Source organism: Hyperoodon ampullatus, assembly GCF_949752795.1.
Source record: "Hyperoodon ampullatus genome assembly, chromosome: 19".
NCBI classification, from domain to species: Eukaryota; Metazoa; Chordata; class Mammalia; order Artiodactyla; family Ziphiidae; genus Hyperoodon; species Hyperoodon ampullatus.
Window position 1 is genome coordinate 51,158,595 of NC_136932.1, and position 144,179 is coordinate 51,302,773.

General features: G+C 43.3%; 1 protein-coding gene across 2 annotated transcripts; it reads left to right on the forward strand.

Annotated features, from left to right (window-relative positions):
* Window positions 1-37,288: 37,288 nt before the first annotated feature.
* HEATR6 (HEAT repeat containing 6) lies at window positions 37,289-84,240 on the forward strand (the record flags this gene model as incomplete). Of its 2 annotated transcripts, XM_079725871.1 has the most annotated exons (22): window positions 37,289-37,507; window positions 39,624-39,731; window positions 42,126-42,266; window positions 43,055-43,170; window positions 44,020-44,134; window positions 45,573-45,674; window positions 46,952-47,089; window positions 48,942-49,240; window positions 50,029-50,206; window positions 55,585-55,791; window positions 56,184-56,283; window positions 67,144-67,499; window positions 68,392-68,514; window positions 69,071-69,157; window positions 72,395-72,529; window positions 73,347-73,469; window positions 74,217-74,341; window positions 75,006-75,102; window positions 77,967-78,171; window positions 79,842-80,409; window positions 82,019-82,065; window positions 84,023-84,240. In XM_079725871.1, the coding sequence occupies 22 exons, from the start codon at window positions 37,289-37,291 to the stop codon at window positions 84,238-84,240; spliced, it is 3,807 nt and encodes a 1,268-aa protein (XP_079581997.1). The 2 variants fall into 2 exon arrangements, with proteins under 2 accessions (XP_079581997.1, XP_079581998.1); XM_079725872.1 differs by lacking the exons at window positions 82,019-82,065; window positions 84,023-84,240 and having other exon boundaries at window positions 79,842-80,811.
* Window positions 84,241-144,179: the final 59,939 nt, after the last annotated feature.

Sequence of the window (144,179 nt, forward strand, 5' to 3'; positions counted from 1 at the left end):
CCTCAATTTTTCAATTTTCACCCCTGTAAAGTGGGAGTGATATTATTCACTTTGAAGGGGTGTTATGATATGATGTGTAAAGCTCTCATCATGGGGCCTGGGGCCTGGAAGTTTCTCTGTTTCCCTCTCTGAGCCTCAGCTTTTTCACTTAGAATGGGCTATAATGTCTATCCTCCCAGGGTCATCAGGCAGATTAGATTAGTGGATCCGCCCTCTAGAGCCAAAGCAAATGCAGAGTGTGGTCATAAGGACAAAAGAACAGATGTCAGATTTGGTTCTAGAGTGTGACGGGAGTAACCCAAGGCCACTTAACAACACTTCAGTCATGACTTCCTATGACATGGGTCAGGCAGAACACGACTCTCAAGTAGAATTACATGCACAATTAAATCTTGATTCACAAGCTGGGAGGAACCTCTCAGACCATCTGGTCCAGCCCTATCATAGTACAGAAACTGAGGAATAAGAACTGAGAAGTGACTTTCTAAAGGCCACCCAGAGAGCATCAAGGCCAGTGTCAAGCCCCAGGTTAGTCCCCTTTTCTGTGCTCCTTGTGACATGCCTCTGTGGTCCCCAAAAGGACAGCTCATCGTGTAAGTAGGGTAAAGAGGGAGCTACCTCAAAATTGTTTGTGTTCTTTTTTTTTATTGAACTATAGTTGATCTATAACGTGTTGTTTCAGATGTACAGCAAAGTGATTCAGTTATATATTCATATATATATATATTCTTCAGATTCTTTTCCATTATAGGTTATTACAAGATATTGAATATAGTCCCCTGTGCTCTACAGTACATCCTTGTTGTTTAGCCATTTTATATATAGTCGTGTGTATCTGTTAATTCCACACTCCTGATTTATCCCTTCCCTCTCTCCCTTTCCCATTTGGTAACCATAAGTTTGTTTTCTGTGTCTGTGAGTCTGTTTCTGTTTTGTAAATAAATTCATTTGTTTTGTTTTGTTTTTAGATTCCGCATATAAGTGATAACGTACAGTATTTGTCTTTCTTTGTCTGACTTCACTTAGTATGATAATCTTCAGGTCCATCCATGTGCTGCAAATGGCAATATTTCATTCTTTTTTATGGCTGAGTCGTATTCCATCGTATATATGTACCACATCTTCTTTATCCACTCATCGGTCGATGGACATTTAGTTTGCTTCCATGTCCTGGCTACTGTATTGTAAATAGTGCTGCCATGAACATTGGGGTGCATGTGTCTTTTCAAATTATGGTTTTCTCAGGGTATATGCCCAGGAGTGGGATTGCTGGATCATATGGTAGCTCTATTTTTAGTTTTTTAAGGAACCTCCATACTGTTCTCCATAGTGGCTTTACCAGTTTATATTCCCACCAACAGTGCAGGAGGGTTCCCTTTTCTCCACACCCTCTCCAGCATTTATTATTTGTAGACTTTTTGGTGATGGCCATTCTGACCAGTGTGAGGTGGTACCTCATTGTGGTTATGATTTACATTTCTTGTTTGAATGTTCTTAGTCTGATGCAAAAGCAGAACTGAGACTATGTACCTCTCTGGGGCCAACAGACACAATTTCCTTCCTTGCCCTGCCCTCAGCCACTCCCATCATCCCAGAGCTCCTGTAGAAACCTCCTTCAGATTCTGCAGGGACTGAGAGAAGGAGGTTGGGGAGGGGCAGAACTGATCCCAAAATGTGTGAGAAGAGGCTAGCAGCAAAGAACCTGACTGGTCTTGGCTTCTACTTCTCATCTGCCTAGATCTGAGCTGTCCAATACGTAGCCACTAGCCACAAGTAGCTATTTAAATTTCAATTAAATTTAATTTCAGTTAAATAAAATTTGAAATTCAATACCTCAGTTGCACTAGTCACATTTCAGGTGCTCACTGGCTACATGTGGTTCGTGGCTGCCATGTTGCATGGTGCAGATGTAGAACATTCCTATCATCATAGGAAGTTCCATTGGACCAATATCCTCAGGGCCTAAAGGGAGGGAAAGGAGGGGTAATTGGGGTGTCTGGGAAGGTTAGGGTATGGTCTTCGGTGAAAGATACACAACACCATTCTGAGGGAAGGGGTTGGGAGAGAGAATTCATGATCCCCAGGCCTGAGACAAGGTATAGATCACTGTGGTAGGCTGAATAATGGCCCCCAAGATGTTCACATCCTAATCCCCAGACTCTGTGAATATTCCTTTATAAGGTAAAAAAGCCTTTGCAGATGTGATCAAGTTAAGAATCTTGAGATGAAGAGATTATCCTGGATTATTTGTCTGGATCCTAAATCTGATCATAAGTGTCCTTATAAGAGGGTGCAGAAGGAGATGTGACCACAGAAGAGAAGGCAATGTGATAACAAAAGCAAGATGCCATGCTGCTGGCTTTGAAGATGGAGGAAGAGGCCACAAGCCAAGAAATGCAAGAATGCAGCTCTAGAAGCTGGAAAAGGCAAGAAAATGGTTTCTCTCCTAAAACATCCAGAAGGAGCACAGCCACCTTGATTTCAGCTCAGTGAATCAGATTGTGGACTTCTGACCTCTAGAACTTTAAGAGCATAACTGTGTGTTTTTTTAGGACATCAAATTTGTGTAATTTGTTACAGCAGCAATAGGAAGCTAATACAATCACCAATGGAAGGATCATTGACAATGACCCCCTCCAGCTTAGTGTGGAAGGGAATGGAACATTCTAGAAGGTGAGACAAACTTACCCACAGGAGAAACTCAGGGCAAAGTGGACACATTCCAAGGTGACAGATTATGATGAGGTGAGGCATCTCAAGAGGAGGGGCAGCTTCAGCTGCTGAAGCTTCACCAAAGATTCAACACCCACCAGCCACATTATGAGGAAGCCTGGAGACTTCTCTGGTGCTCCAGTGGCTAAGACTCCACGCTCCCAATGCAGGGGGCCCGGGTTCAATCCCTGGTCAGGGAACTAGATCCCACATGCTGCAACTAAGGGTTCTCATGCCGCAACTAAAGATCCTGTATGCCGCAACAAAGGTCCCACGTGCTGCGACTAAGACCCGATGCAGCCAAACAAAATAAATAAGTATTAAAAAAAAAAAAAGAGAGAGGAAGCCTGACTCTTCTTGAGACTCCTGGGGCCCTCTGAGCATCTTGGTCTCCTATCTGTAGGAATCCACCCTCTCATTTGTCTAATGAAACCCAGAGCAAAGCCATGGCTCATGTCTGGTTTCATTATTAGAGAGAAGGCAGTGTTAGAGCCAGAATCTGGACCTCCTCCCTCACAGTGGAGCCCTTTCCCCACACCTCCCTGCCCCTGAGGTGTAGAGAAGAGAGAAACTCAGCTTCACAGAGGCCGGATCACCAGGGAAGACAGCAGTAGGCCTGAACACCCTCATGAAGAAATGCCAGGGAATTACAGATGACAGCATGGACTCCTCGTGGTGGGGCAAAGTAGGACTTAACCTGTTGTGCAACATCAGACTTTGTTTTTTCCTTTCTCCTCTTTTCATAAAACTTCCTTTTCTCACCCAGAGGCCAGGGAGCTTGTATCTGCTTTCAAGACTGTCTGGTTGATGTTTCTCTGGGTTTCTGGGTGGGGTCCAGAAGAGATGAGGCAGGATGGGGGGTGTGCACCATTGGACGCCAGCCCTGTGTTTTCCGCTTTCCTGCAGTGTCTGCCTCTTCCTGTCTCCCTCTCTAGACAGGAGGGAGTCTGTTTCCTCATGTTCTGGTTTATGCAAACTTTCTGTCCTCGCACACTACATCACCCCAACCCAGAGTCTTCTGTAATGTTCCCATGACACAGGCATTTTCCACATAGGAGGCCAGAAGCTGAGCAAGCAGAAGCCAAGGATGTGAGCTGAGCTGCAGAGGATGAAAGAAACCACAGCTCTTCCTGATGACCGGGCCCAGCGGCCCCAAGGCTGTCCTGAGCTGCTCTGCATACTCACCCTTCAAAGACCCAGGAGTCCTGTCATGGCTTCCTGGGTTGGGTCCATGACTCTGGCCCATTTGTCCAACCCTAAGCTCCTCTGAGCTCACAAAGTTTCTTGGAAAGGCTGGCAGCCTTCCTGGGCTGTGCCTCCTTCCAGCCCCACTACACCCTCTTCCAGGGCAGGGATGGGACCCTATTAATCATTCTCAGATGCCTAACTTTTTGGCTCACATCTTTCCTTTATCTTCCCTCTAGTGTATATCTTATTTTTCTCTCCTGTTATGTGGAAAGCTAGCCCTTAAATCATGAATTTTAAAAACACATCTACACTTTATGGTATCAACCCTGTCTCCAGTTTCGTGTGGGGTTTGACCTTATCCCCATCCCACTATGTCCACCCAAATCCTTTTCTCCCCAAAAGCCGAGATCTTGAAATGGAAAGCCTGTGCTTTCAGAACTAATATGTAAAGTAGAGTCTGAAAGAAAACCGACTGAGGTACTCAGTTGACTTGCTTCTCTAAGCTGTGTCCACCCTCCCCCAAGGGCAGTGAGTGTATTTTATAATTGACTGTTGCAACACAGGGGAATTCGAGTGAGTATAAGAAGGTAGGGGAAGGAGGGAAGACACCTTGTAATTCCTCCAAATATTATCTGTTACACACTTAAAAGTCATGCAGAAAGGCAGCAGGCCCCCAGGTGTTAAGGAGATGTCCTTAGTCGGATATGTGCTATCTGACTTTTTAATTTCATCATCTCTGACCTAACAAGGCCTCATGCTCTGTAACACAATGTCTTGGTGTTCATCCCCGACTCTTTATGGAACAGGACAAAGATGACAAAGATACAACATAAACAAGATCTGGGACTGGGGAGCTGAGCGTGCAGCTGGGTGTTTAAAGGATTTGACAGGGTTGGGAAATGACTCTCTAGAATATGAAATTCCAGGAAAAATGGAATTCCAGTAAATTCAGGAGTCTGAACATGGAAGCTGTGACAGCCTCGAGGCCTCGTGCCATTTAAAAAAATAAAAGAAATACAACTTTGATGGCTGCAAGTACAATGGGTGGGTTTTACAGACTGAGTGTTACTGACCCAAAACTTGGGTCAATCTACTGACACCGGACTGTGGTGAAGGAAAGTGCAGTGTTTATTGTAAGGTGCCAGACAAGGCGTCGGGGACAGCTAGTGCTCAGAAAGCCTGAACTCCCGGATGGGTCTCAGCAAAGCCTATTTAAAGGCAAGGTGGGAAGGGGCGTCCCAGGGTCTGTGATCAGCTTAGTGCACAATTCTCCGATTGTTTATAGTAAGGGTGTCACAGGGGTTAAAATGATCAATCCTTAGTCTCCAGTAGGCCTGGGGACTATGTGCTCATGGTCATTAAGTAGTTAATTTCTTCCATTTGGGGGTTATTTTAGCATCTGTAAAACAACTCAGGAAATGTGCATCAGATACTATTATCTGGGTACTTCAGAGCAGAGCTAAAGCAGAGGATATGGGAGAGGGGTCTGTCCCAGGAAGGCCCCATAGAATCCTGCTCAGTTACAGGAGGACATCTAGGAATTCCCAAGGTCTTGACTCAGTCTTCTCCCTTCATTGTTCATTTGCATCTCATGGCTGCTGCAGACATCTGACCCTTTCAAATGATAATGTCATGAGAATTTAGCAAATCCCCAAATTTGTGATTGTCACTTGAGTACCAGAAATCCACTTTTTCTAGGGACATCATTTTGTTTTGTTTTTACAAAGAAATAAAGGTTTTATTTATTTGGTAGGTAAAGCACTCCTCATTATTTCCAGGTGCGTGAAAAGCATCTGCGGAGCTTTTCTGGACCCCAGGACTGGAGAGTCCACATCAGTGGGTCTCTGGTGGGTTTGGAGTGTTCGCAAGGCATGACTTCCTTTGAGTCTCACTTTCTTCATCTGGGACATGGGGGTGCCAATGGAAGCAACCCTTCAGGCTTGTGAGCCTTCAGTGAGATGGTGGGTATAAAGTACAAGTACAGGACCTGCCAGGAAATTGCATGCTTCATAAAGTTCAAGTATTGTCATTAAGTATTGGAGAGAGTCCCTCCTTAATAACCTTGCAGCACCTGTTTTTGCAATGCCTATTTTAGCAAGACTATTCCAGGCCATAATTATGCTTTGCTTCATACTTGGAACTGAAGTGCTAGAGTAACCAGCAGATTATTATTGGGTTACACAACTTCTGCTAATTAAATGTCTTTACTGTGGTGAGAATTTTTTGCCTTTTATCCCCAACTGGGATACATCCCAAGGGGCCTATGGGACTATATACAGCTGGAAATAGTCCATTAAAAACTTCAGGGGGGAGGGATAAATTAGGAGGCTGGGATTAACAGTTACACACTACTATATAGAAAATAGGTAAACAACAAGGACCTACTGTATAACACAGGGAACTATATTCAGTATCTTGTAATAACATAATGGAAAAAAATCTGAAAACGAATAGCTACATGTGTATATGTATAACTGAATCACTGTGCTGTACACCCGAAACTAACACAACATTGTAAATCAACTCTACTTCAAGAAAGACATAAATAAATAGAATTTTAAAAAATTTAACTTGTGAATGTTACCTTATATGGCAATAATGACTTTGCAGACATGATTAAAGTAAAGATTTTGAGATGAGGAGACTAGCCTGGACTTCCTGGGTAGGTCCTAAATATAATCACAAATGTCTGTGTGGGAGGGAGGCAGAGGGAGACTTGTCACGGATTGGGAGAAGGCAAAGTGAAGACAGAGCAGAGTTTTGAAGGTGTTATGCTGGCCTTAAAGATGGAAGAAGAGGTCAAGAGCCAAGGAATGCAGCTCTAGCAGCTAGAACAAGCAAGGAAGGTCTTATCCCCTAGAGCTCTGGAAGGAGTTGCCCTGCCCATACTTTAGAATGTATTCCTTGATTTCAATCTTCTGAACTCCAGAACTGCAAGAGAATAAATTTATGTTGCTTAAAAAAAAAATTTAACTTGGGGACGCAAGACTACAAATGTACTGGATCAGTGTGTGAGAAATCCATGTCTCCTTCACTGTGGTTGGAAGTGTAAATTGTATAGTCTTTTTTCAGTTTTATTGAGATATAAATGGCATACAGCACTGTATATGTTTAAGGTGTGAAACATAATGATTTGACTTATATCCATCGTGAAATGATTATCACCATGAGTTGAGTGAACATGCATCATCTCATAGAGATACAACAGTAAGAAATTTTAAAAAATGTTTTTTCCTTGTGATGTGAACTCTTAAGATTTATTCTCTTAGGAGCTTTCATTTATAACATGTAGCAGTACTGATTAGCTTTACCATGTTGTATATTATACCCCTAATACTTACGTATTTTGTAACTGGAAGATTGTACCTTTTGATTGCCTTCATCTAATTCCCCTTCCCCCCTCCTCTGCCTCTGGGAGCCACAAATCTGATCTCTTTTTCTATGAATTTGTTTGGTTTTGAAGTATAATTGACCTGCAACATTATGTTAACTTCTGGTACACAAGACAGTGATTCAACATTTCTGTATATTTCAAAACGATCCCCAGGATAAGTCTAGTTGTCATCTGTCACCATACAAAGATATTACACAATTATTGACTATATTCCCCACACTGCACATTTCGTATCTGCAAAGAAACCTAGGTGCCCATCAGTAGAGGAATAAAGAAAGCGTGATATATATAGGTGAATATTATATATATGTTATATATATATGATTTTTATATATGAATATTATTGAGCCATAAATAGTGTAGTCTTTTTGCAGGACAATTTGACAATACCTTCCAACTTTACCATAGATGTCTCCTTTGTATTTCCAGGTTAGGGCATCTATTCTGGGAGAAATACTGCGGTAGATATAGATATAGATAAAAGAAAGCACTACAAAGTGTATGATACATATCCACAGCAAATTGTTTGATAACCAAAAAACCCACAAACCTGCTAAATGTCCAACAATTGAAGTTTGGTTAAATAAATTATAAACCATTCATATAATGGAATTTTAGATAGTAGTTATTTTTTAAAAGGAAAATAAGATACTAACCTGGAAAGCTCTCCAAGACATCATGTTAAATGAATAAAGCAAATTAATACATATAACTTCATTTCTGCAAACAAAGTATATATTTGTATATACACATATGTGTGTATGTAAAAGCATAGGAAAAGGGTTTAGAAAAATACGCGGCAAACTGGTAATATTGATTACCTCCTGCAAGGTTACTCTGGATATATCTGTATTGTTTGAATTATTTAGCACACTCACGTGTTTGTTGTGTGAAAATGAACTTTGACAGATTATATTAACTAAGTGATAATTGTCCCGTCTCATCACTTTTTGAGAGGGATTCAGGAGTCCTCTCCTTGCCAGCAGTGCTGCTCCAAAGGATTCTCCTGCAAGCTCTTTGGGGCTGTCCAGCCCCGGCCCCACGAACAAGGCCACGATATGTAGCAGCCTGGGATCTGGCCAGCCACCTTGGTTTGGATCAAGGCTGGCCAAATGCTGTTCTCTGTGCTGCCTGCAGCCATTAATCTCCACCCCGGACTGAGCTCTCTCTCTGGGTATCCTGGTCCCTCCTTCAGAATGAGGAGTCATTCCTGGGTGCTTACTACCCTTTGCATCTGCAGAGATTCTGAGATCCTGAGAGTGAGCTCACTGCCTGAGACGGCCAGTCTGAGCCCTCCTCTTGTGGCTTGCTGAGTCTTTCTCTGTTCTTAGGGTAGCTTGTCCAGGCCTCCCCACAGGGAGTCCTAAGGCGTTTGTCCAGGCTCTGACCACCAAGGACAATGCAGACTTTCTCTTCATTCCCACGGTCATTGGGGTTTTACCTGCATACACATTTCTCAAAGATTTTGAGAATCTTTGGATAGGAAAGAGGGTGGGCTCCTTCCACAGGCCCCTGTGGAATGTTTAGTTGTCCTCCTGTAGTTCTGCTCATGTAGCTCCACCCACACAGCCTTCTGTCCGGGAACCTCTTGGTATGGAGCAGGATAGGCTCAGAGAACACCAGTCACCAAGAGCGACCATGTCTCTCAACCCCCAAGGTCACTGCCCAGCTTGTGATCTTTATTTTATTTATTTATTTTAAAAAATTTATTTATTCATTCATTTATTTTTTGCTGCGTTGGGTCTTTGTTGCTGTGTGCGGGCTTTCTCTAGTTGCAGTGAGCGGGGGCTACTCTTTGTTGCGGTGCGTGGGCTTCTCATGGTGGTGGCTTCTCTTGTTGTGGAGCACAGGATGTAGGCTCATGGGCTTCAGTAGTTGTGGCTCCCAGGCTTTAAAGCACAGGCTCAGTAGCTGTGGCACACGGGCTTAGTTGCTCTGTGGCATGTGGGATCTTCCCTTTTGCCCATTTTTCTATTAGGTTATCAATTGTTACTATTGATTTGTAAGGGATTCTGGATACAAGATGTTTGTTGTATATATGTATTATAAACATTTTCTCCCAAAGTAGCTTTTCTTTTCACTCTCTTAATGGCGTCATTCAATGAAGAAAAGTTCCTAATTTTAATGAGGTTCCATCTACCTATCTAGTTTAATGGTCAGTAATATTTCTGTAATATTTAAGAAATATTTGCCTATCCCGAGATCATGAAGCTATCCATTATAGTATCTTCTAGAAGCTTTATTGCTTTACCTTTCACTTCGGTCTATAACCCATTTGGAACAGAGTTTGTAGTGTGGTGTGAGGTAGGGGACAAGTTCCTTTTTTTCATATGGACAGTCCAGTTAATCCAACCACACTGAAGTCCTGTAACTTTGTTTAAAATTGTCTTGATTCTGGGCTTCCCTGGTGGCGCAGTGGTTGAGAGTCCGCCTGCCGATGCAGGGGACATGGGTTCGTGCCCCGGTCTGGGAATAGCCCACATGCCGCGAAGCAGCTGGGCCCGTGAGCCATGGCCGCTGAGCCTGCGCGCCTGGAGCCTGTGCTCCGAAACGGGAGAGGCCACAACAGTGAGAGGCCCACGTACCGCAAAAAAAAAAAAAAAAAATTGTCTTGATTCTTATTTTGATTATTGTTGGTTTGGGAAACTTATATATAAACTTTTAGAATCAGCTTATCCATTTTTGTGAAAAATCCTTCTACGATTTCTACTGGGATTGTATTAAATTTCAATTTGGGGGGAAACTGATATCTTTATAACACAGAATCTTTTCATCCATGAACATGGCATCTCTCTCCATTTATAAGACAGTTAAATTTTTTTCTTAGTAATATAGTGTAGTTTTCTGCACATAATTGGTTAGATTTATTTCTAGGGAACTTATGGTTTTTGAAAGATATTGTAAAGGCATTGAGAGTATTTATTTTCTAATCGTAAGACTTCAAAGCTTTTAATTGCGTCTTTCCTCTCGCCAGAAATCTGTGTGAATGAGTGTTCAGAAGACAGGGACTGTGGAAAAGGAAAAGAATGCATGGAGGATGGCTGTGCGTGTATCTGCTCCCCACAGGCTAAAATAGGTGAGCCCTGACTTTCTCCACCCCAGCCTATCCTGGGAGAATTAAGAGCTTGGTGTTATCTGAACTTGCACAGTTGTGTGATCACCCAGAGAAACACACCCGAATGCCTGAGGTGTCCCTCTGTTCTTGCCCTTTGAGGGAAAGGTTGGTCTCAGAACCTTTATCCCAACATTTTCAAGTATGAGAATCCTAAAAAAAAAAAAAAAAACTCATTTAATTTTTCACAAGGAATATGTATTTATTACAGAAAAGTCAGGAACTACGGAACAAATTGATGGCGAGATGTGCCTGTAATCTTATTATCAGGAGATAAACATAGTTACATGTATGTTCATATCCTTCCACAAATATACTCAGGGGGTATGGTGCCAAATAATCATTCTCTGTAGCTCATGGAATAAAATACTTGAAAGTTTAAAAAAAAAGGGGGGGGCTTCCCTGGTGGAGCAGTGGTTAGGAATCCACCTGCAATGCAGGGGACATGGGTTCGAGCCCTGGTCCGGGAAGATCCCACATGCCACGGAGCAGCTAAGCCCTCGTTTCACAACTACTGCAGCCCACACGCCTAGAGCCCGTGCTCCGCAACTCCACAAACATTTTTAAACTTTCCTTTTTTCTTTTTACTCTCAATAATATGTAGTGAATAGCTTGCTACAAGCATGGACATATTTCTACAACTCTATTTTTTTCAAAGACATCAAAGCATTTTTACTGTGAATGTACCACATTTTGTTTACTACTTCTTGACCAATGGGCTTTTAAACTTCTCTAATATTTTACTATCAAAGGGTTCCCTTGGAACTAAATCGTTCCAGTTATAACTTGATTATTTCCTTAGGAAACATTGCTAGAAATGATATTGCTGACTCAAAGGGCATGCATGTTTTTTTAAATCCAAAGATACTTGGCCAATTTGCTTTTGTGAGGATGTATTGTTTATGTCAAAAAGTTTCATAAACTTCAAAATGCTAGATATATTTTAATTTTAAATTACATGCAACTTAAAAACAACTTCAAAGATGTTTATGAAATATTGTTTTTAGGGAATGTTTCAAAGATCCTTTGCCATAAGTTGACATCCCACATGATGGGAAAAAAGTGAAAAACACATATTTGGCAATCTCTCTGTGCCAGATCTTTTTCAAAATACATTATTTTGTTTAATCTTGAGAACTTTAGGTATGAAAGATGTAGGTATTCATCTCACGTGCATTATACAGATGAGGAAACTAAAGAATGAACCAAATATATTTTTTTCTTTTTCTCACCTTACTGTGACTCCTGTCCACCCTCTTCCTTTTTTTTTCTATTTTTATTTTTAATTTTTATTTTTTTAACATCTTTATTGGAGTATAATTGCTTTACAGTGGTGTGTTAGTTTCTGCTGTATAACAAAGTGAATCAGCTATACATATGTCCCCATATCTCCTCCCTCTTGTGTCTCCCTCCCACCCTCCCTATCCCACCCCTCTAGGTGGTCACAAAGCACCGAGTTGATCTCCCTGTGCTGTGCAGCTTCTTCCCACTAGCTATTTTACATTTGGTAGCGTATATATGTCCATGCCACTCTCTCACTTTGTTCCAGCTTACCTTTCCCCCTCCCCGTGTCCTCAAGTCCATTCTCTATGTCTGCATCTTTATTCCTGTCCTGCCCCTAGGTTCTTCAGAACCATTTTTTTAATATTCCATATATAAGTGTTAGCATACGGCATTTGTCTTTCTCTTTCTGACTTCCTTCACTCTGTATGACAGACTCTAGGTCCATCCACCTCACTACAAATAACTCAATTTCGTTTCTTTTTATGGCTGAGTAATATTCCATTGTATATATGTGTCACATCTTCTTTATCCATTCGTCTGTCGATGGACACTTAGGTTGCTTCCATGTCCTAGCTATTGTAAATAGTGCTGTAATGAACATTGTGGTACATGACTCTCTCTGAATTATGGTTTTCTCAGGGTATATGCCCAGTAGTGGGATTGCTGGGTCATATGGTAGTTCTATTTTTAGTTTTTTAAGGAACCTCCATACTGTTCTCCATAGTGGCTGTATCAATTTACATTCCCACCAACAGTGCAAGAGGGTTCCCTTTTCTCCACACCTTCTTCAGCATTTATTGTTTGTAGATTTTTTGATGATGGCCATTCTGACTGGTGTGAGGTAGTTTTTTTTTTTAACATCTTTATTAGAGTATAATTGCTTTACAATGGTGTGTCAGTTTCTGCTTTATAACAAAGTGAATCAGTTATACATATACATTTGTCTCCATATCTCTTCCCTCCTGTATCTCCCTCCCTCCCACCCTCCCTATCCCACCCCATGTGAGGTAGTTTTTTGTTCTTTTTTAAAGTTTTTGACCGCACCCCATGGCATGTGGGATCTTAGTTTCCCAACCAGGACCTGAACCCACGTCTCCTGCGTTGGAAGGCAGAGTCCTAACCACTGGACTGTGGGGGAGGTAGTTTTGATTGTAGTTTTGATTTGCATTTCTCTAATGATTAGTGATGCTGAACATCCTTTCATGTGTTTGTTGGCAATCTGTATATCTTCTTGGAGAAATGTCTATTTAGGTCTTCTGCCCATTTTTGGATTGGGTGTTTTGTTTTTTGATACTGAGCTGCATGAGCTGCTTGTAAATTTTGGAGATTAATTATTTGTCAGTTGCTTCATTTGCAAATATTTTCTCCCATTCTGAGGGTTGTCTTTTCATCTTCTTCATGTTTTCCTTTGCACCCTCTTCCTTAAGTCACTTGGAACACACTGCAAACAGTGGCACCAAGAAGTGCCTTAACAGTGCCCCCAACTTTCACTAAAGATCCCTGTCCTTCTCCGGCTCCAGGGAAGGCAGAGCCTGAGCGCCTGGCTCAGGAGCTAAGGCTATGGTGTTAGCTACCATGTCGCCATCTGCTGGCTATCACTGTCTAGTGCATGACCTACCCAATCAACACAGCAGTACTGGCTAGAACTGATGAGGTGGAAATGTCTATAAATCTCACTTTTGCATTTAATCTTCATTACACATTTTTGAAGCAAATATTATTACCTGTATTTCAAGTGCTTGGAAACTGAGTCTCAGAGAGATTATGTGCTCATCCCATATCAGGCAGAGGTGGTCTCTTCACATCCAAAGCTAGAGCACTTCCCAGCGCACCACCCGGAGAAGTAATAATGAGGGGACATTATCCACATGGTTCTTTACTTTCCTCCACATTCAAGCTATAAGAAAAAAACCCACCCCACCTCTTTGCACGGAGTGACCACAAGTGTGTGTCAGCTACTGGCCACACTCTGACTCATTCTCGTGACCATGCTCCCCCCTTAGGACATCTCCATCCTGCTCAGACCACCTTGTCCTGTTCCCTGCAAAGCCAACTGGAGCAAGCCACCTCTGTCCCAGTGGGGTTTCCCCACCTCTGGCTGGCTGACTGGGCTTCCCCTGCGACTCCCCTCCTGACCTGCACAGCCCCTCCCTGGGGAGCCACGGGGGGGAGGCAGTGGGGGCTTCTGATGGGGAAGGCTATTCCTGGGGCTGACGTCATTGTCCTGGTTCGTGGGCGAGCACGGCTGCTAGCTCCACAGAGCCTTGGCAGCCGTACAGTGTAACGAGGAGATCTGAAGCCGCACAGACCCCATTTGAACCCTGGCCCCCCCTTTTCCTAGCTCTGAGTTGGGTGCACGTTACTCATCCTAAAACGGTGATAATAGTTCGTACCTCACAGGGTCATTCTAAGGAGTGAATGAGGTTGTGCTAAATACTTAGCCCAGTGCCTGGCACTTAGCAAGTGCTCAATAAATGGTGGCCAAGAAACAAGTGAATGGTTGGTGCCAAATATACACCTTCCCCGAGGCTCCCTTGGTCAAGAGGGAGCATTAGCACCATGTGAAAGTGAAGCTTTCAGGGCCTGGAGTCAGACAGACATTCTCTTGGCTTTAGGCTCGGCCGCTTACTGGCTGTGAGATCGTTTTGTGAGCTTGGGTCTCCTCTCTGTGGACCCATAGACAAGTCATTAGTAAAGCTCAGAGCGCCACCTATTTCTAAGGCTTAAATACATATTTCCAAATTGCCTCATAAGGACCCTTTGAAAACATCAAAAACGTTAAAACGTAACATAACGGAGCTTTTAGTATGTAACATGCATAAGGACACCATGCCTAATGGATTCAGTAATGCCACTAAATGGAAGTTTATGCTATTATTTACAGCTGTCTGTGCTTATATTTGAAAAGAGTAACACAACACTTAATCATTTTATAGACAATGTATGGGTTTCATGGGGACTTGCTAACCGTATGCATTAACCCTGCGGTCTGGTCCTGCCTGACATGTACAAGGCTTAGGAACCTGGCCCCAGGAGCTTGGGCTGCCACATGACTCCCTGGCTCTAGGTCCCAACTCTGGTTTCCTTAGGTGCTTGTGACAGGGACTGAAGGTTGAGGGTCAGACTGGGAGTTGGACCTTCCAAATTCTGTTAACCTTTAAAATCTCAGAGGCAGCCAGGGACTCAGGAAAGACCAAGACCCCTGGTTGCCACAGGCCCCTTCTCTTAATGGGATGAATGAAAGATTTTTTCATTTCTCTCATCTCTGCCAGGGTTTATATCTCCCCTATTCCCAGAGCAAAGAGAGTCCCATTAGATTTTCATGCCTACAGTTGTCTCCCAATTTGTACTAAGGGGTGGCTTGGTTCCAGACAGGAAAACCATAGCTTTAAACCTATAGAAGGTGAGAAATCTTTATGGCAGCAGCCTGTGTCGAAATGCAGGCAGTCATGACAGGCTGGATGGAGACCACCACTAGCTCAAATGACACTTTTGGGAGAACTAGAAAAAGGCCCCTTACACTGGACAGAGTCCAGTGGGTGCCCAGTTTGGTAAACAAACACCTCTATCCATTATGGAAAAGGTGCCCCTCCCTCTGGGTGGAGGACTTCAGAAATGAGGTCGAGATGTATTACAGTCCCACTCATCCTGTCACCAGACATAATTGTGTGGCTCACAGCCTGTAAAACCATACGTGGCAGCCCTGGCTAGAGTGGATGAGGGGGAAGTATGCATGCCTTGATTTCTCATAACATCTTTTTAAGTTGTAGTGTCATGCTCATTTCATAGACATGGGAATTGGGGCTCAGAAAGGTGACGTGACCTGTTAATACATGGCAAAGCCAGTCTCTTTAACTTGAAAAAACCCAGAACATTTCCATACACCCTCCCTGCAGGAGGTACCCTTCAAGAGTCACCTTTCGCCCACTTCTGCCTCTTTCTTCATTCATTTCCTCGGGGCACAGAAACGCTGAGGACAAATGACCCAGCATCTTTGCGTATGGGGTGTTCTGTTTTTTTTCTGAAAGTCCCAACTGGAGCAAGCGGGCCCTGTCCCAGTGGGACTTCCCCGTGTCTGGCCGGCTACCTGGCCTTCCTCCACATCTCCGCTCCCTTCCCTTAGTCAGGACCCATAGCCCCATCCTGAGAAGGGCTTCTGATGGGAGCAGCTATTCCTGGGGCTGTCATCACTGTCCTGGTTCGTGGGTGAACACAAATGCTAGCGCCACAGAGACCTGGGAGCAGTAACGAGGAAGCTTCTTGTCAAATCTTTCTCTGGAATCAGACTTATCAGATTCTGTGTCAGCTTTTTTCTATCTCTGTGGTCTTGTGGAATTTGCTCAAGCTCCCAGAGCCTCAGTTTCTGTACGTGGGGATTACAAAGACCTATCTCCTAGAGACCTTGTGACAAATAAATGAGATCACAGATGTGACTCACTTGCCTAGAGCTGGCACAATAACAAGCGCTCACTAAATGGTAGAAAAAGTCCCTGGGAGCATGGGAGCCAGAAATGCCCCATTTCTGAAGGTGCCCTTCATCGAAAGGGAGCATCACCCTCATGTGACTGTGAAAAGACAGGATGTCCAGAGTCCAAAAATCTCCAATTGAATCCCAGCCTCGCCACGGGCCCTCCGCTATTATCACCTATGTCTCTGTTTGGAGGACAATTAACAAGCCTTCAATCAAACCCACAGCCCTGAACACCTTTAAGTGTTTTGATTCATATTTTCAAAATCACCCCATGAGGACAATGTAATTATGTAAAAAATGTCAGTCAACCCACATGATGGTTGATTATCCAGTTAACTCAGCGATTCTATTAAACTGTTTTGTAATTTATTGGGTACATTAGGTTCCACATGTGTTTGAAAAACAGCAGTGTGTACTATTTGACAATATGTGGTGTCTAGAAGGATTTACCAACCTTATGCATTAACTAATTCCCTGACAGACACACAGTCATTCTGGGAAGAAACATCACGTTCTGAGCTCCTGCTATTTGCCAGGCAGGTTCTGAGATTATTGCTTTTAAATCTCAGAGGTACAGTAGTAACAAATATCACTGTTACACAGATGAGGAAACTGAGGCTTACAGCAGTGAAATGACTTTCTTGTGGCCACATAGATAATGAGGGAGAGCCCAGGTCTGCCTGTGAAGCATATTGAAAGCATATTGAAAGGGCATATTGAAAGCCCTCTATTGTGGCCTCCATTTGCATAAATTAGAATATATCCTATTCTCTTGTCTAAAGTATCCTATCATGCATGACATACATCTTTTAAAATTTAACATGAATTGTGGAAATCTTTCCATGTCCACACAAATACATCTCATTCTTTTTGGATTATATGATGACTAATGAATAAATTTACTATAATTCATTTAACCAATTCCCTTTTGGTGGTCATTCTATTTGTGTGACATTTTTTGCTGTTGCCCAGGTTGCTGTAATGAACGTGATTTTATATTTTTGTCCATAGGTGGAAACGTTTCCTGTAGAATATATTTCTTAGGAGTGAAATGAAAAGGTCAAGGTTATGAATGTTTGTTTTCATAAATATTCTCTCCCTTTCCTCTCCTCTTTCTCCCTCCCTCTCTCTCTCCCTCCCCGCCCTCTCCTTCCTTCCTTCTGATACCCCCTCCCTCCCCCATCTTCCTCATTGACCAGAAGGACTTTCCCCTTTTCTATGGGATGAGAACTCACATCATGTCCAGCATCTTCTCTCTGCTCAGAGCTCTAAGCCTTGTGTGTGTTAAAAGGCGCTTCTGAAATTTCGAAAAAATTTTCTCTTTCAGCAGAGCCTGTTGTTGTCTAATTCAACAAAGCCTAATTTGAAACTCACTGCCGAGCCCTGGCCCCTTTATTCCAGGCTGATGTGCCCTCCCCACGAAGCAGGGGCTGCCATTGACTCAATGAGTGGGGTGGGGGGGACAATGGGCAGCCAGAAACTAGGAAGAATTGGGAACAAAAGATACATTGAATCAACATCTCGGAGTAATATCATCTCATTACATCATGTACATTGTGAAAGCATTCTTTAAACTGTAAAGTTCTATTCAGATTGTGAACTTTTTTGCAATAGTAGACATTTTATAAATTACATAATTTGTTAAAGTGATAAAATGTAGATGCTACCTCCGTTCATTCTTTGCTCCAGCCCCTTCCTAGTACCTGCTCCTGAGACTTAAGTGGTTTTGGGGGGGTTTATTTGTTTTTTTTTTTTACATCTTTATTGGAGTATAATTGCTTTACAATGGTGTGTTAGTTTCTGCTTTATAACAAAGTGAATCAGTTATACATATACATATGTTCCCATATCTCTTCCCTCTTGCATCTCCCTCCCTCCCACCCTCCCTATCCCACCCCTCTAGGTGGTCACAAGGCACAGAGCTGATCTCCCTGTGCTATGCGGCTGCTTCCCACTAGCTATCTACCTTACGTTTGGTAGTGTATATATGTCCATGCCACTCTCTCACTTCGTCCCAGCTTACCCTTCCCGCTCCCCATATCCTCAAGTCCATTCTCTAGTAGGTCTGTGTCTTTATTCCTGTCTTAACCCTAGGTTCTTCATGACATTTTTTTTTCTTAAATTCCATATATATGTGTTAGCATACGGTATTTGTCTTTCTCTTTCTGACTTACTTCACTCTGTATGACAGACTCTAGGTCTATCCACCTCATTACAAATAGCTCAATTTCGTTTCTTTTTATGGCTGAGTAATATTCCATTGTATATATGTGCCACATCTTCTTTATCCATTCATCCGATGATGGACACTTAGGTTGTTTCCATCTCCTGGCTATTGTAAATAGAGCTGCAATGAACATTTTGGTACATGACTCTTTTTGAATTATGGTTTTCTCAGTGTATATGCCCAGTAGTGGGATTGCTGGGTCATATGGTAGTTCTATTTGCAGTTTTTTAAGGAACCTCCATACTGTTCTCCACAGTGGCTGTATCAATTCACATTCCCACCAGCAGTGCAAGAGTGTTCCCTTTTCTCCACACCCTCTCCAGCATTTATTGTTTCTAGATTTTTTGATGATGGCCATTCTGACTGGTGTGAGATGATATCTCACTGTAGTTTTGATTTGCATTTCTCTAATGATTAATGATGTTGAGCATTCTTTCATGTGTTTGTTGGCAGTCTGTATATCTTCTTTGGAGAAATGTCTGTTTAGGTCTTCTGCCCATTTTTGGATTGGGTTGTTTGTTTTTTGTTATTGAGCTGCATGAGCTGCTTGTAAATTTTGGAGATTAATCCTTTGTCAGTTGCTTCATTTGCAAATATTTTCTCCCATTCTGAGGGTTGTCTTTTGGTCTTGTTTATGGTTTCCTTTGCTGTGCAAAAGCTTTTAAGATTCATTAGGTCCCATGTGTTTATTTTTGTCTTTATTTCCATTTCTCTAGGAGGTGGGTCCAAAAGGATCTTGCTGTGATTGACGTCATAGAGTGTTCTGCCTATGTTTTCCTCTAAGAGTTTGATAGTGTCTGGCCCTACATTTAGGTCTCTAATCCATTTTGAGTTTATTTTTGTGTATGGTGTTAGGGAGTGATCTAATCTCATACTTTTACATGTAACTGTCCAGTTTTCCCAGCACCACTTATTCTAACTCTTGATGAAGAAACATAGAGAGATTAATTGTCAAGGCCATATGGCCAGGATGTAGTAGAGCCTGCATTTAAATCCAGATTTTAGTGGCTCCAAAACTCTTTTTCTTATACTATACTACCTCCAAAAATAAAAATGCAGGATGCATATTTATCTGCAAATTTAATTCCAGCCAACCACTTTGAAAGCTCTTGTACTCACTCCCCTCCCACAGTGGGAAGCACTCATAGTGTTGGGGCCTCAGGAATTGACACTGCAGTGTTTCCTAACACTTGGTTAGTGACTTGTTACAGGATCTGTGTTAACATTTGGGCAACCAGGCACTTGAAAGACCTGGATCAATTACACAGTCTCTGTGCCAAGCTAATTAGTCCCTCACAGAGAGGCTATGGGTGCTGGGTCCTCCTGAAACTTTGAGAGATAAAGAGGGAACCTCAAAGGTTGGGTTGTGAGAATAGCACCATCTCACCTGACCGTGGATTGCAATGTCCCTGGAGTCTAAAGTCTACATGATATGCCTGGGGAAGCAGTGCTTTCTGGCTGGTGCATTTGGATCTGTGCAATGGAAAGTCACTGGTGGCCCAAAAATCTGTACTTATTCCCAGCTGGTCCAACTCCAAAATATTTGTCTACGTTACCTTTTTCTCCTCTTCACTGAATTCCACTTTCTCAATATCATGCTGAAATCCCAGGGCTCACAAATATTCCCTCTCCTATGCCAATAAAATGCACAGTAGGGTTACCCCAAAGTCATTGAGCCTCACAGCCTATAAGGAAGGAATGAAATCACATCTGAATTATAGCATAGGCTGGCACTTCTTAAATGCAATAAGAATGTAGTATTCCATAACGGCTGCACTATCACCACTATTCAGGAAACATAATAGTGACTTTAAGAAACTGGGGGCTTCCCCGGTGGCGCAGTGGTTGAGAGTCCACCTGCCGATGCAGGGGACACGGGTTCATACCCCGGTCCGGGAAGATCCCACATGCCACAGAGCGGCTGGGCCCATGAGCCATGGCCGCTGAGCCTGCGCGTCCGGAGCCTGTGCTCCGCAGTGGGAGAGGCCACAACAGTGAGAGGCCTGCGTACCGCAAAAAAAAAAAAAAAAAGAAACTGGAATTTCCCCCCCAAAATAGCCCTTCTCTTTAGCAGTGGAGTATGTGTGTGTGTGTGTGTGCATGCGTGCATGTGTGTGTGTGTGTGTGTGTGTCGGATGGTTCGGGGGAGGTGTGGGGGGTGGTTAGGGGCAAGAGATTAAATGGATTTGTCAAGAGTTTCGTGACTAGGGAAGTTCCCTGGTGGCCTGGTGGTTAGGATTTGGTGCTTTCACTGCAGAGGCCCAGGTTTGATCCCTGGTCAGGGAGCCATCCCACATGCCACGTGGCCAAAATACAAAAAAAAAAAAAAAAAGAGAGAGAGAGTGATGTGACTAATTAGAGTTCACATTGTATTAATTAGCTGCCGCAACAAATAAATCCCCAAATCTTACTGGCTTAACTCAGTTATGGTTTATTCCTCCCTGGTGTGAAATCCAAAATGGGTATCCTTGAACAGCAGGCAGATTTCCTCCAAGTGGTAAATTGGTAAGCGGGCTCCTTCCATATTGTGGTTTCATCAACCTCAACATTTGGCTTCCAGGATCACTTGCCTAAGTGCTTCAGGCTAACAATAGGAAGAAGAGGATGGATGGCATGGGTTTGGGGTGGGGAGGGGAGTTAAGGGCTTTGCTCCAGAAGTGGGGCACATCACCTCTGCTCACATTGCCTGGAATTCAGTCACATGGCCATGGCCAGCTGCAAGGAAAGCTGGGAGCTGTACTCTACTGTGTTCTTAGGAAGAAGAAATGAGTTTGGTAAAGTCATTTACGCAGTAAGTCTGACGCTCATGGGTTAAGTAGGCCTATCCTAATGGTCAGATAGAGCCATCCTTGTAAAATAAAAGGACTTCCAAACAGTTTTACAAAAGGAAAAATGAAAACTTATACAAAAAGCTGGATCCACATTTCTGAGAACTTATAATAAAGGGAGGCCTAAGGATTCTGTACAGGTAGAAGGAGGGAAAAAAGCTATGATACTCAGATATGGGGTTTTCCTTCCATCTGAACATGGCAGGAGGCTTATTTACCCAAGGGAATTTCTACTTGTTAGCAGTTCAAGTAGTGTGACCCAGTGAGGAATTCTAGAGTGTTCCATGGAGGCTGGGGCGAGAAGACGAGAGGGTACATGCCCATTCTTAGATCAAGCCTTGAGTCCTGTAATATTAATATTTGGGTCTAGAATATAGTGAGTGGGAATGTGTAAGGAAAAGGCATAAACAGTGTTGGATGGACGAGAGAGCTTAGGATTTGGAGTCAGAAAGACTCGGGTAATTAAGAAGCTGTGTGAACCTGGGGAAGTTATTATCTCCCCATGTATGAAATGGAGATAACCCCTGAGAGTATTTTTGATCTTTAAAAGGAGTGGAGATAATGTGTGTGTGTGTGTGTGTGTGTGTATAGAAATAATTATATGTATATATTATACGTATAATTATATATATTATTCAATATACAATATAATTATATATATATATATATTATTCAAAATACATATATGTGTATTAGTGTATGTGTGTGTTTATAAAACCTGGCACATAGAAGTGCCCAATAAATACCAGGTCCCTTTGTTTCTACCTCCTTTCTCTCTGTCACTCAAAGTGGCCTCTGTTCTTTAGTAGTTTTGGGGGGTTTTTGTTTTGTTTTGTTTTGTGGTACGCGGACCTGTCACTGTTGTGGCCTCTCCCGTTGCGGAGCACAGGCTCCGGATGCGCAGGCGCAGCGGCCATGGCTCACGGGCCCAGCCGCTCCACGGCATGTGGGATCTTCCCAGACCGGGGCACGAACCCGTGTCCCCTGCATCGGCAGGCAGACTCTCAACCACTGCGCCACCAGGGAAGCCCTCTTTAGTAGTTTTGAATATTAGGTAGAACAAGCTATTTCTTTTGGCTCAGAGAGCTTATTTGAAAGTAAAACATTACTCAATGCTAACCTCAGGTCTATATCATCCAGAAAGGTCAGCTGCCTATCAGGGATTACGCTTGCAATTACCTGTGTCTTGATCCAGGTTCCACACGCTGCAGAGCTCACAGGGGAAGAGTGTAACTCACAGCGCATCTCTGCCCATCTGCATTGTCGTCAAAGGAGACGCCACTCAGCAGCGTGATGTGCGTGTGGGGGTGGGGCGTGCGGGGAGGGGGGGCCCGTCCTCCTCCCCATCGTCAACACAGAGCTGCAGGGGCTGCCCTCAGAACTCGCAAGGTGGGCTTCCCCGGTGGCACAGTGGTTAAGAATGCGCCTGCCAGTGCAGGGGAAACGGGTTCGATCCCTGGTCTGGGAAGATCCCACATGCCGCGGAGCAACTAAGCCCATGCACCACAACTGCTGAGCCCGCGTGCCACAACTACTGAAGCTCATGCGCCTAGAGCCTGTGCTCTGCAACAAGAGAAGCCACCACGATGAGAAGCCTACACATCGCAATGAAGAGTAGCCCCTGCTCTCCGCAACTAGAGAAAGCCCGCGCGCAGCAACAAAGACCCAACGCAGCCAAAAAAAAAAAAAAAAAAAAAAAAAACTCGTAAGGCGATTGGAGCGTCCTGGTAGCAACTACCTGTTACTGTCAGGAGGAGGAAGGTACAGGACCCGGTACAAAGACAAGAAGGGGAAGGGAGTGGAAAAGTCGGGGAAACGAGACATTGTATACGAAGAAAAAGCGCAAGCAGACATCTCAAGTGCCACCTCTGCATCTGCTCACACGCTCAGCCTCCAGCTGCACTCCCCACCCTTCTCACCAGCGTCCTATGCTCCTGCACACACCGGTACTCACCACGGTGTCTTGCTGGGCACATAATGAATGCCCAATAATACAGAGTTCCTTTCATTTAAAGGAGGAGCATCCTTTAAAAAGAAAAGCTCTCGCATCAGTGGAGTTCTAAACTAACTCTTCTTAGAGATGAGGAAGCTTGAATCCCATAGAGAGGGCATGACTTATCCAAGGTCACACAGGGGTGACGCTGAGGTTTAAGCCTGGGTGCCTTGAGTTATAAGGAAGAATTCCTTTTAAAAAAAAAACTATCATGAATCCTTGAAAACAGCGGCATGTATTGGGTGTTTGCTATCTTCCAGGTATTGTTCTGAATATAATTATCCAATTGAATTCTCACGCCAACACTGTGGGGCAGGTACTATTCTTATGTTAATTTTATAGGGGGAGGAAACAGAGCTCATAGGGGTTCTATGACTTGCCCACAGTCACACAGCTACTAAATTGGAGTCAGGATCTGACCCAGGTTCCTAAGCTCAGACTCTTGCCTGCTGCATGATCTAGAAGCACAAAGAGGTCTAGGTGGGAGGGCACAGGCTTACGATATTCATGGTGTCCAGATCTTATCCTGTGGTGCCTGCCAGTCATCTCAAACTTGGTCTCACGCTCCAATTGCAGAGCACAGGGAACAACAGAGCTGGTATTTGGAGCAGTCATTGCTGATAATAAGCCCCTGTTATTGCTGATAATAAAGTTGCAAAGGCTCTCACTGGGAGCGGGAACTCTTTGGGTGGGGACATTTCCTTCTAGACACTTGCCATGCTCTTTATCACCTTGTGGAAAAATGATAGAAGATTGTTTGTGACTCACTGGGAGCTCAGCTTGGGGCTCTGTGATGACCTAGATGGATGGGATGGGGGGTGGGGATGGGAGGGAGGTCCAAGAGGGAGGGGATATATGTATACATATAGCTGGTTCACTTCGTTGTTCAGCAGAAACTAACACAACATTGTAAAGCAGTTATACTCCAATTTAAAAAAACCCACAGTCAAAACAATGCTCATTATTTCTTATGGAATACACTTAGACATCAGAAGGGAGGAACGTACAGACAGACCTCAGAGATATCACAGGTTCAGTTACAGACACTGCAATAAAGCAAATGTCAAATAAAGCAAGCCACAGGAATTTTTTGGTTTCCCAGGGCAAATAAAAGTTATGCTTACACTAAACTGTATTCCATTAACATTATGTCTTAAAAAATACCTTTATTTAAAAATGCTTTATTGGGCTTCCCTGGTGGCGCGGTGGTTGTGAGTCCGCCTGCCGATGCCGGGGACACGGGTTCATGCCCCGGTCCGGGAAGATCCCACATGCCGCGGAGCGGCTGGGCCCGTGAGCCATGGCCGCTGAGCCTGCGCGTCCGGAGCCTGTGCTCCACAACGGGAGAGGCCACAGCGTGAGAGGCCCGCATACCGCAAAAAGAAAAAAAAAATGCTTTATTGCTCAAAAATGCTAACCATCATCTGATCCTTTAGTGAGTCATAATCTTTTTGCTGTTGGAGAGTCTTGCCTTGATGTTGATGGCTGCTGGCTGCTGGCTGATCAGGGTGGTTAGTTGCTGAAGGTTCGGGGGGCTGCAGCAATTTCTTAAAATAAAACAATGAAGTTTCCTGGAAATAAAAAAAAAGATTGTTTGTGACTCAACTGACCCTCCTCTGCTAATGACTCTTTAGATAGACATTAGTGACATGCTAAGCTTCCTGACCTCCATACAGGAATCATGAACCCACAGATAGTCGTTGAGCTGACAGTAATAGCAGGTTAAGCCCTGGAGTCTCTTCTTGGTTGGGTTTATGATTTCCAGCAGAATAAAATATGGACAGATTCCGATTCCTCTTTCTTCTGTGATATTTTTTTAATGAACTGATACAGTTTTGCCTGAGTTGTCTGCAAGTGCCCTACTATAGGGAATAGAAAGACATACATTCCCTTTACTTTTTTAATAGCTCTGAGGACTCTGCCAGGACTAGGTATGTGTACATATATGTCCATATACATTAGTCTACCCAACAACCCTATGAGGTAGGAGTTATGCCCACTTAGCAGATGAGGAAGTAAGGCTCAGAAAGGGAAAGTAATTTTCCCCAAATCACACAGCTAGCAAGCAGTGGAGCCAGATGTAAACCAGATCTGTCATACTCTAAAGTCCTCTTTCTTATCTACTGTGCTATACAAGCATTGGTCTTGTCTTCACAACCTCGGAATGACCTACTGAACAGCCAGAAATAAGAGCCACCTGTTGTTCCTTGAGTCTCCTAAAACCAAAGTTACAGTTTTAGGTGGATGAGCCCTCCCTTTGATCTGACTGAGTGCTCAGAATCCTCTCTAGCAAGCGGCTTAGCTCAGAGCAATTGTGCTCTGCTAATGAAATCTTGACAATTAGTGCTATACTAGATGAAGTAGAATTCTATGTCCTCAAAAGCTCATTAAGGGCTTCCCTGGTGGTGCAGTGGTTAAGAATCAGCCTGCCAATGCAGGGGACATGGGTTCGACCCCTGGTCCAGGAAGATCCCACATGCCACGGAGCAACTAAGCGCATGCGTCACAACTACTGAGCCCGTGTGCCACAACTACTGAGCCTGCATGGCATAACTACTGAAGCCTGCATGCCTAGAGCCTGTGCTCTGCAACAAGAGAAGCCACTGCAATGAGGAAGCCATGCACTGCAGTGAAGAGTAGCCCTCGCTCTCCACAAGTAGAGAAAGCCCGAGCACAGCAACAAAGACCTAATGCAGCCAAAAATAAATAAATTTATTTTTTAAAAAAAGCTCATTCATCTGTGCCACAGAGAGGAATCAAAATTATTTTCTAAGGATTTGGACCTAACCTGATAGTAACGTGTTCTAGAGAAGCGCATTACTTTTGGAGTTTGAGCTTCGTTCTGCCTTTTAACTGTCATTTGGGGGTAGGTTACTAAATCTCTCTGTGACTTAGTTTTCTCATCTGTAAAATGGCAATAATCCTGTCTGTATTGGAAACAATGTTGTGTGTCTTCCTAATTACAATTGTTCCCTGAATACCCCCGCAACACACACACACGCGCACACACATACACCCTTACATAAACACACACACAGAGCCCTCAGCAGCTTTGTTTGTATTGTCAGTTTGGGGGGCGGGGGTGACATCTGACTCAAACCAGGCCAAAAAATTCTCTCCTCTGGCATTTTAAATTTGTGTTTGGGAAAATCTAGTACTTTCTGGACTCATCTTGAGCTTGAGGGCTCAGGGGAGGTAACATTCCCCCTACCATATGGTTTGAAAAACAGAGGAAGATGGTCAGCAGAGAAAGAAAGATGAAGTAGATGTGAAAGTGATGCAGAGGACTTCCCTGGTGGCGCAGTGACTAAGAATCCACCTGCCAATGCAGGGGCCATGAGTTCGAGCCCTGGTCTGGGAAGATCCCACATGCCGCAGACAACTAAGCCCGTGTGCCACAACTATTGAGCCTGCGCTCTAGAGCCCATGAGCCACAACGACTGAAGCCTGTGTGCCTAGAGCCCATGCTCTGCAACAAGAGAAGCCACCATAGTGAGAAGCCCGCGCACCGCAGAAAAGAGTAACCCCCACTCGCCACAACTAGAGAAAGCCCATGCGCAGCAACCAAGACCCAACGCAGCCAAAAATAAATTAATTTAAATAAATAATAATTTCTTTCTTTTTTTTTTCTTTTTTTTTGTGGTATGCAGGCCTCTCACTGTTGTGGCCTCTCCCGTTGCAGCTCCGGACGCACAGGCTCAGCGGCCATGGCTCACGGGCCCAGCCACTCCACGGCATGTGGGATCCTCCCAGACCGGGGCACAAACCCGTGTCCCCCTGCCTCGGCAGGCGGACTCGCAACCACTGCGCCACCAGGGAAGCCAAAATGACACCCTTACATTTTCATACTAAATTCCCTCTTTTAGCAATCAGACTCCTAACCAACAGACCACCTCACAGCCTTGTTAGGATTAAATGTGAGGAGGTCGGTAAAGAACCTAGCCTGGAGTAAAGCCAGTGCTCACTAAATGGTGTTTGGGAGTTGTTATGCCCTACACTCACATCTGGGGTGGGCTTCAATTCAGATTACTGGTCTTGTTGAGATTTTTTTTGTCACAAGGCAAAATTTTCTTTAGGCTTTATAAAACTATAAGGCTTAAATGTCTATTTAGCTGGCAGCACCAAATAACTGCATGCCAAGGTAAATCCAGGGAAGACGGGGGCCTCATTACCAAGGCTCTGAAGGCCCCACTCAGCTTTGAGTAACCAAAAGGACAAACTAAGGGAACCAGCAAAACAGAGTGCCCAAAATAAAATCAGAAAAGAGGACATCAAAAGGAAATGAATTTAATTTCAACATACCTTTGAGTTTTATGCAATTTAAACTTTTTTGTAGCATTTAAAAAATTTTGGAATTACATATGGATTGATATTCTTGTCAGCGTTCAGCATCTCTAGAAGTTTCTTTCTGGCTCTTACCCTGTTACAGAAATTAGACACCAACCAATCTCAGCGTTGGGATAGGCAGGATTGAGTTAAGGTAGTTTGCAAAATTGCATAATGAATAACCCATAAATGTACTCCTTAACCCACCTAGGGGTATTAGCAATTTGTGAGGTCAGTTGTTTGCCTAAAGGACCTCTCACTGGTGCATTTCAGGAACTGTGACAAATGGAGCATAACAGGGCAGCTCTCTTCCTGCAGCCCCAGAATTAGGAACCAGGGGCCCTGGGGCAATGTCAAGTACTGCGTTTTGTAAAGAGAAGTCAACCAGCTCCCAGGGCCTTGTTAAGAGGTTACAACCTGGTCCTGCCATTACCCACCAGCGCAGTCGTCCTCATCCCACATTAAGAGAGACATCGTATGAAACACAGTTTTTTGTTTGTTTGTTTGTGTTTTTTTTTTTGGTACGTGGGCCTCTCACTGTTGTGGCCTCTCCCGTTGCGGAGCACAGGCTCTGGACGCGCAGGCTCAGCGGCCATGGCTCACGGGCCCAGCCGCTCCGCGGCATGTGGGATCTTCCCTGACCGGGGCACGAACCCGTGTCCCCTGCCTCGGCAGGCGGACTCTCAACCACTGCACCACCAGGGAAGCCCTGAAACACAGTTTTGATGGCCAGAATTCATACATGCCTCCCCCCCATCCCTGCTGCTACTGGGGAGGGAAGAGGGCCTATCCCTCCAGAAAACCAAGGGGAGCGCTTGTTTCAGAGGATCACTCCTCTAGTGTAGGAGTGTGTACAAGAAGGGGGGAAATGAAATTCACTGCCTAGCTGGTTGGTTACTGCAGTCACACCCCACCCCCACCCCAGTGCTTCATGATAGGAGACATTCTGGAAGAGTTTAACACATATATCAGGAAATTGGGCCCTCAGAAATGAACGTGGACAAGAAGAGGTGGAACTCCGTCCCAAGACAATTACACGTATCATACAGGCAAAGGCCACCACGTCTGCCTGGTGCCCAGGAGTAGAATCAGACCAAGCCAGAAGGAGGCTAGAGTCACCTCCTTACCACCAGCAGGTGACCTAAGAGCACCCTTGCTGGCTGTCCTACTGCCTCTCCCTGCCCTCTAGACCAGAGGTGCCAGGGCCCAGAACAAGGAGGGGTGAAGTGAAAGAGCAGGTTGTACCTTCACCAGCTAGCACCGAGTTCCTACATTGTAAGCACTGTAAGGACACCTTCCTCATGCCCAGCATGTGCCTGGCCCAGAGAAGACATCTGATACTTGTGTTGAAAAAGGAATGAGTGAATGAATTCACCTTCTTTCTCAGTCACTCACTGCTTTCCTGGTTTAGGAGTCATATTTGTCCGTCAGAGGAGGGTGTTCCCTTGGCTCAGAGACTTGCTTAGGTAACAATGTGGCATAACCCGAGGTATACATGGTGTATGTTCTCCGGACATGTCAGCTTCTGGGCAGGGCTTAGGCTCCCGCAGACTCTAGCCCCACCCTTGGCCTTTCATCCCAGCTCAGGGGACAGAAGAGGATACATTTCAGCTGTTCTCAGCCCTGCTGCATCTTTACCAAAGACCTCCGACAGCAGCATGAATCTGGGAGGCTTCCTCCTCCTTGTGACCCTAGTCACCCTCAGCTCAGAGGTACAGGAGCTTCAGGCTGCCTTGAGACCCTTGAAACTTCTGGGTAAGTCCATACAGAAGGTAGCCCTGTCCTTTTTTGTATGAAGGAGCCAGAAAGTAAGCCATCGGGGACCAGTGGGTGCAGGGGCAGGAGGGGAAGAAAGGAGAGACGGGAAGATGTTCCTGTCAAGGAGCCATTGCAGGGACCCACCTCGACTGTAGGATCTCTCTGCTTCTGCTGTTACTTTCTCCGCTCCTTTCCCCGGGTCACCCCTCCATCTAGACTCTCCCAAAGGGGAGCCTTCTGCACCCGCATCAGCCACCCTCCATCTCCCCAGCGTCTCTCTCTCCTCCAGTTTCTTTGTCTCTTGCTGCAAATAAATTGGATCACCTAGAGAAAATATTTTCTTAAATATGTGAACCAAGAATCATCCCAATCTCTTTGTTTCCTTTTACCACCAACATTCTCAAAGGGGTAACCTTCATTCTCCCCTTTCTTCCCCATAACTCATTCCTTAATCCCTTGAAGACTGACTGTAGTCTCCATTGCTGTCCCCATCACTCTCCCAGATCTTCTTGACAAATCACTTGACTCTCTTCAGTAGCCAGAGCCTTTAACCTCTGCAGCATCTGAGATTGTTTGTCACTCCATCAATCCTCCAACTTTCTTCTCTCTTAGATTATCGTCACTATCTTCTTCTCCCTAAGTGTCATTGGATTCAACTCTAACTCGTCTCCTCTTTGTTCTCCTTCCGCTACATTAAATGGGTTCCCAAATACCATTCATTCTTTGAAATTGTTTCTTACACATGTTCCTTCCTTTCCAACCCCCATTGCCACACTGTATTTCCAGTCCTGATTACTCCATGCTCGGGCCAGTGCAATCATTTCCTGACAGCTCTCCCTGCCCCTCTCTTCCCTCTGAAGTTAGCTTGCTTGTGGAATCCTGGTCTATTCTATGCTTTCACACCAGATAATCTTCATAAGTAAACGGCCATCACATCCCTCTCTTGACCTACCAAATGAAATCTCAACTTTTCAGGTCCTCAAGATCTGCCCTCTGTAACTTTGTCCCCTGCTTACCTTTCTGCCTTGACTTCCAAATGTTCCCTAATACTTATCCAGCCTTCCATTTGCTATTCTTCCTGTATTTCTTGTATTTCAGGGTTAAGAGTAAGGAGATGAGTCATATAGGGTACAAAATTTAAGGAGGTGCTCACTCCCAGGATTGCACAAGTGCCTCCTTAAATTTTGTGCCCTGGGTGCCTCACGCACCTCTCCCTAGTCCCACCTTGTTGCATTTTCCCCTTGTGAACTTTGGTTAGTAATTCTTTTCTCTTCTCTACCATCCGTCTCAATTCTGCCTTTTAAAGATTTCCATACTTCAAGACTCACCTTTCCTGATTAATTAGAAGTAATGTCCTCTCTTTTCTGTGCTCCTTTAGTCCTTTGGATAAATCTCTCTCAGGGCACATGTCACATACTGCTTTGCTTTTAGTACTTTAAACATAAATCCTATCTCCATTCTTAGACTCTACGCTGCTTGAAGGTAATAACCCGATCTTACATCTTCGTACTTCCTGAATAACTTACCTCTGTGCTTTGTACATAGTAAGAAATCAATAGATGTTAATGAGTGACCAAACTGTTGTGAGTGGAGACAAGTCTCCCAATTCTCTTACCATAAACCAACAATGGCTAATAAAAGCATGGAGGGATGGTGTTGATCTTCTCTGAGGTCTGCAGGTACATTGTAGACATCCCACCAGGCCCCCGTCTTACATCCTCAGACATTGCTAATCAATCATAGCACCCTTTCTCTTTGAGCCTGGACAAGGTGTCCCAGTGCTTCTCAACCCAGCATCAGAATAGCCACCTCTATTGATTGGAGTTGACACTGGAGAGTGAACTTCATCCACCTCTGCTGGATCCAAGGGCTTCTTTTTACATATGAGAAAACAAAGGCCCAGAGAAGTGCAGAGACAGAATCAGGTAGAGAATCTCCTGATCACAGCTGAGTAACCAACCCAAGCACAGCACACATTTGTCCAGAGCTCTGCACACATTTTGTTAGAAACCCTTGTGGGGTCTTAACCAGCTTCTTGGACCTGTTTCATTGGCCCTCGAACACTAACCTTGAGGCTCTGGGAACATGGGGAGTCTCCACTCAGGTCAGGAGTGACTCCTTGAAATCTGGAGATGTGCTCTTCAGGTCAGGGTCAGTTTCACCCTGTGGGATGGCAGAGGGAGCTTGGCCTAGGGGCCAGGCGGGTCTGGGTTGGATCCCACTTCTGTACTGACTAGTAGGAGAGTCACCTCTGTGCACCCCAGCTGCCACTCTTATAAAATGGGGCCAGTCAGACTCACTGCACAAGGTGACTGCAGGGCACCCTTGCTGGTATTTGGTAAATGTGAGTCTCCCCTTCTCTGCCCCTTTCCCTACAGAGAGGAGAAGTGAGGACATTGAAGTGGACTTCTTTGCATTTCCCCATCCACAGACACAATTATCCCCTTCTTTAAAGTAGGCCTTGCTTTGCTGAGACTGTGTGAATGCATTGCTTTTCACTGAAACATATAAGATGTTAATGAGTGTTATTCTGCGAGTAATCATTTATAAATTATACTGTGGATTGAACCAAAAGAAGAAAGTAGAATTGGCTCCTTAATCAAGGGCTGTCCTCTCTAGCACCTGTGTCTATAGCATGGTGGTGTTCAGCTGGTCTGTTCTAACGTAGGCACCTGCGTTGAGCTCTGCAGTGGTGACTGGGACTGTGATCCGGAGGAGCACTGCGCCAGCAATGGTTGTGGCCACGAATGTGTCTCGGACTAAGGACAGGTAAAAATATCAGGCCCTTCCCTGCTTCCTCAAACCATGTCCAAACCAGGCAGGTGGTATGCTTGGCCCTAATAGGACCTTCCAAAAGTGAGTGGGACGGAAGCCTGTCTCTCTGTGGCCTCTTCCTCATCACCCACCCTTCCCAAGAAAAAGAAGCACCTATCACAGGATGGTGGTTTCCAAATCTTTAAAATAATTTCATTATCCGGTATATCCTAGAGAAAGATCAGACTATTTATCTGAGGAAAAAAAAAAGATAAAAATCACCCATAACCCTCCACCCCAAAATGATGTTTGCTTAACACTTTGGTACATATTATAACACATACACACATATATAATATTTATTTTAAAATGAGGTAATCTTATACCTATTTTGATTTCTTGATTATTTCACTTAGAAATAGCTAGTGAGGGAATTTCCTGGAGGTCCAGTGGTTAGGACTCTGAGCTTTCACTGACAAGGGCCCGGGTTCACGGGTTCGATCCCTGTTCGGGGAGCTAAGATCTCACAAGCCGCACAGTGCGGCCCAGAAAGAAAAAAAGAAGAAATAGTTAGTGAACAACTTTTAATACCAACACTGATGTTTCTATCCCATCATCTTTAATACCCTTCACATGTGCTCCATATGTGCATGTATGTTCATGCACATATGTTCATGCACATGTATGTTCATATACTTAGCAACCCCCATTAATACACATTTAATATATTTCTTATTTTTTACATCATTAATATGGCAGTAGTGAATACTGAATTGGTATATATGCCCTTATTAACTTCCTTGGAATAAATTCTAAGGCGTATAATTGATGACCAAGGAGTATGCTTATTTTAAGCCTTGGGTGCACATTGCCTTATTATACTATAAGAACCCCTTTACTATAAAAATATTTCAGGGGCCTAACATGGTAGTTCCTTTATTGTCAATAGCCACTGATTGAAAAAAATGCATAATAGAAAGCTACAAGGATTCAGTTTTGATTATAAATTAAGTTGTATTGAACACAACAGAATCATCACATACTTTAAAAATAACCTGCTTGTGTTCAGAATGTATTATTTTTCCTACCCACCCACAATCCTTGGGGTGCTTATGGCCTTGCTGGTTCCTGGCAGGTTCTTATTGATTCCCAGAACTGGGAACTCTTGCCTCTCAATTGTATTCTGTGGATCCAGGTCCCCCAAACAGCAGGTCTCATGCCTAATTTTTTTGTCCATTTCGCAGATGAAGACATCCTAAGGGCCGTCCTTTTCTAATACTTGTTCATCCCTTCCTGGAGTTCCTGTCTTCAAAGATGTGACTCTTTGAAACTCCTTGCCTAGGAAGACAGATGAAAATGGGGGCCCGTGGATGGAGATGACCAGGGGTGTGGTGGGGAAGGGAAACTAATTGTTTCTTTTAATAAATTGTCATCATTGGGCTTCCCTGGTGGTGCAGTGGTTGAGAGTCCGCCTGCCGATGCAGGGGACACGGGTTCATGCCCCGGTCCGGGAAGATCCCACATGCCGCGGAGGGGCTGGGCCCGTGAAACATGGCTGCTGAGCCTGCGCGTCCGGAGCCTGTGCTCCGCAATGGGAGAGGCCACAACAGTGAGAGGCCCGCGAACCGCGCCCCCCCCAAAAAATCATCATCATTAAAAGTACCCATACTACTTAATTTATTTGGTGAGGGGTGATAGGAGGAGGAGGCGGCGGTGGGGGAGAGATGACATTTGTTGGGCACTTGCTATGCAACAAGGACTGTGTTATACGCCCCACAAGTATCATCTAATTTATCCTTACAATGACCTTGTGACAATGCTTCTTCTCACTACCATTTTACATATAAGGACACTGAAGTTCGGAGAAATTAAGTAATTTGTTCAAAGTCATATAGCAGATAAGTGTCAGGGCCTTAACTATACTTCCATGTCACAATCTAAGGCCTATACGTTATATAAATAGCATAGTGGTTAAGAGATCCAACTTTGAATTTCAGACCCAGGCCCACCACACAACTGTGTGGCCTTCAACAAGTGTCCTAACCTTTCTGTGTTTCAGTTTCCTCATCTATATAACAGGATCTATTGGGTTGGCCAAAATGTTCGTTCGGGGTTTCCCCATAAACCCGAACGAACTTTTTGGCCAACCCAATACTTCATAGAGCTGCAAGGGTAGAAACAGTTAGTTCCATAAAGTGCTTGGAATAGTGCCTGACACGTGGGAAACATTAAGTAAATGTTGACTAAATGATTATTATTATTACCAAATTGATAGGCTAATGACTCTTAGTCCTAATTTTCTAAGACTCTAGAACAGAACACAAGGCTAATCTTCCTTCCTGGCCTCTCACAGTTGATCTGGATACTGAAAGCCAGCCCCTTTCTCCTGTTTTCTCCATTATGAAATGTGGGAGGTTAAAATAGACTTGAAATTTCTTGTCTATGTGTTTCACAGTCACAGACCTAAGATTCAACTGGCCCAGGTTGTAGACTGATGTTGACTAATCTACTGCCTTCATTGCCCCTGACAAACCATTTAAACCTTAAATTTTTTCTCTTTCAACCATTTAAACTTTCTTTGGCTGTAAAAAGGGAGAAATAATATCTACCTCATTTGGATCCTAAGGTTAATAGAACTTTACAGTTTACAGAACATTTGATTTTCATATCAACCAACAGATGGCAAATGGGGGCTCTGATAATAATAGTAACTTCATTTATTCTGTCAACAGGTATTGTGGGTTGCCTGTCACATCCTAGGTGCTGTGCTAGCACTGGGGATACAGTAGTGAACCAGACAGATGGTATCTGTGCCTTCACAAAGCTCACATTCTATACGAAGAAACAGGTAATAAACAAGTAAACAGATAAAGAAGATAACTACACATTATGGTCAATGTTCTGAAGGAAGTAAGGATGTGAATTAGAAATGGAGGGGGATGTAAAGTAAAGCCTACTTCAGGGTCTGATCCAGACCCTAATGAGGCAATAAAAACGAAGTCTTAACAGGGTTCCAAAACATGAAAGAAATGAAATTCCAGAGTAAGGCTCCAGATCACCTTATGCAGAATTTATAAAAGGAAATATCTGTGAACTTACTTAGCACCTTTTAAAGCCCCTCAGTCACTGTAAGATTATAAAAATACTGAGAGTGAGGAAAGATAAGGATGTGTGAGGAGATTTTCTTGGGAGGGCGTTTGCCAAACGGTGATTTTTCACAGTTTGGAGGTTAATGTCCAAATACAAGCCAATGCCGGGGGCCTTCAAAGGCCTCTATGAGAGCTTGATATACATTTCCTTCAGCTGGTGATCACCAGAGAGTAGACATGTTCATTTCCTTGGAGAAACCACACTGCCATCCACAAGGGTATACTCCATCAGAACTCAACAGACTGGTACAGTTCACAATCTCTGAGTCATTCAGTCTTGAATAACACTAAGTGTGGGTCATCCACATTTCGACCTAAGATTAGCCACACCAAACCTAGGTCCTTTCCACAGTTTCTTTCATGCCACCTTCACTGTGGTGATGACCAGGTCTCAAGTCCTTCTAGCCCAGTGTGTTGGACAACTCCTATGCACTGCTTCACATACTCTTGGCCTTATAGTCTTATCCTAATCATTGCTATAGGAACCACTTTATCTCCTGCATCTACTACGTGTCAGCACAAGCTAACATGTCAGACTCCTACCCTAGTAGCCCACACCTCTCACTTTTGCCTCAGGACTTCTTTGTCCATGCAACAAGAGACTCCTGCAGGAACCACTATACACTGATGCATGCTCAACTCAGAAGCACTGGAGAATTAATGCTTGGTGGAGCAACACTTGACAACAGAGGTCAAAGGCTGGCAGATATATGCTCCCCCCCTTCCATTTCTCAGGACAGGGGTTCTGAGAGCATTCCATAAGGCTTCTCATAAAGTCCCGAGGACGGAGCAATCATTCAGCCCTTGCAATGGGCAACTGGATAGCACATATTTTTGTTGATTCCCCTTTCTTTCCTGTTCATTCCTGAGTAAATCACTCACATATCAACCTCACCTGAGGCTCTGCTTTAGGAGAATTCAAACTAAAACATGAGTGACTAGAGACTTCCCTGGCCGTCCGGTGGTTAAGACTCTGCTCTTCCAATGCAGGGGGCGCAGTTCGATCCCTGGTCGGGGAACTAACATTCCACATGCTGTGCAGCGTGGCCAAAAAATAAAAAAATAAAAAAAATAAGTGACTAGTTCTCAGTTCCTGATCTTGGAGCAAATGTTTGAGTATCACAAATATACATACATATGTATACACCCATCCAAGAAGAAATAATATACAAACATAATGAAATTTAAATTCAAAATAAAATAAGTATTTCTCCTCAAAGAATCCCAAAGTTCTCAGAGAACTCGCCCTTCTAAAGCGTATCACCAATTTTCATTGCTAAACATAAGTATTTTATTCACAGGATAAAATATGTACATTTGGGTGACTTCAAGGGTTTCCCTAAGAGTTATGGGTGAGAATTTGCTTTATATTTGCATAACTCAAACGTCCTAGAGATGGTTTTCCCAGTCTGCCCAAATGTAAATTTCAAGCCTTCACTTCCGGTGTGACTGAAAATTGTTCACAGCTCTTTAAATGGCTATTTTCCTTTCCAGCTTCTTGCTTTTAAGGTTTCAGGAGATCTTGAGGTGTCCAATCTCAACCATGTCACCCTCAGGCAGGTTATATTTTACATGGTTCCGTTTGAACTCCCAAATTACTTCTGTGTGTTTAGGTGCTTTAAGATCTACAGGATTCCCGGCCAGCTGCAAAGAATACTGGGGAACACAGTTTTTATTCAGGGTGGTTTTGTGTCTAGGGAAAAAATTAGGGGCTCCAATACGATGTAAGAAGAGAAGGATGTCGAACTAGCAGTTTCTGCCACGCCCCTCCACAGCGGCCTTCCTGCAACCCCAGACTGAATCTGAAACGCTTAGTCCTAAACAGGAATGTCAGCCCTGCCCAGTAACAAACTCTCTGGGAGGACAAATAGAGTCCCCACTTTTCAGTCAGGGCTCAAGGAGAGGTGGGCGGCGAAAAAGTCTCCCACGCAATTTCTGATATACCTTCACAGGGCACTAGTCCGAGGATCGGTCCTGTAGTCTCAGAACCCCTCCCACCTCAGGTTCTGGTTTGAAACAGGCATTTCCGGAACTGGCGCGCGGAAGCGGGGAATACCCCGGAAGTATTTCCCTGTGGCCCTACGTAGGAAAGATGGCGGCGGCGCAAGTTGTGGGTACCTTGCCGAGCGGGCCGGCGCAAGAGGCGCAGCGGGAGCCACCCCTCGAGCAGGGCCGTGGATTCCGCTGCTTGTCAGCCAGGCTCTGCGCCCTGCGCCCGGATGACAGCAGCTCCAGCCGCACCGAGATACACCTGCTCTTCGACCAGCTCATCTCCGAGAACTACAGCGAGGGCAGCGGCGTGGCCCCGGAGGTAGGCCCGCTGGCCCCGGCCCCACCCTTCAGGGACCTTAGCTGGTGGCTCCTGCCCGCCTCTCTAGCCTTTTCGCACCCCCACTTCGCAGTGCTTAGTTGCAGGCTCGTTTGCTCCCTCCGTCCGTGGCACATTTTCCGCCCTCCCTTTCTGGAAGAACCGTGCCGTGCCTGGCAAACTAGCTTCTTTCAAAACCCAGCTTGATAACTTATGCTCTGATAACATTGCAGGTGTCATCTCTGGTGCCACCTTCCCGTCCCTCCGCTCCGCGCATTCAGAGCACTTTGTGTATAAAATTCCTTACTACCACGTACTGTACTGTACCGTACACGGTTTTAGGGATCTTAGAACGTGGGTATTATTAGGTCTACTTTACTGATAAACATACTGAGGCTCACAAAAAAGGTCCAGTGTCATATTGCTGGCAAAAGGCAGAGCTAGCATGGGAACTAAAGTGTCTCAAAGTCCCAGCCATTTTCTGTTACTCCATGTAGCTCCGCACTCTCTACCGCCTCTTTAGAAGTACTTTGGCTCTGAGCAATAGTATTCACACATATCAGGCCTTGGATGCTACTGAATTCCCTGAACTCTTGACCCAGTCTTACCACCGTTTTCTGGTGCTCACAGGCACCTCAAACTTGACAATTCTTAAAAATTAGTTCATTGTCTCCATACACCCACTACATCCCCAATCCGTCCCATCCCCCAACACACACAAACATGGAGTCTGCCCAGTCGCACAGAGCAAAGGTGCAGACACTGGTTCTTCACCTTTCCTTCCTCCCAGATCCTATCCAATCTGGATTCTTCAGAATCTATGTCAGAAATGTTTCTCAGTCCACACCCCACACCCCAATTCCCATTGCCAAAGCCTTAGGCCCTCAGGCAAGATGACTCTCCTGGATTGTTCCACTGGTCCCCTCTAACTTCTTATCTCCACCCTTCTCCAAACCATTCTTTGCTCTCCTGCCAGAGTGACCTTTTCTTTAGCGGAAAAGAATCTCATTAGAAAAGTAAAACTCTGATTTGGGAGGATCTCCAATACATATTGGTAACTGGGCAAAGCAAGTTACAGTATGAGACCAAAATAGGGTGGGGAAGGCTTGAACATAAATGTACATTTATAGATGCAAAGAGTTCAAAACAATGTATGGAAGAGTTTACAACAAAATAGTAGTTTGCGTCACTAGGGAACAGAGTGGAATTAAGGGAGGAGTCGGGGACTTTTGCTTTATTTATATAATTTGTGACTTTCCAGTCTTATGTCCCATCACTCCCGCTTCTGTGCCCTGTGTGTGGTCATTTTAAAACTTGCTGTTCCTCAAGCACATACTGGTGTTCCACACCTACTCCTGTTCCAAGCCTGCCCACTCCATTCCCTTTGCTTGCTGTGTCTTTCGGTGCCTTGTCTGTCTGGCAGAGTTTTACTCATCCTTCAGATCATTCCAGATTCTGCTTAAAAATCACCTCCACAAGACCTCCCTAATTACTGTATTCCTGCAGAATTTGTACTGAATTCTTTCAGCACCTAATTCACTTTAATTATTTGTGAATAGTATTTCTGTCTCTTTCACTAGATTGTGAGCTCTTTGAGATTCAGGAATATGTCTGTTCATGTTTGGAGCCCAAAGACCTGGCACACTATGTGGCACAGAGAAGGTGCTCAGAGCCTTTTAATTCAATAAACATCAATAGATGAATGAATAGTGTGATTTGCAAATAGGTAAAAAGAATTCCTAATTTTACATTAAATTTGTACAAGTGTCATTTCTGATTTTCCCAGTGACATTGCAAATTTGGTTTGCTTACCCTTTGGTATTTTTAATTTAAGTGTGTGCTTTTATATTCTGGAATCCTTTCTTTGGTTATTTAATTGTACTGTCTCTACATATGTAGAGACTCTGGAGTCTTTAGCCTGAGAAAAATCATATTGATTCTTTTCCTTTTTTAGCACATGCTGTCATCCTACTCTCTGCCTCATATTTCATCTTTCCCTTTTTGAGTGTGAACGTTCACTTTTATTTCCTCATTTGGCTGTGTTGGGGGCGGGTCTTCTCTTGCCTAACAGGTATAACACCTTTTCATTGTCTGTTTTTTTTTTTTTTTTTTTTGGTAGGACGTCAGTACTCTTCTTGTCCAAGCTTGCCAGCTGGTGCCTCTTAATCAGAATCATCTTGTCAGCAAATTGTCTCAGCTTATCCACCATTTACTTAACACACTGCAGGTAATCATATAGGTAATTCAGATCATGAATTTTGAGAATAAGTAAGTACCTTTGAGATACTCCATCTGTGGTAAGTATGATAGGCTGGTCTTTTCAGAAGCTGTGCAAATGTGAGAAGCAAATGCCTTACTAAGAATTATATTAAAACAAATATAACTCTGACCCAAAAAAAAGATTCTACAGATTTGTCCATCAGAGGTATTCCTATCCATTTGGTTCAGGAAACCAATATCATTCAAGCCCCCAGGTCTTAGAATTTTTCAGGAAAGATATATTTGACTAAGACATATCTATGAATAAATGGAAATATTCCCTACCCCTTTCCTACCAGTATTTTTTCCTCTCTCCCAAAGCTACCATTTTTGTCATCTACTTTTGGTCTTCATAGAACATAAGAAGTAGCTTAGGGGCAAGGTGACCTAGATAAAAAGATCCCTGTTATTTATGTCAAGGTCTGTACTGTAGCTCCCCTCTCTTCAGAATCTTCTCCAACTTGCTAAATAAATCTGGTATCTTTTTTTAGGAACAGTTCAAAATTTGAGGCTGTTACTATAAGCTATACCACATGAGTATGTGAATGTAGTTAGCACAAAACTTATCAATTAGCATTATGTAATCTAAGATGCTTCTGGCTGCAAGAAACAGAAGAGCCAAGCCAGAATAGCTAAATAATTTTTTAAAAAGCATCTTACATCACAGGCCCCAAGGGATGCAGCTTTAAGGGCACTTAATAATTAAGAGGCTTTCTGGCATCTTTCTCTTCTGCCATCCTCAGTGGATGGGTTATCCTCAGCTAGCAACTCTCACACTTAAAATCCAGGCATCCCATGGAAAATAAATAACACCCAGCAGAAGCAAAAGAACTATTTATTTTTTGTCTCTTTTATTTAAGAATGAGGAAGCTTGCCTCACTCTCCAACAGTCTCTTCCCTGATATCAGGCTGGAGAGACCTAGGTCATAGGAGAACCCCTCTATAGCAGTTTGATCAGGGGAATGGTATTACCATGAATGGCTTAAACAAGGGATTTCAACCTTGACTGCCCATTAGAATCACGTGGAGGACCTGTGCTCCCTAGATGGTTACAATATGCAGCTCAGCCCTTATGTCAGGGTTTCTTATCCTTGGCACTGTTGATATTTTGGATTGGATAAATCTGTGCTATGAGGGGTTGTCCTGTGCATTGGAAGATGTTTAACAGCATCCTGGCCTCTACCCACTAGATGCCAGTAGCATCTCTCCAATTCGAACAATCAAAAATGTCTACAGACATTGCCAAGTGTTCCCTGGGGGACAAAATTGCCACTGGTGGAAAACCACTGTCTTAGCAGAATTGGGGTTTACCTTCAGGTCTTGTGTGGGGAAGGTAGACACCCAAATAAGATCAGTATTCTGCCAGCAAGAAAAGAGGGGCTGAATATGCTGGAGGTAACCAAGGTAACAGTGGGTAACCAGGCAACAGTGTATACTGCATGTGACTTGCTAAATGAAATAAGGCTCTTTTCAAGTTCAGAATTTTTCAAACTGATGCGGTGGCTTCTGAATGTTTGCTGTTCTCAGCAGTAACATCTTTTTAACACTGGCAGTTGGAAAAGTTCCTAATCACCCATGGCACCCACAGCCCTTAACCAAGTTTCTAACATTTGGTGGCAGTTTATTTCAGTTGTCCATGAATTGGTACTTGGATTAGCCTACTTTATCCCAATAAAATTATAAACTCCTTAAGGACAGGAATATGCCATCTCTTTCTGTTATATTCCCCACATCATGGCAGAGACATAGTAGCTATTCAGCAGACATATTTAGTCACAAAGTATTTGTTGAGCGTTTACTAGGAAACATAGTTGAATTAAAAGTTTTCAGCGGGGCTTCCCTGGTGGTGCAGTGGTTGAGAGTCCGCCTGCCGATGCAGGGGATGCGGGTTCGTGCCCCGGTCCGGGAGGATCCCACATGCCGCGGAGCGGCTGGGCCCGTGAGCCATGGCCGCTGAGCCTGCGCGTCCGGAGCCTGTGCTCTGCAACGGGAGAGGCCACAGCAGTGAGAGGCCCGCGTACCGAAAAAAAAAAAAAAAAAAAGTTTTCAGCGGATTGAGTCTTACGTATCTGAGTATTTACAGCGGCCAGTGTCTGGTTCAAGGAAAAGTTACAAGGACTTTGCCAGGTTCTACTTTGAGTGGAGGGAGTAAAGGGGAAGAAATGAGCAAGGCCCTGGGGCAGGGAGGGGGTCTAAAGACTTTCAAGGTCTTTAAAGCTGATCTTTTTTGACACAAAAAAGATGGATACACGTGCGCTCTCTGTCTCTTACACAGCTTGATTCAGGTGAGCATTCATGTCTGAAAAGGATTGACTATTTTTCTAGAAGTTAGATCATATAATTTTTTCCCCTCTCTTGATAGGTGATTGTTGATGAACAGAACCTGGATTTCCTGTTGGCATATACTATTTCTGCTATTCAGCAGTGCAGTTCCTGGACACACATGCAGATTCTCCAAGCCTTGGCAGCCCTGGTTTACTGCAATGGCTCAAAGTGTCAAAAGGTAGTTTAAACTGCATCTGTCTTTCCTTTGAAAGGTTGGGGGCACAGGCCCTGAACCAGCAATCCTGTGTTCAGGTTTCTGTCCTGCCATTCATTAGATGTGTAACGTCGAGTCACCCTTCCTCAGTCACTCAGAGCCTCGTTTTCTCACGTGTAAAGTAGTTCCTCTGAGGGTGAAGTCCACTTGTAAAGTGCTTGGCACTTGGTAAATATTAATCATTATTATTATTATTATTTTTTTAATTTATTTATTTATTTATTTTTGCTGTGTTGGTTCTTCGTTTCTGCGCGAGGACTTTCTCCAGTTGTGGCAAGTGGGGGCCACTCTTCATCGCGGTGCGCGGGCCTCTCACTATCGCGGCCTCTCCCGTTGCGGAGCACAGGCTCCAGACGCGCAGGCTCAGTAGTTGTGGCTCACGGGCCTAGTTGCTCCGTGGCATGTGGGATCTTCCCAGAACAGGGCTTGAACCCGTGTCCCCTGCATTAGCAGGCAGATTCTCAACCACCGTGCCACCAGGGAAGCCCTATCATTATTATTATTATCATTACCCTTCAGCTATGCAGCCAAGACGAAAGAGCTTCAGCAACAACCTAGGCTGGGAGTGCTGATCCTTACTGATGTTTTTGGGGCATATTTTTGCATGCCTATCTGAAGGATTTACCTAGCAGCTAGTCTTTTGGTACCTAAATTCCCTTTAGTTAAAAAAAAAGAAGTAAGAAATCTATTTAAAAAGTAATGTTTTCCTAGAAGCTTTTCTTCGACCAACATTGGCTGTGATGTTGTTTCAGTACCTCCCAGACTTGCTTGGCAAGAGCGGACTCTTGATGAAGCTGAGTGACTTGGCTCAGTCGGACCCTGAAGTTAGGAGAGCTGCAGTGCATTGTATGGCAAACTTATGTCTCAGGTATGTGGATTCAGTCAGATTTCCCAGGTGTAATGAGATAGGGCCTCTTATGGGTCCTTTGTAGGTGGTTCAATCTGTCTGAAGCCAGAGCCAACTTAGAAAAGTAACCTACTTTGCATTTCCCATGCTTTTTGCTAATGACATCATCTTATGTTGTTTATTTTTAATTTCAATGTTGCTTGTGAAGAAAGCTTATGAAGAAGTCAAGGACTAGGACCTTAGACTAGGACTTTATTTCTAAAATATGGTAAAAGTATATGTGCAGTACGTTGAGGTTTTCTGTTGGTATAAATTCTAACCATATTAAATCTTCTAGAAGGATATATTCATATTAATTTAAGCTTTGGTGAGATACATCTGTCAAGGCCAATTTCTATGAAGAAAACAGAACCAATCCCAACTGCCCAATTCTAAATTCATGCAATAGAAAATGAGTGGCACAAGCTTGAACTGATGTGTAATATCTTGTCTCTACATTGCAGTGTTGTCCAGTGGCTAGGAAGGCAGCTTCAGCTGTGTGATTCTAGCTTGACAACCTGTCTGCATTATTTCCCTCTAAGAACTGAAAAGCGTAATAAAAAAAGATTTCGCTTTCTGTGTACTTGTTTCACTGCAGACTTCTGTAACTTTTCCCTGTGGAAACCATTCTTCCTATTCGTTCCAGCCTCGTGCCTGTCCACATCAGTAGTTAATTAACTGGAGTGCACAATCTTCTATGACACAGTTTCATTCAAGGGTATATTCCAACTCCATTAGTCAGTATTGCTGTTACTTTTAATTCTTATTCTTTTGCAAGCCCCATTTCAAAGGCGACTTGAGTTGAAGCTGCTTTTTCTATGTGTGTTTTAGTGTGCCAGGACAGCCGTACTTGGAGGAGCCCTACCAAAATATCTGCTTCCAAGCTTTTTTGACCACTTTACAGTCTCCAAAATCATCTGATATGGATGATATCACGTTTTGCATGGTAGGTGAGACTACCACTAATCCTCTGACTGTTACAGATGTGTTTAGAAGCAGCAGTAGAACAAAAGCTGCTATTAAAGAGTTTAATTTTGTTGCTGTGTTAGTTTTGTCTAGAGATATAGGCATAAGGGGATGTTTATAACCTAAAAAGGCTGAACCCATATCTTTCAGGTTTAAATTACAAGAAATTATTTTTGTTTGTTTTACAATTCTAGGTTCTTAAACTATTTTTACCCTCCTGACTATAAAAGTGGAAATAAAAAATTTCTGACTAGTGACTGTCTTTTAGTTGGAAGGGAAAGGAGTGGATTTCAACAATATCTGCAATATTTTATTATTTTTTTAAAAAACCTGATGCAAATATGACAGTTTATTAACATGATTTAAATTCAAAGTGACACATTTCAAAAATTACAAATCAAAGATGGCGAAAGTTTCTTATAGTCCCCAGCTTAGATAGAACCACTGGGAACAATTTGTTCTACATGACCCCAGATTTTTTTTGTATATAAATGAGCATATTTATAATTTTTAAATGGGATCATATTTAATATGCTGTTTTGCAGCTCTCGCTCCTTTTTAAACTTAATATATCTTGGACATCTTTTCAATACCTATTGATGTACTTCATGCTTTCTAACTGCTGTAGCTGGGAGACCTTGGCAATTTACTTAACTTCTTGAGCCTACATGTTCCTCATCTCTGAAATGGGAGAAATAACCACCTTGTAGAGGTCTTATAAGGTGTATATGAACTGTTCATAAAAGCACTTAAATATGCTTAGAAAAGTGCTTGCTATTATTGTTAAGTTTCATATGTAGCAGAGGGTTAGCTTCTTAAATAATTATCATAATTGATGGAAAATTAAAGTTTTTTTCAGCGATTCCACTATTTCAAACAAGGCTGCAGTTCACATCCTTTCCATGTAGGGAGTATTTCTTAAGGACGGAACCCTAGAAATGACATTACTGGCCAAAAAATTAATCTTGATCAGAATTGCCCTCTAGAAACCTGTCCCCACATACATTTCTTTGCTTTTAAGAGCTGCTGTGAAAAGAGCTGCTTTGGTTACTGCATGATAGGGATTTCCTGTTTCCAGTCTCTGCTGCCACATTTTTATTTCTATCGTACTCTTCCCACTAAACATCTCTTCTTTTTTTTTTCTTGCTCACGATTAGTATGTGCGGGTTTATAAACATGTATGAAGAGACCACTCCTATTCAATAGAAGCACTCCATTCTTCTAGAAAATAATTAGTAGTAGCTCATCAGCTTTCTTCTCTGGATCCTCATCTCTGCTCTTTTTTTTCCCCTCCCCTGTCTAAAGTTTTTTCATCATCTAAAGACTTTTCTTTCTCCATCCTTTGTGGTGCTAGAAAGTTGGTCCCTGAACAACCAAATTTCATTTACCTTTTAACTTGGTCTCCTTTTTCCCTCTAGTTGTTACAAAATGCATTAAAAGGTATACAGTCTCTTCTAAATGGTGGGAAGATGAAACTGACACAGACTGATGAACTTGGAGCTCTTCTGGCTGTGCTAAAGGTAAGGCATTGCCCGTTTAAACCCCAGGTCCTCATGTGGTTAGTGTCTTTCCTCTTTACACCCCAGACATAAGGACCAGTTTACATCATTACTCCAAGGCTAGCTTTAGGGTATTGTATTTTAAGAGAGAAGAATAAAATGTTCATATTTAAACGTATTTAAAATTAAGAACTGGGACTTCCCTGGTGGCACAGTGGTTAAGAATCCGCCTGCCAACACAGGGGACATGGGTTCAAGCCCTGGTCCAGGAAGATTCCAGATGCCGTGGAGCAGCTAAGCCCGTGCACCACAACTACTGAGCCTGCGCTCTGGAGCCCGCAAGCCACAGCTACTGAAGCCCGCGCGCCTGGAGCCTGTGCTCCGCAACAAGAGAAGCCACCACAGTGAGAAGCCCGTGCACTGCAACAAAGAGTAGCACCCGCTTGCCACAACTAGAGAAAAGCCCATGTGCAGCAACGAAGACCCAATGCAGCCAAAAATAAATTAATTAATTAAAAATAAATAAAATTAAGAACTGAAAAGACTGAATCTTGCTTTAGTAAATTTATGAAAATTCTAAAATTTTATTGGGACTAGGTTATGAGGTATGATCTGTAGATTATTTAATTTTAGATTATCTTGAATCTGTTTGGACTTGAAAGAGGAACCAGTGCGTCTCCTTGGCTTTAGCTCCCATGTAGTAAGCAGGCCAATCAAGATGTGTATCATGAGGCTGCCATTCTTTGGCTTCTGAGCCTGCCAGTCAGTGGGAGAGTCAGATCAACCTCTCTGGGCATCCAGCTGTCTTCAGTTCAGCCAAGAAATAGTAAGAAACTTTGTGGTGGCCTTAGATCAAAGCCATGTGTGATAACTTCGCACGATGAAAACTTTAATCCTTTTCCTGTACCATCTCCCCTACTCTCTGATAGATAACAGAAAGCTAGATTTGGACATGGATGTGCAAAATAAAATGATAGATTGGTTAAAAAAATTATAGATAAAATATTGGACAAAACTGATTGGATACATTTTTTAAATGAGTAAGTAAAAGTAGTAAGTAAATAAACTAGAATCTAAAGTTTAACCTGATCTGGCCAAGCCAGATCCCTCTGGTCTAGATGAAATTAAACTCTCCTTTAAGCTCTAAACCTTCAGGGTATCTATTTTCTGTCTCATCTCAGTTTCCTTAATAAAGCTTTTAAACGTTAATCTGTTCATCTGTGTGATTCAGAACACGGTGAATAATTCTGTTTTACGATGTGTTGTATGTGTGTTTGTTCCTTAATCATCATTATTAGAAAACCATGTTCCATGGACTCCCTGGACTAAACATAGAGATGCCCACGGTGTTGTACCCCACTCCACTTCCTCAGTATGATGGACGACCACCCATCAAACCGCAGCAGACAGAATCCAGCACTTCTCGACCAGCTGTGGTACATTTACGTATATTTAGATTTAAGTTGTGGATTGTTTTTAATTGCTTGCTATGTGTGTTTTCTATATGATTTGCATCACTGCTGTGCCAAAGGCTCACCTTGAATTTTATTTCAACTTAGGGTTTTTAGCACAGTAAATTTAAATTCATCAGACTGCTAAAACTACCAGTTAGAACATCTTACACTTCTAAGCGGTCTAGGCAATGTAACAGCTATAAAAATGGGCATTCGCTTTATACCCATAGCCAAGCATCCGCATCCCTCAAATGCTCAACACCACAGGTCAACAGACTTTTTCTCCAAAAGGCTAGCTGGTAAATATTATAGGTCTCTGTTGCCCCTGCCAAATTTCCCAGTCTTTCCAGATAGCTGTCATCTCCCTCCTGTTTCTGTTGGAGAACCTAAAGCATACAGATATACGGCTGAGGTATTACACCTAGAAATGTAATACCTGATTAAAATGCTTATAATTAGAAATTCTTTCACTCATTCACTTACTCAACATTTACTGAGCATCTGTTATATCCCAGACATTGTGCTAAGCATTAGGAACATAGGTTGTGGTTTTAGGAATTTGGGGGAGAAAGTGAAGGTGGATAAATAAACAACTACAGTGCAGTATTATGATTTCTTTCAACAGAATATTCACGGGGTATTCTAGGAGCACATTCAGGGCAACCAATAGAGGAGTAAGGGGGTGCTTTTTAAAAGATATAGTGGCTAACCTGAGCCTCAAGAATGAGTAATAGTATAGAGAAGGAAGGAGAATGTTTTATTCAAAGGGAACAACAGGTACACAGACTTAGGGAATACGAGTTGAACAATGGGCTAGAGTGTCAGGTGTGTGGACGGGAAGGTGGGACAAGTGTGTAGCAGAGGCCAAATCATAAGGGTCATATACAGTGTGCTAAGGAGTTTGGGTTTTTATCTTATAGGTGGTGGAAATGAAGCATCTGATAGAGGGGAGTGATATGATCAGATTGGCATTTCAGAGAAATCACTGTGATAGCAAGTAAAAGGGTGTGAGTCTGGAGCCACATTAATAACTCAAGGTGGAAGTCATGAGGACCTTCTCTCCTAAAGGTTAGGGACCTTGAGAATGCAGAGGAGAGCACAGATTCCAAAGATCTTTGGATGTCCGAAAGAAGGAAGTAGCAGAAGAGAAAGAAACTGGCTTTTACTTTAAGTCTTTTGTTTTTTGTTTCTTTGGCTGCGCCGCACGGCATGCAGGATCTTAGTTCCCCGATCAGGGATCGAACCCGTGCCCCCTGTAGTGGAAGTGTGGAGTCTTAACCACTGGACCACCAGGGAAGTCCCAGGCTTTTACTTTATATCTACAAAGCCCCAGTGCTCTAAAACCTGGATAGTATGTAAAGGAGTAACATCCCTCCTATGCATCTAGAGTGGTGCTAGCTGCGTATCCTGTTTGGGAGACCTGAGAAAATAGTCACTCAAGTCATTTTCTGTAGACCTTGATCTCTTGCAGAACCTTTGTTGAGAAGGCTGAATGCTTTCACAGCCGTGCAAGGAAGGTGGCATTAGTCCGTACTTAAACAGATGAGGCAAGCTCAGCCAGGCTGAATGATTTGCCCAGGATCACAGATGTAGAATTTAAACCCAGGTCACAAGTTTTGCTCTGACCCATGTATTTCCTACCTTGTTTCTTATGGTCCAGTAAGGTGTACAGAAACACTTAGCATAGTGCCTGACGCATGGAGTAGTAAGTGCCGCTTTTTTCTCTTCTCCTCTTCTTTATCCATACTACGTGTTGGGGACATATTTAGTAATTATCAAATGAGAAGTTACCAATAGCTATCATATATATGTTTTCATTTGCTCCTAAAATCAGAATAAAAGGAAAAAATCAAAAGTAAAAGCGAAGAAAATCCAGCAAGGAGAGGAGGAGGAGGAAGAATCCGGTGGTGAAAGAGAAGTAGCCCCAGTCACTGGCTCAGGCAGACTGAACCCGCATAAAGGGGTCACTCAGTGCCCCTCCTCCCTGGGTGTTCCGAGTTTGCCATTAGCTGCAAGTGGAGCTGCAGGAAAAGACCAAGTCTCCTCATCCTTCAGTTCTTCCAGTTGGAAGAGAGTCAGCAGTAGTGAGTCAGACTATTCTGATGCTGAAGGAGGCATGCAGAGTAAAGTGAGGTAGTAGTATTTTGTTATATTTTTATGCCTTATATTCTAAGTTATGTGTATAAGTTTCTGACCTTGCTTAAAAGTCTGACTGCCGCGTGTGATTTAACTTGGAAGAGTCTCATTCATTTGGGACTTTGTATTACTATGCATTTTGCATTGTTCTCTTATCTGCCTTTGTACATGTGGTTCCTCTGCCTGAGTTATTCTTTCTTTCACTTTTTTTGCCTTTTGCCTTGTTAACCACTACCCATCTTCAGTATGAGCTCAGCGATCATATACTCTGAGAAGCCTTTTCTGACCCCCATTCCGGCTTAGGTACCCCTCCTATGTGACTGTTTGACTTATCTCTGATTACTGTGTTGTAATCTCTTTAACTCTGTGTCTCTGCCATTAATAAGCTTGTCGAGGGCAGGGGCTTAGTTTATGTCTGCCAGCCTCAGCACAGTGCCTGGCACATACGTAAGGATTCTCAATACGTATCTGTTGGATGAATGGATACTCTGCAGTACCTCATATTTAATACTGATTTCCTAATATCAAAATGTTGCCCTCTTATTCTCTATCTAGTTGTGTGTTTTTAATTGTTGACTTTATTAACTTGTTAGATAAACAAATTGCTTTAACATGTTTTGATCACATTTTGAAATAATTTTTAAAATGTTGGCATCTTTCAGATTCATTTAGAATGTTGAATTTCCCACTGTATCATTTGAGCTGGCTGGAATAAATAGCATTTCGTGCTTATGTTTTTCAAAACAATTAAAAGGCTTTTTTCTTCCTTCTTTTGGTTATTAAAGGTCTTACCAAGCCAAAGTTCGCCAAGGAGCGTTAGCCTGTTTTCTTTCTACTATAAAATCAATAGAAAAAAAAGTTCTTTATGGCTACTGGTCAGCCTTTGTTCCTGATACACCTGAGCTTGGAAGCCCACAGTCTGTGTCCTTGATGACTCTTACGTTAAAAGATCCTTCTCCAAAGGTAAGAGCATTTAAATTCTAAGTGTTATAACAAGGAAGAAAATCTTTACAAGTCTTTGTTGTTTTCTCTGCTGCCCCATCTGATCTTATCTGAACAAGGCTCTTATTAATACTGACCCAAGTCCTGACTTGAGAACCACTAAATGGGCAGGAGGATAGGAAATGGGCTTATGTGAATATCAGGTAGAGGGAGATCACACTGAGCTCACCTCCTGCCCCAAGGCTTGCTTGAAGCATGACCACACTGAGTTATTGCTTCAATGTCCTCTTTGAGCTGCGCCGAAGCAGCTGTGCTTCTCTCTCTTTTATAAAAATGTCGATTGCCATGGTGTTTATAATAGAAAGAAATTAAAAATGGCTTTAATACTCACTGGAATATCATGGTATATAATGGTTATGAAAGATGTATAAGGCTTAGGGAAATGCTGATGATGCTTTATGAAAGTATAGGATATAGAATTATATGATCCCAACAGTGGGTTTTTTTCTTCAACTTTTCCATATTTTTCAAGTCACATGTAATAAATAGTAATACATATTTTAATGAGAAAAACTTATTTTTAGAAAAGAAGGAAAAGTAACTTGGCAGTCATGGATAGCTACAGCAAGGTAACTATGGCTGATCAAATATTTACCTCTTCTTGGATATGTTAGCTCTTTTCCAGAAGTTAGCTTTTTACCCAAATAAGGAAAACAGTCTGCTGTTTAGATTCCTCTTACAATAATGAACATTAAAAAGTCATGCTACATGGCATCTGGTATCCTCACGTAATTAACCTACCCTCTCAAAATGAATAGTTTTAGTTAGGCCAATAGTATTATTTTCTGGTTTTAAGATGTTTCCCTTAAAAGTAAGGAGGACTAGCAATCCATCATACATTGAAACTCCCTTTGATCATCTCCTTGACTAGCTAATTACTATATAAGAAAACTTCTAAATGACCCTTCAACACTTTTACAGGGTGAAGAAAAATAAACTAGCCTCAATTATGCACACAAAAAAATGCCTTGTACGGTATTTCAAATACCCAATATACTAAATAGTTAAACCAGTAGAAATTTTTCAGATTGACTGAATCATCAGCAAATGAGAACCTGAAAAATGGTGGTGGCGAATAAATAAATAATGAGGCCATTCTAGTAATTGGAAGGAAAACTGCTATGAAGGTTGAAAAAAAATATATATATATATATGTATTTATGTTTTTGAAGACCCTCCAGCTGAGGGGAGCTGCCGTAAGTAGCCAAGGAGATGGAGATGAAAAGAGATTGAAATAATTTTCATGATGTTTATATCTTTGTATTTTTCAAACATTTACATTTGAATTGCCATGAGAAATTTTACTTACTGCAAAGTGGTCCTCCTTGATTTGGGTACTTCTTACATATGTTCTTGCTGTTTAATTTCAGTAATGCAAGAGACATGATGAGTGAAAAAAAATATAGAACTCCCTTCTGGAGAAGTCCTAGGTCTAGCACGAAAGCCACACAAAGGTCCTGGAGAAAGGGAAGACCAGTCATCATTCTTATACAGGTTTTTTAAAAGATCAAAGTAATAATTAAAATTCATGAGTTCAGTGTAATGGCAAGCGAAATGAATATCCTCAGATTTTTTAGCAGATACTAGGTTTAGAAGGGTGTAAATAAGGGTCATGATAATTGTCCACAACAGGTCTTGGAGCGCACCACTGCAAACCGTGCATAGTGTAATTAATTGTGAACCAAGACCCATGTTAGAAAAAAGTGTTTGGGTAGATGATGTCAGTGAGAGAGGCTTTTTAGAAAGACTTCTAGAAAGTTAACGTGCAAAAATTAAAAGTACTAGTTCATGACTCCCCTGGCAGTCCAGTGGTTAAGACCCTGTGCTTCAACTGCGGGGGGCGCGGGTTCAATCCCTGGTTGGGGAACTAAGATCCCACATGCCACAAGAAATGGCCAAAAAAAAAGTACTAGTGCATGTCATTGGAATAGAACAGCATTCTGGATTAATCAGAGCTAGGTTAAAAGGCGCAGCCATGTGTAAAAGCTGAGTGGTCATCTCAGGTGCTTATTGAGTGTAGAGTTGGATAGTATAGACCGAAGTTTGTCTTAGCCAGGATGAAACATGACAAGACAAAAATAGTGTCTCTTCTCCTTGAAGTACACAGTGATGATGGTTTTGAGTTCATGGCAGCTCTGATATGACCTATGGTAGATTCAATTGGAAGCACAATTGTCACTGATATACTGAGAAATTTTCCAGAGAGAAATGGACAGAAGGAAACATGATTGGATTACTCCATTCAGAACACCAACAATGACAGGGATTACTTTCAGGAAACTGGAATGTAAGATGCTAGAATGGTTCATTGAGAAGGAGAAAACTTAGAAATTTCCTCTAGGATTTGGCAGTGTGATGGTACTTGGGAAATTGTCACGTGTTTACATGCTGGAAATGTGCTTCAGAAATGCTACTAGTAACTATGACTAATTTAAGAATTTCTTCTATGTGATTTCCTCAGGTGTTACAAAAGTAGATTATGTATATATATCAACAAGACGTGACCTAAGGGACAAACTGTAGGGCATACCTTCCTCTTGGTACCTTTAGAATTATCCTGATTTTCAAATTCCATGATGATTATTTGTTTCTCTTTTAGAGAGCTATGAAATGTGGAAACAAATCAAAATCTAGATAATAGATAGCATAACTAGGAAAGAGAATAAAGAGTTGAAACTTTTAACTGTCACGGAATGGTAGGTAATCAGGTTTCCTCTTTTATGGTCAGTTAAGAACAGGTGACCTTTGCTTGGAGGTCTCTAAATCTAGAGACCTTGACACAGTATGCACATGCCTCCACCTAAAAGGCACCCAACTTTGGGGGTGTGCTCAAATGAAATTAACCCTGAACATATGTGAAGAATAATCAGGACTTGGACAAAGACAAGCACAGCCAGGTGCCCTGCATTGAAACCTCAGTGGTAGCCATTCCCAGCAGTGACGACTTCATCACTCTCCCAGAAATATGCTGAGACTGAACATACATAAAAAAAGAAAAAATAAGGATTGACTGAGCTACCTCAGCAAAAATTTCTACTATATCCTTAAATAGCAAAAAAAGGAAAAGTGCTTTCTTGTTTCATTACCTTTGAACAAGGCTTCGTGCCCAAGGAGGTAAAACTACCCTCTAGTGAAACTGAGTGCACTGATGTTTATAAGATTAAAAAGGCTTTCATCTACCAATGTAAATATTCAGACAATAAAAACTTAACAAAATGAGCTCTCTGGAGAGAGAGCTGCACCTCTTATGGTTTGCTTGTACATCAGTACTTTCTGCTGGAAGTGCTGATTAGAATGGTAAACAGTATTAAATATTGATATAAAAATAAATGAAGCAGAACTTGAACCTGATTCAGGGTCATGAATAGCATTTTTATAACAACAAAGGTAACAAAGGTATATTAAACTGTGTTTAAAGGAAATAAATCAGCACTATGAGAAGTAAAATTCGATATAGTATCGTATTTCCATATAGATTTTATACCTCGATGGTAAAAAATGACTAATTTCAGTGACATTCTTTTGTTTTCATCTGTGATAGTTATGAATGCTTTTTCCCACTTTGGGTACCAAAGTTAATTGAGCTGAAAAATTTTTACTTTTGAGTATTAGTTTATTTCTTTCTACAACTTGGCTTTTAATTTTATTTGGTTTGTGAGCTGTTGAAATTGTAATTTTTAATTATGTTCTAAAGAAATGGAGGTTTAGCATAACATCCGCCTTTTTCGGTTAAGACCAGCCAGCGATCTAATCAGAGGTTGGCAGTCTATGGCCTGTGGGCCCAGTCTGTCCAACTACCAGTTTTTGTATGACCTATGATCTAAGAATGGTTTTTACGCTTTCAAAAACATTTTTTTAATCAAAAGAATAATTTTTTTGACATGTAAAATTTATATGAAATTCAGATGTCACTGTCCATAAGTAAAATTTTATTTGAACACAGTCACATTTATTTCTTTGTACAGTGTCTGTGCTCCCATAGCAGAGTTGAGTGGTCGCAACAAAGACTCTGTGGCTTGCGAAGTCTAGACTGTAAAATTTGTGCTACTGGCGCTTTATGGAAAAGGGTTGCTAGCACCTCATCTGAGTTCTTGGACCAGCTGACTTGTGCACGAGCTCTCTCTCTCTCTCTCTCACACACACTTTCCTAATACATTGTCAACTTCCTGCCTTCCTTAAGTGATTATGCTTAATTCCAAAGACTCATACTACTATACTACAAATTTGTTCTCAAAGCAATAAATCTTTAGTTTTTTGTTTATGATTCCATTCTACAAAAAGCATGCAGAAATGATTTATTTCTTGGTAATTTGGAGATAACAGTTGAAGATTTTCTGGAAAACCTTTTTCACACCAAACTCAGATATGCTTCATATTGAGTAGATACTTAGATTAGATCCTAGAATTATAATGTTGATTCCTTGCTTTTTAAATATCTGACTGAAAGGTTTAATTGACATTTTGGGGTGAGCTGACCAAAGAGGGTACAGTATTATTTCATATTAGTAGTCCTGCATTTATCACCTACATTCCATTTTGGTTAAGTTGGCTTTCTTTTCCTTTCTTTTTTTCTTTTCTGAGTTTTAATACTGCAGAATCATCAGAATACCAATTACAAGTAATCTTTTAACCATATAAAGAAAATCTTAATGCAATGGCACTATTCCTGATAGATACAGCCGTCCATTGATAAAGGTGCACATTTTCCTTTCCATCCATAAAGTTATATTTAATAGTATTCCCTTGAGTATCAAAGATTTTATTGCAGATTTTATTTTCTGTACCTAAGAATATTTCTGAAAGCTGGGTCACTAATGGTGCCTGCCAAGCTGAGTATGCACAAAGTTTCTAGTATCCTATGTAATTAATATTGAGCACTCATGGATGCTTTAGGTTGGAACGTAAAGCAGAAGGTCCTCAGGAACTTTGATATGAAACAAACCCTAGATGCATGTAGTTTTTCCTGCCCACAGGCAGTTTGCTTTTCTCTTTTCATTTGGCTTTATGCTTTAATAAACTAGGCTTCTTATCTTTAAGTTATTTTCATGCTTGTGACATCAGGTTTTTATACTGTGGTGCAGCTTAGGCTTATTCCTTACAGTAGGAAACCCTAACAGCCATGTGATTTGAGGCTCTGTTGGTTTTTTGAAGTGTGGGGGTGGGGCGGCGCTCAGGTGGCTTAGTTCACGGCTGCTCTTAGGGCCTGATGGATAATCACATTGCCTTTATTCCTCTAATTAAAGGGATCCTAAATACTTTGAAAATGAAAAACATATATATAGGAAGAAGGGGATTCGACTCTTGATTTCTAACTGATGTGCATCATCCTGAAATTTCAGACACGTGCCTGTGCTCTGCAAGTTCTATCTGCCATCTTGGAAGGCTCAAAGCAGTTTCTTTCTGTTGCTGAAGATACCAGTGACCACAGAAGGGCTTTCACTCCCTTTTCTGTAATGATCGCTTCTAGCATTAAAGAGTTGCACAGATGTCTTTTGTTAGCTTTGGTGGCTGAATCATCCTCACAGACCCTTACTCAGATAATTAAGGTAAATGTGCCAAGTTATTGGTGAGTTAACAGAGGCAGTTTCTCTCTTTTTGCATGTTTATATTGCCCAAAAGTGAATTGACTTAAGAATATAACTAAGTAGTAATTTTATTAAAGATATCCTGTTTGAAAGTCTGTTCCTACTTGTCTGATCATACCTACAATCTCTGTATGTCCGCATAAATGTTTTACTAAAAATACTGCTTTATCTTTAGTATTAAGTTGGACCAATGAGAATACAAGTGCTATTCCCCCTGAAAAAAAAAAAAAAAAAAAGAAATGGACTGATTTTTAAATAAGTATAAAGACTTTTTAAATTAAAGGCTCTAAAATTTTGTCTCTATGCTGTGACTATATCGGGCCCACTGATGAGCTCTTCTTTGTGTTTTGCAGTGCCTTGCAAACTTAGTATCAAATTCACCTTATAACCGTCTGAAACTCAGCCTGCTGACCAAAGTCTGGAACCAGATAAAGCCTTATATCTGCCACAAAGGTTGGTGGTAGTTTGAAACTGATTGCTTCTTTATATCAATCAGATCTAGATCATTAGTTTAAAAAAATAGAGCATTTTTATAGCTCTAAGATATCTCTGCTTATTCTCCTCAAATTTTGGGAGGAATCAACTATTGCTAGAACCCCACTTTTGACCCCTAAAGCCCCAGTGGACACCACTGGAAAGAAGTGACCTGGAGAATTAACTGTAAAGTTTAATGCCTCTTCAATGCATCAGTGCAGTGACCAGAGTATCCCTTTAGAATTGAGACTGAGCAAAATCCCAGGGGGTCCCATCCTAGTATGTAATAGTTCATATCCTTTAGATATAAGTAGAGGACGGATGGACAGTCAGATAGACAATATCCTCATTTTGGAAGGAAGAAGTGGAATATAAAACCTAACTTCTTTAACATTATCTCCTCTGGAGTTCAGATAAAATTTCAGAACCTCAAATCTTCACTAACTACAGTCTTATTTCTTATTTCCTGACTTACTTCCACATATAATATATATGTGTTGCCTTTAGAAGATTTGTTTTTCTTTTGTTTGCAAGCTTCAGGATCAGACCACATTCTGTTGAGTTCTTAGTCAGAATTGTAGAACTTGAAGGAGGCACGGATGTTTTTGTGCCATCGTGGGAGAGGTTCTGGACCCAGTGTCAGCCTGCAGCTCGCACCCATTTTTGCCATCGCATAGCCATGACCTTCTCGGAACCCTAATTTCCTCCCAACAGGAAGATCTATGCCTACCTCATAAGATTTTTATGAGGCTTAAATGAGATAATGATATGTAAACAAAGTCCAATTCATCCCTTTCACCAGTGTGTAAAAGGGGACCCAGGAAGGTAAATCTTGCCTTAAGATTGCTTATCACTTTAGTTGCAGAAGTTAAGATTAAGACAGCCCAAGTCTTCCGGCTCAGTCCCCTGTGCATTCCACTGCACTAGCTTTTCTTCATCTGCAAACTGAGGGGAGTGGACCATGTCTCAAAGGCCCCTTTCGAGTATCTGACTTTGTCCTCCAGCAACCTTTTATTATTAAAATGTTCAAACCCACAGAAAATCTGTACTGTTGTACAGTGAGCACCTGTTACCTCTGCCTAGACTTAACAGTTGTTAACACTGTCATATTTGTTTTCTCTCTTTCTCTACATATATGTATCAGTGTGTATATGTGTACGTGTGTGTGTTTATATGCATATTTTGGTCTATGTGTACATATTTATATAGACTTTTTTCCCTCGAATCATTTGAAGGTAAATTATAGACATATTTCACCCTAAATACCACAGTATGTATGTCCCCAAAATAAAGACAATCTCCTAAAAAGCACAATACCATTCTCACACCTAAGAAAATTACATTGATTCCATAGTATTATCTAATGTCTAGTCCACATTCAGATTATGTGTCCCCAAAAGTCTTTTATAGCTTTTTTTTAAAAAACCTGGGTTCATTCAAGGTTCATGCATGATATTTAGTTTTTATGTCACTTTAGCCTTTTTAACTTTTTTGTTTTGTTTTGTTTTGTTTGTTTTTTTTGTGGTACACGGGCCTCTCACTGTTGTGACCTCTCCTGTTGCGGAGCACAGGCTCCGGACGCGCAGGCTCAGCGGCCATGGCTCACGGGCCCAGCCGCTCCGTGGCATGTGGGATCTTCCCGGACCAGGGCACGAAGCCATGTCCCCTGCATCGGCAGGTGGACTCTCAACCACTGCGCCACCAGGGAAGCCCTTAACTTTTTTTTTTAGTTGAAGTATAGTTGGCATTATGTTCAGGTGAACATAATGATTCAACATTTAAATACATCACAAGTGATCACCACGATAAGTCTAGTAGCTAGCCATCTCTCACAATACAAAATTATTACAGTATTATTGACTATATTCCTTATGTTGTATATTATATCCCTGTGACTTAATTATTTTATAACTGGAAGTTTGTAACCTCTTAATCCCTTTCACCTATTTCATACATCCCCTAACCTCCTCTGGCAACCATCAATTTGCTCTCTGTATCTGTAAGTCTGTTTCTGTTTTGTTTGTTCATTTGTTTTGTTTTTTTAGATTCCGCATATAAGTGAGATTATGCAGTATTTGTCTCTGTCTGACTTATTTAACTTAGCATAATACCCTCGAGTTCCATCCATGTTGTTGCAAATGGCAAGATTTCGGTTTTTTTTTGTTTTTTTTTTTAAATAAATTTATTTATTTATTTATTTTTGGCTGCATTGGGTCTTCATTGCTGCATGCGGGCTTTCTCTAGTTGCGGTGCCCTGGCTTCTCATTGCAGTGGCTTCTCTTGTTGTGGAGCACAGGCTCTAGGCCCATGGCTTCAGGAATGGTGGCACACAGGCTCAGTAGTTGTGGCTCATGGGCCCTAGAGCACAGGTTCAGTAGTTGTGGTGCACAGGCTTAGTTGCTCTGAAACATGTGGGATCTTCCCGGATCAGGGCTTGAACCCGTGACCCGTGCATTGACAGGCAGATTCTTAACCACTGCGCCACCAGGGAAGTCCTTTTTTTTTATGGCTGGGTAGTATTCCATTATATACATATGCCACATCTTTTTTATCCACTTAGGTTGGGCATTTAGGTTGTTTCCATATCTTGGCTATTGTAAATAATGCTGCAGTGAACATTGGGGTGCATATATCAAATCAGTGTTTTTGTTTCCTTAGAGTGAATACCCAGAAGTGGAATTGCTAGATCGTATGGTAGTTCTGTTTTTAATTTTTGAGGCACCTCCTTACTGTTTTCCATGGTGGCTGCACCAAATTACATTCCTGCCAACAGTACACGAGGGTTCCCTTTTCTTCACATCCTTGCCAACACTTGTTTCTTGTCTTTTTGATGACAGCCATTATGACAGATGTGAGGTGATATCTCATTGTGCTTTTGATTTCCCTGATGATTATTGGTGATTAGTAATGTTGAGTATCTTCTCGTGTTTTTCTTGGCCATTTGTATGTCTTCTTTGGAGAAAGGGCTGTTCAGGCTCTCTGACCATTTTTTAATGGGATTGGTTTTTTTTTGTTACAGAGTTGTATGGTTTCCTTTTTAAGAAATATATATATATATATACACGTGGATATATCATTGGCAAATATCTTCTCCCATTAAGTAGGTTGCCTTTTCATTTTATTAAAGATTTCTTCCACTGCATAAAAGCTTATTAGTTTGATGTAATCCCACTTACTTATTTTTGCTTTTGTTTCCCTTGCCTGAGGAGACAAATCCAAAAAAATACTTCTAAGACTGTCATCAAAGAGTGTACTACCTATGTTTTCTTCTAGGTGTTTTATGGTTTCAGGTCTTACGTTTAAGTCTTAAACCCATTTTTAATTTGTTTTTGTATATGATACAAGAAAATGGTCCAGTTTCACTCCTTTGCATGTAGCTCTCCAGGTTTCCCAACACCATTTATTGAAGATGCTGTCTTTTCTCCATTGCATATTTTTGCTGCCATTGTCATAGATAAATTGACCATATAAGTGTGGGTTTACTTCTGAGCTCTCTATTCTGTTTTGATTACTGCAGTGTTGTAGTATAGTTTGAAATCAGGGCATGTGATATCTCCAGCTTTATTCTTTTTTTCTCAAGATTGCTTTGGCTATTTAGGGTCTTTGGTGGTTCCCTACAAGTTTTAGGATTATTGGTTCTAGTTCTGTGAAAAATGCCATGGGTATTTTGATGGTGAGTGCATTGAACCTGTAGATTGCTTTGGGTAGTAAGGGCATTTTAACAATATTGATTCTTCCAGTCCGTAAGCATGGTATATGTATCTTTCCATTTATTTGTGTTGTCTTCAATTTCTTTCATCAATGTCTTATAGTTTTCAGAATACAGGTCTTTCACCTTCTTGGCTAAATTTATTAGGTATTTTTTTTATGCAATTGTAAATGGCATTGTTTTCTTAATTTCTTTCTCTGATGGATTGTTATTAGTGAATAGAAATGCAACAGATTTCTGTATATTAATTTTATGCAACTTTACTGAATTCATTTTATTAGTTCTAATAGTTTTTTGGTGGAGTCTTTAGGGTTTTCTATATATAGTATCATGTCATCAGTGACAGTTTTGCTTCTTCCTTTCCAATTTGGATGCCTTTTATTTCTTTTTCTAGTCTGATTGCTGTGTCTAGGACTTCCAATACTACATTGAATAGAAGTGGCAAGAGTGGGCATCCTTGTCTTGTTCCTGACCTTAGAGGAAATGCTTTCAGCTTTTCACTGTTGAGTATGTTAGCTGTGGGTTTGTCATATATGGCCTTTATTATGTTGAGGTATGTTCCCTCTATATCCACTTTGTTGAGAGGTTTTAGCATAAAGGGATGTTGAATTTTGTCAGAAGCTTTTTCTGCATCTATTGAGATGATATATAATTTTCACTGTTCATATTGTTAATGTAGTGTATCAGGTTGATTGATCTGCAGATATTGAATCATCCCTGAGGTAAATCCCATTTGATCATGATGTATGATCCTTTTAATGTATTGCTGACTTTGGTTTGCTAATATTTTGTTGAGGATTTTTGCATCTGTGTTCATCAGGGATATTGGCCTGTAATTTTCTTTCTTTGTAGTATCTTTGTCTGGTTTTGCTGTCAGGGTAATGCTGGCCTGGTAGAATGAATTTGGAAATTGAATTCTCTTCAGTTTTTTTGAATAGTGTGAGAACAGTTGATATTAAGTCTTCTCTAAATGTTTGGTAGAATTCATCTGTGAAGCCATCTGGTCCTGGACTTTTGTTTTGGGGGAGTTTTTTTGATAACTGATTTAATTTCATTAACTGGTCTGTTTCAGTAATTGGTCTGTTCAGATTTTCTATTTCTTTCTGATTCAGTCTTGGAAAGATGGTATGTTTTTAGAAATTTATCCATTTCTTCTAGGTTGTCCAATTTGTTCTTATATAACTGTTTATAGTAATCTCTTATGATCTTTTTATACTTCTGTGGTGTTGGTTGTATCTCCTCTTTCATTTCTGATTTTATTGATATGGGCCCTCTATTTTTCTTGATGAGTCTGGCTGAAGATTTATCAATTCTGTTTATCTTTTCAGAGAACCAACTTTAGTTTCATTGATTTTTTTTTTTTTTTTTTTTTTTTTTTTAGTATCTATTTCATCTATTTCCACTCTGATCCTTATTTTCCCCTTTGAGTTTTGTTTTTCTTTTCTTAGGTTCCTTTAGGTATGAGGTTAGATTGTTTATTTGAGGTTTTTCTTGTTTCCTGCAGTAGGCCCTGTTGCTACAAACTTCCCTCTAAGAACTGCCTTTGTTGTGCCCTACAGATTCTGAAACACTGTGTTTCCATTTTCATTTGTCTCGATGTATTTTTTTATTTCCTCTTTGATTTTTTTTCAGTGACCTATTGGTTGTTTAGTAGCATGTTGTTTAGACTCACTTGTTTGTGTTTTTTCCAGTTTTTTATCTTATAGTTGATTTCTAGTCTCATAGGATTTTGGTCCGAAAAGATGCTTGATATGATTTTAGTCTTCTTAAATTTATCGAGACTTGTTTTGTTGCCTAACGTGATCTATCCTGGAGAATGTTCCACATGCACTTGAAAAGAATGTGTATCCTGCTGGTTTTGGGTGGAATGTTCTCTCTATATATATCTATTAAGTCAGGGTAGTATAATGTGTCCTTTAAGGCCAATGTTTCCTTAAACACATTGTTTCCTTCTGTATGGCTGATCTATCCATTGATATAAGTGGGGTGTTAAAGTCCTTACTATTATTATATTACTGTCAGTATCTCCTCATGTCTGTTAATATTTACTTTATGTATTTACCTGTTCCTATGTGGGGTGCACATACATTTACAAGTGTTTAATCTTCTTGTTGGATTGATCTCTTTATCATTATGTGATGTACTTTTTTGTCTTTTGTTACAGTCTTCGATTTAAAGTCTATTTTTTTTAACATCTTTATTGGAGTATAATTGCTTTACAGTGGTGTGTTAGTTTCTGCTGTATAACAAAGTGAATCAGCTATATGTATACATATATCCCCATATCCCCTCCCTCTTGTGTCTCTCTCCTACACTCCCTATCCCACTCCTCTAGGTGGTCACAAAGCACCGAGCTGATCTCCCTGTGCTATGCAGCTGCTTCCCCCTAGCTATCTACTTTACATTTGGTAGTGTTTATATGTCAGTGCTCCTCTCTCACTTCGTCCCAGCTTACCCTTCCCCCTCCCCGTGTCCTCTCTACGTCTGCGTCTTTATTTCTGTCCTGCCCCTAGGTTCATTAGAACCTTTTTTTTTTTTTAGATTCCATATATATGCGTTAGCATACGGTATTTGTTCTTATCTTTCTGACTTAACTTCACTCTGTATGACAGACTCTAGGTCCATCCACCTCACTACAGATAACTCAATTTCATTTCTTTTTATGGCTGAGTAATATTCCATTGTATATATGTGCCACATCTTCTTTATCCATTCATCTGTCGACGGACACTTAGGTTGCTTCCATGTCCTGGCTATTGTAAATAGTGCCGCAGTGAACATTGTGGTCCATGTAAAGTCTATTTTGTCTCATATAAATATTACTACCTCAGCTTTCTTTTCATTTTCATTTGCATGGAATATCTTTTTCCATCCTCTCACTTTCAATTTCTGTGTGTCTTTAAATCTGAAGTGAGTCACTTGTAGGTAGCATATATATGGGTCTTGCTTTTTTATCCATTCAGCCACCTTATGTCTTTTGATTGGAGCATTTAGTCCATTTTCATTTAAAGTAACTTTTGATGGTTATGTACTTACTGCCTTTTTGTTAATTGTTTTCTGGTTATTTTTGTTGTTTTTCTCTGTTCCTTTCCTCTTCTCTTGCTCTCTTGTGATTTAACGACTTTCTTGAGTGTTATGTTTGTACAGTAAGTCCCCTACATATGAACGAGTTCCGTTCTGAGAACACGTTCGTAAGTCCAATTTGATAAGTCAAACAGTTAGCCTAGGTACACAACTAACACAATTGGCTATATTAGTACTGTACTGTAATAGGTTTATAATATTAATACATAAAAAACAAACACAAAATGAAACATTTTTAATCTTACAGTACTTTGAAAAGTACAGTAGTACAGTATAATGGCTGGCCTGCAGGGGCTGGCATCGAGTGAACAGGCAAGAAGAGTTACGGACTGGAGGAGGGAGTGGAGGTGGGAGATGGTAGAGCTGAAGGATTGTCAGCTAGGAGATGGAGGGCAAGCTGCTATTTTACTCACACCTGACATTGATGGAACGCATGTTTGCATCTTTGAAAGTTCACAGTTTGAAGGTTCATATGTAGGGGACTTAGTGTATTCCTTTCTCTTTGTTTTTTGAGTTTATCTAGTATTGTTTTATGATTTGTGGTTACCATGAGGTTATTATATAACAACCTGGTATACAGCAGTCTATTTTAAGTTAATGGTCGCTTATGTTTGAGCACATTCTAAAAGCACTACATATTTACTCCCTACCCCCATGTTTTATGTTTTTGATGTCATCTTTAACATCTTTCTGTTTTGTGTATCTCTTAACTAATTGTAGATATATAGGATTTTACTACTTTTGTGTTTTAACCTTCATAGTACCCATATAGGTGGTTGATCCACTAGTTTTACTATATGTTTGCCTTTATAGTGAGATTTTTTTTCTTTCATAATTTTTTTAAAATAAATTTATTTATTTATTTTTGGCTGTGTTGGGTCTTCGTTTCTGTGCGAGGGCTTTCTCCAGTTGCAGAGAGCGGGGGCCACTCTTCATCGCGGTGCGCAGGCCTCTCACTGTCACGGCCTCTCCCGTTGCGAAGCACAGGCTCCAGACGCGCAGGCTCAGCAGTTGTGGCTCACAGGCTTAGTTGCTCCGCGGCATGTGGGATCTTCCCGGAGCAGGGCTCGAACCCGTGTCCCCTGCATTGGCAGGCGGACTCTCAACCACTGCGCCACCAGGGAAGCCCTCTTTCATAATTTTTATACTTCTACTTACAGTTTTGTGTTTTCTGTTTAAAGAGGTCCCTTTAACATTTCTTGTTAGATCAGTTTAGTTGTGATGAACTGCTTTAGTTTTTGCTTGTCTGGGAAACTCTTTATCTCTCCTTCAGTTCTGAATGAGAGCCTTGCCAGAGGGAATATTCTTGGTTGTAAGGGTTTTTCTTCCTTTCAGTACTTTGAATATCTGGTGCCACTCCCTTCTGGTATGTAAAGTTTCTGCTGAAAAGTCAGCTGATCATCTTCTGGGGCTCCTCCATATGTAACTAGTTGTTTTTCTCCTGCTGCTTTTAAGATTCTCTATTTAACTTTTTTTTTTTAATAAATTTATTTAGTTAGTTAGTTAGTTTTGGCTATGTTGGGTCTTTGTTGCTGTGCATGGGCTTTCTCTAGTTGCAGTGAGTGGGGGCTACTCTTCGTTGCGGTGCGCAGGCTTCTCATTACTGTGGCTTCTCGTTGCAGAGCACAGGCTCTAGGCATGCAAGCTTCAGTGGTTGTGGCACATGGGCTCAGTAGTTGTGGCTTGTGGGCTCTAGAGCACAGTCTCAGTAGTTGTGGCACATGAGCTTAGTTGCTCTGCGGCATGTGGGATCTACTTGGGCCAGGGCTCGAACTCGTGTCCCTTGCATTGGCAGGCAGATTCTTAACCACTGTGCCACCAGGGAAGCCCTCTATTTAGCTTTTGACTTTAATTATAATATGTCTTGGTGTGGGTCTTTTGGGGTTCATCTTGTTTGGGACTTTTTGTGATTTCTGGACTTGGATGTATGTTTCCTTTGCCAGGTTCGGAAAGTTTTCAGCCATTATTTCTTCAAAGAGATTTTCTGTCCCTGTCCCTCTCTCTTCTCCTTCTGGGACCCCTATAATGTGAATGTTAGTACACTTGATGTTGTCATAGAGGTCGCTTAAACTATCCTCATTTTTCTTGTTTCTTTTTTCTTTTTGCTTTTCCATTTGGATGATTTTCATTAGCCTGTCTTCCAGATTGCTGATCTGTTCTGTATCATCTAATCTGCATTTGGTTTCCTCTAGTGTATTTCTCATTTTTGTTATTTTATTCAGCTCTGATTGGTTCTTTTTTACATTTTCTGTCTCTTTGTAGAAGTTCTCACTGTGTCCTTCCATTCTTCTCCTGAGTTCAGAGAGCATTTTTATGACCATTAGTTTGAACACTTTATCTGGAAGATTGCTTATCTCCATTGCATTTAGTTCTTTTTCTGAGGTTTAGTCCTGTTCTTTCATTTGGGACATATTTCTTTGTCTCCTTATTTTGCCTAACCCCTCTGTTTGTTTCTATGTATTAGGTAGATCAGCTACATTTCCTGTTCTTGATAGAGTGGCTAAGTATAGAAGGTGTCCTGTGAGGCCCAGTAGTATGGTCCCCCCTGGTCACCAGAGCTAGGTGCTCCAGGAGTGCCTCCTGTGTGGGTTTCATGTGTCCTTTTGTTGTGGCTGGACCATGCTCTCTGCAGGTGTGCTAGGGGGTGGGGTTGGTTCCCAGTGCAGCTGGCTGTAATTGGGGACTGCATTAGATTAGCACTAGCTGGGTGGAATCCACAGGTGAACCCAGGGTGGGTTGAGTGATGCTAGTAAATAAGATGGGGAGAGTTAGAACTGGTGACCGCCTGGGAATTCCTTGGCAGTCCAGTGGTTAGGACTCAGTGCTTTCACTGCTGTGGCCTGGGTTGGATCCCTGGTCAGAGAACTGAGATCCTGCAAGCTGTGTGGTGCAGCCAAAAAAAAAAAAACTGGTGACTGCCAGTGCCTGGACACCTAGGTAGAAAGGGAGACAAAGAAAAAAAATTTTTAAGTGGCACTCGCCAGCTCTTCAGTACCTCTTGGTGACACGCCTTAATATTAGTCAATGAGTCTATTAGTCAATGAATCTCCTTCCCATATGATCAGGCACTTTTCAAACTGCTGTCTGTGTGCCAGGACCTGGAGTGAGTGAGTTTTTGTGCACAGCCTTTTCGAGTGGATTCTCTGCAGCCCTCTGGCTCTCTCTTGGATGTAAGCCCTGCTGGTTTCCAAAGCCAGACATTATGGGGGTTCATCTTCCTGATGCATGTCCCCTGGGCTGGGGAGCCCAATGTGGGGTTCAGAGCCGACCTCTGAGGCTGTGAAATCCCTCCTGTCTGTGGTCCACAGCACTGGGGGTGTAGGTCCCTGCCAGACCGTGTCTCTGCCCCTCCTACTTGTCTCAATGTGGCTTTTTTTTCCCTTTTATCTCTAGTTATGGAAAATCTTCTCTGCTAGTCTTTCAAGTCATTCTCAGAGATAGTTGCTGTCTATGCAGTTGTAATTTTCCTGTCCATGGGAGGAGAGAGCCCAACATCTTCCTACTGTGCCATCTTGTCCTGCCTCCTCACTTTAGTCTTTTTGACTCTAGTAGTCTGTGGCCCTTTTTCTTTCTTTTATGATACTGATTTTGGAAGGGTCCAAGCCAGTTGTCTTATAGTATGTCGTATATTCTCAGTTTTTGGTTTTTTTTTTTTTTTGCGGTACATGGGCCTCTCACTGTTGTGGCCTCTCCCGTTGCGGAGCACAGACTCTGGACGCGCAGGCTCAGCAGCCATGGCTCACGGGCCAAGCCGCTCCGCGGCATGTGGGATCTTCCTGGACTGGGGCACGAACCCATGTCCCCTGCATCGGCAGGCGGACTCTCAACCACTGCGCCACCAGGGAAGCCCTACTCTCAGTTTGTTGGGTATTTTCTTTACAGTGTTAATTTACACTTCTGTCCCATAAACTGGAAGTTAGGTCTAGAGGTTTAATTAGATTCAGGTTAAACAAAGAAGCCATAATTCTTAATTGCCTGCAGGGATAGTTATGATCCTTATGGTAACTGTTCCTGTGGTGATAGTTTCTTTTTGATTCCTTTGACAGATGTTAATGTTCGTGTGTCCAGTCTCACACTATTGGGGGCCATAGTGTCCACTCACGCACCTCTACCTGAAGTCCAGCTACTTTTACAACAGCCCTGTTCTTCTGGACTCAGCAATAGCAATTCAGCCACTCCTCACGTCAGTCCTCCTGATTGGTGGAAGAAAGCCCCTTCAGGACCCTTTCTGGAAGAAGCCGCAGTTAGCTCACCAAAGGTGTCTTCAGAGCCCTGCTGGCTCATTCGACTTTGCATTTCCATTGTTGTTCTGCCCAAGGAAGATGCCTGTTCAGGTAGCGATGCTGGCTCCACAGGAGGAAGCACCTATGAGCCATTCCCCTTGCGACTGGAGGCCTTACAGGTAGGAGGTTTCATTTCCTCATCTCTGAAATGGAAGTAATCATTCTTTCTTCATGGGGTGATTACTTCCTGAGGAGTAAGCCTGTGAAAATAAGGTCAAACCAAGCCGTGTGTCATTGGTGTTAGCGGGAGTTGTGTGTGAATTCACACTTCAGGTGTGAATGCTTTGTTTGTTGTTTTGTTTGGGGGGAGTAGGTGGGGGGGATTGGTTGTAAAGCATCACATTCGCCCCCTTTTGTTGCAAAGCCATTTTAGTCACCTCAGGTATTACATGGCAGGTCAGTATAAGATTATATAATAATTCTGAAAGAAGTTGTAGAGTTAATCTTTGATTTCTGCATCTGAAAGTTAAATAAATGTTTAATTTTCTATAAACTTCTCTTTGGTATTATATCTGCTTAGAGACAACAAAGTATTTGCTCCTTCAGAGGAAGAAAACCACCCTAGATTAAAGTATTTGTTTTTCTGTAATATTTTAAAAATATTAAAGTATTTGTTTTTTCTGTACACCCTAGATTAAAGTATTTGTTTTTTGGTCCTAGGGTCTGCTAATTATCTGGTTAATATTGAACATGTCCTTTAACCTCTTTAACCTTTAACTTTTTCAGTCTCAGTTTCTTCAGCTGAAATACTCAAATACCTACCAGTAGATAAATTGTTCCCAGGCTTAAGTGTGATAATATTGATAATCTAAATGAAATACATTTTGTAAATTATAAAGCACCATAAAATTTTATGATATACTTAATTGAAGATTATGGTTGTTCTTCATTTCATTAACATCACATTTCAGCCCCTTTTTGAGTGTGAGTGATTTCTGAAATATTGAAACACTTCTGGATATTGCAGTCCTGCATTCAGGTCTTGGGGTTAATCCCCTGTGTTCTTTGCAGGTGTTGGCTCATCTGGCAAGGGGCTACTTTTCAATGACTCAGGTCTACTTGATGGAGCTTGGAGAGGTGATTTGCAAGTGCCTGGGGGAGGCAGATCCATCTGTCCAGCTTCATGGAGCAAAGGTAATTTTCATTAAAAGCCCTGTGCTTCAGGGAGCACAGCTTGGTGCTCTGTGGTGACCTAGATGGGTGGATGGGGGTGGGTGGGAGGGGTATCCAGGAGGGAAGAGATATATGGATACATATAGATGATTTGCTTCGTTGTACAGTGGAAACTGACACGACATTGTACAGCATCTATACCCCAATTTTAAAGAAGAAAAAAAAAGCTGTGTGCTTTTTTCTTCTCTTCCTTTTATGTTCTTCCCTCTGCTGCATGTCCATCAATTCTGAGTTTCTTTAGGAGGTTTCAGGTAGGGAAAGGATATCAATATATTCCTCTATTTTCAGCTCTACATGTAAACCCAAAGAATTGATTTGGTAATAAATTAACAATATATACTTGGTGATTTTGCTCCTGGAAAGAATGCCTCTAAGATAGCAGTTACTGAGAAAAGAAAGAAAATCAGTTGGAAATTACTTTTCCCCTTGATTTGAGGTAATCTCCAAACTGAAGTGGCTTTTTACCTCCATGGTTCTAATATTCATCTCTGATAACCTATTTCTTTTATCTTGGCAGCTTCTGGAAGAACTGGGTACAGGCTTAATACAACAGTATAAACCAGATTCTTCCATAGCACCTGATCAGAGAGTGCCACTCACCTTGGTAAGTAAATGTATATTCATGGTTTTCTCTTTTCTTAGTGCTTCAGTCAGTTTTATTTTGAGGCTCAGTGATAAAGTGGCGTAGAGAGTATGGTTTCTTCCAATATCAGAAATTATGGTTTATAGACTAGGATGAATAGGTTTTATTTGCATTTCAGTTTATTTGCAATTTAGTGTGTGGTAAGATTATGTGTAACATACAGCCAGCAATGGAAGAACCAGTTTTTTGGGGGTTTTTTTTCCCCACAAAACCTACTTTGGTTGCACAGTGTGCCCAAGAGACAGACTAGAATGGTGGGAAGAGCCCAAGATTTGGAATGAGAAGGCATGGGATTAAACCACTTAATGAATATGTGACTGTGAGCGTAGTTTCTTTGTTGTAAAGAGGAATAAAAGTCCTTAACTCATTGGACTTTTGGAAGATTGAATGAGATGTGAAGACTCTGGCAAATAGTAGATGCTCAGTGAGTCTTAATTCCCTTAGCCCCTCCCTGCCAGGCCCCTCCCCCTTATCCCCGTTCATTTCTGTGGTCTGAGCTTGTGTGTGTTGCCCCACGTTGTGCCAGTCATTCTTTGGAGGAGGAACATGTGAGCCCATAAAAAACCCTTCTACTTAGTGCCAAAAACCAAATCAGCTCAACATTAGGGATGTTTCCTCCCTCTGCCCTCCTCATCCTGCCTATTCCTTTTCTCTTCACAATTTCCATCACCCTAGATGGAATGCTACAATTAAGAATGTCTAGCTTGGGCTTCCCTGGTGGCACAGTGGTTAAGAATTCGCCTGCCAATTCAGGGGACACGGGTTCGAGACCTGGTCTGGGAAGATCCCACATGCCGCAGAGCAACTAAGCCCATGCGCCACAACTACTGAGCCTGCACTCTAGAGCCCGTGAGCCACTGCTACTGAGCCCGTGCACCACAACTACTGAAGCCCACGTGCCTAGAGCCCGTGCTCCGCAACAAGAGAAGCCACCACGACACGCCCCCACTCGCCGCAACTAGAGAAAGCCCGTGTGCAGCAACGAAGACCCAATGCAGCCAAAAATAAATAAATTTCAAAAAAAGAATGTCTAGCTCTAGTCCCTTCCCTAGACTGCCACTAAAACTGAAATGTCACTGTTTGCAGGGAGTTGAGTTGTGCTTTGCCATCAGACAGACCTGGCTTTAATCCAGACTTCTCCCCTTGTTCCAAGTGACTTTGAGCAAGACTTTTTTTTTTTTAAATAAATTTATTTATTTTTATTTTTGGCTGCGTTGGGTCTTTGTTGCTGCACACAGGCTTTCTCTAGTTGGGCTGAGCAGGGGCTACTCTTTATTGTGGTGCACGGGCTTCTCATAGCAGTGGCTTCTCTTGTTGCAGAGCACGGGCTCTAGGCGCGCAGGCTCAGTAATCCTGGCTCGCGGCCTCTAGAGCACAGGCTCGGTAGTTGTGGCGCACGGGCTTAGTTGCTCCGCGGCATGTGGGATCCTCCCAGACCAGGGCTCGAACCCGTGTCTCCTGCGTTGGCAGGCGGATTCTTAACCACTGCGCCACCAGGGAAGCCCTGAGCAAGACTCTTAACTGTTCATACTTAAGTGTTGTTTCATATGTAAAAAAGAGATATACTTTCTGTATTACTAATCTGTTGAGTGATAAATTATCCTAAACACTTTGCAGCTTAAAACCATATCCTACATTTATTCTCTCACATAGTTTCTGTGGACCACGAATTGAGGGCAGCTTACCTGATGGTTCTGGCTCAGGTCTCATGAGGCTGCAGCCAGGATGCTGGCAGGGACTGCAGTCAGCCAAATTTGACAGGGGTTGGAGGAGCTCCTTCCAAGGTGGCCCGATCACTCACATACCTTGCAAGTTAGTGCTGGCTGATGGCAGATCTCACTGAGTTCCTTCCCATGAGGACCTCTCCAGAGGGCTGCTCAAGTGTTCTCCTGACAAGGCAGCTGGCCTCCCTTATAGCAAATGAATCGAGAGTGAGCAAAACAGAGCTGTAGGATTTTTATAACCTAGTTTCAGAAGTTCTGCACTGTCATTCCCACAATACCCCATTAGTTACACAGGTCAGCCTTAGTCAGTGTGGGAGGGGATGGCCTCCTGAACATTAGGAGGTGAGAATCATTGTGGGCCATCTTGGAGGCTGGCCACCACACCTGTCCACATTCTTCTGGTTTGGGGCAGGAGGACCCAGATTGGGTGTCCAGGAGCTAGGATTGTGGGGTGAAAGAATTGGTGTGTGAGTGCATGGCAAAACTGAGGACTAAGTCCATGAGGCAGGAAATGGAGACATCAAATCCCCAGACAGATTTGCACATGGGGCATGAAATCCCAGGGTTTTTATAAAGCATGGGAAGGAGACTGTTAAAGATACTCTGCAGATGCCTACCTTGGGGGGCATTGAAGTGAGAAAATTCTTCAAAGTGCTGAAAACAGAGCCTGTTGTTCAATTTAAGAATCTCCACTGTAAACCCGGCACTGTGCTAGGGACTTTACACAGTCTTACATTTTATTATCACACAAACTCTTCCAAGTAGATCTCTTTGTCCTGTTCTACTGAAGAGGAACCAAAGCTTAGACCGGTTCAGTGACTTGCCTGAGGCTGCAGAGACAGGAAGCAGAAGCTGAAGGGCTAACTCCACCCCAGCTCCTGCTCTGGATCCCATGCTCCTTGCACTCGGGCACATGGCCTCTGGGCTGCTCTGGGACCCCCGACCCTTGTGCCCTCGAGGTTTGAAAGAGCCCTGGCTGGGTGTCATTTGATCTGATTCTCAACCAGCTCTGCTGCCCACTAGCAAGTTACGTTCTCTCTCTCTGCCTCAGTTTCCTGGTGTGAAAATGGAGATAAGGTTATATTCTTCATTTAGTTGGGCTGAAGATTAAAATGAGTAGATATGTGTAAAACACTTAGAACAATGCCTGGCATCTGGGAAGCTCTCTGAAAAACAGCTGCTGCTGCTGTTACTGCTATCCTCATCTTCATCTTCCTCCCCATTATTATCATCAATCCTGCTGCCTGACTGTACCAGACTGTAGTTTCCTAATGAATGAAATGGAAGCATTTAATTAGTTGTTTTCTAAAGTTCCTTTCATTGCTGTGGAAGAAGTACTAGTAAAAGTATTTATAGTAAGCTACTACGTTAAGGAAAAACTTTTCATCCCTGTGGTTACTAGTGGTAGTCTTAGCATCGAACTGGTTCCACTGTTGTCTCTTGGGCTGCAGTTGTAACTGTGCCTCTGTTCCAGGTGGTGATGTTCTGGACTGTGATGCTGAACGGTCCTTTACCCAGAGCCCTGCAGAATTCAGAGCATCCGACTCTGCAGGCGAGCGCCTGTGATGCCCTGTCTTCCATCTTGCCGGAAGCCTTCAGCAATCTGCTGGTAACCTTAGGGGTGTTTTATCATCTGTAATTTGTGACTCTGAGCACGAGAGCTTGAGTTTGATTTTAACTGCTTTTCATTTTGAACCAGTATTCAGCATTATCTCTGAGGAAAAGGTGCATGTTCTATTTGAGTGTAGGGTGAGGGCAGTGGGGAGCAGCACTGAAATCTTAATGTCTCAGAGGAGCTTTTACTCCCTGTGCTTAGAAGGCAGGGAGAGAGAAGTGAAAGCAGAGGCTTTGAAGTCAGATTTCAGAAAGATTTCAAATCCAAAAGTTAGAAAATCCTAGCTCTTTGGATTTAAATCCTAGCTGGTTTAAATCTCAGCTCTTCTAACTTCTAGCTCTTTGGTTATCTTAACTTCTCTAAAAGTTAGTTTTATCACCTATAAAATGTAAATGACGTGAGTAGTAATATGAAGCATGTGAAAATGCATAGCTTGGTGCCCAACACACATAGTGGTCAGACTGCTACTTCCTTTAATCCTTAATGGCATTTGCATCCATTCTTATTTATGTAAATTAGTTTTTGTAAGGAAGGCAGCTTGACTAAAGTAGGAGAATAAAATGACCTGACTCACGATGGTAGAGGTTAAATGTAATCACGATGCTGTGTGTACCCCTGCCCCGAGTGGGTACTCAGATGATAATTGGATCTGAGTTGAACCTTTGTTCTCTGCCAAGTTAGCCTCAAGGGCTCAGTTGTGGTCAACTCCTGAATGTGGATTCAACACAGGTGTGTCACAGTCACTTGTCGAAGGCATCGGCTCATGGCTGTTTCATTCGCACTTTTCCTTGGCCAACCTTTCTCATTGCAGAGTGACAGGCAGATCCTGTGCATCACCATGCTGCTGGGGCTGAACGACAGCAAGAACCGTTTAGTGAAAGCTGCGACCTCTCGGGCCCTTGGGGTCTACGTGCTTTTTCCTTGTCTCAGACAGGTCAGAGTGAGCCCGTGTAGCTCCACTGCGCCTCTTTACAGTCCATTTTCTTACTCTCTTTGGTGGATATAGAGCTCCTGAGTTGGACAGTAAAGGAAATTGCTTTGTAATCTGGTTTCCTTAATTGCTACTAAAATATGCTACTGCCTGTAGTTCATTTGTTTTTCACTATTTTGCGCACTGGCCAGGACCCTAGAACAGTAAATATTTAAATCAATGGATAACTGGAAAAAATGAAATGGGACATTACCATACAATACTAATAAATTAGAAAGCTAATAGAGTTTTCACTATGAAGGAAATAAATTTCTCCTTCACTCTTACTTGTGACCTTTATCTCTCTGAGAAGTGTGCAAGTGAACAGGATGTGTTTTGGAAATGTGTTTCGGAAATGTGTTTCATTGTCCACATCTCTTCCTGAGGTGGAAATCAAGCCAAGCTCAGAATTCATAGACAGTTGTCGCAGGCCAGGTTATAAGATGTTCACAAGAGCAAAATCTGTAGGCTCCTTGGGTGTGCATGACACATACCAGAATCGTGGGAGACCTTCCCCTGGGATTTTAGTGAGTGTCCAAATTGTAATATATAAGAAGAAGAGTAAATAGATTGAGTAAATGAATTTTGATTTCCAAATAGAGATTTGTGGTAAAGGCTTACAGCTTTATCTGCAAATAAATTTGAGAATTTTCAAGGTAGCAGTGTGAACTCCTAAAGTGACTGCAGTGTTTTGTTTTGTTTATCTTACAGGATGTCATATTTGTTGCAGACACAGCAAATGCAATATTGATGTCACTTCAAGACAAGTCTCTTAATGTCCGGGCCAAAGCAGCCTGGTCCCTAGGCAACCTGACAGACACTCTGATTGTCAACATGTAGGTGACTCAGCTCATTTCTCCTGGGTGACTTCCAAGCCTAAGGTCCCAAGAGGATATCTTTGAGCCCTAGTATAAAACCAAAACCTTAGTAATCGTTGCCCTACTTTTTAAATATTATGTTTGTATTTTTTTAAGTAATACATTCACAGGTTAAAAAAAGAATTCAAACAGTACAAAGGGGTATGCAGTATAAAGCCTTTCTCCTATCTTAATCCCCTAGTTTCCCTCCCCAGAGGCGACTGCTTTATTCATACACAAGTATCTTGCTTTTTGTCATTTAACTCTAACGTATAACATGTATAAGCATTCTCCTGATTTCTACTGACTTTTTATAAATTGGTATTTATTATTACACAGTCATCACTATGTGATGATTATTTCACCATTACCCTGTAAGTGAACATTCATGTTATTTTAGGCTTTTGTATGCATTGAACATTTTTGTGCATGAAATCTCCCCATTTTGAGATACTCTTTTTGGTTACATCCGAAAGAATGTGGACCTACTAGGTCAAAAGGTATAAACTGTAAGTTCTTGGTATGATCTGAACAGATTTGTGGAGCTGTTTTTATAGTTATACTGAGTGAATATAATTTGTACATGTCTATATTTAACTGGGCTTTACCTTTTGACATGTTTTGCCTGCTTTGGGTGGGACAGGGAAACACCAGACCCAAGTTTCCAGGAAGAGTTCTCTGGCCTCCTGCTCTTGAAGATGCTGCGATCAGCTATAGAGGCATCCAAGGATAAAGACAAGGTAGACTGACAGCAAAACCTAATATTTTTCAGTTAGATACTTAGTGTATTATAGTTTTATCCCACCAAATTTAACCCTGTTCAAAGGAGATTGAGGGTGTACTCAGGGTATGTAGTGTATACTCCACACTTGTACAGTTTCTTTCCTGTCTCATGAAAAATATCAGTGCCATTTATTTTATTTTATTTTTTAATTTATTTATTTTATTTATTTATTTTACTTATTTATTTTTGGCTGTGTTGGGTGCTTGTCGCTGTGCGCGGGCTTTCTCTAGTTGCGGTGAGCGGGGGCTACTCTTTGTTGTGGTGCACAGGCTTCTCATTGTCGTGGCTTCTCTTGTTGCAGAGCACGGGCTCTAGGCGCACGGGCTTCAGTAGTTGTGGCTCGTGGGCTCCAGAGCGCAGGCTCAGTAGTTGTGGCACACGGGCTTAGTTGCTCCACGCCATGTGGGATCTTCTCGGACTAGGGCTCGAACCTGTGTCCCCTGCATTGGCAGGCGGATTCTTAACCACTGCATCAGCAGGGCAGCCCGTCAGTGCCATTTGTAAGACTACTCCATGATATGTCCATGTAGCTGGTTTTTTCCAAAAATCTTTAAGTAGAATAGACAAGTCAGAAAGATGAGCAGCTTGGCTTTGAACATTCCCTGTTACACTATTAAGTTTAAAAAATGTAGACCTAAGCTTTAGGGTCAGGCAGACATGGTTCAAATCCTGGCTTGCCGGTTACTAGCTGAATGACCTTTGGTGCATTATTTAACTTCTAGAAGGTGAATTTCTTCTGTAACATGGAAGTCGTTACATATACCTCATTGGATTCCAAGATGCCTTTTTTATTTTCTTAACATCTTTATTGGACTATAATTGCTTTACAGTGGTGTGCTAATTTCTGCTGTATAACAAAGTGAATCAGCTATACATATACACTTATCCCCATTTCTCCTCGCTCTTGCATCTCCCTCCCACCCTCCCTATCCCATCCCTCTAGGTGGGCACAAAGCACCGAGCTGATCTCCCTGTGATATGCGGCTGCTTCCCACTAGCTATCTGTTTTACATTTGGTAGTGTATATATGTCCGTGCCACTGTCTCACTTCGTCCCAGCTTACCCGTCCCCGTCCCCATGTCCTCACGTCCATTCTCTACATCTGCATCTTTATTCCTGTCCTGCCCATAGGTTCTTCAGAACCTTTTTTTTTAGATTCCATGTATATGTGTTAGCATATAGTATTTGTTTTTCTCTTTCTGACTTACTTCACTCTGTATGACAGTCTCTGGGTCCATCCACCTCACTGCAAATAACTCAATTTCATTTCTTTTTATGGCTGAGTAATATTCCATTGTGTATATGTGCCACACCTTCTTTATCCATTCATCTGTCCATGGACACTTAGGTTGCTTCCATGTCCTGGCTATTGTAAATAGTGCTGCAATGAACATTGTGGTACATGACTCTTTTTGAATTATGGTTTTCTCAGGGTTTATGCCCAGTAGTGGGATTGCTGGGTCATATGGTAGTTCTGTGTTTAGTTTTTTAAGGAACCTCCATACTGTTCTCCATAGTGGCTGTATCAATTCACATTCACACCAACAGTGCAAGAAGGTTCCCTTTTCTCCACACCCTCTCCAACATTTATTGTTTGTAGATTTTTTGATGATGGCCATTCTGACTGGTGTGAGGTGATACCTCATTATAGTTTTGATTTGCATTTATCTAATGATTAGTGATGTTGAGCATCCTTTCATGTGTTTGTTGGTAATCTGTATATCTTCTTTGGAGAAATGTCTGTTTAGGTCTTCTGCCCATTTTTGGATTGGGTTGTTTGTTTTTTTTAATATTGAGCTGCATGAGCTGCTTGTAAATTTTGGAGATTAATCCTTTGTCAGTTGCTTCGTTTGCAAATATTTTCTCCCATTCTGAGGGTTGTCTTTTTGTCTTTTTTATGGTTTCCTTTGCTGTGCAAAAGCTTTTAAGTTTCATTAGGCCCCAGTTGTTTATCTTTGTTTTTATTTCCATTACTCTAGGAGGTGGGTCATAAAGGATCTTGCTGTGATTTATGTCACAGAGTGTTCTGCCTATGTTTTCCTCTAAGAGTTTGATAGTGTCTGGCCTTACATTTAGGTCTTTAATCCATTTTGAGTTTATGTTTGTGTATGGTGTTAGGGAGTGTTCTAATTTCATTCTTTTACATGTAGCTGTTCAGTTTTCCCAGCACCACTTATTGAAGAGGCTGTCTTTTCTCCATTGTATATTCTTGCCTCCTTTATCAAAGATAAGGTGACCATATGTGCGTGGGTTTATCTCTGGGCTTTCTATCCTGTTCCATTGACAAGTTGCCTTTTTTTAATAGCACCTAGCATAGCACCTGACTGATAGCAAGTGCTTAATTTAGTACAGTGGTTCTGGGAAGCCCTACATCAGGCTAATTTAGTCAGAATTGGTTTTTAAAAAGGAAAGCTTCCCAGATGATTCTAGTATGCTGCGAAGGTTGAGACTTATCTAGCAGAAAAGTATTGACTGGAATTATGAAACCTAGCTTTTCCTCCAAGCCTTGCTGCAAACCACCAGTGTCCTGTTGCCCCTGGGCCTTACACACCATCTCTGTACAACAAGGAAAATGGACCTCTCTGAAGTCCAGTCTAACATTAAAAAAATCAGGGCGAGGAGCTCTGCAGAACCTCACCTCTCTGATGGCTCAGGACGTTAACCACACAAGACCTTGCCGAGTTCTAAGAACTTGCACCTTTACAGGCTGCATTTTTCATTATCTCTCTTGCTTTAAGATGTCTTGGGCCTCCTGGGTTTTTTAAGTGGAAATTATACTTTCTGACACAAGTCTTTAGCATGTTTTACGTTTGATTCTAGGTAAAAAGCAATGCAGTCCGGGCCCTTGGAAATTTGCTTCACTTTCTGCAACCATCTCATATAGAAAAACCCAGATTTGCTGAAATCATTGAGGAGGCTATCCAGGCCCTAATTTCTACTGTTCTAATTGAGGCTGCCATGAAAGTCCGATGGAATGCTTGTTACGCAATGGGAAATGTATTTAAAAATTCTGCTCTTCCCTTAGGTAAGAACGTCTCCCTCTTCTCTCTGGTGGAGGGCCTCTTTGGACAGCACACACCAGTGTGCATTGTTAGTAAAGCCACAGTTTTATTCATAATGCTTTAAAAGATGGAAACATACTGAACACCCCAGTTTAGGGGAAAGGTGAGATAAATCATGGTATATATATTCAGAGAGATACTTTGTTGCCACTTAAAATTATGTTTACAAAAAGTTTTTGGTAATCTGGGAAAATACTTCTGATGTTAAGCAAATTAAAACAGGATATGAAAATTGTTTCTACAGTACAATCTCAGTAAATGGATAGAAAAAAGACTGAAAAGAAATTAGTCTAATTATTAACAGTGGTTGCCTCTGAATGGGATGATGAGTAGGATTTTATCTGCTTTCATTTTCTAAGTTTTTTACAGTGAGCATCTGTCATTTTAACAATCAGGAAAAAAATAAAGGGGAAAACAGACCTGGGAGAAAGAGGGTATAAATTGGAAATTCCATATGTGCCCTTGGTACTGAAATGGAATGCTGCATAGGAATCTGCCTCTGAGTAATGACGTCTGTGCACCTTGATATATCATCAGTGGCTGACAGCTGCTTGGGTGTCTGGATCGCAGCCTCCTAATCCCAGTCGCTTGAATTGCCAGCATTTCCCTTACGTATTTGTCTCTGTGACAAGATTTGAACCCTAAGTGCGTGTTCCTGGAGAGGCGAAGCCGTTCTGCACCAGCAGAGCCTGCGTCACGTTAGGGAAACCTGGTTCTGCTCCCCTTTACTGCCAAGAGCGTCCAGGCGGCCAGTCAGCCGGGCGCCAGTGCAGATGTAGCCTCGTGGCTTTTCCCACTGTGGAAGCAGCCTGAAGTCACCTTTGGGGTTGGAGCTCATGGAAGCTGGGTATCTGCTGCCTGTCTTCAGAGACATCAGAGATGTTGGGAAGGGCTGGGAGCATTAGGGAAGCTGCCTTCTACTCTGCTGCCCACCTTGAGGACTGAGAACTCCCGAAATGGAGTAAGTGGTAACTCTGACGAGGAATAAAGCTGGCCGATTTCCTGGGGCCAACGGGAAGCGAGAGGAGCCAGGAATCCAGGCGTCATCTTCTCAGGATTAGAAAACAGAGCCTTCGGTTAATCTGAGTCCTCTGTCGCCCAGTCACTGCCTAGACAGTATTTTCTTTTTCTTTGCAATTAACTGCATGACTTGCTTTGTCCAGAGCAGGGTCTGGGTGCTAATCTGGGTGATGAAATGGCTTTTTGCCAGCATGAGCAGGGCTGGGCATACAGTTGTGCACTTTGTGCACTGCTCAGAAGCACCCAGCCGAGAGGACAGCTGGGGCTGCAGTTCAGTCCCTGCTCCTCCCACCAAGCCTTACCCACTCAGACGAGCATCTTCCCAGAGAAGGAGCCTCTTTCTAAGTCACCAAAGTTCCTATTCAGGGTAGCAGAGGTCCTGAGCACATGTTGTGCTCATCTAGAGAAAGGGAGAGCTTTGGGAGCCGGTACTTGGCCACTTACCTGGGATCCCATAGTCACTCACCGCCCCGATCTTGTAGGATTATTGTGAGAATTAAATGAAAACATAAAATGACTAACCTGAGCACTAGTGTATGTGCTGCCTTCTACCCCTCTCACCCCACTTATTTTTAAACCTCCATTTGCTTTAATGACTATGGATTCTTTCTAGGAACAGCCCTGTGGACCTCCCAGGCCTACAACGCCCTGACATCAGTTGTGACGTCATGCAAGAACTTCAAAGTGCGCATCAGATCTGCCGCTGCCCTTTCCGTTCCGGGCAAGAGAGAGCACTATGGGTCTGTTGACCAGTACGCTCAGATCTGGAATGCATTGGTCACTGCCTTACAGAAGAGTGAAGACACCACAGACTTTCTGGAATTCAAGTACTGTGCTAGCCTACGGACCCAAATCTGCCAGGCACTGATTCACCTCTTGAGCTTGGCCAGTGCCTCAGACCTGTCCTGCATCAAAGAAACCCTTGAATTGAATGGGGACATGGTCCAGTCCTATATCCTACAGTTTTTAAAATCAGGAACAGAGAGAGATGACACTGGAGCACCCCACAGCCCGCAGGAAGGAGACCAGATGGTCAGAACAGCCCTGGAGCACATAAGCAGTGTCCAGGCACTGGCTGGCGACACAGCCAAAAGGGCCATCATGGGCTTTTTAGAAGATATCCTGACCATTTATTTTGACTCATCTGGATCACAAGTAGCACTCTTAGGATTAACAAATCGGTGAATATTTTACTGGACCTTCCAGGTGTCAAGTGATGACAGGAAGACCTGAGCTTGAGCATCAGATGTGTGGGATTTAATCTTAGGGGCAGAAACAGTCCTTTCACTATTTATTTAGATTGAGTTAGTGCTATTTAAATTTTTCTCAAAGGGCTCAGCCACTTTAGAGAGTGGTTTCACTGTGTTGGCCATGGCCATGGTGGTTGGAACCCCTGACCTCTGCACGCGGGAGCCAAGGAGTTGGGTTGTCTTGTGGGCTGAGCAGACTGGGGGTTGTAAAGAGTGTTTAGTCTCAGAAGAGTATTTTTAGAGTAGCAAAAGGATTTAGGAGTTAGAATGTTGTACATTGTGTCTCTGGGAATTGTTTTTCTTCTATAATAAACTAAAGCAGTGTGCCCATAATCTACCATTTTTATCAAGTTGCATTTCTAGAAAGCTGCGAGCAGAGCTGCTGTTCAGCCAGTTCGTTCTGGTACAGCTGCATCAGTTGCTACAATACTGAGACGGTTCCTTACAGGTTAATAAATAGCGGTTGCACTGAGCTCCCCAAGTGGCAACCCTGGAAGCCCCCTCCATGCCTTCCCTCAAGCCTGTAAAGAGTGACCTGGCACGCAAGGGCCTCTGGCCTAGGCCCATGTCCATTTCACCCTGGCCGTAACATCAGCTTCTATCTGAATTTCCTAATGCCCTTTAGGCGAATGTAGTCCCATATGCTGAATTCATGGTTGTTTTGCCACTTTTGGATTTGTGCCTTAAAAAATGATTATTTGTTTAATTTAGATGATTACAAAGAAAGGTTTTTAAGTTATATTTTGATAATGCCCAAGCAGTTATAAAAAGTAATTTCTCGCTGAAAAATTATTGACATTTAAATTTTGCGTGCATCTCTTGACCACCAACAATTTATTGGAAATGATTTCAGTCAGGAATTTGGAGATATATAAGAAAAGATTCCACACTTATACTTGATATGGGATAAATAAGAATCAAGATACGTAGAGTGGGTTTTGGCAATATATTATTTAACTATGGTTATTTAGCTTAAAGTACACATTTCACGGCCTACGTACGTCCTCAGTTTTTCTTGTTTGCCCTTAAGTTACTCTTCTCCCTCTGTGTTGTTGTATGTTCAGAAAATACTGTTGAGGCAAAGACTAGGGTGCTCAGATAGCTGAAGGCTCACTTTTCTGTTGGTAGAGTACAAGTTTCCAAAGAATGAGACTACCAGCGCAGTAAAAACTACCATATAGAGCATTCTTTAGACTTGCTTTTCTTGGGAGATGATTCTGGACACGATTTCTTATAGAGGCCGTGGAACTGAGTTGAACCTGTACTGACCCTGCAGTGAATCTTACGACTTCCTTCTCTTGAAGGAATATATGCTTAGTAGCAGTTTATTTGCTTGTTGTTTTCATGAAAGTAAAAATGTGGCATATATAACTTAACTTATTCCTGGTTCTTTGGGCTTTCACTGGTGGGTTCCTTGGAAAAATATCTGTGAAGTGACTTTGAATGGTTTTACTTGATGATTCACTCTCATCCTTTGCTTATCTTGAATAAAATCTAATTTTTTTCTTTCTAAACCTTTTGCTTCCGTTAAGGTGTCCAGGTTTCTGAAAACAGATGTTAATATTCGTATGCAGGGAAAAAGCAAGGGTAAGCACTTCTAGAAATTCCATAATGCAGGGTGTGGGCTTCCGTCCCAATGGGGTGCTGATTCTCTTCTCCTTGTGGCTTTGTGGGTGTACACCTGGGCCAGGGGCTCCTCTCAGACACCTGGGCTGGGGCCTCAGTAAAGCTGCCATTATGAAAGGAAGCCACTCAGAGAATAAAGGGCCAGAACTTATTTGATGCAGAAACAGTAGGAAGTCTGGCTCTGATACAGAATTCTAATTCAGAATGCCAAATTCTGAACTTTCTTTTGATATTTAAAAGAAAAATTTGGAGGAGTCAGCTTGGCACAGATGTCTAGAGCCTTTATTCATTGAACTGACAGCATTAGGAAACATCACTTATATTCGAACCTTTCCTGTGAAACCCACTAATTCCTGCCCACTTCTAGAACCTGAGGAAGATGCACACTGTAACCTCTTTTGTAGAATTAGTTAATGGTAGAGCCAGTGCCCTAAAGTGATTAGAGGGTAGACAGAAACCTCCTATAGAATAGCAGGGCAGCAACGTATGTGAATCCAGACGAGGAGCAGAACCTCACCAACGTAAGAGCTAAGTGAGTTCTAGTTACTCCGGTTCATTCGGCCTTCACCTCATTAATATAGTGCAGCCTCTCTGGAGACATAATTCTAAACAGGAGCAGCTGTGTCAATGGAAAAAGCCCTTCCTTGAGAATGATTGCTCTGCAATCTATTCTATGACCTAATAGGATTGACTGTAGGAACACAGGTATTTTTTAAATTTAGAAGTTCTGTTAACAAAATGTTATCACATTGATAGGTCAAATAAGAAAACTCATAAAAATGGTCATTTTTATGGATACTGAAAGAGCACTTGATAAAACTCAAATGTTCTTTTCTGATCAAAAATCCTTTTAAAAAATGAATAAAAAAAGATGCTTCGTTAACATCATAAAATATTTCTATCTTGACGGTGACTTTGCTAAAAAAGTCACAACCAAGACAAGCAAGCCTGTCAGCACCACTGTTACCTAAAACATTGTGTAAGATTTTTTTTTTTTTTTTTTTTTTTTGTGGTACGCAGGCCTCTCACTGTTGTGGCCTCTCCCGTTGCGGAGCACAGACTCCGGACGCGCAGGCTCAGCGGCCATGGCTCACGGGCCCAGCCGCTCCACGGCATGTGGGATCTTCCCGGACCAGGGCACGAACCCGTGTCCCCTGCATGGGCAGGTGGACTCTCAACCACTGTGCCACCAGGGAAGCCCCATTGTGTAAGATTTGATGATCAGTGTGATTAAATAAACCAAAAGTAGAATTTTCCAAGTTTTTACAAAGAGAGGTTCCAAATTATCTTTGTTTGTAAAACACAAGCCTGAGGGATGGAATTCACAAATAATTATTTGTAGAAAATCAACTCAGAAAATAATAGAATAAAAGTTCTGTAAGGTAGCTGGTTACAAAGTAAATATGCCAAAATCAATAGCTTCTCTATATATCAACAATAACCAATAAGATTTTTTTATGTTAAAAAAAGATCCTATCCCAATAGTAATAAAAATAACATACCCAGGAATAAATCTAACCAAAGCCTATGCAAGGATTTTGTGAAAAAATTAAAAAAAAATTTTTTTTGAAGGTCATTGAAGACGACATTAAACAAAAAAAAAATGAGAAGATATACCATGTTCCTAGATAGAAGGACCCTTTATTATAAAAAGACCATGTCTCTCTGAATCTATAAATTTAGCTTAAGTCCTATCAAAATCAAAAACAATATTTTTAATGGCAAAATTATTCTAAAGTTCATCTGGAAAAATGAATAAAAATTCAAACCAAGGATTAGGCTTCTAGCCACCCACCACACTGCAGGGGAAAAGAGAATCTCTTCCTCAATTAGGGTGCCCTAAGGGAGCATTTTTCAGCCTTTGTAAATCCACGGCCCTGTTTGTTACATAAAAATCCATCTCTTATTCTCATTCCAGTCCTAGCCTACCCTGTCTCTCCCACTGCATGCAGCTGTAGTGCCTGGACTCAATGCATGGAGCAGCTATCTTGGAAAGGAAAGAATAACAGGAAGATCAGGGAAGGAAAGGAGAACTCCGAGTACCACCAAACTGGCAGTAAGTTTACTGTTTTTCCCACTCTGGTGTCTCCTGGCCTGGACTCCAAGCAGACAGAATCCTGGACCTGCATACCATGAAGGCAGAAAGAGCTACCAGAGAAGCTGTCTATTTCTGGTCCTAGGATGGGGCAAGAGGGCTTATGTAAGTCAGAGAGAGTCAGGGAGATCCCTGTTTATTGCTGCTTCTCATCTCCCACTCCAGCCCCTTGGCAATCCAACTGCAGCAGAGGCTGTCACAGCCAGGCAGGTGCCTAAAACTTCAGGGAGGGGAACCCTTTTCTCTGACCAGAGGAAGTGGGGTCCCAACAGCAAGAGAGTGATGCCCATTGCTTTCTCTTGCTGTCTGGGTTTTCTCATTTGACCTCTTGATGTGATAATATTTTGTTAATAGAACTGTGACACCAGAGGGAAATTCAAAACTGTGGGAATGAAGGAAGAGCAACAGAAATGGGAAATATTTGGATAAATAGACTATTTTTCTCATCTTAAGCTTTTTATAGCATGTATAATCAGTTAAAACAAGACATAACATTGTCTGATGGGGTCTTCAGTGAATATAGGTGTAATACACATGAAAGTTACCACATAAAGAGGAAGTGTGAAGAGATTTATACGGTAGTAAGATTTCTGTATTTCACTTGAATGATAAAATATTAATCCCAAACAACCTATGAAAAGTTAAGTATTTTGTAGTTGCTAGAGAAACCACATGCACACACACACAAATTACACAGAAGATATATTTAAAAACTCAATAGGTAAAGTGGAATACTAAAAAATATTCAAATAATCCAAAAGAAGACAGGAAAAGAAAGACAGGAATGAAAAACATAGGGAACAAGTAGAAAACAAAAAACAGTAGACCTAAATCCAAACATATCAATAGTTAAATTAAGTTTAAAAGGTCTAAGTATACTAATTAAAAGACAGAGATTGTCAGAATGTAAAAATATCCAAGACCCAGCTATATGCGTTTTATAAGAAACCCATTTAAAATAAGTAGTATAGGTTAAAAAAAAAAAGGAGAAAGAAAAATACACCATGCAAATACTAACCAAAAGAAATTTGGAGTAGCTATATACTGTGAGACAAAATAGACTTCAGAGCAAGAAAATTTACCAGGAATAAACATGGAAATTGCATAATGATAACAGAGTCAAGTCACAGAGAAGACCTAACAATCCTAAATGGATGTGAACCTAACAACACATCTTCAAAACACATGAAGCAAAGACTGATAGAACTGAAAGGAGAAATGGCAAGTCAGCAACTAACAGTTGGAGACTTTTAACACTCCTTTCTCAGTAACCAATAGGACAAATAGACCATATTCTGGATCATGAAACAAATCTGAACAGATTTTTAAGATTTGAAATCATACCAAGTATGATCTCTGACCATAATGAAATTAAGCCAGAAATCAATCACCAGAACATCTCTAATTACTTGAAATTAAATAACATACTTCTAAGTATTCCATAGGAGGTCGAAGGGGGAAGTCTCAAAGGATATTGGAAAATGAGAACTTAGAAAATACTTGAAACTGAACAAAATGAAAATATAGTAGTATTTGATATATAACATATCAAAATGTATAGGTGCAGCTGAAGCAAAGCTTTGATGGAAATTTATAATATTGGGTACTTATTTTAGAGAAGAAGAAAGGTTTCAAACAATCACCTAAATTTCAAATTTAACTAGGAAAATAAGAGAAAAACCTAGAGCAAGCAGAAAGAAGAAAATTATGCTGAGTGGAAGAAGCCACTCTCAAAATGTTACAAACTATGATTCCATTTACATGACATTATGGAAAAGGCAAAACTTTAGGAATGGAAGACAGATCAGTGGTTTCCAGGGATTGGGATGGGGGCAGGATTCGACTACAGGGAAGCATGAGGGAGCTTTGGAGGGATGATGGAACTGTTTGGAGTCCTGACTGTGGTGGTAGTTACATAAATCTATGCACGTGACAGAACTCATAGTACAGAATACTCCCCCAAACATCTATAATTTTAAAAAATCTCACACACACACATACACACACTCTCTTGATCTCTCTTTCTCACTGTACAGACTGTACCTTTGTACCATTGGGTACACATAGCCAACTGTGTGCCAGGTATAGTAGCACTAAATATATTTTTTAAATATATTTTAAAAGATGGGGGTTTATCTTATGCCTAATTACAACGGTAATAATCAACATTTATTGGCTGCTTTTTATTTGCCAAGCACAAAAAAGATCCTAGATGCATTATGTTAATGCATTTCTAACACTTAAACCATCCTATTATAAACAAGAATATATTTGGTAGCTATTTCTATTACTTAAACATTTTAAATCTTTTTGGTTCTCTGATTCTTTTGGTAAACATTTTTTTAATTTTATTTTTTATTTATTTTTGGCTGCCTTGGGTCTTTGTTGCTGCGCGTGGGCTTTCTCTATTTGTGGCGAGCAGGGGCTACTCTTCGTTGCGGTGCGCGGGCTTCTTATTGCGGTGGCTTCTCTTGTTGTGGAGCACGGGCTGTAGGTGCGTGGGCTTCAGTAGTTGTGGCACGTGAGCTCAGTAGTTGTAGCTCCCGGGCTCTAGAGCGCAGGTTCAGTAGTTGTGGTGCACGGGCTTAGTTGCTCCGTGGCATGTGGGACCTTCCCGGACCAGGGCTCAAACCCATGTCCCCTGCATTGGCAGGCAGATTCCCAACCACTGGGCCACCAGGGAAGTCCCAAACATTTTTTTTAATTGAGATATTGTTGATGTACAATATTATATAAGTTTCAGGTGTACAACATCGTGATTCACAGTTTTTAAAGGTTATACTGCATTTACAGTTATTATAAAATATTGGCTATATTCCTTGTGCTGTACAGTATATCCTTGTGGCTTACTTATTTTGTACATAGTCGTTTGTGCCTCTTAATCTCCTATTCCTATTTTTCCCCTCGCCCCTTCCTTCTCCCAACTGGTAACCACTAGTTTGTTCTGTATATCTGTGAATCTGTTTCTTTGTTATATTCACTAGTTGGCGAACATTCTTAAAACTACATACAAGCTGCAGCATGTCTTGGAAACTCAAGTTGTAAACTATAGCTATGTAGCAGGATGGCCAGCAGATGGAGACAGAGAACACAAAATGATTCAGACTCAGGGCTTTTACCAAAGCTGTGATTCTCAAGCTTGGAAGCTGCAGCACCTGGATTTCAGATTGCTCTCATTAGAGTAGTGTTTCTCAAACCTGGCTGCACATTGGAATTACTTGGGGAACTTAAAAAAAAAAAAACCGATTCTGAGTTTAGTGGTCGGGGGTACTTTTGCCATTGGGAGGTTTAAAATCTGCACAAATGATTCTAATTACAGCAAAGTTTCAGACCCACTACTTTAGAACACACACCAACAGGCAGTCTCAAGCTGGCATGTTTCAGAATCACCTGGAGAACTTGTGAAAAACAGGTACCCAGACTGTTGTAGTCTTCATTCTTTGGAGAACCAGTGCATACTGAAATGTTGATGTATCAACTTAAGACAGTTACATATACAATCAGGACTAAATCTGATATAGTCTCAGACTAGATTCTAATATATCAGAGTAACTTCAGGCATCAAATGTTTAAGAAAATTTTATAGGAGAAAAATTTTAATTGAGAAAACGCTAACCATGAACTTAATTTTTCCCCTGGAAATGGAGAGATGCCCTGGGCCACCCCTAGACTGTCTTGTGTTACACAAGAGCAAGGTTCCCAAGACTGGGCCAGCAGGTTCCCTCGTCAGAGAAACATAGCCTACACGTGGTGTCAGGTTCCAGAAGTTTATAGTCGTGGAAGGGCATCAGGAAAAAGTAGAGCTGCTCAGGCAACCGAGTTCCCAGCCTTCACGGGGCAGGCTCCCCCAGTTTTTTTCCACTTTCTTTCACCAAAGCGTTTAAATTATTTTAATATTAGAACCATCATAGATTCATTTTCTAAATAGCACTTATTGATTTTCCATATTATACAAGTAATGAATCTTCATTGAGGAACTTTAGGAAAAAACAAAACAATATATGTAAGTAAAAATGACTTGAGATAATAACTATTATCATTTTGATATGTTTCATGATACATGTCTATGTATGTGTATACACTATATATGTGGACTCACACACACTTCAGTTATGTGTGTGTGCACACGAACACTCTTCCAGATATATTGTGGGAAATTAGTCTACAAAATTGCGATCATAACCTGTATACTTTCTTGTAGCCTGCTATTTTACTTAACAATGTATTATGAGCACTAAATACTCTCCAAAAACATGACTTTAATGATTTGATAATAGTCCATAGTATCAGTATTCCATAATTTATCCAGTTCTCTATGGGACGTTGTTTTCCAATTGTTTGTTGATTTATATGCACTCTTTCATAGATGTTAGAATTTTATTGAGATGTGTGATTTGAGGCAGAGGTGTGACTGTGTGCCTTCCCAAGCAGTCAGCCAGGTGTCTACACCACTGATGTAGTAATCACGCCATCCTTCCCCCTGGGTTTGCCTTGCCTCCTTGCTCAGAGACCACATTCTTATATTCCTGCAGGACTATGTAAGCTTCCTAGTCTCTTCATCCTACTGCTCCTCTATCGTCGTGCTAGTCCCAAACTTCTTTAACTCTTGGGCTTTATAGCAGGAAATTCAGTAGCCAGATGACCCACCAGACAAGAGTGGTTCTGCCCGGCCTTCTTGACTAGATAGGGCTTAACTCCACATTTCACTTGGGAATCTCAGATGCAGCTAATTGTTGCTGAACGTTTAGTGTTGACACTTAAACACCTTCTATTTAAGAGGAAATGAATATTAGCTGTAAGAAGAAGAAAAGAGGCTTTTTTCCATTTAACAAATGTCCATAAAGTATTTTTTCTATAAAGCGTGGCCTCTGGCCGTCTTCGTTCTGTGGAGTCCTTGCCAGGCCAGGAGGGCCTGGTCCTCCTCTACCTCTGGGTCACTCCCAGCGTGTTGACAGCTGAGATGGCAGGTGGGCCAGTGGTCATTCTGAGAATGAGCCTGAGGCACTGTGGGCTGACGCTGGAACATGGGCTCCACCTTTCCAAGAGGCCGCCTGTTACATGACCTCATTGGCCTTGATCACCCTCTACCCCCATGGCCCACAGTCTCCAGTTCTGGCCATCAGTCCCCTCTGACCTCCAGCCCTCAGCCCAGGTCCTCACCTCTTCCTGAAATTATGACAACAGTCTCCCAGAGAGCCCTGGCTACTGGCAGGTCTGTGGGGCTGCGGTCTCCTTTCTCACCCTGCTCAACCCATTCTCCAAACTGCCAGCCACCAAGCTGGTTCTCCGGGGCCATCACCAGCCCCTTTACATGGCTTAAAAGAGCCTTCGTGGCTGCTCCCCCACCTCCCTGTCATCACCAGCCCCCGACCCATGGGCTTCAGCTATGTGGGCTCCTGCGTGCCCAGGCCTTGGTTCCGCCCTTCAGACTGCACCACAGTCTACACACCGCAAGTCTCGGCAGACACACGCGCCATTTCTCTGGGTCGCCTTTCCTGAGCACCTGTGAAATGGGGATGTTTGTGGTGTCAGTTCATAGGGTCAGTACAGGACTGAATGCAACAAGCAAGCCCCTAGCAGAGAGCCGAGCACTGAGAAGACCTAACTGAAGGCCAGCTCTTATCGTCCCTTTTATTATGATCCTTGCGCCGCTCACAACACTGGACCACAATCACCTGTTTTCGTGGCTGTCTTCCAGCTGGACCGGGAGCTCCTTGAGAGTTAGCAGCCCATCTCACCCACCTTTCTATCTCCCCCCCTCCCAACCTGGTGCCAGGCCACACCTACAGCAGGCTGTCAGCAAGTGTCTGTTGAATGAACAGTGGAGGTATGAAATATCCCCATTTTCCAGTAAGAAAACTGAGGCCTATGGACGGGAGAGTGACTTGCCCCAGATGGTGCTGCCAGTCAGAGCAGGAGCTGAACTCAGGTCTGGGAGCCTCTTTCGTCCAGTGCTGTTCCCACTGCACTGCTATCCCCTGGAGTATGCAGAGGCCAGATATAGAAGAAATGAAAATACAAACAGAAGTTACTTTCAAGTTTGTTATTTTTTGCTGTGTTTGTCTCTGATCTCCCCAGCTATGGTTTTCCTAACAACTCAGGCCCTATGAGGAAGACTTCACACAGCTTTGCTCTCAGGTGGGGAGAGCTGTGACATTGGAGCTGACAGCAGCCTTCAGGGTCATCTGATCCATCCCCCACCCCCACCCCTTTACCTCAAACGGGACCATGAACCCAGGAGGAGAAGTGAGCCACCCACAGTCATATGGCTGACAGCAGAGCCAGACTCCCTTTTCAGTGCCCCTCTTATTCATGGGAAGTAAAGCAGCGTCCGTGTAGGCAGAGCAGCAGAAAAGAGCCTAGTTATTTACAGGGCAAATGCTCCCTGGACGCCTCCACCAGCAGGCAAAGCCTGCAGCCTCCAACAGGTCCCCCCAGAGACAGCGCAGCCCATGCCAGGAGGGGAGGCCCAGGAAAGCCGAGTGGGCAGAGTATCGGCAGTCCAGGCCCCACCCAGAGGGATGTTTCAGCCTGTGCTCTTTGCTGCCTGTTGATGTGCCATGCTGTTTATAGCTTCTCCAGGGGAGGGTAACTAACTTCTCCAGCCTGGAGGTTTATGGCCAAAGACAGGACAAGGGACGTTCCACCCCACTGAGGCCCTTTGGAAGTGAATGTATATGATTTATCTCTGTGCTGGGGCACTTTGCCTTTAGCTGCAGAAGGACTGTCCCACCCAGCCCCCACTTTCCTGCCAACACATGCTGGCACCAGGCCCATGGCTAGAGAATTGAAACATGTAAGCCTCGAGACAGGAAATTCAGCTGGATGTGGCCATGGCGTGGAAGATGTGTGGACTCACCAGTCCGGGTAGGGCACTGAGCAGGGCCTCTTGCTGCCCCAGGATTACTGTTGGGACTCAGGAGTGTACAGCTGGGCAGTTGGTAGGACTGCCTCCCTGGACCCTGCCCTAAGTGGGCCAGTAGGTTTTCACCCCTTCACACCTTCATTCATCACCCTTCCCACCAACACACACAAACGCATGCCACCTACTGTGTATCAGCAGAAGGAAGATACAAAGATGAATGACATACCAGCCCTGGCCCTGAGGAACTCACAGGCCCAAGGCCAGTGAGCACAATGTGACAGTCTGTGGGAAGGGAAGGCTGCCCGAAGGGGAGACTCGCTCAGTGCTCAGCCAGGTCTCCAGGGAAGCATCAGGGAAGACTTCCCAGAGGAGGACGAAAAGATGGGAAAAGGCTCTCGGAAGAGATGTGGATGGAGATGTGGCGAGCAAGCACACAGAGGAAAGTGTGTGGCTCAGCATGGCCGGGCATGCCAGCGCCCTGAGTCAGGGAGGGGAAGGAGGCAAGAAAAGGAGGTAGGTAGATGGAGGTGTGCATCCTGGGGAGTTCAGATTATATTGTGAGGGAGCCAAAGAGGAGTTTCGAGAAGAGTGCGGGTACCACGATCAGATTTGCTTTACAAAAAGCACTCAGCTGGGAGGGTGGTGATTAGAGGGAAAGAGGCACCGTGGATCTCCTACTCAGCTGTCCATTGTAACCACCTGGGGAGCTTTAGAAAGGCTGATGCCTGGGTCGGCCTCCAGAGAGGCTGCAGTAAGTGGTCTGGGGTGTGGCCCGGGCACTGGGATAGTGAAACTCCTTCTCCCTGTGACTCTGATAAGCAGTTGAGGTATCTCGGTTAGGAAGCACTGTGGCTGTCCAGGTGAGAAGTGGAGAGGCAGTTTCCGGAGATGGAGGAAGGCACACTTTCAGGAGGAAGAATCACAGCCTGTGGTGGTTGGTCGGATGTGGATCCTTAGAGAAAAGGAGGAGAAAACAGGCAGCTCCTTAAAAGGTTAAACACAGAGTTCCCGTATGGCCCAGCAACTTAGATACACACAAGAGGAATGAAAATATATGTGCAAAAACTTGCATACAAATGTTCATGCAGCACTATTCATGATAGCCAAAAAGTAGAAACAACCCAAATGTCCATCAACTGTTGAAGGGATAAATAAGATGTGGTAAATTGTATTATTCCCTTGAAAGAGGAATGATGTACCGATACATACTACAACATGGGTGGACCTTGAAAACATTATGCTGAGTGAAAGAAATCAGTAACAAAGGAACCATATATACACATATTGTATGATTCCATTTATACGAAATGTCCAGAGTAGGCAAATCTATAGGGACAGAAAGTAAACTAGTGGTTGCCTAGGACCGGGAGGGGAAGGTGAGACTGGGAGTTGATGGCTAGGGGGTATAGGTGGGTTTTCTGGGGGGATAATGAAAGTATTCTAAAATTGATGGTGGTGATGGGAACACAACTGATTACTAAAAGCCATTGAATTTTACACTTTAGAAGGATGGATTCTAGGGCATATGGATTATAATCTCAATAAAACTGTTAGAGAGAAAGGGGAGGTGTGAGGACTGCCGATTTTACTCTGAGGAGGTCGGGAGCCTTGAGAGGGCTGTGAGCAGAGCAGTGCCATGGTCTCACTACCTTGTACAAGATTCTCTCTAGTTCTAGTTTCTCAGCCTCGTTGCTATTGACATTCGGGGCAGGATAATGCTTCATTATGGAGACTGCCCTGTGCACGTGGGATGTTTATCAGCACCCCTAATCTCTATTGGTGCCAGGAGGACCCCCCTCCACTCTTGTGTGACAACCAAAAACACCTCCAGCCACTGCCATACATCCCCTGGGGAGCAAAAGTACCCCATTGAGAACCGCTGCTCGAGGCTGTAGGGGGAGCGTGCACAGGGAGTGGGGATGCTTATGAGACCTTTATGTGGAGATGTCCATTGAGCAAACAGGTGGGGCTGAAGCACCCAAAAGAGTCTGGCAGCTTCGCTGACTTCAAACTTGGAGGCCGTTGGAATGAATGTCGCAGAAAAGAGAGCAAAACCCAAATTGCTGGTTCAACTTAATTTTACTTTTTGAGCAAGTATTATGCTGAAGAGATCAGGGCAGATACCAAGATGAGTAAAATAAGCTTCTGACCCCACCTCACAAACACTGAAACCTCTCAGTCAAGGCAATAATGAGGTACAGAATGCTCTGGAAGTACAGAAAAGGGAGAGTAAATCCAACTTGTCCAGGAGGGAAATTCCATCAATAGTTGAAATATTTCTTGACCTAGACCTTTCATTTTATCTGAATTTTTATCATAAATCTGCTGCTTATTGTGCAGTTTCTACGGTTTGCAAAGAAGTGATTGCTTTTTTTTTTTTTTTTTTTTTTTTGGCTGTGCTGCTTGGCTTGTGGGATCTCAGTTCCCTGACCAGGGATTGAACCTGGGCCATGGCAGTGAAAGCCTGGAATCCTAACCACTAGGCAACCAAGAAACTCTCCCAGTGATTGCTATTCTATTTCCCAGGCGAACACTGCAGTGGGGACAGGAGGGGAACAGCAAGTGCACAGAGCATTTCTCAGCCTCTCTGACATCTCAGGAGCCACCTCCTCCAGGAAGCCTTTATTAACCAATCCTACACCCTACTCCTCAGGGTCCATGTGGCATCTGGGCACGGGATAGCTCTATTACTGCAAGTCTATCCCTCCATCTCACCCCTGCACATATAAACATACACATGCAAGAATATGACCCTTCCCAGTAAGACACGAGTGTTTTACTCACCTTTGTATCCCCAGGACCTAGCACAATGTGTGGCACGTGATAGGTGATCAGTAAACAATTAAAACATACTTGGAAAACTATAAGACATTGATGAAAGAAACTGAAGATGACACAAGCAGATGGAAAGATATACCGTGTTCATGGATTGGAAGAATTAATATTGTTACAATGACCATGCTCCCCAAGGCAATCTACAGATTCAGTGCAATCCCTATCAAAATACCAATGACATTTTTCACAGAACTGGAACAAATAATTCTAAATTTGTATGGAACCACAAAAAGACCCTGAATAGCCAAAATAATCTTAAGAAAGAAGAACAAAACAGGAGGTATCATGCTCCCTGATTTCAAACTATGCTACAAAGCTACGGTAATCAAATCAGTGTGGTACTGGCACAAAATCAGGTATGTAGATCAATGGAACCAAACAGCCCAGAAATGAACCCACATTTATATGGGTAATTAATCTATGACAAAGAGACAAGAATATACAATGGGGAAAAGACAGCCTCTTCAATAAATGGTGTTGGGGGCCTCCCTGGTGGCGCAGTGGTTGAGAGTCTGCCTGCCGATGCAGGGGATACGGGTTCATGCCCCGGTCTGGGAGGATCCCATATGCCGCGGAGCGGCTGGGCCCGTGAGCCATGGCTGCTGAGCCTGTGCGTCCGGAGCCTGTGCTCCGCAACGGGAGAGGCCACAACAGTGAGAGGCCCGCGTACCACAAAAAAAAAAATAAATAAAAAAATAAATAAATAAATAAATGGTGTTGGGAAAACTGGACAGCTACCTGCAAAGTAATCAAACTGGACTACTTTCTCACACAATGCAGAAAAACAAACTCAAAATAGATTAACGACTTAAATGTAAGACCTGAAACCATAAAACTTCTAGAAGAAAATAAAGGCAGTATTTTTTGGATATGCCTCCTCAGGCAAGGGAAACAAGAGCAAAAATAAACAAGTGGGACTACATCAAACTAAAAAGCTTTTACACAGCAAAGGAAGCTATCAACAAAATGAAAAGTCCACCTCCTGAAAGGGAGAAGATATTTGCAAACAATATATCTGACAAAGGGTTAATATCCAAAATACACAAAGAACTCATACAACTCAACATCATAGAAACAACCCAATTTAAAAATGGGCAGATGACCTGAATAGACATTTTTCAAAAAAAAGATATACAAGGTCAATAAACACATGAAAAGATGTTCAATACTACTAATCATCAGGGAGATGCAAATCAAAACCACAATGATATACCACCTCACACCTCTCAGAGTGGCTATCATCAAAAAGACAACAAATAACAAGAGTTGGCAAGGATGTAGAGAAAAGGGAACCTTCATTCACTGTTGGTGGGAGTGTAAATTGGTGCCACTACTATGTAAAACAGTATGGAGATTTCTCAAAAAATCAATGGTTGTTGATCCCTTTACATGAAGGGAGAATCACATATGGTGAAGTTCATGACATGTGTACCTTTTGAGCTGAAATATGAACACTCATGAGCCTAGATGTGAAGAACACTTGTTCTTGGTCGGGGAGGGACTGGTCAGACCCGCACCAGCAGGAGGTGGTGAAGTTAGGTAACTGGCCCAAAGTGGCGGAGTCTGAGCTCTTTCCAGTAACAAGCCCACCTTACATACACAAACCCAAGTGTGTCCCATCACATGGGTTCAGATCGGAGTACCTTCAGGTCCCCACACTTTTAGAAAAGCAATATGTGTCCCAAAAGCCTTAAAAATCTTCCCACCTAGGAATGCCACTTCTGGAATTATTGTAAGGAAACCATCCAAAATGCAGGCAACACCTACTGTATAGCACAGAGGGCTCTACTCGATGCTCTGTAATAAGCTGTATGGGAAAAGAATCTAAAAAAGAGTGGATGTATGTATATGTATAACTGATTCACTTTGCTGTACACCTGAAACTAACACAACATTATAAATCAACTATACTCTAATAAAAATTAAAGAAATAAAATGCAGGCAAACAGAGATGCATAAAGCTATCCATCACAACATTTTAACAAAACTGGAAATAACCCAGATGTAAAACAGCTGGGCAGTGGTTAAATCCACTATGGGACCTCTCTATGTTAAAGACCTTACAACCATTTAAAATGTTTATGAAGAGTTTTGAATGGTGTGGGGACACATTTGTTATAATGTTAAGGAAATAAAATAGGCTACAAAAATTTAATGCATATATTTTAATAATAGCTCTGTTGGTACACTAAGGAAGAAAAATCTTCCAATGTATTAGGAGTGGTTATTTCTGAGTAGAGAGACAATGAGTGATTTTTCATTCTATTCCATATATTTAAAAAAATATTTTGTTCTTTTATTCTACATGTTTTTGTGTAGTTCCAAGTTTTACACAAAGTGATCAGGAAAAAGTACACATTTATTTAAAAAGAAAAAAAAAAGACCAAAAACTGAGTTACCCAGTAAATATAAATGGCATTATAAGCACTATTGTGGTGTCCAGAAGAACTTCCCCTATTTGAATGATGCCAGTTTGGACTGGGGAATGCCACCCACCAAACCCCAGGGACCACCTGCCCTATGTTGTAGTATCTGTGTAGAACACACATTATTCCTTAATAATTTTATAGAAACTAACTCAGTTTTTTTAACTTAACTACATGTATTTTAAGATAAAATTTTAACTACTCTAAAATTAAAAAATAATACCACTTTCTATTCATGGAACGTAACCACAAAAATAAATGCAATAAAGCAAAACAATATTACCAAATTCTAGACTGGTAAAGATTCTGAGCTTGAGTCCTTTTTTCTCTCTGTTTAATAAAAAGTGGGGGCAGAGGGGAGAGTGTTGTCAGGGAGAAAGGGACAGATTAGCAAAGTTTTGAGAGTTATTAAAATGTCCTAGCCCATCAATAGACCCCAGGAATCAGAGAGATTGAAAGATAATTGAAGTGATCTTCGCACTGTAGACTTTGATTTGTTTTTAATGATTTGCCCAGGTAGCACCCAAACTGCCCACTATACCACATCCTGGGGGAAAGTGCCAGACAGTATTCCTAGCACCAGTGGACCTCCCTCAATCTGTGGCCACTTGTCCACCTGGTTTTAAGGTCAAGGACAGGTGTTTCTACCATGAACGCCTTTCCATTCCTCTTACAATTCCAAAGTCCTACTCTTGTTCAAGACTTTAGTGTTTCCATGCAATACTCCAATGCCTTCATCATTTATTTGCAAAGCATGTTTCTGGGCTTATAAAACCATAAACTTGCTGATACTGTGTCAGTTCTGATCTGAAACAGGCCAGGCAAGTTTAAAAGGGCGAAAAGATGCCACCAGTGCTTGGAAATGGTGGAGGCCAGATAAAAGCTTAGGACACTTAAATTCACTCATTATACAGAGAGGAAACTGAGGCCCAAGAGGAGGGTGGGACCGATGACCAGTGACAGAGTTGGGTTACATCTGGGTCCCCGAATCCCAGTCCAGTGTCACCTCTCTGCTGCACTCCATCTGAAGTTTGCTCAGAACCAAAGTCACTGTTAGCTTTTATCATGAGAGGTTTGCTTACTTTGGAATCTCTTTCCAGCTGCAGGACCAGAAACTAAAATCAGAGACCAATAAAGAAGAGAAGGGTCCTCCTGCAAGTGCTTCTCCTTGCTTCCTTTAAATGTCAGTGACCTCACGTCTCGCTCTCCTGATTGATACCCAGCTGTGGGCTTGCTTGGCTCAAGGAAGAATCATGGATCTGTGAACTTTGGCAGAAGGTAGGAACCTCATCTCACTCAACTGACATCTAGAGAGACTCTCCATCTGCTAGTGTCCTGGTCCAGCTGCCTCACTCATAGAGGAGACTGAGTCCAAGAGAGGAAGGGTAACTTGCTTCGGGTCGCCCAGCTAGTAAGCAGCAGGGCTAGGCCTGGAATACAAGTCTTCTGCGTCCAAGGTCAGTGCTCACTTTAAAAAAAATGTTTTTAAAATAAAATTATCTTCTAAACTTGGACAAGCAGAACTATAGCATCCATGGGACCCTAAATAAAATTCATTTGTTTAACCCGTTCATTCAACAAATACTGATGAGTGGGATATGCCAATATATATTGGTATGCCAATATATGATTGCCTGGCAGCACTAAGGAGCCATCAAGGTTTGAGGTCATGAATCTAAAGTGTGAGCTTCCAGCCTAGCTGTGCATTTTTCTCGAACTTCATTCAGATACATGGGGTCAGGTACTAGGTGAGCGGAGAGTCAGATCTAACCAGGGTTGTGATTTTGCCAAAGGAGTGTGATAAAGGAAGGGGATGAGAATTGAGAGGATGAAAAGAAGTGAATGCGATGAAAAATCATAGGATTTAAAAGTGAATTTTATTATAAAAACTTTTTTTTTTTAATTTCACACAATGAATTTTGAAACCTAGTTGTGATGCACATTCAGGTTGAGATGGTCATATTGTCCTCTTTGTTTGGAAGCTGTCTTGAGGGTGTTTGCTTGGGCAGGTTCAACTTGGAGACAGTGGAAGCTCTGCTTGATTTAAATTGTTGTTTGAGCCAGTGCTCGACCTGAGAGCCTCAGGACTTTCCTTCCTCCGGAAGGAGCCTTTTGAGACAAATCTAGGGGCTGGTCAAAGCTCAGGAGCTGCAGCTCAACTTCTAAAGCCTTTTTATAGTGTTATTTGTATAAGTAAATAGTTGGCTTCCTATTTCAGGGAGGGACGTTATTTGTCCTCAAGGCTGCGTCGTGTCCTGGGCAACCACTGGGGTGCTGGAAAACACAACTGCTCCTCTCCTGATGTTGTTTTGAAATAGCCAGGGCAATTTGGACCCTTCAGCTACAAAAATCAATTGTATACTGAAGCTGAAATGCAAGCCACCCTGCTTCCCCCGCTCAGTTTTGTATATTCTGTCCATCCCTTACCTCATTGTAACACTTACTAAGAATCTGGTCTCCTTTCCACTCATTGTAGGTGCCCATGCGGACGATCTGCATTACTTAGTTTTCATTGATGTCGGTGGTGGTAATGATTAAGTGGAAACACCCCACCCCATTCAAACGTCTCCCTCTTCCCTGCTGATCCCCATTGCGAGCGGAAGTGCAGTGTGCCTTCCAATATTCCTCCCAGAACTTGTGGCTGGAGTGCAAGTGAGGTGAAACAGTGGAAAGCAAATCCTCTTGACTCCAGTCACACCAGCAGCTCCAAATGTCAGCCTCCTCCCCAGGCGGATGCAGCAGTCTTTGGAAAAACTCAATGGATATTTCACTACCAAGTGGTACCAAACAATAACTGAAGGTATAAGCAAAGCAGAAGTATATGCATATATAAAAGTGTACCAAGATGCACACTTCTGATGTGTTCTCTTTACGTAAATTGTAACCCAGGATAAAAATTTTAATAAAGCAGAATTCTAGAATCCTAACTAATGTAGGATCTAGGCATGGGGGCAATCAAGAATGCTGTTACCCACTTTAAGATCCCAATGTTCTGGGTTGCCTTTGACAAGAGGACATCAAAACAGAGAAGAATGATTGCCGATTGTTGTTTCAAAAACAGAAAAATAAAAGGTAAGTCACCCCACCACCACACACACGTACACTTGCCCTCACATTCTCAATCCCTAGAACAGATTTGAAAAAGAAAAGCCCAAGAAATTCCAAGCATGCATACCTCCCCAGATAAGACAGAAATGGAAGAAAACCAAACTTTTTAAAGTAAGCATTTTGATCTTCATGCAAACATGGAGTTAATCTTGGGACAGCTAAGCACAATTACACAGATGAATTCATTGTGTGAAATGGTCATTGAGCGTAGAGAATGTTAGTGCCAGTTCAGAGTCCAAGCTCTGTAGGGGTCATACCTGAATCTGCTGAGCTGAGCACATGGAAACCTCAGTGTGCATTCAGGCTTGACCACTCTTTTTAATTTATTTCAGAGTTGCTCACTGGGGTGGCTTCAGGAAATGCAAATAGAATGTCCATAGTGGTGTTTGAAGACTGCAGGGTTTTGATGCATGTTAAAATGAAAATATAAATAAAAATCTCTGTGCCTGTATTTACACGGATTAAAGTTGTTCTTAAGATTATGGTCTGGGGCTTCCCTGGTGGCGCAGTGGTTGAGAGTCCGCCGGCCCATTCAGGGGACACGGGTTCGTGCCCTGGTCCGGGAAGATCCCACATGCTGCGGAGCGGCTGGGCCCATGAGCCATGGCCACTGAGCCTGTGCGTCCGGAGCCTGTGCTCCGCAACGGGAGAGGCCACAACAGTGAGAGGCACGCGTACCGCAAAAAAAAGATTATGGTCTGATATTTATAATCCTTTACTCTTCCGGCTGGCTTTTATTCAATGTTATGCATACAGAGAGGACACAAGCAAAGCACTAGATTGGGCGTGATGGTACCCAGGCTCTAGCTCCAGTTCTGTTCAGATTCTCCAGGAATCCTGGGGTCCTTCCTTCCGTGACTCTGGGCCTTCACACTTAGAAACTGAGGAGTTCGGACCACATGGTCCAGCTCTAGTTCTGAGGCTACAGTTCAGTGGAATTTGGAAACACCATTTCACCTCCAGGATTTTATTTTAAGCAAACGGGAAATATGTTTACAATGTCAAATGCATGTGACTGTACAGCCTGATGGGCCTACCAAACCCACAGACTTAGGGCCACAGTTGGAAAGAACTCAAGTCCCTGTTCCAACCAAGAGAAAATTCTAAACTCATCAAGTATCCTCCATGGTGAATGTGTAAAAGTCAATACTACAAAGGACCTACATTATTGAGATGATTCTCTCCCTGTTTATAACCATAAAATATTTGCACTGAAAGAGTCCTTAACAAGCATGGAGGCCCAGAGAGGTTAAGCAACTTGCCCAAGACACACAGGCAGCAGGAGGGAATCAGGACCAAAATGTAGGTCTCCTCACTCCCAGCCTGGTCAGGACTCCTGCATGTGCCCTTCAGAGTTTGACGATTTCACCTTTAGGATTTTTCTTTCCGGGACTTCCCTGGTGGTCCAGTGGTTAAGAATCTGCCTTCCAATGCAGGGGACATGGGTTCGATCCCTGGTCGGGGAACTAAGATCCCACACGCCACGGGGCAACTAAGCCTGCGCACCACAGCGAAAGATCCCACGTGCCGCAACGAAGATCCCACGTGCTACAACTAAGACCCGACACAACCAAATAAATAGATTAATTTTTTTTAAAAAGAATTTTTCTTTCCATATTCACCAGTACCCTTCACGGGGAATGGAAATGTTAATTTTTATTTTTTAGAGTTAATCTTGTTGAAATCCACTAGAGAAATGAATACTGATGAAAAATTCACAGTTGCCTAATCTTAGGACAGTTTCACAACAGAAATGATGAAGGTCTTTGTTCCAAGCTGTCCCTGCCTCATCACCAGAAGCAGAGGAACCAGGAGACAAGAGAAGGAAAGGGGATCCCAGGATTTCTCAGGCCCAAGCAGGAGCAGCCTCAGCTGCAGATGTGTGTGCTGACTTTCTAAGTCTGAATCAGAACGGGGTCCTGGCCTGCTGATGGAGCTTGGGCCTGTGGAAAACAAGCTGGTCTTGGAATAAAAAACAAACCCGGGTATGTCCCACAATGTCCACTGATGTTGCATTTTTGGGAAAGACTCCCATTTCCAGCATTCTCAAATGCTTGAGCCACCAACACACGTTCCCCCCCAAATCAAAGCTTATGCAGAAGGCACCACACCTCTACTCGAATGCACTCGAATTTAGGGACCATATCTGCTACATGTCCACCAGGGAGAGGTGGCAGGGCCTGGAGGCAAAGGGAGGAATTGTCAGCTGAAGCTGATGGGAGTTACGCTGGTGGAAATAGCTCACAACCAGGAGAGCCGAGTTTCACTGCTCTTGAGCTGTGTGACTTGGGCAGGAAACGTATCCTTTCTGTTTCCTCATCTGTTAGGTGGGGATCATCATACCTCCTGAAGGCATCATTAAGGGAATTGAAGGAGAAAACATGTTCCCTTCCTCTGTCCCTTTCCTTAGCAGGATCTCTATTGAGAGATGCTACCATTTACTGAGCACCCACTAGGTTGCTCAGCTAGTGGGTGCTCAGTAAGTTCAACTTATCTTTACAAATGAAAGTGTTTTCACACATGTCAGACGTGGAAAAATATGGTACCCGAGGTAGGATGTCACTTTGACACCCAACCCTGCCCCAACCCAAACCAGTATTACGGTCATTTGTGAAACAGTGGCATGGCACATGGTTCACTTGTATATTCGCTGGTGTCTGTAAGATGAACTTCCCTCTTTCTCTTTTCCTTCCCAGTTCCCACTGTATTCCTAGCTCTCTCTCCTGTAGGTGATGCTTAGCCCTAACCCTTCTTACGTAGGAAAAGCAGCTTCCCATATCTGAAAGAGGAGGGACCGCACTGGACTTGGTGAGACACCCTGTCTTCCAGCCCACATGTCCCCTTCTCACCTTCCCATACACACGGTCACCCACATAGCTCCTTCCATCCTCACACTGGTCACTGCTGGCCATCAGCAAGGTTCAGGTGCAGAAAGAAGTGCCTGTCAGGGGTCAGCCTGGCTCTGCCACTCACTCTGTGACCTAAGCCAGTCCACATTCTCTCTCCGAGCCTCAGTTTCCCCACTGGTAAAAGGAAGGATCTGGATGAGGTGCCCCTCCAGGGCCACTCCAGCGTGGCCTTCATGTGATGAGGGTTGTCTTCCACCAGAAGATGCTTCTTTTCCCAGCTCCCAATGTATAAGGACTCCTCCACTCACTCTAGGCGGTTCAGACTTTGTTTAAAAAAGATCTCATTTTACCTGGTTTTTGAGGCCAAAATTATCCCAACGTCAGTGGCTAAAAGCAAATCAGATCAAAAAGCATCCATGTGCCTCATCTGAACACAATTTCTGCTTTGAACCTTCTGCCAAGTCTAGGGCTTATCAGCCAAAGTGTATGTGAATTACCATATGAAAGAACTCTCTTGGATCCTATTTAAAAGAAGCCTCTTTTCAATTTAGGTAAGAGAAACACCCAGTCCTCCAGAAAATACATATAAATTTTTGTCTAAATGTCCAAACAGAGTTATGGCCACAGAAGATGTAATTATCTCCTTCTGGGATAAAGGAATCTTCCAGCTACGAGGGAGAACCAAGAAGCCAGAACGTCCTGCTCGCGACGGCAGCAAGGCCACCCCAGAAGGTTGTCCACATTGTTCACTGCACAAGGTGCTCCACTGTTGAGAGGGGAGGGACGTCGGAGGGGAGCCTGCCCTCCACTAGCCAAGCCATGTGCCCAGTAGGAGATTACGTCAGGTCAAAGGGAGGCGCACCTCTTGGGAATTCAGCAATGGCAGCATAGATGCTAGCAGACAGCCCCCAGCCTGGAGAAACAGGCCTTTCCTCTGCTTAGAATACATCATCTTCCAGAGGCTCATGGCAAGAGGAGACAGCAGAAGAGCAGAAGTGAAGGTGGGGTCCTGGGGTGGGTGTGAAGAGAAGCTCCTTCTGGAGACCATCTTAGTGTCTGGAGGGGCATGGACCCCCAGTGCCTCACAGTTGGCTTCCAACAGAGCACTTGAAAGAACCCAGTGAGACTGCTCCCCACTACCCCTGTCCTCCACTATCCCTCAGTTAGGGCTCAGCTCAGCCTTCCCTGGCCTCCCAGCTGATGCCAGAGTCCCTGTTGTAAGTCCTCAGAACAGCTTTGTTTTTCCTTTATAAGGTTCATGTGGCACTTTGCAATAAGATGTGTGTAAGTAATTTGATTCACCTCTGTCTCCCCGACCAGACCGTCAGCTGTACGAGGCGGACTGTGTTGGGCTTTGCTCTTGGATCGCCAGCACAGCGTCTGGGGCACAAAGCAGGAACAGAAAAAGGATGGAAACTGTGTGAATGAAAGGGCAGGGGTCTTGCACTTTTGCAGCCCTTCCTGTTTGGGCACAGAGACATGCAGTCTCCATGACCTAAGCCCTGTGCCCAGGCCTAGGGGACAGAGACTAGAGAAGATACACCCAACCTTGGCCTGGCATCCAAAACACACATGAAGACTAATTAAAATACAGCTTTACAAGCTCACCCCAAGAGACTTGGGCATCTAGGATTTGTATGTTTAACAAGGTGCCCCAGGTGCTGCCAAGCTGCCTATTAGGGTTGAGGATCCACAGGTGTTGTTGCCAATAGGTGTAAGGAACCGAAGATACCAAAGAGCAGGAGCCGAGGCCCAAGCTGAAGGCTCATGGAAGGTTTTCTGGTGGAAATGACACCTCAGCCAGGTCTTGATCAAAGTGAGTGACATGGAGAAAGGAGAGAAAGGCTTCTGGGTCAAAGGAACAGCATGAACAAAAACAGAGACCGGAGACTGCGTGAGGCGCGCTCATGGGCAAGGGCAGTGGGATTGAACCAACATGACAAGAATTCGGGCTCCTGGTAGAAAACCAAGCACAAATCACCCACTACTCAGCTGGGCTCCCAGAAACTTCTGGGTGGGGAGCCCACATTGCAGCAACCCGCAGAGAAGTTCTTCTGCACCCCCTTTTAATGCAGGCCCCATTCCTATTTTTGGTTCCAATTTACCTTCTTTTCTTATCTTCTTTCTCTATTGAGACTGTGGCCTTATAGAATAGCCTTCTGAGCCCAGTGCCATGAGGGCAGTATTGCCAGGGCCTTCCTTGATAAATAGGCTTGACTTAAGAATTCCAAGTTGTCCTGGCTAGAAATAAGAGATTGCTGAAGCTGACAAAATGGCAGCATCCGCAGCCAACAGCTATGGCCATGGGTATCCAGTATGGCAACAAAGGGTCATTTTACTTGATAAAGAAGTGATGACTGGAGCATGAGGGTCAGGCCACAGGGGGACCTGCACATCATGATTCACCTGTCTTTCCTGGACCCAGAATGGGGGCGGTGGGCTAAGACTGGAAATGATGGAGGGGATGCACGTGGGATGGGAGGGCAGACCCTCAACGACCTGCCTTTCCTGGAGTGGCTGCAATCCACGAGCCGGGGGCTTCAGGCTGTAGGAACCATCTCTCACCCCCACCCTGGGCTCCCATCCATCCTTCCACGTCTTTCCACCGCCTCCTCCTCGCTCGTTCCCTCCTCTTCTCCCCTCCTGCACGGTTTGGTCCACGGGCCTCGGCTGGGCTGGCAGGCACGTGCTCCCCCTTAAGTGGACTTTTTAAACTGGACTTTCCTACTGAGGCTGGCTGTTGCCTGGACAGGTTTTCTAAGACCAGAGGATATGCTGCAGAGAGGAAGGGAGAGTCCTGGGCACATTTTCCCCCCCTTTGGAGGGAAAGGGGGGTGGTCCATAGGAACCGGTGTGGATCTGAAGTTCTCAGCGTCCGCGCCAAGCTGTGGAGCAGGCGTCTTCTGAGAAATGCCCACGCCACAGTTCAGTGCCGCCCCACCGGAGCCTGAACTATCTTGTCTGCTGTCCAGTTACAAATTAATCTCTCGGCATCAGTGATTAACTTACTCGAGCCACAGGAGCTGCTGAACCAAAACAGCCCCTTGGGGTGAAGAGTGTCCAGCGTCGTGCAGTGTGTAGCTCTGCCTGTGACCCTCCTCACTCTGGGCCTTGTGCTGTGTCAGCAGGGGAACAGGGAGGCCAGGGTCCCGCTCTGGGCACTGCTGCTCTGGAACGCTCCCCCAGCCCCTCAAAGTGGAGATCCGCACAGCAAAGGGCTGGGGTTTGTTTGTCCAGTATGTTTGTCTGCAAGGAAGGTTTTTAAAATGGGGTTGGGGTGGGTGTATCCTCTGGGGACAAATGCCACCTGAATACAACAGGCTGGGACTGATATGGAAGAACGGGGAGCCAAACTTAGGGATTTGATGGCTGTTGAGGGAACTTACAGGTCATCTCTTAGAGTATAAACCGTCACAGTGGGAAGAGGCCCTGGAGATCATCAGTCGCAACTTCCTAATCCTATAGACACCAAGAGAGAGGGCTTGACTCACCAAAGGTCACACTTTAGAGCCAACAGGAGAGAAAGAACATGTGTCAAGTTTTGTTTGTATGTCAGATAAAGGCTCATTTCTTCACCACCGTGAGGGTAGGCAGCATACCACTCTCTTTGGAAAAAAGACCAGGGAATCCTTCCATACAGCACTTCTACCATTTGAAGGTCTCCAAAGTAAAGTTTCCCTGGTTTTTCTGAATCATCCTGAAAAATCTGGTCTCACTTCTTAGTTCCAGGGCTTTTCAGCAATTTAAAAATGATGGCTTTATTCACCTCAGTGGTAATCCCCAGAAAACCCATAATCCCCATCTAACCATGAGAAAAACATCAGACAAACCCCAACTGAGGGCCATTCTATCAAGAACCTGACCAGTCCTCCAAACCGTCAAGGTCATCAGAAACAGGGGAAGCCTGAGACACCATCACAGATCGGAGGGGCCTAAGGAGACAATGATAATTGAATGCAGTGAAGTGTCCTGGATGGGATCCTGGGACAGGAAAAGGACGTTAGGGAAAAAGTAGTGAAATCTGAAGAAAGTGTAGAGTTTAGTTAATAGGAAGGTAACAGTGCTGGCTCCTTAGTTGGAACAAATGTACCACAGTAGGTAAGATGTTAACAACAGGAAAACTGGGAGATGGGTGTATGGGAATTCTCTACTATCTCAGCAACTTTTCTATACATCTGAAACTTTTAAAATAAGGCATTTATTTTAAAATGTTTAAATAGTGCCTTTTTTTTTTTTTTTTTTTTGCGGTACGCGGGCCTCTCACTGTTGTGGCCGCTCCCATTGCGGAGCACAGGCTCAGCGGCCATGGGTCACAGGCCCAGCCGTTCCGCGGCATGTGGGATCTTCCCAGACCGGGGCACGAACCCATGTCCCCTGCATCGGCAGGCAGACTCTCAACCAATGCGACACCAGGGAAGCCCTAAATAGTGCCTTTTGATTTACCTCAGACTGGAACCTTTATGAGATGTTTAATCACAGTGCCCATAACATGGTAGGTGTGGAATAACAAGCATCTGAGAGAGGAAAGCAGGAACATGGAGGGAGGGATGGACAGAGGAGAGACAGAGCAAGAAGACAAGGTGACACGGAGGAGGAAGACATCAAGGTACAAACTACAGAAGTAACTGTAACCATCCAGCCACCAATGACTGCACAAACGGGAGGTGGTACATTCAGAGGGGGGTATTATTGGCCATAAAAACGAATGGAGCCCTGAGCATTGCTACAATGTGGATGCACCTTGGAAATATCACACTAAGTGAAAAAAGCCAGACACAGAAGGCCACATTACTGCATGATCCCATTTATGTGAAATGTCTAGGAAAGGCACAACCACAGGACAGAAAGTAGATGAGTGGTTTCCAGGGATTGGGGGCACGGGAGGTGGCAAATGACTGCTAATGGGCAAGGAGTTTATTGTGGGGCTGATGAAAATGACCTGTGATTAGATGATGGTGATGGCTGCACAACCTTGTGAATATACTAAAACCACTGAACTGTCCCCTTTAAAAGGGTGAATTTTATGGTGTGAATTACGTAATAAACTAAAACATAAAATGAAAATGTTAAAAAGTCAATACAACTTAGTCTCTTCCTTCAAGGAGCTCCCGGTGTGCTGGGGGAGACTGTTTTGGTCCAGGCAAATGTAAGCCTTTCCCCTTGTCTATAAGCTGCATGGGACAGGAGCCGTGATAGTTTTGTTTACTACTGATCCCAGAACCCAGCACAGTGCCTGGCCCCTAACAGGCTCTCAAGAAGTACTTACTGAATGAAAGATTGAGTGTGTGAAGTCCTACGATGGTTACGAGGTCACAGAGGAGAGGCTAAAGGTGCTCAGAAAAATCCAGGGTGCTCAGAAAATCCACAGGCTGTGACGTGGACAAGGTTGACCGTCCCAGGACACCATGAAGATTTTCAAAGCCCTCCCCTGTGACTAATCCATGTGACCCTGACTCACCAAGCAAAGTCTGACAAAGGCGCCTCCTTCCAGCCCACTGCCTACTCCTTCTCCCTGGGACCCCTTCCTCTGGATACCACAGACTTGCAGAAGCCTGAACCGGTCTAGACCAGCTCTGCTCTGCTCAAGGAGCTCACAGTTTAGAGAAAGAGGTGTATATGCACACACTCCACTTCTGATTGCTGTGTGCTGAGAAGGAGAACAGAGGCCAGTGCCAAGGGGGAGCAGTTCATGAGCCTGGGGCAGAGGCAGGTCCCCAAAGGCTTCCCAGAGGAGGTGACATTTCAGCATGAGGGGCCTTGACACGAGGAATGGATTGATTCTGAAACATGGTTTCTGGGTCGGTATATCTCCACTCTACCTTTCACAAATGGTTGTTTTCCTGTTCCTCCTTCCAAGGAGGGCTTCATAGATCCTTAGAGATAGCCTTTAATATCATCACCAAAGCCCCCATAAGACCCCCAACGTGACTCAGCTACCCAAAGGTAAGTGCCATAAAAAGTGAAAACTGCCTTTTGACTTTCTTGAGCCAGCCAGAAGGAAGTGAATATTTTTGAAAATCTGGTTTCAAGTGCCTTAATACTGGGCGGCTGAGGCTGGCAGTGGAGTGTCATTGACATGTGAGTGACTTGGCAGACAGCTCTCCGTCACAAGCCCGACCAGCAGGGAAGGAAATCTGCAGAACTATGCACTGTAGTCTTGGCAGAATATCAGAGCCGGAGGAGCACAGGATTTGCAGTCAGACAAAGCTGGGTGTGAAAAACAGCCGTGCCGCTCACCAGCTGTGTCCTCTTAGGAAAAACCCAAGTGAACTTTTTGGCCAACCTAGTACAAATCCTGAGCTCAGTTTGCTCGTGTGTAATATGGCGATATAGTCCCCAGCCACCTTGGGTTGCTCTGAGAGTTAAAAAGGATAGTGTGTGCAAAGCATCCTGGTCAATAAAAGACCCTCAACAAATTGCAGGTATTATTTTTCATTGTTTATACAATTATGTTATATAGAGACACCTTGTCAATTTGGAGGGTATTTGAAAAATTTCCATCCCCAAACTCCCTGTCACCTTCCAGTTTATTCTAAAACCTATTCAAAGAACAGACTGAGCTCTGGAATTTTCTCCTGGGCTAAACTGCCAATGGAGTTTCTATACCGTTTCATAGTGAGTATTTATGATGAAATTACAGAACCACAGACACTGAATTGGAGACAGGGAAGCTCCTCTGTCTTTTAGCCTTGCCTGTAAAACAAAAACACAAACACAGCCTCAGTGGATATGCTGAGGATGAGAGGTTTTGTCCATAAAATATCTCAAGTTTTAAGGTGAAATCTGATTTCAGTGACCATCTCTTATCGTCTTCAGCATTGCCTATTGCACTCCTTTAAAGTAATACCATGTGGTTGTATAAACTCATATGATTTAAACAGGAGAAAAAGAGAAGGAGAAGGGGGAGGGAGAGAAAGAGGAGGAAGGGGGAAAGGACAGGCATTGGTGCTTTTAAAAACACCCCAGGTGATTGCAATGTGCAGCCAGAGGCCCATTGGATGGGGCCAATTCCCTTTGGCACTTACCCTATACCCTCTTGGTAAAATAGTAAACAGGAAATACTTGCTTCCTCAAGTCTCCGTACAGGCCTGGTTGGGTTTAATAAAATTGCACCAGCCTGACATTTATTGTACTTGATAGATATGGCTGGATGCCACATGCTTATTGTGAAGCATCACTAGGAACGCTGGGAACCACAACAGATCAAGGACAAGGCTGTGTATTTGCCTTTAGGTGTAAATGGAGGAGCCCAAGGCCTCAGCCCAGTGAGGGTTGCTGTTTAAACACCGGCTGATCTACCAGGGATTTCAGATATTCACTGGACACTGTAAGCTGTTGACCTGATCACAGACACCACATCCAAAGAAGTAAGTCAAAAAAATTTTTTAAAGAATTTTTAAAGTTAAAGCCTAGTTGTTTCTTTTCGGCTTTCTGGATTGCTGTTTTCAAGTTGTTTCTTGGGGACGGTTCTTGGTTTCCTCTTTTTTCATGTAACCACTAGATGGTGCACATTACAAAATATTAGCCTGGAAGCAGGGCTGCATTTATCATTTTTGCAGTGACCAGAAGGGAATCAGAGGTAAGGCTGCCAGATTTAGCAAATAAAAATAGAAGACTCCCAGTTAGACTTGAATTTCAGATAAACAAATATTGCATGGGACACATTTACACTAAAAAATTATTCGTTGTTTCTCTGAAATTGAAATTTAACTGGATTGCCTGTATTTTACCTGGCCATCTTAATCAGAAGGGACTTCAGGGAGTAAGTAGATAATCTGTGGCTCTCAGCTTTGTCAGATACTAGAATTTTTGGTGGCATACCTGAAGGGATCAAGAGACTCAAAGCAACATGAAACAAGCTAGCAATTATTACAACACAATCTCAACACCTATAGTGTGACACTGTCTTCGGGGTCCAAAGCCCTAATGGTTAACCCTCAACTCCCTGATTTGCCCCATGTCATTGTATGCATCCAGCTGTTCCTGCCCTGTCACACCTCTCATGTAATTAAGGCAAACTTCTGGAAACTCCAGCAAAGTCCGTTGCTTTCTTTGGCTTGAATGCAGCCTTACCCTATGCCTCCTAGCTTTTAAATTAAGTTGGACCTACATTACTTTGAGGCACACAATCTCAGTGTTCAATTTGACAGAGAATGGTGTTTGTCATTTGTAAGAAAAGCAAGTTTTACACATTGAACAATTTGGTGGCAAACATGAAAAGTTTAGTTCCCATAGCAGACCTCCCTTGGCCAGCCTCAAGTTTAATGCCTCATCGAGAAGAAAGCAGGCACTTTACCTGCATTCTGAGTTCTTTCTTGACACAAATTGGCCAATCTCCCTGCTTGACCACAAGCTTTCTACAGGCAGGGACCATCTTTATAGCATCCTGCACAGAGAAAAGCTGAAGGCCAACCTTGAATACACATGCACTTGAAGTCCCCTGAATCACTGTTGCACTCAATGCACTTTCCAGACAGACTGGGTGTCCCAGTTGTGTAATCCAAGCTGTGGTCCACCCGGTCTCCCTGCACGGCAATTGGGTCCCTGCAAAGAAGAAAGAAGGAAGGAAATGGAGAAGTTAGAGTTTGAAAAAGTGAACCTTAAAGGCTACCCAGCTACAGCCCACTCTGATATCTGACTCTTCTCTGCTGAGGGGGAGAGGAAGAGCTGATGGTCAGAAATCTGTCTCAAACCCACTCTTAGGATCTGGTTTCTTCCCTTGCAAGATGATTGCTTGCAGGAGCAGATACATGGGAGAGCATATAGGTGACACAAGCCATCCTTTTCTTCCCATCACCCCCCCAACACTTCCCTAGATCTATTTCCTTTGAACAGCTTTATTGAGATACAATTCACGTATTTAAAGTGTACAATTCAGTGGTTTTTAATATATTCACAGAGTTGTATAACCATCATCACAATCACTATTAGAATATTCTCATCACCCCAAAAAGAAACCCCCTACCCATGAGCAGTCTCTCACCACTGCTCCCACTTCCCACCCCCAGCCCTAAGCAACCATTAATCTACTTTCTGTCTCTACCAATTGACCTGCTCTGGACATTTCATAGAAGGGGAGTCATATAATGTGTGGCCTTTTGTGTTGGTTTCTTTCACTTAGCAGAGTGTCCTCCAGGTTCCTCCACGTTGTAGCATGTGTTAGTACTTCATTCCTCTTTCTGCTCTTATTTTATCTATTCATCCATTGATGGCATGCGGGTTGTTTCTACTTTGGAGCTATTGTGCATAATGCTGCTACGACCCTTCATGTACCAGTTCACAATCCGTTCTTGACTGTGCTCCAGACCTTGTGAAACACTGAGAAGGGTCACCTCTCTCTTGTTTCTAGAAACTCATTCAAAGTAGAGCAGTCCCATGGAGATGTTGCCTCCACCATAAGAACAAAAAGAGAATATTCATTTAGCTGGAGGAGAGGGGCCCCCCGGGGGCCAGGGACCTCTTCTTGGTAGATCCGTGACAACTTATGTGAGTTCGTGGGCTCTGAGAAGTTTGGAGAAGATCATGAGGTCTTCCATCTGCAGAACGGGTACATGATCCCTTTGCTTCCTCCCAGCAGCCCCTCATTAAGACATCCACATCTAGTGAAATGTGGGTCCTAAAGTAACACCATATTTAAACAGCCTCATGGGAATGGTCAGACAGTGACACGTTTGGGAGATATGCTGAATTCCTTAGGTCAACACATGGATAAGGGTGAACAGGAAAAGAGCCTGCATTTTCCAGATTTTCCTCACAACCCTCAGGGCTTAACGGTCCTGGAGAGGAAGCTGCGCACTCCTCCTTGGGAGGGGAAAGGAGGAGTCGAGATCGACTGGAGTGAGTCATCCTTACTCGCCTGCTGAGAGCCTCTGACCCCAGAACTCTGCCCATCTTCCTGGATTCATTCCACACACCTTACTGAGCACCTTCTGTGTGCCAGGTGCTGCAAATAAAAATACCGTATCGCTTGGCAAGTGAGGAAACTGAGACTCAAGTTCCCAAGACAACATAGCAAGTGATGCAGCAGAAATTTTAACATAAGCAAGCTGACTACAGGGAAGCCATTATAGAAACTTCAACAATGATTAAAATGCAATGATTAAAATAATCTCCTACTCTCAAGGAGGTTATAATCTAGTGAGGAGAACAGTAAATAAACAAAAAATTAAATGGACACAGATGTGTACCAGAGGTGAGTAACACAGAGAAATCCTGGGGTAAAACCGAGGGGACTTAAACCAGTGGTGGGAGGAGAGGAACACAAGGTGGTCAAGGAAGTTCCCCCCAAGATAATGAGGTTTGAGAAACAAGGACGAATCTACCAGGGAGAGGAGGGGAAGAAGGGTTTCCCTGCAGAGAGAGAGCAGCAGGTACAAAGGCTCCAAGCTGTAAGAAGTCTGTAAACGGTCAGTGATCGGAGCAGAGGGTATGAGCAGCCATCCAGCTTGCTGAGTGATGGGCAGGGGTCAATAACAAAGGGACTTTCCTGTCACACCGGAAGTTGGATTTTATCCTGAAACTTAGGGCAAACCATTGGAGGGTTTTCAACTGAGGTGGGGAGGGAACCTAGAACTGTACCAAGTGTACTTGGGCAACATTGTGGATCACAGATTGGGAGGGGCACAGGCAGAAGCCACAAATACAAACCTCTTCCAAAGCTGCTGGGCCCGCAGAGTGTCCTCCAGGGAAGTCGCACTGCGCTCGCGGTGGGGTGTCCCTCCTGGTCTTCCTGGGTCGGCTCCTGTCGTCCTCTTCTTGTCCTCGCCTTGTTGGAGTAGACTGCTGTGTAAAACTCCTAAGAAAACTTGCTTTATAGGTAAAATTTCTGAGTTCTTGTGAGTTCGAAATGCCTTTATTGTGCCCTCACTCTTTTTTTTTTTTTAATTTATTTTTGGCTGTGTTGGGTCTTCGTTGCTGCGCGAGGGCTTTCTCCAGTTGCGGAGAGCGGGGGCCACTCCTCATCGCGGTGCGCGGGCCTCTCACTATCGCGGCCTCTCTTGTTGCGGAGCACAGGCTCCAGACGCACAGGCTCAGTCGTTGTGGCTCAAGGGCCCAGTTGCTCCGCGGCATGTGGGATCCTCCCAGACCAGGGCTCGAACCCGTGTCCCCTGCATTGGCAGGCAGACTCTCAACCACTGCGCCACCAGGGAAGCCCGTGCCCTCACTCTTGACAGAGAGAATTTCCCTCAGAACTTTGAGGCATTGCTCCACTGTCTCGTGATGACTGCAGTCTGCTTCTTTCCTTTGAGCTCACATTCGAAAGAGTGAGCTTGGGCTTCTCATCCTCTTGAGGATTATACTTCAGCTCTACCAGCCTTCTTGTCGTTCCTTGCACATATCAGGCCACCTGCGACTCGTTCCCTCTTCCTGGAATTTTCTTCCCAACTCTGCTCATGGCTGGCCTCATTTCATTAATCAGGTCTGACCTCAAATGCCAGCTCTGAGAGGCCTTCCCTTACAAACCTAGCTAAACTAGCAAATACTAGATGTGCAAAAAAGATTTATCAAATTTATTTAAAATGTTTAATTAATTAGTTGATTCTAACTAGGATTCTGTGGGAGTATTTTAGAAAGGAGCTAAGTGTTTGGACTAGGCCACATTTGCAATCTAATTCATTTTCAATTGGCTATGTATATGGGAAAAAAATGAATCTCTTAGTCCTACCTCATACAATACAGAAAAACTTATTCAGGTGGCTTACAACTCTAAATATAAAAGAAAAACTGATAAATATTCTAGAATAAAACGAACTGTCTTCATGGCCTTGGAGGATTCTTTTTATTTTTTAATTATATTTTTATTTTTGTCTGCGTTGGGTCTTCGTTGCTGAGCGTGGGCTTTCTCTAGTTGCGGTGAGCAGGGGCTACTCTTCGTTGCGGTGCATGGTCTTCTCACTGTGGTGGCTTCTCTTGTTGTGGAGCACGGGCTCTAGGTGCACGGGCTTCAGTAGCTGTGGCGCGAGGGCTCAGTAGTTGTGGCTCGCAGGCTCTAGAGCGCAGCCTCAGTAGTTGTGGCACACGGGCTTAGTTGCTCTGTGGCACGTGGGATCTTCCCGGACCAGGGCTCTAACCCGTGTCCCCTGCATTGGCAGGCGGATTCTAACCACTGCGCCACCAGGGAAGTCCCCACCCATTAAATGTTAATTGTTAAATTTCATAGTATAAATAGTGACCAGTGACCATAATGAACCAAAGTGAGACACTCATTTAGCAGTATGGAAAGTAAATTTTAAAAAATGGGCTATACCCATTAAGATGGCCATAATCAAAAACAAATACAAACAAACAAAACTAGAAGATAAGTGTTGGCAAGGATATGGAGAAATTGTAAACCTTGTGCAATGCTGATGGGAATGTGAAATGGTGTAGCTACTGTGGAAAATGGATGGCAGTTCCTCAAAAAATTAAACATAAAATTAGCATATGATCCAGCAAGGCCACTTCAGGGTATATACTCAAAAGAATTGAAAGCTGGAACTTGAACAGATATTTGTACACTGAAGTTCAAAGCAGCATTATTCATAATACCCAAAAGGTGGAAACAACCCAATGTCCATCAACAGATGAATGGATAAACAAAATGTGGTAATACACACAGTGGAATATTATTCAGCCTTAAGAAGGAATGAAGATAACAAAAGAACAAATATTGTTACTAAAAAATAAAATCCTCTCCCCACTGCTCTGCAATATTATCTTTGTCATAAATTAATAAATTAAGTGACCTATATGTGTTGGTCTGGTTTTAGACTATTCTATTATATTAGTCTATTTGTCTATCCTTGGGCCAAAATACCACACTGTCTGAGTTACTGTAGATTTACAATCGGGCATGTTATATGGTAGTGTGATCCTTCCTGCTCTGTTCTTCTTCAAGATTGTCTTAGCTATTCTTGGCTCCTTGTATTCCATGTATATTTCAGACTCACTCTGCTTATCAATTTCCATTTTAAAATGCTGGCTGGAATTTTGATTGGGATTGCATTGAATGTATTAATCAATGAGAGAATAGCAACCCTTTGAATTAGGAACTATTATTATCCCCATTATAGAGATGAGAAAACTGAGGTTTGGAGAGCTTAAGTAACTTGCCCAAGATCACATGGCCGGAATTTAAACCGAATGCTGCACTTTTCCATGTCTGACTTAAGAGCCTTCACATTGAACCATTCCTTCCAAGTAGACTGAAGTATTTCTACTACTTGTATCACCACACATATATTAAGCCTCTGAGGACAGAGATTATATCATCCATGTTTGTATCTCCTTAGCTCCTAGACAGTGCCCAGGACTAAGAAACTGCTCAGTAAATATCTATTAAGTGATTTGTTAAATGAGTGAATAAGTAAGAGAGTGAATCACTAGCTTCTGAGAGCATTATTATATGCTGACAGCTAAATACATTTGTATTTGTCCCTTAGATACAAACATCTGAAATAAACAAATAAACATCAATCGAAGCAAATATTTTTTGTTACATTTTAACCCCTGAGAGCCTGAGTCTTACCACAATAACTCAGATCCAACGTAGAATTTTGTCCCTGAAGATGACATCAAAGGATAAGTGTTGGGCTTCCCTGGTGGCGCAGTGGTAGAGAGTCCGCCTGCCAATGCAGGGGACACAGGTTCGTGCCCCGGTCCGGGAAGAACCCGCATGCCGTAGGCGGCTGGGCCTGTGAGCCATAAAAAAAAAAAAAGGATAAGTGTTGGTTGGGAGCAGTCATGGTCCTTGACGTTCACCTAACTGCCATTTGATTTCCTCTAAGCCTCTGTCCAACTTGTTCTCGTTTTGATCCAACTGTTGTGACTGAATTGGAATAACAGCTGCAGTACCATATGATTGACGTTGCTAGGTACACGGGGAACTTGTTGGATTTGGACTGCTCTGCATCACTTCTCCTCCCTAACATCACCCTAGTTTCCTTTATTGGAATCATCTCTTCTGCACCAAGCGTAGTTTGGTGGGTCCTACCTACTCCTAGCTATGAGGTGAGCAGGTGATCCAAGCTTGACCGATCTGACGTTTTTTCCCTGGGATTGGAATTTTCAGCATAGAGCAAATAAGCAGGGAATGGCTGCAGCACCATCTCCACCATGGCCAGCACTGACTGGGCAGCTCCTCCGAGGGGGTCACTGCTGAGGTTTCCCAGCCATGATTCCCAGTCTCCTTCAAATTTCTTTTCTGCTTAAGTTGGTTTGAGCTTCAACAAAAAGATTTCTAACTGTTACAGAATCTAATGCCAGAAGTGGGATATTGCAAGGCTACAGGGAGATATTTGGGTGAAGGGAAAGAGTTGATATGAGAATTTAGTAATTCTTTTTTATGTCATAGTAAACACCTGGTTACTATGTAACCTATTGCCTATTAAGCCTTGAGATTCAGACTGTGTGCTTCCTGAGGCTTCAACATTAAGAATACTGTAAGAAAATTTCAAATTTTGGAGTGTGCTGATAATCTCTTCAGCAAGATCTTCCAAGAAAGATCAGATTAATCCACCCACAAGTAAAAGAGGGAATATCTCTGACTGTCACTACTATCCATGGCATTAGCCAAAAGCAAATAAACCGGAATCCCATTAACTTTTAAAAAAAATTTTTATTGAAATACAGTTGATTTACAGTGTTGTGTTAGTTTCAGGTGTACAAAAAAGTGATTCAGTTACACATATATATTCTTTTTTAGATTCTTTTCCATTTTAGGTCATTACAAGATATTGAATATAGTTCCCTGTGCTATACAGTAGATCCTTGTTGTTTATCTATTTTATATATAGTCGTGTGTATCTGTTAATCCCAAACTCCTAATTTATCCCTCCCCCACCCCTTTCCCTTTGGTAACCATAAGTTTGTTTTCTATGTCTGTGAGTCTCTTTCTGTTTTGTAAGTAAGTTCATTTGTATCATTCTTTTAGATTCCACATATAAGTGATATCATATGATATTTGTCTTTCTCTGGTTTACTTCACTTAGTATGTTGATCTCTAGGTCCATCCATGTTGCTGCAAATATCATTATTTCATTCTTTTTATGGCTGAGTAATATTCCATTGTGTATATATACCACATCTTCTTTATCCACTTATCTGTTGATGGATACTTAGGTTGCTTCCATTCTTGGCTATTGTAATAGTGCTGCAGTGAGTATTAGGTGCATGTATCTTTCCAAATTATGTTTTTCTCCAGATATATATGCCTAGGAGTGGGATTGCTGGATCATATGGTTACTCTGCTTTTAGTTTTTTAAGGAAACTTCATACTGTTCTCCATAGTGGATGCACCAATTTATATTCCCACCAACAGTGTAGGAGGGTTCCCTTTTCTCCACACCCTCTCCAGCGTTTATTATTTGTAGACTTTTGATGATGGCCATTCTGACTGGTGTGAGGTGATATCTCATTGTAGTTTTGATTTGCATTTCTGTAATAATTAGCAATGTTGAGCATCTTTTCATGTGCCTGTTGGTCATCTGTATGTCTTCTTTGGAGAAATGTCTATTTAAATCTTCTGCCCATTTTTTGATTGGGTTGGGTTTGTTTGTTTGTTTGATATTGAGCTGTATGAGCTATTTGTACATTTTGGAAATTAAAATCCCTTGTTAGTAACATGATTTGTAAATATTTTGTTCCATTCTATAGGTTGTCTTTTCATTTTGTTAATGGTTTCCTTTGCTGTGCAAAGGCCTTTAAGTTTAATTAGGTCTGATTTCTTTATTTTTGTTTTTATTTCCATTACTCTAGGAAATATTGCTGTGATTTATGTCAAAGAGTGTTCTGTCTGTTTTCCTCTAGGAGTTTTATGGTATCTGGTCTTACATTTAGGTCTTTAATCCATTTTGAGTTTATTTTTGTATATGGTGTTAGAGAATGTTCTAATTTCATTCTTTTAAGTGTAGCTGTCCAGTATTCCCAGCACCACTTGTTGAAAAGACTGTCTTGTCTCCATTGTATATTCTTGCCTCCTTTGTCATAGATAAATTGACCATAAGTGTGTGGGTTTATTTCTGGGCTTTCTATCCTGTTCCATTGATCAATATGTCTGGTTTTGTGCCAGTACCATACTGTTTTGATGACTGTAGCTTTGTAGTATAGCCTGAAGTCAGGGAGCCTGATTCCTCCAGCTCCATTCTTCTTTCTCAAGATTGCTTTGGCTATTGGGGGTATTTTGTGTTTCCATACAAATTTAAAAAATTTTTGTTCTAGTTCTGTGAAAAATGCCATTGGTAATTTGATAGGGATTGCATTGAATCTATAGATTGCCTTGGGTATTATGGTCATTTTAACAATATTGAGTCTTCTAATCCAAGAACACAGTATATCTTTCCATCTGTTTATGTCATCTTCAATTTCTTTCATCACTGTCTTATAGTTTTCAGACTATTAACTTTTTAAGGGCATCATTTTGCCAAAGAAACCTCAAACCTGGCCTACAGTGCTCTGTGAGAGTTATCTCCAGGCCCCCAAACTCACATCACAGGAAGAGAGCTGCTAAAACAGTGCAGCCCCCAGAAGAGGCATCTTCCACACTATACATGTCATATGGTCCATGAAGGACAATTCACGGAAGAGACAAGCAGGAGCCACAGAGGGCAAAGGGCAAAGGGGAGCCTTCCAGAGGGAAGAACTGGGGAAGATATATACTTGCTGCTGGAGCAGGTCATCCATGTAGTTTCTGCCAGAATATGACATGTACTATGTATGGACAGATGACCATTGAGAGTTGTTTCCTGTTCTTTTCTTTTCCAAATGAGAGTTTTTAACTGCAGTTACCCTGTCTCTCTCTCCATTACAGTTTACTGAGTGCATAATAGTGATTAAATTTACCGTTTAGCCTCACTGGACCACATATGACCAAAAGAGCTCCATTTACAAGGTTCTATTCCAGAGAACCAGACTGGGTAAAACTGTGGCTTGTCATTTTGGGAAAAGAGGTTGCCCGTGTTTATGTAGAGAGTGGGTTTTTGTTTTTGTTTTTGTTTTTTTGCGGTACGCGGGCCTCTCACTGTTGTGGCCTCTCCTGTTGCGGAGCGCAGGCTCAGGACACGCAGGCTCAGCAGCCATGGTTCACGGGCCCAGCCACTCCACAGCACGTGGGATCTTCCCAGACCGGGGCACGAACCCGTGTCCCCTGCATCGGCAGGCGGACTCTCAACCACTGCGCCACCAGGGAAGCCCGAGAGTGGGTATTTTTGAAGGTATATTTATGGGGATATAGGTGAGAGTGGATATTGAGTAGGTAAAGGGGGTGGACTGTACTGGATAGATGTTGTTTATGCAACTCAGTATCCACTCACTTTTCTTCTGATAAAATAACTCCTTCATAAAGCAATTATACTCCAATAAAGATGTAAAAAAAAAAAAAAAAGAAAAAACCTCCTTCAAATGTGGTTTGGTTGGCATCATGATCCTGCCCCCCACATCTAGAGATGGGCCTTGATCCTCTTCGGCCAGTGTGTCTTATCCCCTGGCTATATAAAGAGAGCCAATGAAATGTGATACCTATGCTAAGTCTGGAAAGAGAAGAGCCCCTCACTGTTCTCTCTCCATCTCTCTTCAACAGAAGTTACTGGAAAGAGGACCTCCCTTCCTCTGGATGGCATCTTAAGATGTGAGGCTTGTGGTCACTGGGGGAGATGGGGAGGAGCTGGCCCTTGGTGACGTTGTTAGAATCTGATCTTCACCTGAATCAATCCTACCTCAGACCTTTTCAGTTATGAAAGTTGAGAAATAGCCCCATGTGGTTTAAACCAATTTGAGTTAGGTTCTCTGTCACTTGCAGCGTAAGAAGTTCTATCAGGTACACTAGCTGGATTGGTGCTTTTATCTTTTAATAATAAAACCTGTTATTTATCAAGAGCTTTATGGTTTACAAAGCATTTGCATAGACAGACCTCTTGATCTTGTCACCTCTCTTGTAGGGCAGTCAGACCTTACAGTATCATCCTCTTTTTACTAGATAAGGAAACTGGGATGAGATTCTACTTTGCCCAAAGACACCCAGCCAGTAATTAGAGGAGCTGGAGCTTGGACCCAGTCTGACTCCAGGAAAAAGTTCCCCATTGCAGCAGAGGTTGCTCAGAAGCCATCACAAAACGTAGCAAGTAAAACAAGATAGACAAGCACCCAACCCACCTGATTTCCTCTTCACCTCAAATTCTCCACAGCAGAGCCTGGATATCAGTTCCTGAGCCCCAGCACACTTGCTTCTGCAGGAGGGGAAATGACTCCATTTAAGATATCTCTGGTGCAGTCAAGCGGGAGGTCATTTTCCCTTGTGGTTTCATTGATTTTATGACAAGGGCGTCTGTGATCTTAGTTGGAAGTATTTATGCGTCAAGGAGAGAAACTCGGGGGACTCAGTCGTGTCTGTAGGCCAGTCACTCCCAGGGACCTCCTTAATTTAGGGATTCCTCTCCCCTGGCCCCCCTTCCTCTCTCCATCTTCCTTTACACAGGGCAGGGCTGCGTGGGTGATGTATTTTTGAGACTGGAGCTCCAGAGCCCACGTGGAGGAGTAAATTACAAGTGAATGCACCTCCAGGATGGGGCAGCCTCCCTTGCCCTGGCGGCACTTCAAAGCTTCTTGAAAATTCTCCAAGGAGAACAGTCAGTCTCGGCGGGGCTTCGTGCAAACCTCTAATGGCTCTGCCGGACACCTGCGCAAGGATTCTCCGTGATATGCAGGCTTTCACCCATTTGTTTCTCAGGCATTTAGCCACACCCCTTGGCAGAAGGAGGCACTGAGACACAGGGAGGCCGAGGCTGTAAACTGCAGATGTCCGTGCGGGATTCCATCTGCCCATCTACAAACGGCCAGGATTGTGTCTTGTCTATCTTTGAATTCTCATCTCTAGCACAAATTATGGCAATAGCTGGGACCCAATACCTTTCTGTGGAAAGAGTGGACTATGTTGTTATCCTGGTCTTTATGCCAAGTTTGATTAAAGTCCAATTTGAATTTCCAATTCCATTAGGCCACAGAGAACAAAGAATTCAAGATGTTCATAGACATTGGGTAGTGTCCAAACTGGCTCCTCAGTAACTTCCAGACATCCAGATAAAACACTTTACATTAGTAAAATTGCTTACAATTTACAAAGCCCCTTTACTTATCTCCTGCTGTTAATCTCTACAACCCATGAGGCTGGCATAGTGATGCCCATCTCAGAGATGAGGAAACTGAGACACAGAGAGGTTGAATAATTTGCCAAAGTCACACAGCTGGTAATCGACAAAGTCAGGACTCAAACCCAGGTCTTTTCATTCTGAGTCCAGTGTTCTTTCCACTGCATCATAACAAGGGGTGTATTTTTGTCCCTGCCTTCTGAAGGTCCCTGGAGGGCCTACTGGAGAAGGAGGAAGATGAAATCAAGGATGAGAAGTCCCTGACTGCCTGGAGCAATGGAGAGGGAAGATGAGGGTTGTCTCCACGCTTCTCCCATTTCCTGAGCACCTAGTACACGCCAGTCTTCCGGCTACATGCATGCCTGCTTCTAGGGGAAGATTTACAGGGAAGCTGAAGCTTTAAGGCCCTCCCTTGTGCAGACCCCTCTAATGGCCCTGGGTAATGGGTGCCATCAATTCAACACACAGGATACTTTGAAATACCCTGAGCTGCTCTGTAGAAGAAACATGATAGAAGTTTTCCAAATTTGACAACAACCCTGAAGAAGTGCCTGATGTTATGAACAATGAGTTGTGAAGCTGAATTATAAACTCTCAATAATAAAAACCAAATTTTAATCAGCCATGCTAAGGAAAGACTGAATTATCATCGTCTTCTGACTATATACAATATTTCAAAATCTTTGTCATGCTGAGGAGTGATCAAAAAATGTGCAGTCAAAATGTAGGAAAGACAGGGTTTTTTAAAACATTAATTTTATTGGAGTATAATTGCTTTACAGTGTTGTGTTAGTCTCTGCTGTACAGCAAAGTGAATCAGTTATGCATATACATGTATTCACTCTTTTTTTTTTTTTAGATTCTTTTCCCATATGGGCCATGCAGAGTATTGAGTAGAGTTCCCTGTGCTATACAGTAGGTCCTCATTAGTTATCTATTTTATATATGGTAGTGTGTATATGTCAATCCCAATCTCCCAATTTATCCCTCCTCCCCCCTTATCCCCTGGTAACTGTAAGTTTGTTTTTTACATCTGTGACTCTATTTCTGTTTTGTAAATAAGTTCACTTACACCCCTTTTTTTAGATTCCACATATAAGCAATATCATGATATTTGTCTTTCTGTGTCTGACTTACTTTACTCAGTATGACAATCTCCAAGTCCATACACATTGCTGCAAATGGCGATATTTTGTTATCCTTTATTGCTAAGTAATATCCCATTGTATATATGTACCACATCTTCTTTATCCGTTCCTCTGTTGATGGACATTTAGGTTGCTTCCATGTTCTGGCTATTGTAAATAGTGCTGCAATGAACATTGGGGTGCATGTGTCTTTTTGAATTATGGTCTTCTCTGGGTATGTGCCCAGTAGTGGGATTGCTGGGTGATATGGTAGTTCTGTTTTTAGTTTTTTAAGGAACCTCCATACTGTTCTCCATAGTGGCTGTATCAATTTACATTCCTACCAACAGTGCAAGAGGGTTCCCTTTTCTCCACATCCTCTCCAGCACTTATTGTTTGTAGATTATTTAATGATGGACATTCTGACCAGTGTGTGGTGGTACCTCATTGTAGTATTGATTTGCATTTTTATAATAATTAGTGATGTTGAACATCTTTTCATGTGTTTGTTGGCCATCTGTATGTCTTCTTTGGAGAAATGTCTGTTTCGGTCTTCGGCCCATTTTTTGGATTGGGTTGTTTGTTTTTTTGATATTGAGCTGCATGAGCATGATACAAAATTAATACACAGAAATCTCTTGCATTCCTATACACCAACAATGAAAGAAGGTATTTTAAAGAGGTATATTTAGGTAGTTAAATTTTTTGTCATTTTTTTCTGGGTTTTGTGATATTTGTGGTATTTATCAGCTTTTAAAGTGTGGGGTTTTGGGGTCATTTCTAATTCTATGTCAATGTTCATTTTGTACCTAACTTCTGATTGTCATTTTGCGCTCTCTTTTCTTAAGAGGGCCTGTCAGTTTATAAAAGCATGGTGGGGCTTCCCTGGTGGCGCAGTGGTTGGGAGTCCGCCTGCCGAGGCAGGGGACACGGGTTCGTGCCCCGGTCAGGGAAGATCCCACATGCCGCGGAGCGGCTGGGCCAGTAAGCCATGGCCGCTGAGCCTGCACGTCCGGAGCCTGTGCTCCGCAACGGGAGAGGCCACAACAGTGAGAGGCCCGCGTACGGCAAAAAAAAAAAAAAAAAGCCGGTGCCCTGTGCAAGTTCGATCTGTCCCTTCCTAGGTCATCCCATGTAATTATTATAGTAACTCAGTGAAAGAATTACTATCGTTATCTTCATTTTACAAATAAAGAAACTAAGTGTTTAGAGATGATCATTGTGCCCCAGATCCCACAAACTGGAAAGAAGCAAAGCCTTGTATCAAACTCACATTTGACTTGAAGCCTGTGCTTTTCCTACTGTGTTACTACCAGAACCAGTGTTTGTGGGAATTCGTCCATGGTCCAGCCCTTTAATGTTCGGGGAAACAGTGGTTTTTAACTATGTACACAAATCCTTTGATACTCTTCCCTCCCTAATTCCCCTCCCCTTGAGTGGGGCTGGACTTCGTGACTTTCTTCTAACAAATAGAATATAGAGGAAATGATGGTGCATGATTGGGTCTTAAAAGGCACTGTGGCTTCCCTCTTGCTTTCTCTCACTTGGATCATTCACTTTGGGGGAAGCTAACTATGCCAGGCAGCCCTATGAAGAGATGTTATGGTGAGGAACTTAGGCCTCTAGCCAACAGCCACATGATGAGCTGTCTCGAAAGCAGACCCTCCGGCCCTGGTCAAGCCTTCAGATGATGCAGCCCTGCCAACATCTTGACTGCAATTTCATGAGACACCCTGACCCATAGAACGAGCACTGCAGCCTCAGGAATCCAACGTCGGAGCCAAACATCCACAATCCTGATGGGCCCTTACACTCACCCACAAGGTGCAGAAACAGGGTGTGCCACGTTCTCTGTGACCAGAAACTCGAGCTGCATGCAGTGGACCAATTCCATCAGGTCTGAGGACACCAGAAAAACAGCAAAAGATACTTGGTCTGAGGGAAAGGGACACACACAGAGGCTTGGGGCAGCCACTCCCTGTGTCCTGAGGGGAACTGCCATGCCTGGGTTACTCTTGCATGTGGACAAACCACAGGGCTCTGCACAGGCAGACAGGCTTGACAGTGACTCGGAGATGTGGGAACTGTCCTACGCAGTGGCTGGGATTCATTGCGGGTTCGAGAGCCTGACCAAAAACGAGGGACTTTCGGGAAAGGATGCCAAGATGAAGCTTTGCAGCCTTGTCCGGTGGCCCCATTTGAAACAGTCTTCTCTCTGCCCTCCCATTTCCTCAACGTCAAGCCAGGCAGGCTGCATCTTCCTTTGCAGGGTCTCCAGTGCCAGGCTTGCCAATACTCAGCAGAGTGGAAAGTGCCTCCAGGGGATCAGTTTTGTTTTTCCTCTGTGAGGTGAGCTCTTCTGATTTGAAACGAGTAAATTTCCTTGCCCATTAAAAAAAAAAAAAATCTGCAGACACTCCCTTGGGCTGACAAGTCCACCTGTTTTGTCATTGGCATTTAGGGATTATCTGGGACATTTAGAGAATTTTTGTTTGTCTGGGACTGAGAGGGTTTCCCGGGCTATGAAGCTTTCAGTGTTAAAACTCATACAATCTGGGCAAAGAGGACAGTTAGTCACCTATTGGCAGTTAGATAAGTGTGAAGCCAGGTAAATACAGATAGGTTTTTTTAAAAATAAAAAATTAATGATAATATCTATCACTCACCTTCAGGAGAGCATTTTTTTTAAAATTTATTTATTTTTGGCTGCATTGGGTCTTTGTTGCTGTGCGCAGACTTTCTCTAGTTGTGGCGAGTGGGGCTACTCTTCGTTGTGGTGCGCGGGCTTCTCATTGTGTTGGCTTCTCTTGTTGCGGAGCATGGGCTCTATGCGTGCGGGCTTCAGTAGTTGTGGCACGCGGGCTTAGTTGCTCTGCAGCATGTGGAATCTTCCCGAACCAGGGCTGGAACCCGTGTCCCCTGCATTGGCAGGTGGATTCTTAACCACTGTGCCACCAGAGAAGCCCAGGAGAGCATATCTTAACAAGAAATAAAACCCTTGGTACTGAATTTCTTCAGGAAAGTTCAGCACTCTTTTGGGGGGGAAGGACAGAGTTCTGTTTCCTAGACTTGACCTCTTTGCCTTCAAGTTAGTTCTGTTAGCAGCACTTGCAGACGATAACTCACCTGGAGGACCGTGCTTTTTCTAGAAAGACGAGTATGGTGAGAGGTAGGTTGCTCTGTGAGTAGACATACCTGCGAGGGAGAAAGCTGTTTTGTTGAGATGCTGGCAGGGCTCTCCAAGGGACACCTGACTTTCACAGGCTTGCATTCTTCTTGAATATGATTATCGGGCTACAAAATTCATTGTGCAAGAAAAATAACTTTTTTTTAAAGCACTTAGCTTCATTTCCATTAGAAGTACTAGAAGTCTCCATTGTAGTGTGGTGGTGGGAGCTTGATCTTAGCCAATTCTGGAGCCCTACTCTTCTCTTCAAGGTTGTGTGTAAGTTCAGGGTGCCATTGGGGGTGAGGGCGGGGTGCTAAGGTGCAGGGCAAGGGTGGGGCAGTGGCATCTGTTACCGAGAGCAGATACTCCTTGAGCCCTTGTGCTACACTAGACACTAAGTGCTTCAGATGCATTCTCTCTGTTTATCTCAGATCAGCATTGATCTGCACTATTTTTATCCCCATTTTACACATGAGGCACAGAGAGGGGAAGAGACTTACGCAAGGATGGCATAACTAGTAAAGGGCAGAGCTGAGGTTTGAAACCCAGCAGACTGATTTTAGAGGCAGCCCACCTAAGGTCATCCGTTCAGCAAATGTTTGTGGATCGTTGTTACCTGGCCCAGGCCCTCAGGATGGAGCGGTAAGCAAAGCAAACAGAGCCCCCTGCCCTCGAGGAGCCCCCATCCTGGCCTCTCTACCCCACTGCCTCTTTTCAGCAGCCATGAGACATCCACTCCTCACTCGATCCTGGGGCAGCATTTCCCCCGGTTCCCACTCGAGAGGGCTCTGGGTCCAGCGACCCTCTTTTTCCTTCCACGCTTCTCCTAGGAAGACAGACATTCGTTCTGCTCTGTACACTGTGCTGGCCAGAGGGACCCTTGCAGGGCTAAGACTTCTTCTTCCAACTGCTCTCGAGCCCAGGGCACCGTTGCTCCCGCCACGTCAGTGCCCAGGGAGCGCCTGCACAGGGGCCATCAGGCACATCTGACTTGCACACCAGCCACTCCTGGTCCGGGGCCTGATCCCCAGGACCCGCTGGATATCTGGCTCAGGTGGGCCTAGGGGCTAGGGCTCCACTTCTCAGGGGGTCCATACCTGCCTCTTTCCCCCTCCCCCTCTCCTCTTCCCGGCAGGCAGGAAACTGGCTCTAACTCACCCGGTTTATTCCATGTCCTGAGTTACTTCACAGCCATGGATTATGAGTTTCAAAAACTAAGGCCTCTGCTCACTCCAGAAAAGCCCTTCCCTCCAACCGGACGTGTGTGGCTGATTCCAAGCGGCACAGGGTCAAGCGAGGAATAACTGCGATATCAGGTGGACAAAGTCAGTGTTGATACGGCACCATAGCGGCCTGTCCTCATCTCGATGTCTCAGGCCCTGTACATAAGCACTATTCATGTATTATTAATGTTCACAGTACTTCGTTGGCATACACCCCTCTCTGTGCCTCGGTTTACTTACTTGTAAAGTAGGAGTAATAATAGTACTCACCTCGTAGATGGTTGGGAAGATTAAAATGAGTTCAAAGGTTTCAAGTGCTCAGAACAATTTCTGGCCAAGGGTGGGTGCCAAGTTAGCCGTTATTATCACTGTGATAATTTCCTGTCCTATTTGTCTTTCCCTTTATATATATGCCAAGGTAAGGACAATGTTTTAAAAGTTTAGTTCTGTATCCTCAGCGCACACCAGGGTCTGGCACGTAGTAGGTATTCAGTATATATTGAATTTTTTTGTGTGTGTGTGGTACGCGGGCCTCTCACTGTTGTGGCGTCTCCCGTTGTGGAGCACAGGCTCCAGACACGCAGGCTCAGCAGCCACGGCTCACGGGCCCAGCCGCTCTGTGGCATGTGGGATCCTCCCGGACTGGGGCATGAACCCGTGTCCCCTGCATCGGCAGGCGGACTCTCAACCACTGCGCCACCAGGGAAGCCCTGAATTTTAATTGAATGAACAAACTGTTGTATCTCATTCTCTGTCTCTTAAAAAAATCAGATTCGATGCAGTAAAGTCACTTGACTTCTCCCCGCACTCCATCCTCTCCCATTCCTTGCAGAAGATGATGTTCCTTAGAATGTCAGAGCTGGAAAGGACCTGGGAGGTCGTGTGGTCTAACCTCAATTTACAGAGGAGGGTTATGAGCCCCTGGAAGGGGAAGTGAGGTGCCTGTGGTTCCCTGGTTATAACGCAGCAAAGGAAGGATCTCCAATCCAGCAGACAGGGGGAGTTTCCTCACTTCTTCTGCACCCGCCATTCACCGAGAAACCAAACTCATCCCTTCCTTGTACTCATCACTCACTGACGACACTTCACAAATACTCTAGGCTCCAGGGTGGGAATAGTACAGACCACGATGCTGGATAGATCAGGGTTCAGACCCCAGTTCCCCCACTCAGTGGTTGTGTGCCCTTGGATAAATGAAGCCTCACTTTACTTGCTTATAAAATGGGGACAATAAACCAGAGTCTGCAGGAGTTTTGCGGGGATTAGATGAAGGAATGTGTGACTGTTTCTAGCACAAAGTAGACATGCTTGTCTCCTCCCCGCCTCCCCCACCCTCCTGCTCTGGTAGCAAAGCAGAGAAATAGAAGACAGGACCAGGACCCTTATTCTCCAGGAGATGATAATCCAGGATATAACTGAACATCTTTCTAAGGATGAAGAAGCCTGAGCAGAGATGTGCTGAAGGGAATGTCACTGGAGAGGGAAAGTGAACTGGGGAGGTTTTATGGAAGAGGCAATCCCAGTTTTGAAGGAGAGAAAGCAGATAGATCCTCACCAGGGTGGATGGATCACGAAGCTTTTCCAAAGGGCTTTTTAGAGACCCGCTCCCCCCAAAAAAGTAGCTTCCCCCCCTCTATCCCCCTCTCTCAGCTTGGCTTATTCGTGGCACTTACACCGCTGACACACACTTGTCTTTCTATAATTGTTTCCCCAACGAGAATGTCTGCTCCACAGTGTTCAATGCTATAGCTCCCCTTCCTAGAACAGTGTCTGGCACATAAGAGTTATCCGAGGGCTTCCCTGGTGGCACAGTGGTTAAGAATGTGCCTGCCAATGCAAGGTAAACGGGTTTGAGCCCTGGTCCGGGAAGATCCCACGTGCCGCGGAGCAACTAAGCCCGTGCACCACAACTACTGAGCCTGCACTCTAGAGCCCGTGAGCCACAACTACCGAGCCCATGTGCCACAACTGCTGAAGCCCATGTGCCTAGAGCCCATGCTCCACAACAAGAGAAGCCACTGCAATGAGAAGCCTGCGCACCGCAAGGAAGAGTAGCCCCCGCTCACAGCAACTAGAGAATGCTCACGTGCAGCCAAAAATAAATTAATTAATTAATTAAAAAAAAAAAAGAGTTATCCAAAAAATATTTGTTGAACGAATAAGGAGTGACAAGGTGCAAAGGTAGAAACTGGGTTATCTTGGGAAGAAAGGGATAGTCTGACTAAGGAGAGAGTCTATGGTTAAAATATTGAGGAATGCAGTAGATAGGGCTAAGGTACAAAGGCTGAGATTTGATCCTTTCCAACAGCAGAGAGAAGAGCTCAGCTGTGGAGCTGGTGCGGTGGCTTCCCTCTCCAGAAGGCCCACATTCCTGACCTTTGGCCCCTTTTACTCTCATACCAGCCGGTGAAGCTTGAGAGACAACCTCCACCCACCCAAGACTCCAGGTGCCTTTAGGTCAGCCCTTTACACAGGGATCATCTGTAGTCACAAGTCATTCTCAACTGCATTTGACTCTGGTGAGTGTTGGTCCAGAGAGAGTGAAGTGTTAGAAAAATCGGACCCTCAGAGCCCACAAAGAACATGGTTGAATCACCAAGCATCTTGTTTGTGTTAGAGGGTGAAGTAACCTCTAGGAGCCTTCATCCATAAAACTGTCTGCAGTATTGAAAACATGCTGCAGAAAAACTCCCTGGTGACCAGGAATGTCCCTTCCATCGTGGGACGGGACTGGAAACATTCTGAAAACCTGAATGACCACTAGGGTTGCCTAGGATTGCCTAGGGTTGCTGCTGTCCAGTAGGGGGCGCCATTGGTACAAATTGTGTTCAGCTACACATTGACTCCATTATTCTGATTAACGTCTGGCTGTGTTTACAGCTTTGCAGACACTTGGCCCTGGTTTTTAACACTGAATAGGGGACAGGTGTGCCAGGAGAAGAATGTGGCTTTGCTCAAACACTGAAGGATAACACTTTCCTGGTTGGCACCCTATTGACTGTAACTAGTTCTCTTCCTACAAAAACTTTTTCGTGGTTTCCAGTTCTCACCATGTCAGATTGGCTTTTCTCCTAAAGAGGTTATTTATGTGACTTATCCCAATGATCAATGTTTGGTGTCCCCAGAATCACTGTATTAGAGGAATGTGGAGCTGTCTGAATTGAGGGAACCCAAGCGCCATCCACTGGCTTGAGGAAAATCTAGATGAAGTAGGGTCAAGCCCAAGAGATGAACTTACCAGGACTGCAAGGGTGGTTATTTTGGAAAACTGCTCTTGGGTTCCCCTGTAAGCGATAACACAGTCATTCGAAGAAGAAAGCTGCACCCTAGAAATCCCAAAGAGGGGTGCACGAGAACTTCCGAATGCCAGATATCGTGTGGATGTTCACCCCCTTAGGCACGGGGTGGTAGATTTGCATCCCTGGAAGCTCTGGGCTCACAGATTAAGAGATGAATAAAGGGTGCCCTCCTTACCTCCAACCCTTCACCCCTTTCTAAGCAACAAGCCCCACGGCTGGCTCAGCTTCACCAGATCCTGCTTGGGCCACCTTGGGATGCCCAAGTAACTACATGGGTCAGGAAAGCACCAAGACTCTTGGGAACATGCAGATAGTCTGATCTTTTCTGGAGTCTCGGACCTTCTCTGTCCCCAACAAGCTTGCTTCTGGTTCTTCTAGCAAAGGAGGGCAGTGCATTCCCCAAAAGTTCCGGTGCTTCTCGTGGCTTGAGGACTTTGAGATCAGGCATCCAGGCTGACTCGGTGACTTAGGACGGCCAGGAAGTCCCTTCTGGTCCCTCAGCTCCCTCACCCTCCCTCCACACAACTCCAGCAGATGGAGGTACCAGAGAGAGGCTGGGAAACAAAGGTGGCTTTCACCCAGAGCCAGCTGAGAGGGGATGACCGTGGCGGGGTCTGCAGCCCCGAAGCAGGGTGCCGTCCTGTGACTCTGAGCTCAAAAATGTGTGAAATTTCTTTTTGCTGGGTATTCTACATCAAGCGGAACCTGTTCTCAGAGAAACATTCCATTTCACAGACCCTAATGGCTTTCCTCTGTGCCGATGCATTAATGAGGCTCCGGCTCGTTCTAATCAGAAGGAAGCCATGCAGATAATTGCCTGAATTTTTAATTCAGGGTTATGATAGGGGAATCAAAGTCACACTGCAGTTGCTGAGGCTGCCTCTTGTTCCAGGCCATTGACTTTTGCAATTTTCTTTGATTTCCCCCCTCCGTCTCTTTCTCCCCCACCCCCACTTTGTCTCTCTGTCTCTCTCTCACTCTTTCTCTCTCTCTCTTGCTGAGACTTGGTGGAGACTGACAGTTTCGGGATGGGGTAGGGTTGGAGGAATGGGGGCAGCCTTGGCGTCTCCTACACAGTCTTTCTTTCTCCTCCTCCTCTTTTTAACCACCCCCGCCCTGCCATGAAAGGGTGGATGCTCCCTGCACCTGTCACCCCAGGGCTGGTTCTAGAAGAGTGCCCGGCACTGGCCTCCCCACTCAGGGTCTCTGTGCCCGTAAGTCAAGACAGGAAATTTGCCCCAGGAGAGGATCTTCTTTGGCAGTTTACTTCTCATTTCATATCAGTTCCTTGGGGCAAGGGAGAGAAATGGAAAGGCCAAGGGGAAAGAAATCAGGTGACCAGGGCAGCTCAGTGACTTGCTCTAGATGTGCTGGGACCCAGGGCAGGTGGGAAGCTGGAGGAATCCAAGCCTGGGTCTTTCCTGAATTAACTCACGTAACCATCACTGAGTGCTAGAATTCTAAAGAACTTACAGATCTCTGACAACTTACAGGTGGTGTAAAAAGGGACATGCAAACTGGTTGGATTGTATGCCACCAACCAGCAAGGACCAAGAGGCTGGTACAGAAGGAGGCTCCCTGACGTTGGGCAGTCTTCCCAGAGTATCCGGGACCTTGGAGTGATAGAGAATTTGCTAGGGTGAGAAAGCTTTTCTGGCTCAACTCCAACCAGGCAAGCTGGCTTTTCCAGGAGAGTGACTATTCCTACAAGGAACGTTTCTTCTCCCAGCATCCTCCAGGGCTGACTATACAACACTACCAGCAAATGTTTGCACTGGAAGCCAGGAGTCAGCAGAGTGACTGTCCCTTCCAGACAGGGCTGCTGAATCCCTGGGTACCAGTCACATGGCCTTAAGAGCAGAATTTATTTCCACATCTCTGTTTCTGTATAGGTTCAGGATTCTTGAGAGAGAGAGAGAGAGAGAGAGAGAGAGAGAGAGGAAATGTCTGCACCATGACTGAGCATCTTCTAGGTACCAAGGCCCTTTTGCCATTATTCCATTTAATCTGGACAAGTGCCTTGTGAAGAAGAGATGACTGCCTCTACTTTGCAGATCAGGAAAATCAGATTCACCAGAAAGAAACAAAAATTTTGCCAACACCTGCACCTCACCCTCCAGTGGAAGTTTTCTTCTGTGGAATCTTCTGTTCTCTTTAAAGTTGTGTTCTCAAGGTTTGGTAATGCTACTACTAACAGTCTTTTCAACTGCAGGCTGCAGGCTTTCAGAAATTATAAGCAGCAGTTAGCTTTATTATGCTGGTGGAATTTGCCCTCTATGGGGCTTTCGTTTCCTCAATAAAATGTCACCTCATGCTTGAAGAGCACCCCTCTCCCATGTGTGCCCAAGCAACCTTCAGTATGCCCTGCTGTCATCCAAACACTAAGGGAGAAAGAGAAGACTCATCTCCTTAAGAACATTCCATCCCATTTAGACCAGTGGACCTCATCTTGGTTCTATGATGTTTTAAGACACCACAGAACATCTCAAGAGATGTTCGTGAACCTCTGTTGAACTCTTTATGCAAAATCACTCTTCATTTCTTTTAATTAAAAAAAAGGCATGTGCTTTGGAATACCTTTATGCAGAGTTAGGGTCTCATTTATTCAACCAGTGAGCAAACATTTAATGAGCACCTACCACGTGCCACACTGTGCCAAGCACCGAGGGTGCTGAGATAAAAGACTGAGTCCTGCCCTCCAGGAGGTCACAGTTTATCGGGGTAGATGGATGAGTAAAGACTTACCGTGCAGGGTAAGGGCTGAGGCAGAGGCTAGTACGATATATTGTGAACATTGACAGGGATCCTGAAATCAAGCCAACAGCATGATGGGTAAAACTCCAACAAAACTGAGAGGAACAGCAAGAGCCCTTCTTCCTGAGTCCAGGGTATAGACCCAGTCAGGAACAAAAGACCCCATTCTAAACTTGGGTCCCTTCCCATCTCAAGAGCCATCTTTCCTTAGCTCCCTGGAGACCCGGACTGCTCCCCAGGTCCCGTGCATTCCAGCTCCAGCCCTGTGAACTTGGAGTTAATGATTAAACTGGGCATCGGTGCCATGGCTTCCTTGGGGTGAGTTGGGCTGCTCAGCTCTGGAAACTGCCAAGTTCCTGGCTCTGCCCCAGCCCAGGATAGGCCAGAGACACAGCCAGCACCCACACCCAAAGGCAGCTCTTTTTCAAAGTCGGCTGGCGTCTCAGTGACATGCAGTTCCCAAACCTCCTGCTACACATCTAAGACACTGTGGTACAGTAGAAAGGGGGGTGTACGAGGAGGTGGGAGTCTTGGGTCCAAATCCTGGTTCTGTTACTAATCAGCTGGGTGACCTTGGATTAGTCTCCTTACCTTTTCTGAGGTTCAGTTTCCTCATCCATAACAAAAGAAGGTTGGACCAGAGCGTGCCATGCTCTCTCACACTTCTGTGCCTTGGCACATGCTGTTACCTTTGCCTGGTACACCCCTCCTATCCCCTGTACCTTCTTACTCATCCCTTCAGGACGCAGCTGAAGGGTCACCATCTTCAGGAAGTCTTCGCCAACCCTCTCCCTACAGGCTGAGTTAGGTGCCCCTCCTTTTAGCCCCACAGCACTCTGTGTTCCCCTTTATCATAACACTTAGTCCATTGTTATTATTGCTTCATTTGTCCCCACACCCCCACCCACTAGACTGTGAGCTTCTTGAAGACAGAAGCTGTATTTTATCTATTTTTGTATCCCCAGTGCATAGAACAGTGCCTGGCATCAAGTGTGTGTTCAGAAATTTTAAGTTTCATCCAATTAGAGTCATTGAGATTATCAGTATTTGTGAACTTATTTCTACCATTTTGTTTTGTGTTTTCTTTTGATCTTTTCTTTTTTTGCATTCTACCAAATTGACTGTATTTTCTTTTGTTTGGTTTGGAAGTTTTGCATTGTATTTCCATTCTTTTGGTAGGAACCTTTAAAATTTTAACATAAATTCTTGTCTTACTGACTATAAAGTTAACCAGTATCTCCCCCAATAGAAAAACTTTAGAATACTTTAACTTTTTCTTCCTAAATCCTGTACCTTGCTATTTTAGTTTCATTTTATTTTTAAACTCACTCAAATTACTGTTTTAAAAATTTTTATAGCTGATGATTATTTAGATATAGCAGTATGCTTACATGTGTACTTTATTTTTGCTCATATTGCTTCTTGCAGTACCACTCCTTCTATCTGGACTCAGTTGTCTTCTTCTTGAAGTGCATCCTTTAGTAGTCCTTTCAGTGAGGGTTTGTGATGATAAACTCTGTCTTTGCCTGAAAATATCATTATTTTGCCATCTCTCTCAAATAATACTTCAGCTGGGTATAAATTTCTACACCAATGGTTATTCTTCCTTTGCTCTTTGAAGATTATTTCCACTGTGTTCTGGTACCTTTGGTGGCTGATGAGAGGTCTTGTTTCAGTCTAACTGACATTCCTGTATAGGAAATGTGTTTGTATTTATCTCTGGTAGCTTTTAACATTTTTGTGTTCTGTTCTGTTTTGGTCTGTATTATTTTCGCAGCTTCATTATGCTGATGTGCCTAAGTGTATAGTTGCTTTTACTTATCCTGCATGGGACTCAGTATACTCCTTTAACCCAAGGACTCATATCATTTTTTCAAATTTGGAAGCCAGGGTCTCTTTAAATATTGCCATTTCTACATTTTCTCTAGACTTTCTTTTAGAATCTCTATTAAGAGTATGTTGGACCTTCTCATTCTATATTTTATGTCTCTTAACCTCCTTCCATAACATACATCCCTTTACTTATCCATGTTTCATTTTGGGTGACTTCCTTAGGTCCATATTTAATATCACTGATTTCTCTTCATTTGTAGCTGTTCTATCATCTAGCCAATCCATTAAGTTTTTGGTTTCAGTGACCTGTATTTTTCATTTTTAAAAATTCAGCTTTTTCAGATATCCTGATTATTTCTTAGTATCCCATTCTTAGCCTTTTACCTCTTCAAATATTTTAAACACACGCATTTTATAATCTTTTCAGAATGTTCTATTATCGATAGTTTTGTGGATACAAATGCTCCTACTTACTGTCTCTGTTAACTCTCACTCATGTTGCTTTGGCTCCTTGTGTAATTTGTAAGTTTTTATCATGGGCTCTTCTTCAGCAGAAATTATCTTTTGTGAAGTCTCACATATGCCTCTTGTAGGGCCCTAGTGGTTTTACTGGTTTGAACTGGTTCTTACACTGCCCCACCTAGATATTATAAATTCAAACTCCACACTGACATATGACACAGGCTTGGGTTTACAATTTCTCATGAGTGTCTATTCTTCCATCCAGAGTCCCAGGTGGGTATTAAGATTCCTTGTAAATTCCCTAGGCTGGTGAGCAGCTCTCCAGTTCCCATTTGTGTACAGGGGAGCCCTTAGAATTCACCCCACTTCCTCACCTCTTCTTATCCTCAGGGTTCCTCTTCTATGCCTTCACTTAATATTGAAACTTAGCCTCTCCGGCACCTAAAACCTATCTCTGAATCTGAGACCCCAGTCAAGCATCATGGTCTCGGTGCCTACTTGCTACTCTAGCTTTGAACCCTTCTCTTTACTTATTTCTTACAAACTCAACAATGTATTTGGGAAAAAAAATTTTTTTGTTCTACTTAATCCAGATTTTCTGTGAATTTGTAGAGAAGCAAGCTCATGTCAGTCAGTCTGTCTCATTAACCAGATGTCTCCAGAAATTTCTTCATGATGAATGAATGAATGATACCCAAGATTCCAGGTTATAAAGTCTGTAGTTTTAAATGTACTCAAAGGAGAAACTTGACATCAGAAATAGATGTCTTTCCTCTTTCCATCTTTCCTCTCTCTTTCTATGGAAATAGACACAGGGTCCAGTGACTCCAGTGGACACATGTTTTAACCCATAAACCAAAGTTCTCTCCCAGTTATATTTGGTGACAATGAACAGAAAATATGCCTAGCTTCTTTGTTATTTAAAATGGAAGCAATTCTATTGACCCAACTTGTGGAGTATTAGAAGAGCTAAAGAATTGTTCTAAAGAGCTTTCTGTGTATTGAGATGTATTCCCAACAATGCTAACAGTCAAATGTCAAGGCACATCACTGATAAGCTCTTCTTCATGGGCATTAGAAATGCGCAAGGCTTATTGAAAGAAGACTGAAACATGGTCCTCAGAAAATTCCCACTCAAGCCTGAGCAACTAAAGGAAATACTTTCTACAATCTGCCTTTCTAGAATGAAGACAGGATAATAACTTGCTACACTGCAGGATTTTGTTCACACTGCCTTGAAACTACCCAAGAGAAGACTGTGTTCCTCCATCCCAAAGGTGTGTTCGTCTTGTCCATGAAAATCACTGCAGTTCGGTTCAGTCCTACAAATGTTTATCGAGCTCTCGCTGTGGCTCACACACTGTGCTACACCCTGGGGACACAGAGAAGAATAGCACGAGGCCCCGATCTCCAAATCTCACAGTCTGGGTGATATTGAACATGGATGGGAAATAGAAACTTTTCTGTGGTTTTTTCTTATTTTTCTTTTTCTTTTCATTTATTCGCCTACTTAGAATCTTTGACATTCCTCCTAAACAATTCCCCTTCCTCCTGAACAGTGGCAGCAGCGTTTGTGGACCTTAGTTCACAGTAGCTTGTAAAGTGTGAGGTGTCTCAACCAGCCCTTCCACATCAAATTCATTTTTCCTTTGAAGCCACAGAAGGGCAGAATTGTAGAATGAGCCAGCAGGAGCCTCCTCTTTCTCTGAAGCCCAGAGCCCCTTCTCTGTACTTCTCTCGGGGCACCTGCCACTTTTCACCCTGTATTATCACTACTTGCATATTTGTCTCATCGCCATCACTGGAATCCAAACCTCTTGAGGGCAGGGCTCATGCCTGTTTCATCTTATAGTTCTGTGAAGTTCTGCTTAAAATATTGCTTTTGTCTGATTTGATCTAGTCCAAAGGCAGTTGAGTCCCAACTCTGTTAAACAGCTTGCTAAAAATTGCACACCAGTGGGGGAATTCCCTGGTGGTCCAGTGGTTAAGATTCCCCAGCACTTCCAGTGCAAGGGGCGTGGGTTTGATATCTGGTCAGGGAACTAGGATCCCACATGCCACGTAGCATGCGCCGGCCATTAAGAAAAGAAACACACCAAGAGAGTGACAGCAACACCATGTCATCATTATACACTCAGCAAACACCTGTTCTCTAATTCAGTGCTTCTCAGACTTTAATGTACCAGAAATCACTCAGGGAGATTTTTTAAATTCAGGTCCTAATTAAGGAGGTCTAGGGTGGGGCCTGAGGTTCTGCATTTTTTTTTTTTTTTCGGTACGCGGGCCTCTCACTGTTGTGGCCTCTCCCATTGCGGAGCACAGGCTCCAGACGCGCAGGCTCAGCGGCCATGGCTCACGGGCCCAGCCGCTTCGCGGCACGTGGGATCTTCCCGGACTGGGGCACGAACCCGCGTCCCCTGCATCGGCAGGCGGACTCTCAACCACTGTGCCACCAGGGAAGCCCTGCATTTTTAACAGACTCCCCAGTGATGTCAGTGCTGCTGGTCCACAGACTACACTCTGACTAGCAAAGGTCTAATGCAAGACAGATACTGTGCTATGGACACAGGCCATGTGCGTTGGTGGTAAGAGGTTGGAAAAGAGCAACAAAGTTTAAAAAAGAAAGACCCAGACTGTGAAAGCTTAGAGCTCAAAGGCTACAGGAAAATACAGACAGGAAATATGTGTGGTTACAGTGAAAGTCTGTTCATAGTATCCTAGGTGACGGGAGAAGGAAGAACCAACTATTTTCTTGGGTTAACCACAGGAGACTTCAATGTATTTCCTTGCAGGGCAGTCACTTCCCTCTCTAGTGACTAATGCCAACAATATTTTTTTTCTGAGTCTTCAAGCATAAGTGTACCAAGGCAGCCTCCTTCAGGCATGCATACTCATGGGCCCAGGGACCCCATCCTCTCCGGTACCCCCAACGCTGCTGCAGTACTGGGGCCATAACTAGACCAGGTCATTTAATCAGACTATATTGACCCAGACTTCAGCCTCTCTGGTTCCTCTGAGCCCACCTGGTTTTGAGAAACCGTCCTAGACAGGCTGTGAACGCCTGACTTCTAAGTATGGTGGTAGGAAGAGGGGGAAATTGTGACGATACAGGGTGGCCGTCTGCCGATTAGTTTTCATACGTGTAGCTGGCGTTATTCTAGAGTGAGAGGCCCTTAACTCTGCTACTCTGACTCCATGAACCTGCTGGGGTTTTTTTCTTAAAGAAGGAAAAACACAAAAGCAAAAAAAAAAACCTTGTTCCAGTAATAATCTCATTTACATTTAATTACATTGCCCTGGGCATTTTTCTTTCACTGGCAATGATTGTGGCCAATAAACAGTGTCTAGGGCCCTCAGGCCATAATCACTTCCTGCAAGAGAAACTGAGATGGGGTCCCCCGAGCCAGCCCAGAGCCACGTGGGTACCTAGAGTCTGTCCCATTCCCCATGGGGATGGGCATGCCAAATCTGACAGCAGGTTCTCCAAAGGGTTCTTTGAAATAGGCTGGGAAAGAGAAAAAAGATGAGGAAGTAAGTTCCTCGAAGGGGCCACCCAAGTGTTGTTGCCAAGAAAGATGCAAAGGGCCTAGCTCTCCAATTCTGTGTATTTAATCCTTTCTTTCTTAAAGATTAACGGGAAAGGGAGCTAAACTGAGCAGAATGCCTCAAAGTCCCCAGACCCCAAGCGCATGGTCAGAGGCAGAGCACAAGGGTGGTGGCAAGCCTCAACATCAGCATGGGATGGGAGTGGGGTGGCTCCTTCCAGGACACCGGAATTTTGGAGAGGGAGGGGCCTGAGCGGTTGCCTAAATCAGCCCCTTTGTTTAAAAACGGGGAAACCAAGGCCCAGCCAGGGAAAGAGTTGCCCCAAGTCACTATGCAAATACCCCAGGGTATTTTATAGCTTGTTTGTTTGTTTGTTTTAATAAATTTATTTATTTATTTTTGGCTGCATTGGGTCTTCGTTGCTGCACACGGGCTTTCTCTAGTTGCGGCAAGCAAGGGCTACTCTTCCTTGTGGTGCGCGGGCTTCTCATTGCGGTGGCTTCTCTTGTTGCAGAGCATGGGCCCTAGACGCGCTAGCTTCAGTAGTTGTGGCACGTGTGCTCAGTAGTCGTGGCCCACGGGCTCTAGGGTGCAGACTCAGTCATTGTGGCGCACGCGCTTAGTTGCTCCATGGCCTGTGGGATCTTCCCAGACCAGGGATCGAACCCGTGTCCCCTTCATTGGCAGGTGGATTCTTTTTTTTTTTTTTTTTTTGCGGTACGTGGGCCTCTCACTGTTGTGGCCTCTCCCATTGCGGAGCACAGGCTCTGGACGCGCAGGCTCAGTGGCCACAGCTCACGGGTCCAGCCACTCCGCGTCATGTGGGATCCTCCTGGACCGGGGCACGAACCCGCGTCCCCTACATCGCCAGGTGGACTCTCAACCACTGCGCCACCAGGGAAGCCTGGCAGGTGGATTCTTAACCACTGTGCCACCAGGGAAGTCCCCCTCTAGGGTATCTTATTTTATTATTATTTTCCCCCCCTAGGGTATTTTAAATGAATTTACTAAAATATAGGGATGGTCTTTTATTAAAATTCCCTTGGCCTATTGTCATAGAGAACTTCAGAACTGACTTATGAAAACTCAAAAGCTGTAAAGCAAACTCAACCATCCTTAACTTTCTTCTTGATACTTTTAGGATTCTCTGGATTCACTTGGGGGAAAAAAAACATCAAATTCATGAAAAATATATGTGACCATGTGAGTCAGGGGTGGGAAAACTACAGCCCCCTGTTTTGAATACCCATGAGTTGAGAATGGTTTGTACATTTTTGAGTGCTTGAAAAGAAAACAAACAAAAAGTCACATTTCATGACATGCGAAAATTATATGAGATTCAAATTTCAGTGTCTATAAGTAAAATCTTGTTGGTACACAGCCACATTAGTTTGTTTACATATTAACCATGGCCACTTTTATACTACAATGGCTGAGTCCAGCAGTTGGACAGACTATATGGTACTCGAAGCCAAAAGTATTTACCATCTTGCCCTTTACAGAAAGAGCTTGCAGGCCCTTCACATAGAGAATAAAGGTTTGGAGTAGGATGTTGGAAGTGATCCCAGGCTTTGCCATCTAAAGCTAGAAACTTCCAAGGGGGGTGGGGGGGAAGACACATCACTCATGAAGAAAATTCTCTACAGGCTTACAGGGGACCATGTGTGGAGAGGGCAAGGATTAATTCCCTGTGCGGAGAGAGTCAGAACCGTGTCTTTGTGAGCTATCTCTCTCACTTCTGGGCCTTCCATGCATTCAACAACCTACATTAGCCCTGAATGTCCCTCCATTAGAGCCTTTGGTGGTCCCCTCCACATGTCCCTTTAAGACCATTGCAGTTCCTCTGTAGGTGTCACAGGTATACCTACAATCTGAGACCCTGTGTCTGCTATAGGTGTAGTCAGAGATTAGAAATAAAGGTATCCAAATCAGGAACCTGTACTTTGATCTGATATTAACAGTGTCAGAAAATAGGATGAATGAAAAAGCCTCTAGAATTTCCTCCTCTGACTCCCTTGGGAAGACTTAGAGACAGCTACCTCTGAGCCCCTTTGAACCTTGAGCAGCATTTTGCATCATACTGAAATTAATATATTGTGTTTTAAGTACTTATTTGTGTATCTGTCTCCAGGAAGACAGGGGCCTGATCTTTTCACCTCTGGATCCCCCAGGACCTAGGACCAAACGTTGCACATAGTAGTGTATAAGTTTGTATAAATTTGCTAGAGCTTTTAACAAAATATCACTGACTGAGTGGCTTAAGCAACAGAAATTTATTTTCTCACAGTTCTGGAGGCTGGAAGTCCAAGATCAAGATATCAGCAGGTTTGGTTTCTCCTGAGGCCTCTCTCCTTGGCTTGTAGATGGCCACCTTCTCACTATGTCTTCACAAGGCCTTTTCTCTGTATGTGTATACCCCTGGTTTCTCTCCGTCATCTTAAAAGGGCACCAATTATACTGGATTAGGGCTCCACTCTTATGACCTCATTTAATTTTAATTATCTCTTTAAAGTTCCTAGCTCCAAATACAGTCCTATTCGGTGTTAGAACTTCAGCATGTGAATTTGAGGGGGACATAATTTAGTCCACAACACTGAGTGCCTAATAAGTGGGGTTTTTTTTGGGGGGGGGGGTGCGGGGGAAGAAGGAAAGAAGGATGGATCCTATGCGCTAAAATATTTACAAATGGCAGAGCATGTTACAAATGTAAATATTTTACTGTCAGGCGGTAGAGTAAACCATCGCCCTCTTTAACTTCCCCTCTCCTCCTGAAACTAACTCACGAGCCACCAGACATTAATTCCGTTGAGTTTCAGGCAGCAAACATGAGAAAGGGGCCTTTGCTATTCTGGTTTCCCCATGGGTATTGACCTCAAAGCCAAAGACTCTCTGGCCCTATGCAGTCATCTTAGGGCCTCAGGGCAGTAAGATACATATTTTACATTATTATCTGATGTGTATACTTCACAAAACAATGCCATTACTCTGCCATACAATCATATTCTTTTAAAAATAACTGCTTTCGGGCTTCCCTGGTGGCGCAGTGGTTGAGAGTCCGCCTGCCGATGCAGGGGACACGGGTTCGTGTCCCGGTCCGGGAAGATCCCACATGCCACAGAGCGGCTGGGCCCGTGAGCCATGGCCGCTGAGCCTGTGCGTCCGGAGCCTGTGCTCCGCAACGGGAGAGGCCACAACAGTGAGAGGCCCATGTACCACAAAAAAAAAATTAATAAATAACTGCTTTCTGTTTGTGAACCAATAAATTGATTTTATAACCCATTAAATGGGTCAGGACCCATGGTTTGAACAATCTTGCTCTATTCTTTCAAATGAAAGCAGAGAAGCGCCCCTTCCCTTTTTTCTCCCCTATTAAACTTAACACTTTACAGAACAGTTCTACAGACGTTGTCTCATTTGATTTTACAGCAACCCTGAGAGGTACATTTTATGGCCCACATGAAACTGACAGGAATATTAGTTAATTATGCCCAAGGTCATTCAGCCAGAATTCTACTGGGATTTGAACCCATGTTCTCTGACTCAAATTCAAAACACTTTTTTTTGTTTGTTTTTTTTTGTGGTACACGGGCCTCTCACTGTTGTGGCCTCTCCCATTGCGGAGCACAGGCTCCGGACGCGCAGGCTCAGCGGCCATGGCTTACGGGCCCAGCCGCTCCATGGCATGTGGGATCTTCCCAGACCGGGGCATGAACCCGTGTCCCCTGCATTGGCAGGCGGACACTCAACCACTGCGCCACCAGGGAAGCCCAAATCACTTTTATATATCATGCTGAGTAGTTTTATTTTTGTAAAAAGCAGGAAATTTTGCCCATTTTTCTCATTCACATTTTTATTTTAATGTCATAATTGACTGTTCTGACCTTGCTTTCTTTTTTTAAAAAATTAATTTATTTTATTTATTTATTTTTGGCTGTGTTGGGTCTTCCTTGCTGCGTGCGTGCTTTCTCTAGTTGTGGCAAGCGGGGGCTACACTTCATTGCAGTGCATGGGCTTCTTATTGCGTTGGCTTCTCTTCTTGAGGAGCACAGGCTCTAGGCGCGCGGGCTTCAGTAGCTGTGGTGCAAGGTCTCAGTAGTTGTGGCTCACGTGCTTCGTTGCTCCGTGACATGTGGGAACTTCCCGGACCAGGGCTTGAACCCTTGTCGCCTGCACTGGCAGGTGGATTCTTAACCACTGCGCCACCAGGGAAGCCTTGACCTTACTTTCTAATACTAGAAAGTTTTAAACCATGGGGTAATTTGATTCCTGGTTAGAATAAAGTAGTCTCAAAAATTTTATAACACCTGAGTAAAATTTTTTTCTGGTTATTAAAAAAATTGAAATAAATTATATAAAATTTGGTAAAATATAGAAAAGTTGAAAAAATAAAATCATTCAAAATCTGAATACCCAGAAAAAAATCATTAGAGGCACTTTGGATATTTCCTTCCAGTTTTTTTTTTTTTCCTCTACACAGCTATGTTTTTAGTACTTAGTTGACGTCATACTTGATTTTGTTAACTGAACATTATCCCAGAAGTCTTTTTCCATGTTCTTTCAAACTCTTATATTTTTAATGGCCCCCAAAACATTACATGATGTGAATGTGCCACAATTTGCTTAACCATCCCCTAGTGTTGGACACTAGGTTCGTTTCCAGTTATCGCCTTTGTAAATCAAACTTAAGAAAAGGAATAATGACCTTAGTACTTTTCATTGCCCAAGTGTTTTTCCTGGGTCAATTCCAACATTTTCTAAATCTTGTTTGGAAATAAGAGCTAGATAGAGACCTTCAATATTACCTAGTTCAGTGTCTTCAATTTAAAGGTGTGGAGTCCTACAGCAGTTCCCATGGGGCTGTAGAACAGTATAGATGGATGATGGACAGGGCACAGTCAAGGAAACTATGCCCTTGAACTTAGGAATTCAGATCATCTTAACACTTAGAAATGAAAAATAAGTTTATTCATTTATTTGGCCGCACTGCACCGGCATGTGGGATCTTAGTTCCCCCACCAGGGATCAAACCCACGCCCCCTGCACCGGAAGCGCAGAGTCTTAACCACTGGACCGCCAGGGAAGTCCCAGAAATGAAAAATAATTTAAGGAGACTCTGGTCGAAGGGCTATATTCCCACCTGTCACCTGTAACATGGCCCCCACAGCAGGGAGTCTCCATGGAGGGAAGCATCAGAATTTGGGGAAGAGGAAGTGATTGCCCTAAATTACACTATAAGGTAATGAGAGAACAGGGCCCTGAACCCGGATCAAATAATTCTCAACTCAGTGCTCTCTCTACCCCACTGAAGAGGTATAGTGTTAAGTCGTAAAGCATAAATGAAAATATCATAGCACTGACCTTCCCAC